We start from the raw sequence: 144,179 nt of genomic DNA on the forward strand, positions 1-144,179 counted from the left end.
GACTGCACTTACATGCACGCATACTATTTTTTCTTCTTTTTTTTTTTTTACTATTTGTGAAAGTACGAAAATGGGACAAACTTCTGGTTATGCTCGTAAAAATTGCAAAACATCATTAAACGCTTCGAAGGAAGGAACAAGTCGTTTACTGTGTTTGTAAAAGCTTGACAGCGGAAGTAAGAAGAAGAAGAAGAAGAATGATGATAATAATAATAAATAAAAGTTATCGACAAGGAAGGACCAAATGTAAATGTGTTTGTAAAAGTATAAACCTGGCCAATAGAATATCAAGAAACTATAAACGAACCTCAAACTGTTTGTAAAAGTATGTGAAAGTATGAACCCCGTAGAAAGGCTTAAGATGATAAATAACTTTCTAATATATTCATGAAAATATAGATCTCATACTAAGGCTTCTAAAAGGATAGGTATTTTCAATTTTCTTTTCTAGAAAATAAACTTAATAGAGAGATTAATAAAAAGGAAGAAGCACAGTTTTGATCTGATTTTAGCAATAATGTTATGATTTCACAGAATTTGACTTTACAATTCTGAAAGCACAGAAAATGTATGTTTTTGAGAGAGAGAGAGAGAGAGAGAGAGAGAGAGAGAGAGAGAGAGAGAGAGAGAGAGAGAAGGGGGGGGGGATGTTTTGGGCTGTTTGTGAAATTACAAACATCCAACAGTGTTCATGAATGTGCAAATCTCATAGAAGGGCTTTATAGACATATACAAATTTATTATATTGTTCGTAAAAGGAAAACTCACAATTAAATGTTTTAGACTGTGTTTGTGAAATTACAATCTTCTAACAGTGTTCATGAATGTGCAAATCTCAAAGAATGGCTTTATGGAAATAAATATATTCATTCTAATGTTCGTATAAGGAAAACTCATTTTCAATGTATATGTAAAAGTACGAACCTTGAAGAAAGTTTGTTAAGGAGGGTAAATACACTTTTGTTTGAAAAACAAGAATTTTGTTAAAAAAAAAAAAAAAAAACTGTTGAAAACGTATTTTAGACTGAGTTTACCATTATGCGAAGGAGGAAAAATCAACAAATTGAAAGCTATGACCATGAAAAAAAAAAAAAAAAAAAAAAAACAATGAAAACAGGCTGCTATAAAGATACCAGCATTTAAACTAGATACACACTTTTGGCCGTGTTATGAAATGTATAAATCTTAGGAAAAGGTTCTTGGGAAGGACCAGGAAGGTAATATTACCGAAAATAAAGCTGAATAAATGAAGGAGCGAAAATGAGAAGTTCCTCGTCCAAAACACTCCAAAATGCACAAGAGCGTGGTCCTGGTTCCTGGTTTCTGGTTCCTTATTGCTCACTCCGCAAAATAAGTTTGCGGGCACTCTATCACTTTATAGATAGGTGCAAAGCTTCTAAGCTTATTCTTATTATTGTCATTAAGCTTAAATGAATTAGTAATGAGACTATCAATCTTTACTTTTATCCCATTCTACCTTGAAATTAGATAGGATAACACCTTGCTATCATCAGTTTTGGTGAGTTCTGTTTCAGGTTCTGAGGTGAGGCATCATAGCCTTTGCAACAGCGCCTCCAAAGTTTATCTTCTTATACTGTTTTGTCTTTTCCTCCACATCAGATTTAATATTTCTTTTTTTTTCTTTTCTATAATTGTTTCAATAAATAAAAACAATCCTTTCCAAGTATATATCTCTCCCAATTTCACTCTGGTTCAGGTTCTGGGGTGAGGCATAGTCCTTATACTGTTTAATATTTCTTTTTTCTTTTCTATATTTGTTTCACTAAATAAAAATAATTCTACTATTTTCTTCAGGTCTTCCTCGTATGGTTTTTGTATCTCAATTACTTCAATTATTATAGGGTAATATCTCAATGATCGATGAAAACAAGAAGAAGAAGTTGCTGCCTCTATGTAAACAAACTTTGTGGCACCGATGCAAACGTTTTGGTTTGTCCCTAGACTGTAATTTAAGACGTTTTAAACTAACGTGGTTTCGTTATAATAAATCATAAATAGAACCTCTTCAATCACGTAAAAATCACCGAGTTTCTCCTGGGGAAAATGCCGACTTGGAATCAAATTCAGCAGCAGCTAAGGCACCCAAATAACCCCGTGGTTTTCTTCGACATCACAGTCGGTCAAACGGTGAGCATTCGTAGTAAGACATATTTGACTTTATTTTCTTTGGGATCTCCCCAGGAAATTCTTCGTAAGTATATTTAGGAAAAGTACAAATTACTTATTTTATACAAATTGTTCATCTGTTATCTTTTAGTTTATGTATTTCCTTAATTCCTTTCCTCATCGGGGCTATTTTTTACCGTTTTAGCCCTAGGGGTTATAGCATCCTGCTTTTTCAACTAAGGTTGTAGTTTAGCTAGTAATAATGATAATGATGATAATATTAAATAATGTAACATCAACGACTAGGGACTCCTGTCTATACAGAAAATGGGAATTTCCTATCCATTTTCTAGTTGTTCGTAGCAGTGTCCGTCGTACTGCAAAACCCCCTTTCTCCCCACCTAACCTGCAATCCTTATCCTTATCTACCTACCTATCCAGGCGGGCTTATGCACCCTTGCGAACCCCATTAGATTGCCGTATTATTAGCGTACTCTGTGTTTCCTTCCTAACTGGTTTCACGCCTGGCAAGGCGACACTAAATCATATTTCGGAAATGAAATCTGTTATATAAGTAATAGGAAAGCTTACACTAATTACAATAAACTATATTCAGCCCGTAATATATGTAAACAAATATTTATTGTATAGCTGTAATTGCAATACTTGATGTCACTTAAGGCGGAACCTTTGGACATTTGGGCTGCATTATCATCTTTCCAAGGGACAACTTTCATATTTTTTTAGGTGGACGAGATGGACCGGTGTGACGGTCTGAACGATCCCTCGGTCTCAGAAGTCTCCTTGATAATCTGCGCATGCGCGAACGTTACCGTTGGCCAGTGCATACGAGGTTGATGTTTTATTTTCCTGTAATGTTAGCGTGCGCGGCTCAACATTACCGCTTGCCAGTACATACGAGGTTGATGTTTTATTTTCATGCGAGCGAAGCAAGCTAATGGCGGGAAAGAACCATTATACAATGTCAAGGAGAATTCCGAGACCGGGGGATCGTTCAGACCGTCACACCGGCAAGTGATTTGTGGTACACTATATGCAAAGCAAGCTAATATAACAAAAATATCTCCATAAGATACTTTGGATTTTTAATGAAAACCTCCACTTGGTAAGCTTCCTTTGACACAAACTATTGAAACATCACCAAAAAAACTGTCGGCTTGTTATTGTGAGGTAATTTTCCATCAAAACATAACGCACATCACCAACAATACTCTTGCAACAAATGCCGGAATAATCACCCAGGAGTTCAATCTCATATAAACAAGACAAACTCACTTTGTTTAGTGAAGTTCGTAACCCTTGGTAGTTTGGAATTGTTCAAGTTGTAGAAAAAATCACTTGTATCTGGTTGAACCATGTCACTTCTTCATGTCTTGGCAGCTAAGAACAGATATCTCTACACCATGCTTGATGATCCATTATTATTATTATTATTATTATTATTACTTGCTAAGCTACAACCCTAGTTGGAAAAGCAGGATGCTATAAGGCCAGGGGCTCCAACAGGGAAAATAGCCCAGTGAGGAAAAGAAACAAGGAAAACTAAAAATTATGAAGCGTAACAGCATTAAAATAAATTTTCCAATATTAAACTTAGCCGGTGATCATATAAGCTGTCAGCTCTGCTGCCCGACAGAAAAACCTAAGGACAAAATACGCCAGCGATCGCTATACAGGTGGGGGTGTACATCAACAGCGCCATCTGTCGAGCAGGTACTCAAGTACTCCATGTAAACACAGAACCAATTTTCTCTCTGTCGTGCCACCGGCAAGACCTACTAAATACGCTGTTGCTTACTGGATTGATTTTCACAGATTTTGGTGAAGTACTCATTTCTAGTTATTAGCTTTCGCTTTGCAGAGGTTATCTTCAATACTTCCTTGCATTCTTTGATTGAATTTTGGATTATTTGTTGACGACTTGGATAGATTTTGAATTTCCCCTTTGACTAATTCAAGATGGCTGACCCTTCTCAAGTCCCTAAATACAGGAAGTGTAGTGCTAGGGACTGTTCAAGGCGTCTTCCGAAGGCCTCTATCGATCCGCACACCATTTGTTCCAATTGTCGGGGTAAATCCTGTCAATGGGAAGATCGGTGTGAGGAATGCGTTGGGCTTTCGGAATTTGATTTTCTCGAATTCCTTAAATATTCACGTAGGCTAGAGAGAGATAGAGTCAGGAGGAGTTCATCTCGCTCAGTTGATTTTTCCTCTCCCCATGCCCCACAACCTATTCCTTCCCCTGTAGTGGTTGCTCCTGATCCCCCTTCTAGCACTCAACAACCTTCGATGGCAGATATGATGCGTGCCATCCAGGCTCTGGGTGAGAGAGTCGAGTCATTGGCGAGTGACCGTAACCAACTCATGGCAGACGTCAGGGAGTTGAAGGGTAAGAGTGCAGTGGGTAGTGACCTAGTGAGTGGAAGTGTTGTGAAAAGTGTTAGTGTTGCGCTTGAGGGTGCGTCTGTTCGTGCCTGTCGTCCTCCCAGTCCGGGACCTCTTGCAAGCTCCCAAGCCCAGGGGAGAAGCAATGTCGTACGACCAAAGGGTTCGACAGGCTTTAATCAGCGGACAGACGTTCCCTCCGTGGTTTCGGACGTATCTTGCCAAGATCGCCCCACCCACAAGAAGACGAGAGAGCCCATTTATTCCTCGTCTGCGGAAGATGTTTCTCGGAAGAAACAATGGACCAAGGTCTCACGACCTCTCAAACGCAAGGTCCCTTCCGCGCAAGTCCAACGGCCCAGTTGTAGCCACTGGGTCAGTTCGGACTCGCTGCAGTCTTCAGATGACTGCACACCTCCTAAGAGAGTCAAAGCGGTACCGCAACAGGCAGTAACACCGTCTGTTGCCGCACCTGCTACTGTAGACCCTAAGTGGGCTTTGCTGCAGACCATGCAGACACAGTTGTCATCGTTAATGCAGGACTTTCGTGCGGAGAAGGTTGACGCTGCACCCGTTAGCCTACAACCAACCACGGTTGTGCGTCCAGTTGACGCTGAGGCTACCTTCTCCCGCACTCCAGCTGTGAGAGTCCCGCCACCCATGCGCACTGTACCCTGCCAGCCGCATGTTGACGTTCGCCGACGCACGGAACCCTCCGTTGACGTTCGCGAGTTACAACAACAACAACCTAAGTTGTTTTGTTTTGACGCTGTGCGTCAACCTCCGCAACCCACTGTGGTTACCCCTACTCGCCCACAGCAGACTATACAGTCGGGAGTAGACGCTTTGCGCCCCCGCGCAGCTATGGTTGTTGCCTGCTCTCAGACTGACCAACAGTTCCATGACGTTGCGTCCAGTGCAGTCACGCATGCACCCGTGCTGCCGGACTCAGCTGACCAGCCAATGCCTACTCCTTTGCCGCTTCCTCTTCAGCATTCAGACGATGGACTCTCTGATGATGACGACGCTGCACACCTTGACGACCCGCACACGGACATCGACGAACCCAAGACCACGCCTCCCTCCCTGGACTTTAGAAAAGTACTTGCACTGTTCAAGGACTTGTATCCAGATCAGTTTGTTTCTGCGGCCCCACGCTCACCTCCATCTGAGTTCGCTTTAGGCACGCAGTCATCCGCGCCTGCCTTTACGAAGCTCGTCCTTGCCCGCTCGTCCAAGAGAGCTTTAAGGGTGTTGGGAGATTGGATGCAGTCCAAAAAGCACCTGGGGAAGACAGCATTCTTGTTTCCCCCTGCGAAACTCGCTTCCAGATCGAGCGTCTGGTATGCCACGGGAGAAGTTCTTGGCTTGGGAGTTCCTGCCTCTGCCCAGGGCGACTTCTCAAGTCTAGTAGACTCTCCCCGCAGGCTGGCCATGAGACGCTCCAAGATTTGTTGGACTCCTTCAGATTTAGATCATCTGATGAAAGGAGTGTTCAGAGCGTTCGAAGTGTTTAACTTTTTGGACTGGTGTTTGGGAGCGTTGAGCAGGAAGACCTCCCCTTCTGACAAGGAAACTTCCATGCTCATTATGTCCTGCATGGACAAGGCCATACGGGACGGTTCCAGTGAGCTTGCGGCTTCGTTCGTTTCCGGGGTCCTCAAGAAACGAGAAAACCTTTGCTCCTTCTTGTCAGCTGGAGTAACACAATGTCAGAGGTCGGAGCTTATGTTTGCTCCTCTCTCGAAGTGCCTTTTCCCAGAGGAGTTGATCAAGGAGATTGCTGCCTCCTTGATTCAAAAAGACACGCATGACCTAGTTGCGTCATCTGCACGCAAAGCCACCCCTTTGCCTTCCGTGTCTAGACCCAGGATGGATACTCCAGCGTCAAGATTTATTCCGCCCTTTCGTGGCAGAGCCTCCAGCAGAGGAAGTGCTCGTGCCGAAGGGAAACGTGGGAGCAAGAAGAAAGGTACCAAGTCCTTTAGAGGCAGAGTCTGACTGCCACCTTCTTCAGACAGCAGTGGGAGCCAGACTCAAGATCTACTGGCAGTCCTGGGAGAACAGGGGCGCAGATGCACAATCTGTGAAGTTGCTCAGAGAGGGGTACAAGATCCCATTCTTGCGCAAGCCCCCTCTAGCAACGACTCCCATCGACCTCTCTCCCAGGTACAGAGAGGAGGACAAGCGACTAGCTTTGAAGCAAGAGGTGTCTCTCTTACTAGAAGAGGGAGCGGTAGTCAAAGTCCGGGACCATCAATCCCCGGGCTTCTACAACCGTCTCTTCTTAGTGGTAAAGAAGACAGGAGGGTGGAGACCGGTGCTAGACGTCAGTGCTCTGAATGTCTGTCACCAAACAGACGTTCGCCATGGAGACGACAAAGTCTGTTCTAGCAACGGTCAGGAAGGAAGACTGGATGGTCTCTTTAGACCTCAAGGACGCTTACTTTCACGTCCCCATCCACCCAGAGTCCCAACCTTTTCTAAGGTTCGTTTACGGGAAGGTTGTCTACCAATTTCAAGCCCTGTGCTTTGGCCTAAGCACGGCGCCTCTTGTCTTTACGAAACTGATGAGGAATATTGCCAAATTCCTGCATTTAGCAGACATCAGAGCCTCCCTCTATTTGGACGACTGGCTTTTAAAAGCTTCGTCCAGTCGTCGCTGTCTGGAGAATCTAAAGTGGACTCTAGATCTGACCAAGGAATTGGGTCTCCTGGTCAATATGGAAAAGTCCCAACTGGTCCCATCCCAAACTATAGTGTACCTAGGGATGGAGATTCACAGTCAAGCTTTTCGGGCTTTTCCGTCGGCCCCCAGAATAAGTCAAGCCCAAGGATGCATCCAGAACATGCTAATGAAGGACCGATGTTCAGTCAGACAGTGGATGAGTCTGATAGGGACGCTTTCATCACTGGACCAGTTCATTGCGTTAGGGAGACTGCACCTCCGTCCCCTTCAATTTCACCTGGCTGTTCACTGGAGAAAGGACGAGACTCTAGAAGCGGTCTCGATCCCTATTTCCGAGAAGATGAAGTCATCACTGACCTGGTGGAAGGACAACATCAACCTCAGAGAGGGTCTGCCACTGACTGTTCAGACCCCCAACCACGTTCTCTTCTCGGACGCATCGGACACGGGCTGGGGTGCGACATTAGACGGTCGGGAATGCTCGGGCACCTGGAACTTGGAGCAAAGAGCGTTACATATCAACTGCAAGGAGCTACAGTGGAACCTCTACACACGAACGTATCTACATCCGAATTTTCCAACATCCGAAGTAAAATTCGAGCAAATTTTTGACTCTACACCCGAATTTTATTTCGACACACGAAGTAGCAATTTTCGTCGTACCGGTTATATCCGAATTTTTCGACACGCGAAGTACAATTCGAACACGTTCCTACTCTACACCCGAATTTTTTTTTCGACACCCGAAGTAAACAATACTCGTATGCGTAGTCGGTGCTCATAGCGCCTGATGTGTTTTTTATTTCCGCCAATAGAAGGCAGCACTTCAACCTCGGAGGGACCCTCAATTAGCGTGGCTTGGGTCAGTCCTCTGTTCTCGTTGGCTTTATGTGGTTGTGCCCTGTGCGTTCTGCTATTAATTGTGTTTTAATCGTGATTTTTTACATTCATCCTTTTACGGTATTTTACGAAAATCATGGGTCCTAAAAGGCTTAGTTTCGCAAGTGGTAGTGGTAGTGGTGAGAAAAGGAATAAGGGAATGCTTTCTTTAGAAGTAAAGCAAGGAATTATTGAAAAGCATGAGCGTGGCGTCCGTATGAGTGAACTTGCAATAAATTCCGCGCAAATAAAAGAGGTGTTAGGAAAATATCAAGACGTGGTCGACTTCATCGACAAATACCATCCAAAGAAATTGCAGGTTTGTCGTGTAGCTGCGCAGTTTGATGATGTTTCCCTAACTTATTTTCGAAACATTCTGAAAAGCTGTACCAAGCAACTTTCTATCGATAGCTTCTTTAAAAAAACTACGAAGCGAACTCGTGATGAAGAGGAAGGAAGTGGTTCAAAGAAAACAGCAAAGAGTGAAGAGAAAAAAATTCAATCAATTTTAAGTGTAGAGAGTGAAAGTGATTAAAATTAATCATCAAAAAAAAAAATGTAAAAAAAAAATATAAATTATAAAAAAAAAAAAGCTAAGTTATGTTAAAGTTCACTTAGTGTAAGTTAGAATAAGTTACGGTAGTGTACGTTTATCGTAGTTAACCTCTCTACCTCCTCGCCGCCCGTCCGTCTCCTCTCTGCGTAGCAAGACTAACAACACCTGCGCTGGAGTTTCTAAGGTAAAGTGACGCTAAAAACCCGTTTCTTATTTATCATTTTTTGCTAATTCTTCTTATTTACATGTCTATTCTTCTTATTTACATGTCTATTATCTAATTTAGTGTTCATTATTCTCATGGGAAAATTATGTGTAGTAGTTTATTAAGAAGTTATCATAGGTTTTTGGGCTCAACCACGGATTAATCCTATTTCAATGTATTCTTATGGGAAAATTCGTTTCGACAACCGAACATTTTCTACATCCGAAGTTGGTTCTGGAACGGATTAAATTCGTATGTAGAGGTTCCACTGTACTGGCAGTTCATCTGGCCTTGAAAAGCTTCAAGTCCCTCCTTCTAGGCAAGGTGGTGGAGGTGAACTCCGACAACACCACGGCCTTGGCGTACATCTCCAAGCAAGGAGGGACCCATTCTCTGATGTTGTACGAGATCGCATGGGACCTCCTCACCTGGTCAAGAGATCTAAACCTGTCTCTAATAACGAGGTTCATTCAAGGCAACATGAATGTCATGGCGGACCGCCTCAGTCGGAAGGGTCAAATCATCCCTACAGAATGGACCCTTCACAAGAATGTATGCAAGAGACTTTGGGCCACATGGGGCCAACCTACCATAGATCTCTTTGCAACCTCAATGACCAAGAGACTCCCAAATTATTGCTCGCCAATCCCGGACCCAGCAGCAGTTCATATAGATGCCTTTCTACTGGATTGGTCCCATCTAGACCTTTATGCATTCCCCCCGTTCAAGATTGTCAACAAAGTACTGCAGAAGTTCGCCTCTCACGAAGGGACAAGGTTGACGTTGGTTGCTCCCCTCTGGCCCGCGAGAGAATGGTTCACCGAGGTACTGCAATGGCTAGTGGACGTTCCCAGAACTCTTCCGCTAAGAGTGGACCTTCTACGTCAGCCACACGTAAAGAAGGTACACCCAAGCCTCCACGCTCTTCGTCTGACTGCCTTCAGACTATCGAAAGACTCTCGAGAGCTAGAGGCTTTTCGAAGGAGGCAGCCAGGGCGATTGCTAGAGCAAGGAGGACATCCACTCTTAGAGTCTACCAGTCGAAGTGGGAAGTCTTCCGAAGCTGGTGCAAGTCGGTATCAGTATCCTCAACCAGTACCTCTGTAACTTAAATAGCTGACTTCCTTTTATATCTGAGGAAGGTAAGATCTCTTTCAGCTCCCACGATCAAGGGTTACAGAAGCATGTTGGCAGCAGTCTTCCGTCACAGAGGCTTAGATCTTTCCAACAACAAAGATCTACAGGACCTCCTTAAGTCTTTTGAGACCTCGAAGGAGCGTCGTTTGGCCACACCAGGTTGGAATTTAGATGTGGTACTAAGATTCCTTATGTCAGAAAGGTTCGAGCCGCTACAATCAGCCTCCTTTAAAGATCTCACTTTAAAGACTCTTTTCCTCGTCTGCTTAGCTACAGCTAAAAGAGTCAGTGAGATACACGCCTTCAGCAGGAACATCGGATTTTCATCTGAGACGGCTACATGTTCTTTGCAGCTTGGTTTTCTAGCCAAAAACGAACTACCTTCTCGTCCTTGGCCGAAATCGTTCGATATTCCAAGCCTTTCTAATTTGGTTGGAAATGAACTAGAAAGAGCCTTGTGCCCTGTTAGAGCTCTTAAGTTCTATTTAAAACGAACTAAACCTTTACGAGGACAGTCAGAAGCTTTATGGTGTGCTATTAAGAAACCTTCTTTACCTATGTCGAAGAATGCAGTTTCCTATTATATTAGACTGTTGATACGAGAAGCTCATTCCCATCTGAATGAGGAAGACCATGCTTTGCTGAAGGTAAGGACACATGAAGTTAGAGCTGTCGCAACTTCAGTGGCCTTCAAACAAAACAGATCTCTGCAGAGTATAATGGATGCAACCTATTGGAGAAGCAAGTCAGTGTTCGCGTCTTTTTATCTTAAAGATGTCCAGTCTCTTTACGAGAACTGCTACACCCTGGGACCATTCGTAGCAGCGAGTGTAGTAGTGGGTGAGGGCTCAACCACTACATTCCCCTAATTCCATAACCTTTTTAATCTTTCTCTTGAAATGTTTTTTTTTTGTTGTTTTTGGGTTGTCCGGAAGGCTAAGAAGCCTTTCGCATCCTGGTTGATTTGGCGGGTGGTCAAATTCTTTTCTTGAGAAGCGCCTAGATTAGAGGTTTTGATGAGGTCCTTTAGTATGGGTTGCAACCCTTGATACTTCAGCTCCTAGGAGTCGCACAGCATCCTATGAGGATCGCGAGGCTCAGTAAGGAAGACGTACTTAAAAAGGCAGAGTAATTGTTCAAGTCGACTTCCTTACCAGGTACTTATTTATTTTATGTTTGTTATTTTGAATAACTGCTAAAATGAAATACAAAATACTTAGCTCTTAATAATGTAAACATGTAATGCTGGTCTCTACCCACCCCCCTGGGTGTGAATCAGCTTATATGATCACCGGCTAAGTTTAATATTGGAAAATGTTATTTTTATTAATAAAATAAATTTTTGAATATACTTACCCGGTGATCATATATTAAAGGACCCTCCCTTCCTCCCCAATAGAGACCCAGTGGACCGAGGAGAAAATTGGTTCTGTGTTTACATGGAGTACTTGAGTACCTGCTCGACAGATGGCGCTGTTGATGTACACCCCCACCTGTATAGCGATCGCTGGCGTATTTTGTCCTTAGGTTTTTCTGTCGGGCAGCAGAGCTGACAGCTTATATGATCACCGGGTAAGTATATTCAAAAATTTATTTTATTAATAAAAATAACATATTTCCTGTATACACTATAAAAACTTTAACACAACAAGAGGAAGAGAAACAAGACAGAACAGCATGCCTAAGTGTACCCTCAAGTAAGAGAACTCTAAACCAAGACAGTGGAAGACTATGGCACTATCCAAGACTAGAGAACATTGGTTTGATTTTGGAGTGTCCTCCTAGAAGAGCTGCTGACCATAGCTAAAGTCTCTCTTCAACCCTTAACAAAAAGAAAGTGGCCACTCAACAATTGCAGTGCAGTAACCCCTTGGGTGGAGAAGAATTGTTTGGTAATCTCAGTGTTGTCAGGTGTAAGAGGACAGAGGAGAATGTGTGAAGAATAGCTCAGACTATTTGCTGTGTATGCTTATAGGCAAAGGGAAAATGAGCCGTAACCAGAGAGAAGGATCCAATGTAGTACTGTCTGGCCAGTAAAAAGACCCCATGATTCTTTAGTGGTAGTATCTCAATGGGTGGCCGGTGCCCTGGCCAATTACCCCATTTGAATTTTGGAATTATCGAGATCTGATTGGATAAAACAAAAACCTTCCGACAACTTCCAGGGCCAAGCAGGGTACGATTGGGTCATTCCAAATTACAGTGTCTGCCGATTAGTTCAGTGTTTCACCACAAAAGCACTGCTGAGTTGATCAAAACGCGATTTACAGTGAATTGTAGGAACTATGGTAGTGAAAAATTGCGTATTAGGGGAAAGACCTCTTTCGATTTAGAAACTCTAAGGCAGTTTTGATAATATTATCTATCTGGTAAGTACTTATTTGGGGTATTTAGAACCTTCTAAACAGTTTTTATTCTATACAAGTTAGCAATAGGGATGAAAGTAAGGTATTTATGGGGCTTGGCTGTCATTGTACATACACCCCTACTAGGGATTGATTCAGGAAAATAAAATAACTTTTCTCTAAGCCCTAAGGTAAATACCTGTACTTAATGTTACCAATCTTGTACTTGTGTTTCGAAGGAATCCGACTTAATTTCTATCGTACTGAAGGCATTATTAAAGAATCTTTGCAGAGTTCTTTTGGCCCCTAGTTGCACTTTGTTCATATCCTTCCAAAGTACCCCATTCCCACTTCCTTTCTTTTACCTTGCTGATCAATCTCTTAACTTTTACTTTATGGTGTAACTGCAGGGTGTCAATTTGGGCAAGCTCATATACTCGTATTAATACAGTAACCTTAGAAGGAAATAAGAATTGTTCGTGGTATATCTACATTTTGTTCCGTAACTGGAATACAAACCTACACTTTTTATTTAGGGGTATTACTTTCTGCGAAACTGAAATGATGAGCCATGAGCCATTAAAATTTAGCGAGGGTTCACAACCCATACCACTAGTTAGCGGGGGTAGGGGAGGTAGCTTGCTACTGCTCCCACTCACACACCGGTGATTTAGCTCACTTTACTTTTGGCTCGGATAGAGACCGGTTGTATCCCCTCTTCCTCCTTGCCTATTTTGGACTACCATTAATTTTTGTCTTTTAATTTACTTTTTTAAATATGTAACTTCCCTGGTAGTTACATATATATAGCTTAAATCTCGCGTTTCATCGCGCACGACAGAAATTCAAATTTCGTGGCAATCACTGCCATGACAGTAGGTGGTCATACACTAGTGCCATCTCTCATAGGTTACTAGAACCATTCCCAACATTCTTCAGAAATTCCCCTGCCGTTGATCGAGTCAACACCTAGGAAATTCGTTTTGCTGATATATTACTTTATTCTACATTTTGGTGAAGAACCTGTTGTCTGATTGTTGTTAATGGCTTTCGCTGCCTTTCAACTATCAAGGATATTGGATTTTCCTTTTCACATGAAATAAAGGGATTTTGACGAAGGAAAAATCTATTTCTGGGAAGAGACCTGTGACGCCCGGTGAAAAGGTCCTTCTTTACACTTTTATTGATATAAAACTTCCAAATATACCAGAGAAAGATAAAAGCATGGAATGCAGAGGTTACTACCCTCGCGCGAGCACCTTGTGGGTGTCGTGTATACAACAGGGGCGTGTGAAAACCACTATTCACAGGCTGTCTTCCATTTAGATAATTCCTTCATCAAAGGGAAGGGCCGTAACAGAGGCCCTAGAAAACACACTTGGACCACGCCACCGACACCTAACACGAGCGCCCTCTAGGACATCCTTCTGTTTTGGACTTGCTCACTTAGTCGTTTTGTTTGTGCTCTTGGTGTTTTTTCCCGTGTTTGGCTTTGATTCATCATGACTGACACTGCTACTTCACCTTTATCAATGTTAAGTACCATAGTTTGTTTTGACAGCTTTTTTCAGTACCGGGCATTTGTTCTATTTCCAGTAATGTGGATTTTAATTTTTGGGATTAGCTTGGCCTTCCTCGGTGTCGGCGGCCATTGTGGCTTTGTTCGCTTCGCTGGTATTTCAAGTTGATATTGCCCATCTGGTACTCTGTCATCTAGGTTATATCTCTTACAATTTGTGACCATTATTATTATCATTATTTTATTATTGTTTTTACTATGGTATTTTTTGCTAGCAAGTCCAATTTGGACGAACAAAGAATAACGTTCTTGGCTTTGTTATAGTTTAAGTACCCGCCTTGGGAAGGTGAAATAAGATAGTTTTTTTTGTTGGTCCAACTTGGACAGTTTAATTTAACTTGATTTTCAAGATGGCTCCTCTGTTTTTAAACTTAGTGTGTAGGGCTAGACCGGCTTTCAAGCTGCTCTTGATTCCCACACGTATGTAGCAGAGGGCATGTGTGTATTTGTTTTCTTTTCTATGTTCGTAAGATTGAAATGGATAGGATCAAGGAATTTTTTCCCCCTACTTTAACTAACGAACAACTCTTGAAGATATAATGGAAGGAAAAACATTAAACATTATGACGTCACAATTATGTGACGTAAACTCTTAGCAGGGCGAGATCAGAATGCCTTGAAGAAAATCAGTCCGCTATCGCGATGACCTCACAATCCTGTGACGTAATCTACTTAGTATGACTTGCAAATATGTGAATTATTTTCTTTTCTTGCAAGAAATGTTTAAAATATCAACTTACTAAGCATAAGTATTGTAATTTTTATAATGTAGGGAAATATATTATTTTTAAGTCCTATTAGTATATTTCCTTTAGTTAATTTTTTATATATATACAGATTTCACGAGCGTACAGTCAATTTACGCTACGTAGTACTCGTGACGATCGTTATTGTTTCACAATACTTGTATCGTTATTTAATATTTCGATTTTGAGAATACTAATATTAATCATATAACCTATTGTATTCTCTTTCTAACCCTTGCAAAAGAGTATAATCTCTCGCAACGGGCAGGTTTATTATGATCTAATGTGAATTAGTTAAAAGTGCTAGTGTTCAGTGGCACGTAAAATGACGCAGTGCAGTGGAGGGTGCGTTCGTTCGTGTCCGTCATACTCCTAGCCCGGGACCTCTTTCATGCTCCCCAACCCCTTGGAGAAGGAAAGGCGAATGGAGATGTTAGACCTTGATCAGCAAATGAACGTCCCCTCGAGCGATCCTGTTGACGTATCCCAGTACGCTCACCCTCGCCATTGGAAAGGCGAGATAAAAGGGTTATCCTCGCCGTCTGTTGACACGAGGCTGGCATTTTTTCGTTTTCTCTTCCTGCTAGACAGAAGAGTTTCTTGTCATGGAACCGAGCGTCGAGATCGCTCCCTCACAGCGATCTGGACGCAGTTCGGGAGGCGGTATAGATCTTGACGATCCCTCACAGCATGCTGGACGCATGCAGCATGCGGGACACCACGCGAGCAGGATGCTTCCTCGCAGCATTCTGGACGCATGCGAGCGGGCTGCTTCCCCGCGTCAGGATCGCGAACGTCATAGTTCCAAGTGCACTCTCGCGGCAAGAACGCATGCGAGCTGCAGCGCTCATGGACACTCCCTCACAGCATGCTGGATGCACGTGAGCTGAACGCATGCTGTACACACGCGAGCAGGACACTCTTCCGCGTCAGAATCGCGTACGTCATAGTTCCGAGCGTGCTGTCACGGCAAGAACGCACGCGAGCTGCAGCGCTCATGGACGCTCCCTCGCAGCGTTCTGGACGCGTTACGGGAAGCGGCAAGGTTCTCCCTCGCGGCATGCTGGACGCATGCAGCACACTGGAAGCTTACAGCAACCTGGACGCATGCAGTCAGGACTTGTCCCCGCAGCATGATAGACAAGCAGTTGTCTCTCCTTCACGACATGCTGGACGCACATACAGCATGCGGGACGCACGCTGGACGCACACGAGCAGTACTTACCCTCGCAGCATGCGGGTCGCTATGTTGACGCTTCCTTGCAGCATGATGAACTTATGCGGGAAGCACTTGAACATGACTCTCCCTCGAGACATGCTGGACGCAGCATGACTCTTCTACACAAGCATGCAAGTCGAGGCGTGTGTATTCTCCCACTCGTTCTCCTTTGGAGATCGCTAACCCTTTAGAGGATGTGGCTGCCCCACAGAGACTTTTACAGCCCCCTGGGTGGATCTCTGAGTCTCTCAAGGAATGCTAGCAAATGAGGCATTAAAACCTTTGAAGCCAGCTTCCTTATCAGGTATGCCAGGATAGATCTCAGAGGAGGAAACGCAGAAAACTCTTCATACAGCAGATCTTAAGATTACTTGCAGTTCTGGCGGACTTAATTCAGGAGGACTTTTCAGCAGGCTGTACCTCGGAGCCCGCCCTCGCAGTTTTTGAAGGGTAGACCCCAGGAATCTTCCTCTTTCAAGGAAACAGTGTTAGCCAGATCGGTCTAGAGGTCTTTTTCGACTCTGTACGATTGGATTCTCAAAAGAAAGAACAAGGAAGGACAACCTTTTCCTTTCCCCGTACGAGATTGGCTTCTAGATCCTGTGTGTGGTACAACCCTGGGGAGGTTCTCGGTTTGGAAGTTCCTACCTTCTCCTAAGGAGACTTCTCCTTTTCGTTGATGCCTCACGTAGTTCAGCCATACCTAAGGCTAAGGGGATGCAGTCCACGTCAGAAATGGTTCACTTGCTGAAGGACATCTTCAGAACAATCGAGGTCTTCAGCTTGATAGATTGGACTCTAGGAGTCCTTGCAGACGTCACAGATGATTTTTGCCTGTCTAGATAAGCTGGAGGAACGGGTCGGTCGAATTCACAACCCTTTTTCACAACAGGTTTTATAGAGAAAGAGCTATGCTGTTTTTCTTTCTTGTCGTCAGGATTGATTTTACCTATAATCATGGTGCCTAAGAAGCTAAGTTTCAGTACAGGAAGAAGGCAATTCTTTCATTAGAATTGAAGCAAGAAATTATAGAAAAACATGAGAGCAGTGTGCATGTGAGTGATACTGTATGGCTAAACAATATGGCCGGAATAGGCCTATGATCTCGAGGATCATCAAGCTGAAGGCAGCCATTAAAGCAAATAACCATCGAAGGGGATCACCATTATTACAAGACATCGTAGCAATACCCTGGAAGAGATAGAACGCCTTTTGTTGATAGGGATAAAGGACAAAGAGATTGTTGGCAACGATCATTTGTGAGAAGGGCCAGCGTGATGAACAGAAAGAAAGAAAAAAGTGAAGCAAAGAAAACCAAGATAGCATTAACAAGCTCTTTTAAATAAGACTTCTCTCTTTTTCTGTTTCTCTCTAAACATAGCATTAACATGTTCTTTAAATAAAATCTCTCACTCTCTCTCTCTCTCTCTCTCTCTCTCTCTCTCGTTCTTCTTTGCTGTTATAGTGTTAGATACGTCTATTATTTTTATTTCCGAGAGAGAGAGATTAAACAAAAATGTGTTTAGAGTACATATGATTTTTAACAGCGTCAACGAGTTGAAAAACAATTAAATGTAACTAAGAAAGTAATAACAGCTAATCTGAATTCCTTTATTAACTAAAACAAATATTGATACAAACACACTCGTGTGCGTATGCACAAACACACACACAGGTGCAAGAATTGCTACGCAGTAAGAGAGATGGTCGGGGAGGAGGTAGAGATGGTGACTGCGATAACATACCGTAACTCGTCACTGAAAGTGATGAAAATAAAAAATCAAAAGAAAAAAAAATGTAAAAAATATGAAATATAAAAATAAAAAAAATAAATAAGCTAAGTTAGATTAAAATTTCCGTAGTGTAAGTTACGGTATGTTATCGCAGTCACCATCTCTACCTCCTCGCTGATCGTGTCTCCTCATGCGTGTGTATGTGTTTGCACATACGCACACGAGTGTGTTTGTATCAATATTTGTTTTAGTTAATAAAGGAATTCAGATTCGCTGATATTGTTTTTTAGTTACATTTAACTGTCTTTCAACTCGTTAACGCTGTTAAAAATCATATGTACACAACACATTTTTGTTTAATCTCTCATTTTTGTTTAATCTCTCTCTCTCTCTCTCTCTCTCTCTCTCTCTCTCTCTCTCTCTCAGAAAAAATTAATAGACATCTCTAACACTAACAGTGAAGAAGAACAAAGAGAGAGAGAGAGAGAGAGAGAGAGAGAGAGAGAGAGAGAGAGAGATTTATTTAAAGAACATGTTAATGCTTTGTTTGAACCGGTTGTCTTATGGAGTGTGTTAATGACAAGTGTATGAGTCATTTTAGAAATATGTTGAGGAATTGTCAGAAACAGGCTTCTTTGGATAGATATTTCTCCAAAAGAGAAGTGTCAGAAAGCAAAGATGATATAAGTGATTATATTAAAAAAGCTAAAAGAAAAGAAAAAAAAAAAATAGAGTAATTTTTTAAGTTCTAAAAAAAAATCCTAAAAAAAATTTCAAAAGACAAAAATAATAAAAAAAAAAGCATTTTTAATTTTAAGTGGTTACAGTAATAGTAAGAATAAATTTATTATTAAGTGTACATAACATAATTAGCATTGATACGTTTTTATATCTACCGTCTCCTCTGCCTCCACCCACTACCAGCTCAAGTCACGTCACTCCAAAGGTAAATAGAATTTAATTACAGTACAGTATATGATTTTTATTTATACCCGTAATGTTTTTTAATTATATACATGTACTGTACAGTACATGTATATTATATATAAGGATACTGTAGTACAGTGCTTACTATACTATTTTGTTATGTACTAATTTTCAATGTTTTTACCTGGGGTTTTGCATGCATTAGCTATTCTATTGCTCGCCATACGACATTTTCACCATACGAGGGAATTTTCTGTTACATAATTTATTTTATTTATCCTCCGTTAGCGATGCAGTTTTCTTCGTTCGACTAAGAGTGCCGACGAAGCAGAGCTGTTCTGTTCATGCCTGGGGAATCTGCTGTCACTGCCGTCCCTTAGAAGACGTCATCATGGGCGTCATCCCTTCTCTTAGAAGTACGCCCGTGGCGACACCTGATCAGCACTTCATCTTCAAGGAACTAGCTCCGGCTACTCTTGTTAGATCATCTTAAAGTGCTACCAGGAGGTTCGCCTCCAGGGGTTGGAGAACTTTCCCTTCCGAGGGAGAGTTTTCCTCCCCAGGTGTGAGGTTGTTTCTCCCTTCTGAGGGAGAACTTCAATGCATCATCTTCATCACTTCATCGACTCTGACTGCTGTTGCTGTCTTTGCCTAGACTACACTCTTCCTTCGGGGGCAGAGCAGAATCTTAGGCAAGTCTCTCCTGCAAAGTGATCACCTATCTCGTTCACGAGAGGGGCCACTCATACGGACTCCTCTTCGGAGGATTGCTACTACTGAAGGTCAGTTTGCTGGTCCACCGGCCCTCATGGGCATCATCTGTTCCTGGACCTTCTCCTGACGACGCTGCAGCTAGTCCTCTGACTTCGGACCTGGATTCTGATCGTTCGCGATCTCCATCGGTGGATGTTTGCTCTTCCAAAGGGCACATCCCAGTTCCTGATCGTCTTACCAGCTTACCTGCCGACCTACCAGTGCAACCTTGCCACAGAGAGCAACGTTTCCCAGCTCGCCAGCACTCACCAGCCAACCTACGATCGCCGGCGCAACAAAGCTCATAGAAACCTCAGCATGCAACTTCAGTCTCCTGCTCACCCAATGATCTCCTGTGCGCCAGCACTCTCCTACGCGCCAACAATCTCCTGCGTGCCAACAATCTCCTGCGTGCCAACAATCTCCTACGCGTCAGCACTCTCCTGCGTGCCAGCGTTCTCCTGCGCTTCAGCACGCTCCCACAAGCTTGTCCATTATTGTCCTAGGCGCCAGCGCTCTCCTGAGCGCCAACAATATCTGCGCACCAGCGTTGGCCTGCGCGCCAGTTCTCTCCTGCACGCCAGCAGTCATCCGCGCACGCAAGCACTCTCCCGAGCACGCGCGCCAGCTCTCTCACTAGCACGCCCGCCAGCAGTTTCCCCACGCGCGCCTTTGCTCTCTTACGCGCGAGTTCTCGCCCATGCGACCAGTCGCACGCTTCTGCGCATTCCAAGGAGACTGCACAACACCCTGTACAAAGCCTTACTGCGCGCCAAGTCTCTCAGATCCAGCGCTCTCCTGTGCTCTCATATCCAGCGCTCACCAGCCAACCTACGATTGCCGGCGCAACAGAGCTCACCGAAACCTCAGCGCCCAACTTCGGTCTCCTGCTCACCCAATGATCTCCTGTGCGCCAGCGCTCTCCTACACGCCAACGATCTCCTGCGTGCCAGCACGCTCCTACAAGCTTGCGCCAGCACTCTCCTGCGCGCCAACAATCTCTGCGTTTGCCTGCGCGCCATCACTTCCGCATGCGTAAGCCAGCACCTGCATGCCAGCAGTCATCCGTGCGCGCCAGCACACATCCACACGTGCGTCAGCACTCTTCCACGCACTCGCCAGCGGTCTTCCGTGCACCTGCCAGCACTCTTCCGCGTGCGCGCCAGCAATCTCCCCTGTGCGCGTGCCACTTGCACACTTTTGCGTATTGTAGGGAGACTGCACAACACCCCATACAGTGCCTTACTGCGCGCCAGCGGTCTCCTGCGCTCTTGCGCTCGCAGATCCAGCGCTCTCCTGCGCTCGCAGATCCAGCGCTCTCCTGCGCTCTTGCGCTCGCAGATCCAGCGCTCTCCTGCGCACTTGCGGTCGCAGATCCAGCGCTCTCCTGCGCACTTGCGCCCGCAGATCCAGCGCTCTCCTGCGCACTTGCGCCCGCAGATCCAGCGCTCTCCTGCGCACTTGCGCCCGCAGATCCAGCGCTCTCCTGCGCACTTGCGCCCGCAGATCCAGCGCTCTCCTGCGCACTTGCGCCCGCAGATCCAGCGCTCTCCTGCGCCCGCAGATCCAGCGCTCTCCTGCGCACTTGCGCCCGCAGATCCAGCGCTCACCTGCGCACCAGCGCTTGCCTGTTCGCCAGCTCTCTCCTGCGCACTTGCGCCCGCAGATCCAGCGCTCTCCTGCACACTTGCGCCCGCAGATCCAGCGCTCTCCTGCGCACTTGCGCCCGCAGATCCAGCTCTCTCCTGCGCACTTGCGCCCGCAGATCCAGCGCTCTCCTGCGCACTTGCGCCCGCAGATCCAGCGCTCACCTGCGCACCAGCGCTTACCTGCGCACCAGCGCTTGCCTGTTCGCCAGCTCTCTCCTGCGCACTTGCGCTCTCAAATCCAGCACTCTCCTGCACAGTTGCGCTCTCAGATCCAATGCTCGCCAATATGCCAGCTCTTGCCAAAGAGCCAGTGCTCACCTGCGCACCAGCGCTCTCAGATCCAATGTTCGCCAGCGCTCACCTGCGCACCAGCGCTCTCAGATCCAATGTTCGCCAGCGCTCTTCTGCGCATTCACCGAAAACTGCGCTTCAGCAGAAACTGAGCACCAGCACCATCCTGTGCACCATCGCCCCAGTACTCTCCTGTGCACTCGCGCAATAGGCAAAAAGAATGAAAACTTTTTGACAGGTCACCATTCCCCCATTCCTCTCCCTGCAAACGCATTATAGCATGGCCGCCGGGAAAAGAGGGAAGAGGCTTAACAGAAGGGTTCAAGATCCCGAAGATTCCATCTTCTAAGGGGAATTAAACGCATCTACCATTGGTCAAGACTCCTCACAGGGAACCCTTGGTCCCTTTCTCTTCAGGAGTTTTTCCTGACAGTACCACCGTCAGCAAACACAATCTGAACGTTGCAAACGGCCTTTTATTAGCCTGTCAAATCTCTAATTACCAATGAGAAATCATCAACCGACTGATTGCTAGATCACTGTTTGCTGATCGCTAGCTCACCGATCACCAGATCGCCAATTGCTAGCTCATCTCTCTCTGATCATTCGACCACCAGTCTCGCCAATGGCTAACAATCTCCGATTGCTAGCGTGCCGATCGCCTATTGCTAGTCAATAACCAGTCAGCAGCTCTTCTTTCTTCAATCATCGACCTCAGCTCGCTGATCTCTGACCTGCCAATTGTCAGCTTGCTGATCTCTGACCAGCTAATAGTCAGCTTGCTGATCTCTGACCAGCCAATTGTCAGCTTGCTAATCTTTAGCTCACCGATCACCGGTCCGCGATCGATCGCTGATCATCAATGGCTCACCATCACCAACTGACTATCATTAAACCATTCTGCTGTCTCTAAGGGCTCTCCAAGCCAATTACCAACTCAATAATTGCCAACCTTCCTTCGCTGACTGACTAGACAGCCTTCATCTGCCTGTCAGTTACCATCTTCGGCTCACAGATTGTCGATTCACCGATCATCGGTAATTTGCCGTTCACCAGCAGTTTGTGACTCAGACTTACTAGTCAACCTCTGCCCATGGTTCCCTAGATCAGAACGCATACAACACACTTCTCACTACTCGCCGTTCGCCATCACACCCATCCACTAAAGCAATCGACAAACTATCGACGACCCCCATCAGCAGCTTGTCGACAGGTGACTACTCCCGAGCACTCTCCAACTGCGCAGTAACCACAATACCCAGCCGTTAACCATTGATTAACATTTGCCAGACTGATGCTGCTCTAAGGAATAGCATCAATCCCATCAGGGCGCATGGTAGGGTTAAGCATTGCATTACTTCTATCAGTTAAAGGAGTTCTCTCCCAGGGAAGAATTCTTACACAGGGTATCGCGTCCCATCCTTTACGCCATGATTCAAGACCCTAGCGTCAACAATCTCCCATGCGAAAGGATCCGCAAGGAGCTGTCCCTTTGGGTTGATGTCCACACCATGTTGGAGTTCGGATAAAGGCTAAGACCACAGGTCTTTATTTGCACGCTGGACCTAAAAGACGCATACTTCCAGGCCCAAACCATCCATCTTCTAGGAAAGATTGAAGATTCAGTCTAGACAAACAAGAAACACCAGTTTTCAATATTAAACTTACCCGATAATCATGTAGCTGTCAACTCCGTTGCCCAACAGAATTCTATGGAGGGATACGCCAGCTATCACAATACTAGAAGGGGGTGTACTTACCAGCGCCACCTGTGGCCAGGTACTCAAGTACTTCTTGTTGACACCTCCTCAATTATTCCTCTGTCGTGCTTCCGGCAAGACGTTCTGGGATACGCTTATGGTCTTCGAGTTTATTCACGGCTAATTGGTGAAGTATTCTCTCAGATTAACGGCTGTCGCTTTACTGGAAACCTTCTTATATTAGCTAGATAGCTTTTATATAGTCCTGATTAACGGTTAACGAATTTTTGCTTATTTTTGGAACCCCCTTTGGCTAACTCTTTGGATTCAAGATGTCTGACATTTCGCAAGCCCCCTCCCATAGACGATGTAGGTCTTGCAATAGGCGTATTCCGAAGGCCTCGGTAGATCCTCACACCGCTTGTTCTGACTGTAGGGACAGGCCCTGTCAGTTAGAAAATCGATGTGAGGAATGCGCCGGACTTTCGGAATTGGAATTTGTCCGTCTTTTGAAATATTCAACTAAGTTAGAGAGAGGTAGAGTTAGGAGGAGTTCTTCTCACTCTTCACTGTTTTCCTCACCTCATGATCCCCTACCTTTTCCTACCCCTGTAGTGGCTACCCCCGAACCTACTGTTTGCCCTCCGCCTGATATGTCAGTTGTTTTGCGTGCTATTCAGGCTTTAGGCGATAAAGTAGAGTCAGTGGTAAGTGACCATAAGTCTCTGATGGCCGAAGTTAAAGAACTGAAGGTCAAGAGTGCAGTGGGAGGAGTTAGTGCCAGTGCTGTGACGAGTGCTAGTGTCAGTGCAGTGCCAAGTGCTAGTGTTAGTGCCAGTGTGGTGCGTGAGGATTTTTCTGTGCGAGCCAGTCGTCCTCCCAGTCCGGGACCTCTTGCAAGCTCCCAAGCCCAGGGGAGAAGCAATGTCGAAGGGCATAAGGGTTCGGCAGGCCTTGTTAGGCGCACAGAATTATCCTCGGTGGTTGCGGGCGTGTCTTCCAAAGACCGTCACTCCCACCTGCAGACGATTGAGCCCGTCTTTATCTCGTCCGCTGATCAACTGTCAGGGAAGAAACGTTGGTCTCAGGTCTCGAGACCGCTTAAACGTAGAGTCCAGTCCGCGAGTGCTCAGCCAGGTTGCAGTCATTAGCTCAGCTCTGACTCGCCTCAGTCATCTGTCGACTGTACTCCGCCCAAGAGGAGTAAGGTTCTGCCACAACAGAGCTCGACTGTTAAGGCTTTACCTCAGTCTACTGTCGTTTCTGCCGATCCCAAGTGGACTCTGCTTCAGTCCATGCAAGCACAGCTTTCGGACTTGATGCGTGAGTGTCGGGCTGAGAGTGTTGCACCTCCGCCTCCGCCTACACTCCCTCCGCCTGCTCTCGCTCCGCCTGCTCTCGCTCCGCCTGCGCTCGCCCCGCCTGCGCTCGCTCCGCCTGGTCGCAGCACCATCTGCCAGACGTACGTTGTTGAGCCACATTCTGAGTTCGCTGTTCCCAGTGGTGTTCAGCCTCAGCCTTCTTTAAGGCAACCTTTACTTTGGGATCAGGAGGATTATTCCACTCTTCCTCCTCCTCCCCTTGCTGCTCCACCAGTGGTGCAATCGGTTGAGGTACAACAACCTCTCCCGTCCATGAGTCAGTCTCCTCAGCTCTCGCTGCAGCGAGCTCAACCCTCCTCAAGGCAAGCTCCTCTACACCCTGGACTTGCGCCTCAGGAGCCTCAGCTTGCGAGAACTTTACCTTGTTCTGCGCAACCTCAATCTCATCATGCTCCGCTCATATCACAAGAACAGGAACTTGCTACTCCGCCTCCATCCACCGCTCAGCAAGCGCAATCCTTGGGTTCAACCTCTCATGCTAGGAGTCAACCTCCTCCACCCATGCGCCTTCCTTCTGCTTCGTCTGTTGTTCAGCCTTTGCAGTCTGAGCCTCAGGTTTTCCCTCAACAGTTGCTTGAAGAGGAAACCACTGTGATTGTTCCTACCCGTTCTGACTGCGGTTCAGCATTCTTGTCCCATCTCTTCGCTACACTCTGGTGATGAGGTGTCGGATGATGAGGAGGCACACCTGGATCCCTCATCAGACGTGGACGAATCCAAGCTTTCTCCACAGTCTATTGATTTTCGTAAGGTCTTGGCTCTACTCAGGGAGATTTACCCAGACCACTTTGTCTCTGCTATTCCCCGCTCTCCGCCATCTGAGTTTTCGCTGGGCGTACAACAAGCTAAGTCCTCCTATACTAAGCTTGTCCTAGCTAGATCCTCTAAGAGGGCTTTAAGGATCTTAGGGGAGTGGCTGCAGTCTAAACAACACCTTGGCAAGACTTCCTTCATGTTCCCTCCAACGAAGCTCACTTCGAAAGCGAGCGTTTGGTATGCCACAGGGGAAGCACCAGGCTTGGGAGTACCTGCCTCTGCCCAGGCTGACTTCTCAAGTCTGGTAGACTCGCCTCGGAGAACTGCTATGAGGCGCTCGAAGGTTTGTTGGACCTTCTCAGACCTGGATCACTTACTGAAAGGGATGTTTAGAGCATTTGAAATGTTCAACTTTCTCGACTGGTGCCTGGGGGCCCTCAGCAAGAAAACCTCTCCTGCGGACAAAGATTCTGCCATGCTATTAATGTCCTGCATGGATAAGGCCATTAGAGATGGATCGGGTGAGCTAGCGTTGATGTTTGTATCAGGGGTGTTGAAGAAAAGGGAACAACTGTGTACCTTCCTTTCCGCCAGCATTACACCTTGCCAACGGTCACAACTCCTTTTTGCTCCGCTCTCGAAGTTCCTCTTTCCCGAAGAGCTGGTTAAGGACTTGTCTGCTGCCCTGATACAAAAAGATACACACGATCTTGTAGCCTCATCGGCTCGTAAGTCTAAGGTTGCTACCTCTGTCCCCAAGACTTATCGCTCCCCAGTTGCTGATACCCCTGCCACGAGGTTCATACCGCCCTTTCGTGGTAGAGCCCCCAGCCGAGGAAGCTCCCGTCCAGACTCTCACAGGAGCAAGTCTAGGAAAGGATCCAGGACATCCAAAGGAAAAAACTGACTCTCCGCATCTCCAGACAACAGTAGGAGCCAGACTCAAGATCTTCTGGCGAGCCTGGGAGAAGAGAGGTGCAGACGCCCAGTCTGTCAGTTGGCTGAGGAACGGTTACAGGATTCCATTCTGCCTCAAACCACCTCTGACCACATCGCCCATCAACCTCTCTCCCAACTACAAAGAAGAGGACAAGAGGCTAGCATTGCACCAGGAGGTGTCGCTACTTGTGCAGAAGAAGGCAGTGGTTATAGTCCGGGACCATCAATCCCCGGGCTTCTACAACCGTCTCTTTCTTGTGGCCAAGAAGACAGGAGGTTGGAGACCGGTGCTGGACGTCAGCGCTCTCAACGAGTATGTCACCAAGCAGACGTTCACGATGGAGACGACCAAGTCGGTCTTAGCAGCGGTCAGACAGGAGGACTGGATGGTCTCGTTGGACTTGAAAGATGCATACTTTCACGTTCCTATTCATCCAGACTCCCAACCTTTCCTGAGATTCGTTTTCGGAAAGGTTGTCTATCAATTCCAAGCCCTGTGTTTTGGCCTAAGCACAGCTCCTATGGTCTTTACTCATCTGATGAGGAATGTAGCAAAATTCCTACACTTGTCGAACATCAGAGCCTCCCTCTACCTAGACGACTGGCTGTTGAGAGCCTCCACGAGTCGTCGTTGTCTGGAGAATCTCAATTGGACTTTAGACTTAATCAGAGACCTAGGTCTATTAGTCAATATAGAGAAGTCTCAACTCATTCCCTCCCAATCCATTGTGTACCTGGGAATGGAGATTCGGAGTCAGGATTTTCGGGCTTTTCCATCGGCCCCCAGGATAAGCCAGGCCCTAGAGTGCATCATGAGCATGCTGAAGAGGAGCAGTTGCTCAGTGAGACAGTGGATGAGTCTCACAGGGACCCTCTCATCACTGGCCCTGTTTGTCGAGCTAGGGAGACTCCACCTCCGCCCTCTTCAATTCCATCTTGCAGCTCATTGGGACAAGGGTTCGACTCTCGAAGCAGTCTCTATCCCTATCAACCAAGAGATGAAGACCACTCTCCTGTGGTGGAAGCACAACCTCCTTCTCAAGGGGGGTCTATCATTGGCCATTCAGACCCCCAATCTTCATCTCTTCACAGATGCATCGGACTCGGGCTGGGGTGCAACCTTGGACGGACGGGAATGCTCGGGAACGTGGAACGAGGAACAAGGATCTCTCCACATCAACTGCAAGGAGCTGCTAGCTGTTCATCTAGCCCTGTTGAACTTCAAGTCCCTCCTGCTAGGCAAAGTGGTGGAGGTGAACTCAGACAATACCACAGCCTTGGCTTACATCTCCAAGCAAGGAGGGACCCATTCGAGGAGCCTATACGAGATCGCAAGGGACCTCCTCATTTGGTCAAGAGGTCTAAACCTCACTCTGGTCACGAGGTTCATTCAGGGCGATATGAACGTCTCAGCAGATCGCCTAAGCAGAAGGAATCAGGTCATTCCCACGGAATGGACCCTCCACAAGAGTGTGTGCAACAGACTTTGGACCTTGTGGGGTCAACCTACCATAGATCTGTTTGCCACCTCCATAACCAAGAGACTTCCGCTGTATTGTTCCCCTGTTCCAGACCCTGCAGCAGTTCATGTGGATGCTTTTCTACTGAACTGGTCCCATCTCGACCTGTACGCGTTCCCACCGTTCAAGATAATAAACAAAGTTCTGCAGAAATTCGTCTCGCACGAAGGGACACGGCTGACGCTGGTTGCTCCCCTTTGGCCTGCAAGAGAATGGTTCACAGAGGTACTTCAATGGCTAGTCGACTTCCCCAGGACTCTACCTCTAAGAGTGGACCTTCTACGTCAACCTCACGTAGACAGGTTGCACCCAAACCTCCACGCTCTTCGGCTGACTGCCTTCAGACTGTCGAAAGATTCGCTAGAGCTAGAGGCTTTTCGAAGGAGGCAGCCAGTGCGATTGCCAGAGCAAGAAGGGTTTCCACTCGTAGAGTCTACCAGTCTAAGTGGGAGGTCTTCCGAAGCTGGTGTAGAGCCAATTCAATATCCTCTACCAATACCTCTGTGACCCAAATAGCTGACTTCCTTCTACATCTTAGGAATGAGAGATCCCTTTCAGCACCTACGATTAAAGGATATAGGAGTATGTTGGCTTCAGTTCTCCGCCACAGAGGTTTGGACCTGTCTTCCAACAAGGACCTTCAAGACATTCTTAAGTCTTTTGAGACGTCTAAAGAACGTCGTCTTTCCACTCCAGGCTGGAATCTAGACGTAGTCTTAAGGTTCCTTATGACATCTAGGTTCGAACCTCTCCAGTCAGCTTCCTTCAAGGACCTTACCCTCAAGACTCTTTTTCTCGTTTGCCTTGCAACAGCTAAGAGAGTCAGTGAGGTTCATGCCTTCAGCAAGAACATTGGTTTCACAACCGAATCTGCAACATGTTCTTTTCAGCTTGGATTCCTAGCAAAGAACGAGCTTCCTTCACGTCCTTGGCCTAGATCGTTCGAAATACCTAGCCTCTCCAACATGGTAGGTAACGAACTAGAGAGAGTTCTTTGCCCTGTCAGAGCTCTCAAATATTATCTTAAGAGGTCTAAACCTATTCGAGGACAGTCAGAAGCCTTATGGTGTGCCATCAAGAAACCCTCGAGACCCATGTCCAAGAATGGGCTTTCGTATTATATAAGGCTTCTGATCAGAGAAGCACATTCTCACTTAAAGGAGGAAGACCTTGCATTGCTGAAGGTAAGGACCCACGAAGTAAGAGCCGTAGCTACTTCGATGGCCTTTAATAAAAACCGTTCTCTGCAGAGCATAATGGATGCAACCTATTGGAGGAGCAAGTCAGTGTTTGCATCATTTTATCTGAAAGATGTCCAGTCTCTTTACGAGAACTGCTACACCCTGGGACCATTCGTAGCAGCGAGTGCAGTAGTAGGTGAGGGCTCAGCCACTACATTCCCTTAATCCCATAACCTTTTTTAACCTTTCTCTTGAATACTTTTATTGTTGTTTTTATGGTTGTTACGGTAGGCTAAGAAGCCTTCCGCATCCTTGGATTTGGCGGGTGGTCTATTCATTCTTGAGAAGCGCCTGGGTTAAAGGTTTGGTAGAGGTCCTTTAGTAGGGGTTGCAACCCCGTGTACTTTGGCACCTTTGGGTTGATCCAGCCTCCAAGAGGAACGCTGCGCTCAGTAAGGAAGACGAACTTTAAATAAAGAGGCAGAGTAACGGTTCTATTCGACTTCCTTACCAGGTACTTATTATTTCATTGTTATTTGAGATAACTGTTATATGAAATATGGGATACTTAGCTATCCTTTAATCTTGTACACTGGTTTTCACCCACCTCCCTGGGTGTGAATCAGCTACATGATTATCGGGTAAGTTTAATATTGAAAAATGTTATTTTTATTAGTAAAATAAATTTTTGAATATACTTACCCGATAATCATGATTTAATCGACCCTCCCTTCCTCCCCAGAGAGAACCAGTGGACCGAGGAATAATTGAGGAGGTGTCAACAAGAAGTACTTGAGTACCTGGCCACAGGTGGCGCTGGTAAGTACACCCCCTTCTAGTATTGTGATAGCTGGCGTATCCCTCCATAGAATTCTGTCGGGCAACGGAGTTGACAGCTACATGATTATCGGGTAAGTATATTCAAAAATTTATTTTACTAATAAAAATAACATTTTAGGGCACTGTGCTTCGATCTTTCCACAGCACCCATCCTGGACTCACAGGATCAGCTTCTGTCTCCTCCATTTCTGGACGACTGACTGACCTTAGCAGACTCGGTGGCAACTTTGCATTAGCACCGGAACTTCTGAAGCCTTTTTACGAAGATTGGGTGAACAAGGTAAACCTGTGGAAGTCTTCCCTACTTCCCTCTCAGAAGACTGGTGTATCTGGGAATGATTCGAGACACCAATCTCCACAAAACCTTATCAAAGACAGGCGTAGAAAAGTCACAATACCCTTTCTCAAAATGAGAACTCCCAGCCCAGAGTTATTATTTTTTTCCTTGGACACCTATCATCTCTGGCCTGTCTAGCCACCATCTGGCGCCTCAATATTTGTTCTCTGGAGGGGCGGCTTGAGTCCGATTGGAATCAGGCCTTCGATTCTCCAGACATTCTGACCCTTATGGGACCAGAAGTTTGGACAAACCTCAAGGGATGGGTGTCAGTCGAGAATCTACGGAGTGGTATAACCTTCTCATCGTTCCCCACCCCTCTAACTTGATTCTGTGCTTAGACACATCAAAAGAAGGGAGGAAGGACCGTAGTGCTGCACCACACGACCTCAGTCCTCTGGACAGTCCGAAAGTACCTTCACTTAAATATCTTAAGAGATGAAGGCCAACTTTCTGGTCTTTCAACAGCCTCATCAGTTCCTAACGGGCCACTCAGTGGTGTGATGAGCGACAACATCACATAGGGGCTCACATCAACAAGCAAGAAAGAACTTGCTCGCAGCCTCTTCCCATCTAACAGTATAAATACTAAGATAGGCCAAAGTCCGTTTGGTACCACTGTCAGCCCGCTTCATTCCAGACTAGAGGAATGTGCTCGCCGACAATCTGTGCACAGCATCTCAGATAAGGTTTACAGAATGGTCTTTGGATCACCTTGTAGCTGACAAAATCCCGACTTTACGGGGTTTTCCAACTATGGATTTGTTCGCAAAACCCCTGAACCTGAGGCTTCTACTGCTCCCCAGTCCTAGACCCCAAGGCTTTCTGGCAAGAAGCATGCCAACAACGGTGGATACAACAATGACGTTTACGTCTTGTCCCCGTTTTGTCTGGAGAAGGGTACTCAAGAAGGCTAGAACATCAGTCAGCCTCTCAAGGGCTCTCATAGCTCTGCTATGGCATTATGCAGAATGGTCTTCAAACCTTCTGCAGCTTCTGATAGAGCCTCCAAGAGAACCCTCCCCACGTAACAGACAACCACACTTCGAGAACTAGTAAGAAACGACAATTTTCGTCAAGAAGCAAACGCAAGCAGAGCGAATTAGGAAAGGTATAAATTTAGACAAAAAAGTTAGCCAATGTATAAAAATATGCCTGTTAAATATCCAAGCACTAACCAAGCAGAAATTAATAGAAATAGAAAACGAGATGAACACAAATAAAATTCATATATTTTGTTTGACAGAAACGCACCAAAAAATAGATAAAATACAGCTGAGTAAAGGTCTGTTAAAGTTAGAAAAAAGAAGGGATTTTAAAGACAAAAAGGGTGGAGGGTTAATGTTAATTTTTAAAAACAATAATATCACTGAAGCAGAGGAAATAGAAACAAAACATAGTGATATAATAATGGTACAGTGCAAGATCCACAACTTAGTATTCCTGATAATACTGGTATATTTCGCAGCAGGAAATACAGAAGAAGATAAAAAAAGAGATCAAGAATTGAAAGCGGAATGTGAAAAATTAATAAAAAAAGCAGGAGAAACAACTCCTTTGCTAGTTATGGGGGATTTTAACGGCCACGTAGGATTTCTTGGGCACCAACAAGTAGACAGAAATGGGGAAATGGTGCTAGATTGGATGGGTAACCACAACCTAACACTATTAAATGGAGATGAAAGGTGCTCAGGACTATACACGTGGAATAGACAAGATCAGCATAGTGCTATTGATTTTGTTCTTGCAAATATGCTATATAAACAATTTAAATGTATGGAAATAGACGAAGATAAAAGAGTATTAGACATATCAGATCACAACTTAATAACAGTAGAATTGGAAGCAAAAACAAATAGCGAAAATAATTACAATAAAGGGAAGTGGGAAGAAATTACATATTATAGCAGTGACGCAAAAGATATAGACGAATGTGTGAAATCGATAGAGAGAAAACTTGTCAGCAAGGATGTAAAAAACATTGATGAGCTAAACATAATAATGGCAGAAATGAAACAAGAACATTTGGCTAAAACATATAAGAGAAGGGTAACAAATGAAGGGAAGACCAAAGAAACAACCTTGGGTAACCGAGGAAATAAGAAGAAAGATTAAGGAAAGAAAGGAACTTAATAGAAAAAAGAGATATGAAAAAGATATTAGGATAAAAAGATAATTAGAAGAAAAATTACAATCATAAGAAGAAAGAAGTATAAATACTGGTGAAAGAGAGCATAACGTTATATGAGAAAAAGAAGACCAGGGAGATAAGAGATGATAAAAACAGTAAACTATGGGAAAACAAACAAATTAAGAAATACCAAAGAAATAAAAAGCGAGGCAATACAATTATATGGAGATAGAGGAAATAAACTATCAGATGAAGAGGCTAAAAAAGAATTAGTAAAATTTTGGAAAACAGTCTACAACACACATGAAAATAGAATAACTGAGATCTGGAATGAGTAGGAGGAGAGTGAATACCTGGATAATTTGAGAAGAGAAAACGACATTATAACTGTAAATGAATATAGTATACCTGAACATCTAAGGGAGCATTACGATGCTGTACTTAATGTCGAAGGAATAATTAAACCCATGCCCGCCGCTGAAATGAGTAAAGGTAAATTAGAAAAATACTTAAAACGTCTAAAGAAAGGTAAAGCAGCTGGGCCAGATGGACTAAAGCCAGACTACTACAAAGCAATGATGATGAGTGATATTTGCAAGAATACACTAGTGAACTGCTACAAAGAGGAACTAGCCAGCAAAGAAAAACACAAAAGCTGGAAAGAATCCAGAACAAAAATGGTAAAAAAGAAAAACAAGCCAACAGCAAAGGAATTGAGACCTATAGCTCTCACAAATGTATCATATAAAATATACATGGCTTTTATCAAGGATGAAATAGAAGGGCATCTAAAAAGTAATAATGCCATAGAGGATAGTCAAGCGGGATTTACAGAAGGAGGAAGGATTGAGGATAATATATTCATCTTACAATACATGGTCGAAGAAACTTTCAAAAATAAGAAAAAACTCATAGTGGCCTCTTTAGATTTCAAAAAAGCTTTCGATTCCATAAAAAGGGAAGCACTGATAGAAACATTAAAGCAATATAAAGTACATACTAGTATAATTAACTCTATAGCTGAAGTGTATGTGGGAGACTCGACTACGTTAGACATAGGGGAAAGAGTAGAACAAAAATTGAGCGTAAGTAGTGGAATAAAGCAAGGCTGTACTGCCTCTACAACATTATTCAAATCAATTACTTATCAGATTATAAAACAAGTAGAAAAGGAAGGTAATGGTTTTAAAAATGATATTAGAAAGCTAGTAGTATTATTTTTTGCTGATGATGTCCTAGTGCTTGCTGAGAATATAGAGGATGCTGAATTAAACATAAGGAAAGTGATAGATATAGGAAAGCAGTGTGGTTTAGACATAAATAGAGACAAAAGTAGCGTACTTATATATAATATGAAGGAGAAACCAGATAATATAGAGGGAATAAGAGTAGTAAGCAATATTAAATACCTAGGTATCTAGGTAGATGATGGTAGGAATATGTTCAAAACACAGAAAAGTGAAATGATAGTTAAGGCGCAAAAGCTAGCTAATGTTACATATTCAATCGTAGAAAAAAGTTGTAATAAGATACTGATAGGGAAAACATACTGGAAAAGTGTAGCACTACCTTCTACATTATATGGAACAAATGTGATTAACTTAACGGAAACGGAAATAGAAAAGTTGCAGAGAATAGAGAATGGAGTGTATAGAAGAATGTTAGGGGGTGTAAAGAATACAGCAATTGTAGCCTTGAGAGGGGATGTAGGAGCATCTGCTATGAAAACAAGGGTAATGGATGGTAAGCTGAGGTACCTTAATAGCATTTTTAAGGGAGAAAAGGACCTACTTACAGCAATAGTCAATGATATGGAAGAAAAAGAGAGGAAGTTGTGGATGCATGTGAAGAAGTATGCTGAAGAATGTGGGATGGCGATGAGAGAAGTCAAGAGATGTACGAAAGATTACATAAAGAAGAGAACAAGAGAATGGGACACAAGCAAATGGAAGAGTGAAATGGAGTGTAAGGAGAGTTTAATTTTGTATAAAAACTGGAAAAGTGAAATCAAGGAGGAGGAAGTGTATGACAATACATTTTCGTCAATTTTATTATTCAGAGCAAGGACAAACTCATTGGGTTTGAATATAAGAAACAGACACCAAGATGGAAATATAAACTGTGTATTCTGTGATGTAGAAGAAAATGCTAACCACTTTATATTATATTGTCCACAGTTTAGTGATATAAGAATAAAAGCAATTGAGCTCCAACAACCATACGAAGAAGATAGTGCACAAACAGTTGGAAAATTCCTTTTTTGTGAAGAGAATATTGAAAATAAGAAAAGTATACTACAACAAATGTGGATGAAAAGAGAAAAACTAGGGAAAATAAGGAACACACAAAACTAAAAGACACAGAGGCGCCGTTGTAAAGGCTATGCCTCACCCCAGAACCTGAACCTGAACCACAAGCTATAGCTTTGCTAAGATTGTATGCCTGGAGACTACCCAGTACCTCCTCTCTAACTGAGGCTTTTTGCAATAAGTTGCAAAGAGGTTGGCTAGATATCTGAGGAATTCCTCAGCATCAGTCTACCAGGCAAAGTATAACGTCTTCTGTGGTTGGTGTCATGGGAAAGTGTATCTCCACTCGACACATCTATTCCAGCATTAGCGGAATCCTCGAGTTTGTGCGAGAGGAAAAGACCCCCTTTTTCAGTTTCAGCAGGGAAAGATGATCACTCAACCTTGAGCCTCGCCTTCAAACTGAAAGGAAGGGACATCCCCTCATCGCTAGATCTTTCCTAACTCATGCGGACTTACAACTTGCCTTTTCCTCAGTAGGAATTGAGACCTCCGTCTCGCGACATGGTTCAAGTTCTACGGTCTTTAAGGAGACCTCCTAACATTCCACTTCACCAGGCAACAAATTTCACCTAGTTTAGAAGACAGTGTTCCTACACACTTTGACAGCTGCCAAACAAGTCAAGGAACTTCATAGTCTCTCTTTTGACATCGCCCATTAATGAGAAGGGTGGAAGGCAATGTTCAGTTTCGTCCCCGTCTATGTTGCCAGACACAGTCTCGGTGATGTATCCTAGACAAGTCTCCACTCGGTAACTGACGATTCAGATCATCTGTTACTGTACCTGGGGTAAGGTATGAGGCTCTACCTCAAGAGAATGGCAACAGCCCACCCAGGTCCTTTCTCTTGTCATCAGCACTGGGAGAGACAAGAGGAGGATCACCAAAACATCATCTCTGCTGGATTCACAGAGTCAACAATTACGCCCTGAATCCAGATCCTCATCCAACATGTCGACTCACGGTGTCAGGGGCATAGCTATGCCCCTGGCCCTTCTAAGCAGATTACTCTGTGACGCAGGTTTTACAAGAAAGTGTGTGAATGCTCCAGGTGACTTTCACAACCTTTCTCCTGCAAGATGTGACCCACAGGAACTCGATACGATCTCTATCGGTCCTGTAGTAGCATGCACAACAGCTAGTTGTATACCTCAAGCTCCTTAATGGACAAGTAGCAGAGGGTTGAGGGCACTGTTACCCGGTTTTAGTCTGCATGAATGAAAAGATTTGACTGGCTCTTATTCTTTTCTTCATCCTCCCCTCTCTAGGGGAAAGCAGCATCCTGGGTTCTCTGAATAAGCTGACCTCAAACCACTGCAGGTAAACTATGATCCTTTGTGTACCTAGTATTAAGCTAATGCTGTTGCGTCCCCATACCCTGACGAGGTGGTTTTGGGAAAGTCTTGGTTACAACAGTTTTTCCTACAAAAAGACTCTGAATAACTTTATCTAGACAGTCACACTTCTAAATATGTATCTCAACACACAGCTTGCGTAGGCCGCGAACCTTGCTAGTAGCATGATTTTAGCGAGGCGCAGGGACTCCTCATTTTGAGTACTAACATCCTCAGATAAAGAGCCCCGGGTAAAGCCAAAAGCCAGATTGTCAGGGACGTCCACCCTTCCTAATGGGTGAGTCACCCCTAAATAAATAGCGTAGGTTTGTATTCCAGTTATGGAACAAATGAAAAATTCGTATATAATTTGTATTTGTTCCAACACAAATACTTACCTCGAACTACTTTCTTAGGAGTTACCTGTAATCTCTTCTCAACCGACCAGAGTTTTGTGTAGTATACCCTACGTCCGTTTTCTATGGAGGACTAACCCAGGAGTAATGAGAACGTGCCCCGAGGGTAGACCTGAGCTAGGTCGGCGTCAGCTTGGGTCCCGTTAGTCAGTAAGTTTTCTGGTCGCGTCGTGATACCATCACGCCGCTCTCATTCTCTTACGACCCTCTGTGTCCCGACTCGTGTGTCCCGCGTGGTTACCGCGTGGTATCTCTGTGCTTATCTCTTGTGTTCTTGCGTGTTCACTGCCTTTCTTTGTGCTTCCCAAGTGTATGTATTCCTTGTTTATTCCCTTCGTTCCTGTGCCTTGTGGTTGTGTGCGATGGAGCAGATCCGCCGTTGTCCTGGGCCTAGAGCCGGAAAGTCGTGTGGAGCGTTCCTTTCCAAGCCCGAAGTGGACCCTCATTCCCTTTGCTCTTCCTGTAGAGGCAGAGTGTACTCGCCATCGGATACATGCCTTGAGTGTGTTAGCTGGAGTGAGATCCAGTGGGTGCGTTATGGCACTAAGAAGAAGTCGTCGTCGAAACGTTCGCCCAGGAAATCTAGCATCTCTTCGCCGTTACTGTCACCCAGTGGACGGTCCGACGGGGCTTCTGTCTCGCCTTCCCCTACCCAGAGTAGGGGACGAGGTAACTCCGTTGCGGGGAAAGAGCCGAGGGCCCTTCCCCAGGAGTCTAATGTGTTTGAAGTGGGGGATGCTGGGTCTTCTCAGGCTAGTGGGGAGCCTGATAGTGCTGTGTCTGGGGGTTCTGGAGACTCTGCCCTTGTGCTTGGGGGGCATGTTTCCTCCTCCGACCCCTTGTGGTGTAGTAATGTTGTGCCTGTTTCTTCGCCCACTTCGTGGGCCTGTGTTTCAGGTTCTTCAGCGGCTGGTGACGCCCAGGGAAAGTTGGTCTCCACGGTAAGTGAGACCTTCGGGTGGAGGCTCCCTAAAAACGCCAGGTAGGTCCCCAATGCGGATGGAAGAGGGCCTGGATACCTGGTTCCCTAGTGTAGTGCACCCAACCTCTTTTCCAGCTCCTCTGACGGCAGTTCCGGAGTCTTTCCTACAACCCTCGACCTCTGGAACGCAGCAGGTCGCGAAGCCCTCCGTAGCCCCCGCACCTGCCCGTCGGTCGGGTGGTACAGTTTCGTCGGGCTCTTCAGATGGTGGTGCTTCGTTCTCTTCAGAAGGGGAAGCGAGGAGGAGGCATCGGCGATGGAGGGAGCGGTCCAGGAGCAGGCGTTCCCGCTCAAGATCCCGATCGAGGTTCAGTAGAAAACGGTCCCGGTCTCCACGGAGGAAGTACAGGAAGAGTAGGTCCCCCGATGGTGATTGGGTCTTCGTTCCCCGTAGGAGTGAATTGCAGCGTTCCCCTGACCGGCGGTTCAGGGATTACTCGCCGCGAAGGCCATCTTCCAGCCGCAGATATGACCCTCGCAGGGAGAAATGCGAGAAGGCCTCTTCAGGCAGGCGTAAGTCCGCGAAGCTTCCGGCTCACCCTGCCCAGCGGGGGGAACCGTGCTTCCGTACGGGCAGCCTGGCCGAATCAGCACAGCTGGTTCGGCCCTTGGACTTAAAGGAATGGTTCCCTCCGTCGGGTCAGCCCACGGGATCCGCGTCCTCGTCCCCCAGAGAGAATACACGAACGGTAGTCCTCGCCGGCACGGCGATGCCAGTTCTGACCCCCAAACCTGGTGCGGAGGTTCCCGCCTGGGCGGACCGGTACCACCGCAGGGGAGTGCCTGTTAATCCAGAACTGAGGCGCCCGGTGGGAGTGCCCGGTGACCCGGCTCCTCGGGATCAGACGGAAGGTACTGCTGACAGTAGAGAAGGTTCCCCGACCGAGGACTCGGCGTATCGGAAGGTAATAGGCCTGATACGTAGGCATCATCGGATTGAGGAACCGGTCCCAACCGACGAGGACTACTGGAGGTCCAGCCTGAGCCGCTTGATGCAGGCACCCGTCCAGCAGAAAACCTCCCTGGCCCTGCCTGTGGCCCGAGATCTAGTCCTGGGACGGGCTCATGTTGATAAAGTTGTGGCAGGCAATGCCGAAGCTCCCAAAACACAGAGCTCCTCGAAGTTGCTCCAAGGACTCAAGTCACAGAGTAGGTTCCATGTGCCAGAGGGACAATGGCCGGGAGCCTGCAAAGTGGAGCCTTCCCTCGACGTTCTGGGACAGGGTGCCCCGGAGGACAGAGCCTCCTCAGCCCCGATTTGCTTTTCGCAGTCGGAGGCTGCGATGATGGAGGAGATGTCGAAAGACTTGGTGCAAGTCTCCTCTTGGTTGGACTGGTGGGCCTCCACGCTGGTAGGTGTACAAGCCACATATGACTTAACAGAGCCTACTGAGGGAGCTTATCATCTCCGGGGGCAAGACCCTGAAGTTCCTTACTTATCAGTCCCTTGCCCTTTCAGCGAACTGGGTTCTTCGCAAGAGGGACACTATTCTGGCGAAGCTTTCCCGGAAGTTCCCAGACAGAGAGGCGAGGGCCATGAGGAGCCTTCCTGTGTGGGGTGACTCCTTGTTCCCCTTGAAACAGCTAGAGGAGATAATGGAGAAGGTAGCTAAACGAAAGGAAGTGAACGTTCCCAGGCCTCAACCGGTAAGGAGGCCCTCTTACAAGAGGTCAGCATCAGACGGGCCCTCTACTTCTCAGGCCCCTCCTAGCCTGACGAGGAGAGAAGCCCCTTCTTCCTCGTGGGCTTCAGCCCCACAGCCCCCCCGTAGAGGAGCTTCAGCAGCGTCTGCCTCTTTTAGAACAGGGTATTCTGCCTCCAGGAGAGGCCATTCAGGCCGCTCCTCCAGGAGGAGGTAGAGTGAGAGGCCCCCTACTCCTGCCCAAGCTTCAGGTTGGGGGATGCCTCAGACGACATTGGCAAGCATGGAAGGATCACGGAGCGTAACCCTGGACAGTATCCGTACTGAAGGAGGGGTACAGGCTCCCGTTCTTAACGGAACCTCCACCTTTGATTCCGGCCAGCCTGTCGGAGTGGCTGGCACCCAAGGACCCGTTGAAGAGGGCGGCCCTTCAAGAAGAGGTGTCCACTATGTTGGAGAAGGGCGCCATGGAGGAGGTCCTGCACCCAGGACCAGGTTTCTACAGCCGACTATTCCTGGTAGAAAAGGCGACGGGGGGATGGAGACCGGTGATAGACCTGTCAGCTCTCAACAAGTTTGTTTGCAAGACAGTTTTCAAAATGGGCACTCCGAAGTTGGTCTTGCAGTTCTTGAGGGAGAAAGACTACATGCTGACCATAGACCTCAAGGACGCATACTTCCAAATCCCGGTCCACCCCTCAAGCCGAAAGTTTCTCCGAGTGAAATGGGGTACCCAAATCCTGCAATTCAAGACCCTCTGCTTCGGGTTGTCGACAGCTCCCCAGGTATTCACGAGAGTCTTCACGACAGTCTCAGTGTGGGCTCACGAGCGAGGTATTCGCCTCATCCGGTACCTGGACGACTGGTTGCTTCTTTCCTCCTCAGAGGACATTTTGAAGGAGCAGGGTGTGAAACTTCTCCAATTTTGCAAGGGTCTGGGTATCATGATCAACCCAGAAAAATCGAACCTATCTCCCTCCACCAGGATGACCTATTTGGGGATGACACTGGATACCCGACTAGTGAAGGCCTTTCCTTTCGGGGCAACCCAGGAGAGCGAAGGACTGGCAAAGGCTAATAGTTCATCTGGTGTCATTGGAGAAACTGGTTCCCCAGGGGAGACTCAGGCTCAGGGCCATCCAATGGAACCTGAAGAGCTTCTGGAACCAACTGGACTCGCCCCAAAAATTAATTCCAGTTCTGCCAAACACAATACCCTCCCTGGAATGGTGGCATTGCCGGTCGAATACGTTCAAGAGGATGCCCTTCGCGACCGAGCCTCCCGAGATGCTCCTATTCACAGACGCCTCCAACCAGGGATGGGGAGCCCATCTCCTCAACGAGACGGCGAGAGGAACCTGGACGGACGTGGAGAAAGGCCTACACATCAATGTCCTAGAGTTGAAGGCAGTCCAAAAAGCTTGCCTGCAGTTCATCGATCTACTAAGGGGAAACACTGTGGCGTTGATGTGCGACAACGCCACAGTAGTAGCGTACATTAAGAAGCAAGGAGGCCTCAAGTCAAGGGAGCTGTGCGATCTCGCCCTAGAGATCCTGGATTGGGGGGAGGCGAACCAGATAGTGTTATTGGCAAGGTTCATCCCCGGGAAGAAGAACGTCCTAGCCGACAATCTCAGCAGGATGGGTCAGATAGTAGGAACAGAGTGGTCCCTCCTCCCAGAAGTAGCCAGGCTCATCATTCAACGGTGGGGTTCCCCAGTGTTGGACCTCTTTGCAACCAGGCTGAACGCACAACTCCCCGTGTATTGTTCTCCTGTCCCAGACCCAAAGGCAGCCTTGGAGGATGCCTTTCAGCACAAATGGGACAACCTAGACGTGTACGCTATTCCCCCCTTCACGTTGATCAGGCAAGTGCTCAACAGAGTAAGGGCTGCCCGGAACTTAAGGATGACTTTGGTAGCGCCCTGGTGGTCGGAGAGAGAGTGGTTCGCGGACCTAAAAGACCTGGCAAGCCATCCTCCGTGGCCACTCCCCGACAGGCCAGATCTTCTACAACAGCCACACTTTCTCAGGTTCCACGACAACCCACAGTCTCTACGCCTTCATGCCTGGAGACTATCGAGCGCCTCCTGAGGAAGGAAGGATATTCGTCAGGAACTGCTAAGAAGATGTCGCTATACCTGAGAAGGTCGTCGGCAGCGGTCTACCAAGCGAAATGGGCCTCTTTTACGAAGTGGTGCGCTTCAAGGAACATCAAGCCCCTCAAAGCCTCAGTCCCAGATATCGCAGACTTTCTAGTATACAGTATCTCAGAGACGAGATAGGGATGTCAATCCCAGCTATAAAAGGAGTACGAGCAGCCTTGGGTCAAGTCTTCCTTCTGAAGGGCATCGACCTGGGCTCCTCTAGACACATCTCTATGCTTATCAGGAGTTTTGAACAGTCCTGCTCTCCTCAAACTGTTAGGGTGCCTCAGTGGGACTTGGCTAGGGTTCTGAAGATGTTAAGTAGCCCCCCGTTCGAACCGATGAAAGATATTGTAGACAGGGATCTTACTCTCAAAACGGTCTTTTTGTTGGCCTTGGCCTCTGCGAAAAGGGTAGGGGAGATCCATGGGCTGTCTTACGACGTCTCTCATTCGAAGGGGTGGAGAGAAATCTCCCTCAAGTTCGTCCCTTCGTTCGTGGCAAAAACCCAGAACCCAGCAGTCTGGGATCCTAAGTTCGAGGGGTTCTCACTGCCAGCTATTCCTAGGACTGGGAATCCAGAGGATTTGAGGTTATGCCCTGTCCGTGCCATTAGGAAATACCTTGAGAGGACTGCACATCTCCGGCCGGGCATCAAGAGCCTTTTCGTCTCCACAAGTGTTACAAAGAAGCAGGTATCGAAGAATACCATATCCTTTTGGTTGAGACAAGTTATTGCCAGGGCCTACAAGGAGGAGGGACTGGCCGTGCCAGGTACTCCTAAGCCCCATGACATCAGAGGACTAAGCACTTCCTTAGCCTTTGAGAAGAACATGGCAGTGGGCCAGATCCTTCGGGCGGGCACCTGGTCGAACCAGTCGACCTTTACTGCCCATTACCTCAAGGATTACTCAAGAAGGTCTTTAGACGGGTTCTCCATTGGGACAGTCATCTCCGCTCTCCAAGTGATTTAACGGTGAAGCCCCAGGCACAATCGTGGATAGCAAAACCAGGAGACACAGGTTCTTTCCTTTTCACCCTAATCCCCGTTTCCTATCCCTATCGGAGATAACCACACATATGTAACCAATGAAGAACACGTCTCTGCAACTTTGTTACTTGACTCAGCATCAGAAGATTTTTCAAAGGGTGAGTACCGAGAGCTCTTTGTGTAATTTACCCTACCGTTCGTTTCCCAGTATTTTAGAACCTAGTTCATATCTAGGCTACTTGGCGTCCGCTTTGCTGGGTCTGGAGGTCAGGAAGCCACTCCCACCTCCTAAAGTGTAAGTCTCCTAAGAAAGTAGTTCGAGGTAAGTATTTGTGTTGGAACAAATAAAAAATTTTAAGTAATTTTTATTTTTCCTAACATACTTACCGAGAAATACTTTCGGGTAATGGCCCTCCCTACCTTCCCCGAGTGCCTTTCTGCCCTTGCAGGGACTTTTCGCAACGTCCGAGGAACTTACTGACTAACGGGACCCAAGCTGACGCCGACCTAGCTCAGGTCTACCCTCGGGGCGCGTTCTCATTACTCCCGGGTTAGTCCTCCATAGAAAACGGACGTAGGGTATACTACACAAAACTCTGGTCGGTTGAGAGGAGATTACAGGTAACTCCTAAGAAAGTAGTTCTCGGTAAGTATGTTAGGAAAAATAAAAATTACTTAAAATTTTTGATATTTCCTAATGATACAAACCTTAGCCCTTTATACAAACTTGCCTGCCAGCCCTATCCCCCTTTAAGTCCTACTTCCAAGCAGAGTGAGCTAAATCACCGGTGTGCGAGTGTCAGCAGTAGCAAGCTACCCTCCCCTACCCCCCGCTAACTAGCGGTATGGGTAGTTAACCCTCGCTAAATTTTAATGGCTCGTCATTTCAGCTTCGCAGAAAGTAATACCCCTAAATTAATAGCTAAGGTTTGTATCGTTAGGTAAAATACAAATGCTCTATGAATGTCATTTTTTAGCATTTCTGGATAAAATTATGGAATAATACATAGTGTTTTTAACATTTCTGATGACGATAACTGGTGGGAACCCACAGTTTTTTTAAGGAGTCATTGTAGTTGGTTGGGACAGACCAGGATAGTAATTAAAATGCGAGTAAATATTTGCTATAGCACAATATTCCAAATGAAGAAAACAAGAAATGTTACTAGTGTCTTTATAGGTACTGTACTTTGAAATGATCTGAAGCAAATAATAGAGGGAAACCCATATTTGTAAAATTCTGGAAGTTTTATGATTAAAAAAAGGTCACAATTGTAGAACCACATTTTAAATGGGAAACAAACACAAGAGCACCACCTAACACATGGTTCCCCACCTAATCTAACAGCCGTATCCTTACATATTTACCTACCAGGTGAGAGGAGCGTAGCCCCCTTGCGACAAGCAATAAACTGTCATATCCTTAGCTTACTTTAAGAATGTCTCAACTCTCTGTTGGCTTCCCAACTGGCAACACTCTTGGTAAGGTGTAACAATCATAATATTTCGTAAATTGTAAAACAATTTTCCCAATTAAGAAATCGATTTGACAAGTATAAAGTTTGCGCCAGTTCCAACCAATTACATACAGTACACCCTTTTTTTTTTTAGTTATGGTGGGTCTACTACCATAACTAAAAAACTATGTTTCCTCTAGTTGTCATCATCAAGAATGCTTAGAAAATTTAAATGCACCCTTTATCAGTTTCATTCTGTTTCTGATACAGTGCTAATTTGTTGAAACCTTCATAAAAAAATGTTTAAAGCGCCAGTGTCTTGGAAGAACAGCAGGCATTCTGAATGCATTGAAAATGAGACTTTTCAATCTTATTTTCTTGGAGCCTTCTGTAGCTGTCGGACCACAAACATTTAGTTAATTAACTGTACTTTGTACTTACGGGCATGTTGGCCCTCTGACTTAACACTATTTGGTCACTATAGTCCATTTCTTTTAGCGAGTCATATTTGCACTGACTCACAACGGTGCCCTTTTAGCTCGGAAAGTTTCCTGGTCGCTGATTGGTTAAAATTATCTTGTCCAACCAATCAGCGATCAGGAAACTTTTCCGAGCTAAAAGGGCACTGCTGCGAGTCGGTGCAAATATGGCTCGCTAAAAGAAATGGACTATAGTTGATTTTAACTCGCAATTTGATATCTCCATGGTTCTCTATTCTTGCAAGCAGTACAGGCTGTGCTACGTACATTAAGTGTGTAGGCGAATATTTAATATTTTAATTATATAATTAATGATTTAGTTCAATTGGTCTTTGCTCCGCCGTGGCTCACTTCTCTCACAATTTATAGTCTCCATGTTTTTCTGTTCTGGCAAGTAGTACATGTTGTGGTACGTAGGTTAGCAGCATGGTCGAGTAATTAGCTGTATATTTGAGTAGTTTCGTGTTGTTCGAACATTAGAATAGTTTTCCTTTTCTCATTATCAAACTAAATATATCAAACACATGTTTCTACCCTAACCATCATAATCCACGACTGAAATAAGGGCTTAATTACAGTGTATATTCTGGTATTGAAAACATACCCAAGAGGCTATGAATGTAAAACGTCAGGACTTATCTTCTGTTAAAACAAGTAACTTGCAACAGAAGCTCCGGTATCTGTTTGAATGTTAGACTTCGCTTCCATTTCTCATTATCTGACTAAATACTGTACTGGAATATAAAACCCAACTGAAATGAGGGCAGTATTACACTGTACAGTATCCCAATACTGTATTGAAGACTCAAAACTAAGAGATCATAAATGTAAAACATTGGGACTTGAATTCTGTTTGAACAAGCAACTTAAATAGAAGCTGTGTAAAGAAGCCTCTTGTAGTAGGAGTTAAATTGAAAACTAGAAAATGTGAATTTTTAATTAAAATCTATAACTACGTTAATAGTCGCCTCTCGGAGGATACAATACAGGGTTTGAAATAGTTTGCTTTGCTACAAATACAAACCTCAGTCCTTTACATGGGAGAGATAACAGTGAAGCTGCAGAATACAGCAGTTGAAACTTTTATAACATCATGTAAACAGACGGCCGATAATTACTTAAGCGCCTCATAAGATCCAGGATTGAGCGCAAGTTTGAACTCTCTTTGAGAAGAGACTTTATGCCTGCAAGAGTTAAAACGCACACGTTAGCTCTAACACACATGCATAATTATGACTGGCCGGTATATTCACCTCCCTGACTACCGGAGTTGTGACTGTCGACTTCCTGTTACTCTAGGGATGATCCTTGCCCTTGATCTCATCTTGGATCAAGATCACTCAGTAGTTTCTTTTACCAACAATTATCAATTGTCATCGATAGAATTTGGGTTGACTTCACACTCCTCCTCCCTCCTCTCTATTGAAGAGTTCCCAGTAGGGAACATCTTAAATCATCCTAGGAATAACCCGATTCTACTTAAGCCCTCTCCTTCTCTCTCTTCCTCTGAAGAGTTACGCTTAAAAGAACTTCTTGTATACCTGATAAGGATTCTCTAGGTTTTGGGAAGATCATAACTTGGGATCCAGACCTGCTTGCTCTCCCCAAAGGGAGGTACTTAGATTGCTTAGATTACATACCCTGTCTCCTGCTCACAATTGATCTTACATCTTCTTTCCTGGTCGCGATTGATTGCTTTCCCATTTGAGTCCCACTAATAACCCTCTCATTTATTCCCACACAAATGCAACCCAAGAGAAGGACTCAGGTTAGATAGCTTAGAGAATGTAAATTATCTACAATTGCTCACACATAAATATAAGCCTGAGTAGATGACTCAGGTCTGCATAGTTAGGAAGAATACAAATTACTTACGAATGGGTCAATTTGATAATTTTGGGCCTAGCAGGCATGGTACCAATCTAGTGGTTACACATGTATATAACTTAAAGCAGTCACATGCTGGTACCCTCCTAGCTATTGGCACGTCGCTCTCCCTTACCAGTCAGTTTGCGAGCCCCAACCCTGGTTGCGCTCACCCCTTTTCTTCCGAATATGCTTAGGACCGATAGTAAAAATATGCACAAACAAGCCAACTGTGCTCTCCCTCAGCACAGTACAAGGACTGCTGTTGCTGACCCCAGCCAAAGGACAATTGACTAACAACAACCATTTCAGAGCAGACAGGGTCAAGGGTGCAACTGACACAGGCCAGGAAAGAGGGGCCAAGTACCTGGTTCAACAGTACAAATAAGAAAATTGTACTGGTACAAACAAGCTTAGCGTGCTTCTGAGGAAAGATGGCGTGCAAAATACCAAAGCGTTCTGCAATTTTCTCTTCTTCCATTAGAGGTGAGAGTCCTCCTATTATGATACCTGTAGGAGGATGCCTGCAACCCTGATAGAGGAGGGGATGGTATCATACAACTGAACATTGGACTGTGGACATGCTCCAGTTGGGGGTTCTGCCTCCCTTTCACAACTCTTCTACTCTTCTAATTTACCACCAGCGACAATATTTGTCCTATCGACATAGATTGGAGAAGGATTTAGTGCTCCAGCAGAAGTTCATGTGATGCTGCAGAAGGGCACTTTTTGGAGCGCACACATGTACCTTAGCGTATGCACAAGCATGTTCTCACGATTTCATCAGGAGGTTACCATTACCGTAGGTTCGTCAGTTGACTCTTTGTTGTAGAGAAAGTGTCTGGGGATGCAAGACCAGGTGCAGACCTGAACATATTGTTTGACAAACTTTGTCCAAGACGGAGACTCCAGACACAATCAGGCTGTCGGACCCCATGATGTCAGTCGATCAGAAAGATGCATACTGTACTTCCAGATCTCAATCCATCATAGTTCCAGGAAGTAGCCCAGGTTTGTTAGGCCGAGCAATGTACAGTCAGGCCTCCATCTTCACGGGTTCTATCTTTGCCCCATTCAGTTATTCAAGGTTCAGAGATCCAGTATTCGCGGCTAGGACTAATGCACGCAACCCAACGTTTTTTAGGTCTTCACTCCCTTTCCCTTCCTGCACGATGCAGTAATGAGGAACAAACAAATATACATGACAACGTTATAGCTAACACATGTAAACTATTCAGTGGTAAACCCTTTGCATAGAAATTCTAACAACAGAAATGATTAAAAGAGGTTCATACATATGGTATGTTCAAGTAATGTTTGTTATGTAATATAGAATACTTGATGGAAAGTATAGATTTACATTATAGTTATAAAATATTCTCTCTCTCTGAAAAAAGGTAAGGGTTTTGAAATTGGGTATTCTTCATTTGAAAAAAGAAATTAAGATTTTTATAGAATTTCCATTATTGATAACTTCCTTTTTTTGGTAACCAAAAATTTTCAATTTTTTTAAAGAAAGCTTTTTAGAATTACCATCACATGATATGAAATCAAAATTTGAGTTTTTAGAATGAAACACTTTGGTCAAACCGAGAATGAAATTAACCTATAGTGGCAACCAGTTCAATTAGCTCGTAAATCAAATAAAAAATATTAAACCATGTGTTCATACACTGTTCTTTTCATATATTGAGAAGGAATAAAAAGTATACAACAGAATATATTGGTTTATCCTAAGTTTAGAGAGATTTCTTTTAAACAGAAGTTTAAATTTTTCTGTAAAGAAATAAGAGAGACAGAGGAAAAGCCTTTCTTCATAAAACAAATTGATGTAAGCTTTGAGAGGAACATCTAGAAATAGAATAGGTCTGGTGTTTCTCAATAGAGCCCGCAGATATGGGAATAGATATCCATGTTTTACTCAGTAAATTAGTTTATACAAAATCTGCATTACAGTGAGCCCTCGCTACTTCGCGGTTCGACCATCGCGGATTCACCACTTCGCGGATTTTTTTCATAACCCATATATATAAACATATCGCGGATTTTCCAGAAATTTCGAAAATACCGCGATATATGAAGACCCCAAATACGATATTTCGTTACCTGTAATTCCATTAATACTGTAATTAGTAATATCTGCTCTTACTGATGGTTCATTGCATTACATATGACATATAATTCAGTACAGAAAGAAATAAAACACGAAAAGAGAATGTGATCATACGATAATTCAGTATACAGTACGTAGTAAAATTAAATCGAACATGAAACGCAAATCAGATGCAGTCATACCGTATTAGAATGGTGTAAGGCTGCTGATGGCTACTACTGTACTACAAATGTAATGGATGTGCATCTTTTCCATGAATCTTTTGTATGTATACGTACGTAGTACTGCATCCAATAATATTCTTTATTGCAAAAATCACATCTCGAATAAGTGTACGAGAGAGAGAGAGAGAGAGAGAGAGATATTGACACACATAGAATGAGAAATGAAACAAAAACAGTGATGAGAGAGAGAGAGAGAGAGAGAGAGAGAGAGAGAGAGAGATAGATAGATAGATATCTAATAAAACACACAATAGGACAAGAAACGAAAACAGTGATATGAGAGAGAGAGAGAGAGAGAGAGAGAGAGAGAGAGAGAGAGAGAGAGAGAGAGAGAGAGAGAGAGAGAGAGAGAGACATATCCTACAACAAAACAAGCGTAAAATAGCGTACGTAAAGCTGTACTGTATACGTAGGGTACCTTGTACTTTGAATTGGTAACTACTACGTAGCATATAAGACGGATTGTGATTGGTTCAAGCGCTGATAGATGACGAATCAGAACCCAAGTTTTGTAATCTAGCCTGTGATTGGTGTTTTGACCGCTTCTCCAACCCGCAGCATCTTTTCGCGGCCACTTTGTTTGCCGCTCTCTCGCCGTGTAGATGTTGCTACGTTATTGTGAACTTTAATCTGTGCTGTGCGTGACTGTTTTAAGTTGAACTTTTTGTTGAACTTTCTGTTAAACCCTACTGTACAATGGCTCCCAAGCGTTCTGCTTCTACTAAGGCTGGTAGTGAGCCTAAACGCCACCGAAAGATGATGACGATTGCTGAGAAGGTGACGCTTCTCGATATGTTAAAAGAAGGCAGAAGTTACACGGCCGCAGCCCGCCATTTTGGAGTGAACGAATCCACCGTTCGCTACATCAAGAAGGACGAGGCGAACATTAGAAAGACGGCTGCCATCACCTTTAGCAGATCAGCGAAGCGAGTCATTACCACGCGTAATAAAACGATCGTACGCATGGAAGGTGCTTTAGCAGTGTGGATTGCCGACTGCCGGAAGAAGAACATAGCCTTGGATATGTACACCATCCGAACCAAGGCTTTGAGCTTGTATGAGAATTTTGCGGCAAAGGAACCTCAAGACGACGATGGAGACCATGCTGAAGAAGATGATGATGTAGATGAACCTCAACCAGGGACATCCACTGATTCCCAGCCTTAGAAACAACGTTTTTCCGCCAGCAAAGGATGGTTCGTGAAGTTTCAGAAACGCTTCAGCCTGAAAAGCTTTTCCCTGCATGGCGAGGCTACTTCCGCTGACACTGCCGCTGCTGAAACTTACGCGAACGAGACTTTCAAGAACATTATCGCTGAAGGTGGATACAAGCCGGAACAAGTGTTTAATATGGATGAGACCGGCTTGTTTTAGAAGAGAATGCCGTCGCAAACTTTCCTGTTCAAAGAAGAAGCCAAAGCCTCTGGCTTTAAAGCGTTCAAAGATCGCGTAACCCTCGTGATGAGTGGCAATGCTGCTGGATTTTTGCTAAAGCCGGGGCTTATTTACAAGTCGAAAAATCCTCGCGCTTTGAAAAATAAAAATAAGAATCTCCTTCCCGGATTACGAAGATGCTGACCTCCAACTGGTTCCACCAGTGTTTTATCCCGCAAGTCAGCAAATATCTCGTAGAGAAGGGCTTGCCATTCAAGATCCTTCTCCTTATGGATAAGGCTGGTGGACACGCAACTGACCTGTCGCATGAGGGCATTCAGGTTGAGTTCCTGCCACCCAACACCACGTCATTAATTCAACCGATGGATCAGGGGGTTATCAGGGCGTTCAAGGCCCTCTACACGAAGAATACCTTGGCGGACCTCGTTGCGTGTGTGGATGCTGCCCAAGAAGATGAAGATGAAAATTTCAATTTGAAGGCGTACTGGCGGAAGTACACAATAGCCACGTGCCTGCAGAACATTCAGAAGGCACTGCAAGAAATGAAACCTGCAACCGTTAATGCGAGCTGGAAGAAGTTGTGGCCCCAGATTGTTTACGACGACGAGGGATTTACACCGTCTGAAATTCAACACTCTGCAATACGCAAATCTGTGCAGTTGGCTGCGATAATTGGAGGTGACAGGTTTGGTGACATGATGACTGAAGACGCCGACGAGTTGTTGGACTGCCATTCCCAGCCGCTAACTGACGCAGACCTAGAAGACCTGACGAAATCGGCCAGTGAAGAAGAGAGTGAAACGCAGGAAGAGACCCAAGAAAATGTCGAAGAAACGGGCTTAACATTAGAACGGCTTGCCAAGCTCTGCAACCATGTGAAGGAGGTGAAAGAAATGTCGCAAGAGTGGGACGAGGATATGGTTCGGTCTATGCAATTCTGCAACAATATCGATGACATCATGACTCCCTACAGGATGCTCTTCGAGCGAAAAAAGAAGCAGCGGCAGCAACTTCCGATCACAATGTTCTTCCAGCCTCGCAAAAAAGAGCCAGTTCCTCCTGCTAGTACGCCTTCGGAAGAAATTGAAGAAGTGTCCCAGGAAGAAGTTGAAGAGGTGTCCCAGGAAAAGACACCTCCGTCTGAAGAGACGTAAAATACTATCATTGGCTGCACAGTAGAAGACATCATCAGCTTCATCATCATCATTTCTACTGTGCAGCAAATTCATCGCCATCATCATTCAAGTTTTTCTTCAACTTCTTTCGTGGTGAGTACAGTAACAATCTTTATTTTTTACTTTAATATTCTAACATTTTAATATTTGTGCCTGTTTTAGTTTAGTATGCATTAAGTTAAAGGGAAGGTTTTAAAAGTCTGAATATACATGTTATAACCTATCATATTTTTTTGTTTAAAATTTACATTTACTGTACGTACGTAATACAACTCTCTCTCTCTCTCTCTCTCTCTCTCTCTCTCTCTCTCTCTCTCTCTCTCTCTCTCTCTCTCGTAAATTGTTTTCCTGCTTTGCTACGTATGTACTGTATGATGTTATATAGATACGGTAAATAATATTTGTAATAACACATTTTCTAAAAGCTTTTACTGTAATATCATTATTTATCACTTTCATCATGCGCGTTGAATGCCTTCGTTTGTTTACTGAGCGTGGTTGTTTACTGAGCGTACTTTATGACGCCGTCGTTTCAGGCGGCGTCATAAAGAAAAACATTTCATTTGGAAGTCCTAAGAAAAATTAAGTAAAACATTTGTAAATAACAAAATCAACATACTGTACTGAATAATCAATATAATCGATGCAAAAACTAACCTATACACAGATGTGTAAATGCGTTTGTTTCTTCATTATGATCAGAGATAAACGTAAACAAAACATTGGTTGCCATTTTTTATCGTGCTTTTTGGCGTGTTTAGGAAACGCATGATATAAAATCGCCTTTAATATTTGTGCCTGTTTTAGTTTAGGGTACTGTAGTACATGCATTAAGTGTTCTGTACATTAAAGGGTAGTTTGGTAACAGTACTACGTACAAGGGAAGGTTTTAAAAGTCTGAATATACATGTTAAATAAATACGTAAATATGGTGTCACTACTTCGCGGATTTGCACCTATCGCGGTCGGGTCTGGAAACTATCTACCGCGATAAACGAGGGCTCACTGTACCTTAAATATTAGAATTAACACGTAAAATACTGTATCATAGGAAATACTGAGAAAAGGAAATAAGGAATAAAGACAATACCCAATAAGAAAGGGTATAAATAACAATAAAATGTGTGAAAAGAAGAAAGATTGTAAGATAGAATATTATACGATATTTTACTAAATGTGTACTTCAAAGTCATTTTTTAATCCAGTTATTTAAACTAAAATGCTTGTAATTTATTATGCAGGGAGGCATCGAATATTGATAAAGGGAAATACTGTACAGTAAGCTGAAAATTCGATAAAAATGATGAAAGGAAGGAAAATAATTGAAGGGATATATAATAGATTAATATTTAATGTAAAGAGAGGGTGTTGATTCAAGTTTGTGTTACGTAAGGATTTTTTCTGAACAGTTCATGCGCACTACTGTATGTGTACTGTAGTTTACGTCACGTTCAATGAACGCACTAAGGTTTGTAACGTGAGATTTTACAGCGTAGAGCGACTAAAGTACGAGCCATGCATCGAGATTTTACTGCATAGACTTTCGTATATGGCAAGCGTTGTTGTACGGTCATTTTTAAATATTTAACTTAGCCGGTGAATATATAGCTGCAACTCTGTTGCTCGACAGACAACTCTACGGAAAAACTCGCCAGCGATCGCTACACAGGTTGCGGGTGTGCCCAACAGCGCCATCTGTCGACCAGATACCCAGCTCTCATGTAAACAAAGACTCAATTTTCTCTCTGTCGACGTGTCGACAAGACGTACTTTACTCGCTGTTGCTAAACTGGAGTTTTTCACATCTAATTGGTGAAGTACTATATTCTAGTTTTGAGCTTTCGCTGTGCAGGGTTTTTCTTCACACAAATCCTTGAACTCTTTTTTTATATCGGATTCTTTGTTGATGACTTTTTGATCGTTTTTTGGAATTTCCCTTGACCAATTCAAAATGGCTGACCCTTCACAAGTTCCCAAATTTAGGAAATGCAATGCTAGGGACTGTTCTAGGCGTCTTCCGAAGGCTTCTATCGACCCTCACACTGTTTGTTCCAATTGTCGGGATAAAACCTGTCAATTGGAAGATCGGTGTGAGGGGTGCGTTGGCCTTTCGGAATTCGATTTTATCGAATTTCAAAAGTACACACGTAGGCTAGAGAGAGATAGAGTTAGGAGAAGTTCTTCTCGTTCTATTGATGTATCCTCTCCTCATGCCCCACAACCTATTCCTTCCCCTGTAGTGGTTGCTCCTAACCCCCCTCCTGGCACTCAGGAACCATCGATGGCTGACATGATGCGTGCCATCCAGGCTCTGGGTGAGAGAGTTGAGTCCCTTGCTAGTGACCGTAATCAGCTCATGGCGGATGTTAAGGAGCTTAAGTGCCAAAGTGCAGTGGGAAGTGCTAAAGTGCCAAGTGATAGTGTTGTGGACAGTGTTGCGCTTGAGGGTTCGTCTGTTCGTGCCTGTCGTCCTCCTAGTCCGGGACCTCTTGCAAGCTCCCAAGTCCAGGGGAGAAGCAATGTCGTACGACGCATGGGTTCGAGAGGCTTTAATCAGCGAACAGACGTTCCCTCCGTGGTATCGGGCGTATCTCCCCAAGATCGCTCCTACCTACCTAAGACGAGAGAGCCCATTTATACCTCGTCGTCTGAAGGTGTTTCTCGCAAGAAACTTTGGACCAAGGTCTCGCGACCGTTAAAACGTAAATCGGTCCCTTCAGCACAAGTCCAACGGCCCGGTTGTAGCCACTGGGTCAGTTTGGACTCGTTGCCGTCATCCGATGACTGCTCACCGCCTAAGAGAGGCAAAGCGGTACCGCTTCAGACACTAACACCGTCTGTCGCCGCACCTGCTCCCGTAGACCCTAAGTGGTCTCTACTGCAAGACATGCAGTCTAAACTTACGTGTCTGATGCAGGACTTTCATGCGGAGAAGGTTGCTGCCGTACCAGCTAGTGCAGTACCTAGCCTACAACCCTCCAAGCGATCGGTTGTGCGTCCTGTGGACACTGAGGTAACCTTCTCACGCACACCAGTTGAGAGAGTTCCTCCACCCATGCGTTCCAGTGTGATCTGCCAGCCGCATGTTGACGTTAAGCGACGCACGGAGGTTGCCTTTGACGTTCTGGATGTTCAACAACCGTCAGAGTTGCCTTGTTTTGACGCGGTGCGTCAACCTCCGCAACCCAGTGTGGTTTCCACTGCGCAACCCAATCAGTCTAGACAGTCTGGGGTAGACGCTGTGCGTCCCCGCGCTACCATGGTTGTTGCCAGCTCACAGACTGGGCAGCAGGTCCATGACGTTGCGTCCGGCTCAGTCACGCATGCACCAGTGCGACCGGACTCAGCGAACCAGCCGTTACCCACTCCGTTGCCGTTTCCTCATCAGTTGTCGGATGAGGAACTTTGATGATGATGTTGCTGCACATATAGATGAACCACAATCAGAATTGGACGAGCCTAAGTCTACTCAACCCTCTTTGGACTTTAGAAAAGTTTTGGCCATTTTCAAAGAGCTGTTTCCTGACCAGTTTGTTTCTGTGGCTCCTCGTTCTCCGCCTTCAGAGTTTGTTTTAGGCATGCCTTCTACCACTCCTGCCTTTACTAGACTCGTCCTCGCACACTCGTCCAAGAGAGCTTTGCGGGTGATAGGAGACTGGTTGCAGTCCAAGAAGAGTTTAGGGAAGACAGCATTTGCTTTTCCCCCTGCTAGACTCTCTTCTAGATCGAGCGTCTGGTATGCCACGGGAGAAGTTCTCGGCTTGGGAGTTCCTGCCTCTGCCCAGGGCGACTTCTCAAGTCTTGTAGACTCTCCCCGCCGCCTTGCCATGAGACGCTCAAAGATTTGTTGGTCATCATCGGACCTGGACCACCTTTTGAAAGGAATCTTTAGGGCCTTTGAAGTTTTTAACTTCTTAGACTGGTGTCTAGGAGCCCTAAGCAGGAAGATCTCTTCGACAGATAAAGAGACTTCCTTGCTCATTATGTCCTGCATGGACAAGGCCGTCTGTGATGGGTCTAATGAGCTTGCTGCATCATTTGTGTCCGGAGTCCTAAAAAAGCGAGAATCTCTCTGCTCATTCCTTTCTGCTGGAGTTACACCGTGCCAGAGATCTGAGCTTCTCTTTGCTCCTCTTTCCAAGTGCCTTTTTCCAGAAGTCCTGATTAAGGAAATAGCCGCTTCGTTAGTGCAGAAGGACACTCACGATCTTGTTGCGTCCTCAGCTCGCAAAGCTCCCCCTTTGCCTACCTTGTCAGCTAGACCAAGGATGGACACTCCAGCGTCTCGCTTTATTCCGCCCTTTCGTGGCAGAGCCTCCAGCAGAGGAGGTGCTCGTGCCGAAGGGAAGCGAGGGAAGAAGAAAGGATCCAAGTCCTTTAAGGGCAGAGTCTGACTGCCCGCAACTTCAGACAGCAGTGGGAGCCAGACTCAAGAACTTCTGGCAGGCCTGGGAGAAGAGAGGCGCAGATGCACAATCTGTGAAGTTGCTCTGAGAGGGGTACAAGATCCCTTTTGTACGGAAACCCCCTCTAGCAACGTCTCCCATCGATCTCTCTCCCAGGTACAGAGAGGAAGAAAAGAGACGAGCCTTGAAACGGGAAGTGTCTCTTTTGCTAGAGAAGGGAGCGGTGGTCAAAGTCTCGGACCTTCAATCTCCGGGATTCTACAACCGCCTCTTCTTGGTTTCAAAGAAGACAGGAGGGTGGAGGCCGGTGCTAGACGTCAGTGCTCTGAATGTCTTTGTCACAAAGATGACGTTCTCCATGGAGACCACAAAGTCAGTCTTAGCAGCGGTCAGAAGGGAAGACTGGATGGTCTCTTTAGACCTAAGGGACGCCTACTTCCACGTCCCCATCCACCCAGACTCCCAACCTTTTCTGAGATTCGTTTTCGAAAAGGTGGTCTACCAGTTTCGGGCCCTGTGCTTTGGCCTAAGCACTGCTCCTCTCGTGTTTACAAGGCTGATGAGGAATGTAGCCAAATTCCTCCATTTATCGGACATCCGAGCCTCCCTTTATTTGGACGACTGGCTTCTCAGAGCCTCTTCCAGTCGTCGCTGTCTGAAGGATCTAAAGTGGACTCTAGATCTGACCAAGGAATTGGGTCTCCTTGTCAATATGGAAAAGTCGCAACTGGTCCCATCCCAAACTATTGTGTATTTAGGGATGGAGATTCACAGTCTAGCTTTTCGGGCTTTTCCGTCGGCCCCCAGAATAAGTCAAGCCCTGTTATGCATCCAGAACATGCTGAAGAAAGAACGCTGCTCAGTCAGGCTGTGGATGAGTCTGGTAGGGACGCTATCATCCCTGGAACAATTTGTGTCATTAGGAAGACTACACCTCCGTCCGCTTCAATACCATCTAGCTTTTCATTGGAAAAAGGACAAGACGCTAGAAGCGGTCTCGATCCCCATTTCCGAAAAGATGAAGTCTTGTCTGACTTGGTGGAAGGACAGTATCAACCTAAGAGAGGGTCTTCCCCTGGCTGTTCAGACTCCCAACCACGTTCTCTTCTCGGACGCATCGGACGTGGGCTGGGGCGCGACATTAGACGGTCGGGAATGTTCAGGACTGTGGAACTCGAGTCAGAGGATCATGCATATCAACTGCAAGGAGCTGCTGGCAGTACATCTGGCCTTGAAAAGCTTCAGGTCTCTCCTTCGAGGCAAAGTGGTGGAAGTGAACTCGGACAACACCACTGCCTTGGCGTACATCTCCAAGCAAGGAGGGACCCACTCACTGACGTTGTACGAGATCGCAAGGGACCTGCTCATCTGGTCAAAAGGTCAAGACATATCACTAGTAACGAGGTTCATCCTAGGCAGCTTGAATGTCATGGCAGATTGTCTCAGTCGGAAAGGGCAAGTAATTCCAACAGAATGGACCCTCCACAAGGATGTATGCAAGAGACTTTGGGCCACTTGGGGCCAACCAACCATAGATCTCTTTGCAACCTCGCTGACCAAGAGGCTCCCAATCTATTGCTCACCAGTCCCGGACCCAGCAGCAATACATATAGATGCCTTTCTCCTAGATTGGTCACATCTAGATCTCTACGCATTCCCACCGTTCAAGATTGTCAACAAGGTACTGCAGAAGTTCGCCTCTCACGAAGGGACAAGGTTGACGCTAGTTGCTCCCCTCTGGCCCGCGAGAGAATGGTTCACCGAGGTACTTCGATGGCTAGTAGACGTTCCCAGAAGTCTTCCTCTAAGGGTGGACCTTCTACGTCAGCCACACGTAAAGAAGGTACACCAAAGCCTCCTCGCTCTTCGTCTGACTGCCTTCAGACTATCGAAAGACTCTCGAGAGCTAGAGGCTTTTCGAAGGAGGCAGCCAGTGCGATTGCAAGAGCAAGGAGAGCATCCACCCTTAGAGTCTACCAATCGAAGTGGGAAGTCTTCCGAGACTGGTGCAAGTCAGTCTCTGTATCCTCGACCAGTACCTCTGTAGCTCAAATAGCTGACTTTCTCTTATACCTGAGAAAAGGACGATCCCTTTCAGCTCCCACTATCAAGGGCTACAGAAGCATGTTGGCATCGGTCTTCCGGCATAGAGGCTTAGATCTTTCCAACAATAAAGATCTTCAGGACCTCCTTAAGTCTTTTGAGACCACTAAGGAGCGTCGTTTGGTCACACCTGGTTGGAATTTAGACGTGGTACTAAGATTCCTCATGTCAGACAGGTTTGAGCCGCTACAATCAGCCTCCCTGAAAGATCTCACTTTAAAGACACTTTTCCTGGTATGCTTAGCCTCAGCTAAAAGAGTCAGTGAGATTCATGCCTTCAGGAAGAACATCGGATTTTCGTCAGAAAAAGCCACATGTTCGCTACAACTTGGTTTTCTAGCCAAAAATGAGCTGCCTTCTCGACCTTGGCCTAAATCGTTCGATATTCCCAGCTTATCGAAGATTGTAGGTAATGAACTAGAAAGAGTCTTATGCCCTGTGAGAGCTCTTAAGTTCTATTTAAAGCGCACTAAACCTTTACGAGGCCAATCTGAAGCTTTAAGGTGTTCAGTTAAGAAACCATCTTTGCCTATGTCAAAGAATGCTTTATCCTACTTTATCAGACTGTTAATACGAGAAGCTCATTCACATCTGAGTGAGGAAGACCAAGCATTGCTTAAGGTGAGGACACACGAAGTTAGAGCTGTCGCAACTTCCGTGGCCTTTAAGCAAAATAGATCTCTGCGAAGTATAATGGACGCAACCTATTGGAGAAGCAAGTCAGTGTTTGCGTCTTTTTATCTAAAGGATGTCCAGTCTCTTTACGAGGACTGCTACACACTGGGACCATTCGTAGCAGCGAGTGCAGTAGTGGGTGAGGGCTCAACCACTACAATTCCCTAATTCCATACCCTTTTAATCTTTCTCTTGAAATGTTTTTATTGTTGTTTTTTGGGTTGTCCGGAAGGCTAAGAAGCCTTTCGCATCCTGGTTGATTTGGCGGGTGGTCAAAGTCATTTCTTGAGAGCGCCTAGATTAGGGGTTTGATGAGGTCCTGTTGTATGGGTTGCAACCCTTGATACTTCAGCTCCTAGGAGTCGATCAGCATCCTAAGAGGATCGCGAGGCTCCGTAAGGAAGACGTACTTAAAAGGCAGCGTAATTGTTCAAGTCGACTTCCTTACCAGGTACCTATTTATTTTGTTTTTGTTATTTTGATAACTTCTAAAATGAAATAAAAAACTCTTAGCTCATGAAAGTGTAAACATATATTACTGGTCTCTACCCACCATCCTGGGTGTGAATCAGCTATATATTCACCGGCTAAGTTAAATATTTAAAAATGATATTTTGATTATAAAATAAATTTTTGAATATACTTACCCGGTGAATATAAATTAAATGACCCTCCCTTCCTCCCAATAGAGACGCAGTGGGACGAGGAGAAAATTGAGTCTTTGTTTACATGAGAGCTGGGTATCTGGTCGACAGATGGCGCTGTTGGGCACACCCGCAACCTGTGTAGCGATCGCTGGCGAGTTTTTCCGTAGAGTTGTCTGTCGAGCAACAGAGTTGCAGCTATATATTCACCGGGTAAGTATATTCAAAATTTTATTTTATAATCAAAATATCATTTTTCATCTTATTTTTATTTTACTTTTGCTAGGATAAATATTCAAACATTCATCGAAAAAGAACTGTTAATTGTATATTTACAATAGGTACTGTACTGTATATAGAATACTGTAGGCAAAGGCTTAAAAAACTGCATACAATTTTCTGAGCTGACCACTAGTTATAGCAGGCATTATTGCATGCTTTAAAATCATAAATTTTTTTTTCAAGTTGATTGTGCTTCATTAAAGCATTTTTGTTCCTTTTATTTTTAATTTCGGGTGCGTAACGACAATCAGTGACTTACTTTTGGCTGCGGTCAGCTGCTCCCCCATCGAAAATATGCACCCACATAAATAAAAAGACTATCGTTTGTACCGATTTCTTTACATATTCAAAAAAAAATTCATAACGAATATCACAACAGCACCAGCGTATTATAGCCTATCATAGTTTTCATACAGCTGTACTGTAGTGAGAGTTATGTACATATACAGTACATTTTAGTGACATGCCTAAACCCCACGAATAAGGAGGGCTGACTACCAATTCAAAGTTAAGTGCTTTGTGTTGGTATCTTAACCCTTTTACCCCCAATGGACGTACTGGTACGTTTCACAAAACTCATCCCTTTACCCCCATGGACGTACTGGTACGTTTCACAAAACTCATCCCTTTACCCCCATGGACGTACTGGTACGTTTCACAAAACTCATCCCTTTACCCCCATGGACGTACTGGTACGTCCTTGTAAAAAACTGCTATTTTTTATAACTTTTTGAGGAACTTCAGGCATTTTCCAAAAGAATGAGACCAACCTGACCTCTCTATGATGAAAATTAAGGCTGTTAGAGCAATTTAAAAAATATATATTGCAAAATGTGCTTGAAAAAAAAAAAAACACTTGGGGGTTAAGGGTTGGAAAGTTCCAAATAGCCTGGGGATAAAAGGGTTAACCGCTAAGGCTATCATTAGACAATAGTTTATTTCATTTGAATGCATATGTCGAATAAAGTGGATATAAATAAATTAGTTTAGAGCTTTAATTCAAGGGTTCTGTTAAACTGTTAAGACTTATGCTCTGAAATTCTGTTTATTATTGATAAATGAAAAGTTCTATAGATTCATTCGAAGCCAAAATCAATTGACTAAGAGTAGGTATGACACAGATGTTTTTGTATGTTTAATTTTTCTTTGCAGGAGATTGGGCGCATGATAATGGAGTTATATGCTGACGTCACTCCCAAGACCAGCGAAAATTTCCGCCAGTTTTGTACTGGTGAATATCGTAAAGATGGAGTACCCATTGGATATAAGGGAGCTTGTTTCCATAGGGTGATCAAAGATTTCATGATCCAAGGAGGGGATTTTGTCAGGGTAAGTAGAACTTTTACTTTAGATTTATGTATAGTATTGTCTTGTTCAAAAGTACAATGAAAGTGATATTATAACATCGGTGAAGTAAATTTGGTCTATCAGGTTATATATTATAAAACTGATGAAGAAAATCATATAAAAAGTAAAATACAAGGACTCGTCACAATCTACCCACACCAGTCTAGTCTAACCTATGGCGCCAGGGTTCTTACTTACTGGAGGGTGAATGCGACTCCCCGTTCCCTAACCGAACTGATGACATCTTACTGTATTGTCTATCACAGAACTAATGAAATATGCAACCCTTCTTCTGTTGCATAACCTGACACATGGTGCTGTTTCATTTATTGCAGAACAAGTAGAATATAGATATGCATCGGAACTTCACCACACTCACCTAATAATCTTGGGTGTCAAGTCTCCCCCCCCCCTATACCTAACCAGACCTACTACTCCGTATCGCTGTTACACCCCTTCAATTAACCATCTGTGCACTTAGAATAGGCCTTTGTTCTTACACGTAATAAAAGTCATCGACCTTTAATAGGATTACGACGTCGGCAACGCTGAAAAATTCATTTATTAAACTTTCAAAAGGTACACAGAGTTGATCGTCAAGTGACTGGTAAAACACACACACACTCACTCTGACTAAGGCTGTCTGAGAGTACAACATACTTCTCAGCGCCCCCATCTGGCCGTTTTACTCTTTTGCTTCTTTTAGTTTAAATATTATGTCTTGCAGTTGTGTCCTAGGAACATTACAATAGGATTTGCGATGTTTCCTAATAGCTGTAATTGTGCTGCAGTTTCTGTGCTACCTCCCACTATCCAATATAGCTGTTCCAAATGGGCAGCATGTCTGTTGCTGTCACATCCCTCATGTGTGTAGCCAAAAACATGAGCCTAAAGAAGGTTTTCCTAGGATATTGCTGCTGTTCTGACATCAGACTTCTGCCGAGTAGGCTTCACACAAACTGGTTGTCAATCTGTTTGACAAATACGTTTTTGAAGTGATGTTTGAACGTGTGAACGGAATATTTGATTGTCAAACACGTTGGTCAAACGGTTTGAAGAAAGTCTGATCAAACCTGACTTTTTTGGGCATGACTTCATTCATGTACAAACCATTTGCATGCGAGAACAAGCATCAAACATCAAACACGCCACTATAGATCTATATGTTTCTTCATCCATCCTCAAATAATTACGCCAGTCTTCTGGCTCTAATTTCAAATCGACAAGCAAGTTGGTATGTAAAAGTTGATCTAATTTTAACAACCTGACTCCAAAGTTTGTCTGGTTTCCCTACATGGTTTTGTGGGAGAAGTAGCGTTGTACCATACCCTTTCTTCCAGGGAAGCATAGAGGTACAGCAGTCTACCTGAAGAAATTATCCATCTTCTGCGATTGGTGTCCTAGCTGGGATGTTTTACCAGTCAGAGCCTGCATAAATAATTACTGACTTTCTCGTATTTCTTCGCCGGGAGAAGCACTTCCCAGTCACTGCAGTCAAGTGCTATTCCTTATCTCTTAGGGGCTGGGACATTTCCATGTTGTGGGGATTATCTATGCTCATGAGGAGCTTTTAGCGGTTCTGTCCTCCTAAGGAACTTCAACCTCCTGAATGGAACTTCACAGAGGTTCTTAGATCACTTGAAAGAGCTGCTTACGAACCTTTGAATGAAGCTTCAGGCTGCAATCTGACTCAAAAGAATGTATTCCTGTTTGTCTTGGCCTGCTTCTTTATCCTGAGAGCGTTGTGACGCTACCTCAGGAGAACTCAGCACTTCTGATCGGAACACCAGAGGCATAAAGAAACTGATCTCCAGGAATAATAATTCCTTCTGACTTCACAAAGCCATCAGGTACTCCTAATCCCCAGATGATGTGCAAGGAAGCAGTCCTTCAAGGACCCCGGCTCATGAAGTCTGAAATATCGGTTCAAACTCAGCCTTCAGGAAGAATCCGTCCGTGGCACAGGTCATGAAAGCTGGAGTCTGGGAACACCAGACAACTTTCTCTGCCCACTACCTCAGAGAATATAACCATAGGTCCCTGAATAACCTTTCTTGACCATACAAACCTAGGACCTTCAAGTTACACAGCCCCCAAGCACCCAGGCCAAATGTCAAAGAGGAGGTTGCTCTACCTATTAGGTGGGTGGGGCTTCCCCGCCATCTGGCCATCACCTATGTTTACCTTTTTAAATGTTTATTGGCTATTTCAGCTTTGCCGACGTTATACTAAAGGTTGCTGGTTTATATAGCTCGTAAAAATACTAATGACTTTGAAATTTTTGATGTTGCCTTTATCCTATTCAGATTAATAAGTTGCAGATGTGGTATGTGGATCAACCACTTGAGATTTGCCTTATGGAAATTACTCTTTTACGCATTTTATTAGGAAGATACCAATAACCTGTGTCTGCTTATCACTAATGTCCTGTTGAATTTACTGATAAAGAAGTCAGCAAAGCTCATATGAAACAAGCAGCAATAAAAAAAGTCATTACTGCTATTTTTTCCTGTTGGAGCCCTTGGGCTTTTAGCATCTTGCTTTTCCAACTAGGGTTGTAGACAAGCTAGTAATGATAATAATAAAATTACTAATAACTGGGGCCGATTTTCTGGAATCACACAATTAATATACTGTATACTGCACTTTAAACTAAAGGACGAATCATGTTTCAGTATGACCTTGGTTTTAAGAATTCAATATAAAATTATTATGGTCTAACCTTACCCACAATGCATCAGGAAAATAGAATACAATCTGTTGTTAAATTCCTCATAACTGTTCAGATCTCATTAGGGCATAAAAACTACCTGTCTAACAATATACATTAGAGAAGGTTTGTTATTCATTGATTTCCAATGTTTTGAATTTTTCATATTTCTAGATTTTAAATATTTAACTTAGCCGGTGAATATATAGCTGCAACTCTGTTGCTCGACAGACAAAAAACTGTACAAAAAAACTCGCCAGCGATCGCTATACAGGTTGCGGGTGTGCCCATCAGCGCCAACTGTCGGCCAGATACCAAACTCCATGTAAACAAAGACTCAATTTTCTCTCTGTCGACGTGTCGACAAGACGTACTTTACTCGCTGTTGAAACCTGGAGTTTTTCCCATCATCTTTGGTGAAGTACTATATTCTGGTTTGAGCTTTCGCAGTGCAGGTGTTTTATCTTCATCTTAAATCTTGAACTCGTTTTGGTTAGATTTAATTTTTGGTGACAAAGAGAGTATGGACTTTCTTTGACTTTTAAATGGCCGACCCTTCCCTTAGACGGAAGTGTGTTTAGGCTTTTAGTAATTATCTTATCACGTTATAAATTGATTATAGATTTTCCTCTTCGATTAACTTTCCATTTATAATAAACATAAAAAATAAATTTTAATGTTTTGTTTATATGCGACCTTTCCTGAGAGTAGGCGGTCCTAACTTGGAAACCGAAGTTAATCAACGTTGAGCCCTTTAAATCGTAAATAGCTTTTAAAGAGCTAAGGATTTAAAACTTTTTAAATGAAATATTTTATGAAAGAATTTCTTTGAATAGTCTTCGTACTGTTTTCAAGATGAACTAACGTTTAGTTTATTTATGCTACGCAGTTTGCGCTCTATCGTTACGATAGAGAGAGAGTGTATCACGGTTTCACTTTGCAGAAAGAGTAAATCGATTCTGACGTTTTGTTCATTCTTCTTTCAAGGCTTAAATGTTTTAAATTCTATTTTAAAGGAACTTTTTAATTGAAAAACCTTTCAGTTTTTTCCTTTGGTCAAATAACATGTTTTTTTGACGAAACGTAATTGGGCTCTTCTCTTAGGTGAGAAATCAAGAGAGAAAGAGAAAGAGAGATAGAGACGGAGGGAGAGAGAGGAGAGAAAACGTTCCGTTCAAGCGGGTAACGTTGTTTTTGAGTTACTCTCGTCCCTAGTCTCTGTACGGGGAGAAAGGATAAAACGTTTTTAGTTTTATTCTCGTCCCCAGGCAATGTACGGTAAGAGATTGAAAACGTAGATTTGAATGAACTAGTGTTTATTCTCTTCCCCAACCACTGAATTTTTTTATCTTAAAAGATGTTTACTGTTTTTTTGCTGGTATTAATGTGCTTGCATTATACGCCTGATTTCGCATTTACTACCTTTTGATGAGGGTAGAATTGCGTGCTTCAGGTAGAAATCAGTAAAAGTCTCGATTTCAGTGAAATAAGTGCAAAACAGAAAATCGTAGTGATAAAGTGATATTGCGCAAAGTGTTACAGTGTTGCGTCCGAGGGTTCGTCTGTTCGTGCCTGTCGTTCACCTAGTCCGGGACCTCTTGCAAGCTCCCAAGCCCAGGGGAGAAGTAATGTCATACGACTTATGGGTTCGAGAGGCCTTGATCAGCGAACAGACGTTTCCCTCTATGGTATCGGGTGTATCTTACCAAGATCTCCCCTACCATAAGGCGAGAGAGACGTTTTTCTCCTCGTCATCCGAAGGCTTTTCGCATAAGAAACCTGTAACAAGGTTTCAAGACCCTTAAGCGAAAGTCAGTCCTTTCAGGACAGGTCCAGCGTCCTGGTTGCAGCCATTAGGACAGCTCTGACCCTATGCAGTCATCGGAAAACTGCTCGCCGCCTAACAAAAGCGTAACACAGACTCTGAGAGTCTTTTTTGTTGGCAAAGTGTTGCGGTCACAGACGTTACCCTCGTCTCTTACCGCAACCATTTCCGTTGATCCTTAATGGGTTGTACGGCAAGACATGCAGAATATGCTTGCCTCCCTTATGGAAGACTATTCTGCCGATTAGTCCGTTGAGTCTAGCCGTTTATCTCATCGATATCCTGGCTTTCAGCCAACCTAACGTTCCTTTGTGCATCCTCTTGACGTTGGCGTAGCTAAGTCACGTCAGTCAGGTTGTTTAGAACCACACTCGATGCGGTCTCGTGTGGATTTTCAGCCACATTTGGACGTTAGGCCACTTGCTGATGCTCTTGTTGACGTTCAGGACGTTCGCTAACAATCGGAGTTGACTTGTTTTGACGCTGTGCGTCAACCTCCGCATTCTAGAGTTGTTTTGACTGCTCAGTCTAGGCAGTCAAAGCAGTCTCGAGTGGACGCTGTGCGTCCTCACGCACCTGTTGTTGTTGACAGTTCAGTTGTTGACAGTTCACAGACTGTCAAGCAGTTACATGACGTGGCGTCCTGGTCCGCTACTAATGCACCAGTGTGTGTGGACTCTGCTTGTAAAGCATTGCCACCACGGTAGGTCTCTCCCTTGCTTGAGACTCAGCTTTTATCGGACAAGGTTCCTTTAGATGAGGAAGTTGCTGTTCCCCCTCCTACTGATATTCCCTTGAGGACTCTGTCAGACGGAGAGGAGCCTTAAGCTGCTTAGCCCTCTATGGACTTTAATTAAATCATGCTGATTTTTAAGGATCTTTGTCCGGATCTTTTTGTAACTGCTGCTCCTCGTTCGCCTAAACGTCAGAGCTTACACTAGGCCTAGCTACTTCGAAGCCGTTGTTTATAAGCTAGTGCTCTCTCGCTCTCCTAGAGAGCTTTACGTCTGATAGGCGACTGGTTTATCACCAGGAGGAGTTTGGGGGATACAGCCTTTGCTTTCTCTTCTTTTAAACTGGCTTATAGAGCGAGAGTCTGATATGACACGAGAGAAGTTCTCGGCTTGGGAGTTCCTGCCTCTGCCCAGATAGACTTCTCAAATCTCGTAGACTCTCCCTGGCGCCTGGCCAGGAGACGCTCCAAGTTTTTTACAGGTCAACTTCACAGCTGTTTTCGAGCCTTTGAAGTTTTGCTGTACAATTATGTCATGCATAAACAAGGCTTTCAGGGATGGAAAGCGGTACCGCCTCAGTCGCTAACCCCGTCTGTTGCCGCACCTGCTCCCGTAGACCCTAAATGGGCTTTGCTGCAAGACATGCAGTCCAAGCTTGCGTCCTTGATAGAGGACTTTAATGCGGAGAAGGTTGCTGCCGAACCTTCTGGCCAACAACCTTCCAACCGGTCGGTTGTGCGTCCTGTTGACGCTGAGGTAACCTTCTCGCGTCTACCAGTTGAGGTGGTTCCTCCACCGATGCGACCCAGTGTGGGTTGCCAGCCGCACGTTGACGTTAAGCGACGCTCGGAGGTGGTTGTTGACGTTCAGGACGTTCAACAACCATCAGAGGTGACTTGTTTTGACGCGGTGCGTCAACCTCAGCAACCCGGTATGGTGTTGACTGCACAACCCAGACGGTCTAGACAGTCTCGGGTGGACGCTGTGCTTCCTCGCGCACCCATGGTTGTTGACAGTTCACAGACTGTGCAGCAATTCCATGACGTTGCGTCCGGCTCAGTCACGCATGCACCAGTGCGACCGGACTCAGCGAGCCAGACGTTGCCCACTCCGTTGCCGTTTCCTCATCAGTTTTCGGATGAGGAACTATCTGATGAGGACGTTGCTGAACAACAAGACGATCAGCCCCAGAATAGATCAAGCCCTGCTATCCATCCAGAAGATGCTGAAGAAGGAACGCTGCTCAGTCAGGCTGTGGATGAGTCTGGTGGGGACGCTGTCATCCCTGGAACAGTTTGTATCACTAGGAAGACTACACCTCCGTCCTCTTCAATACCATCTGGCTTTTCACTGGAAAAAGGACAAGACGCTAGAAGCGGTCTCGATCCCGATTTCCGGAAAGATAAAGTCTTGTCCTACTTGGTGGAAGGACAATATCAACCTAAGAGAGGGTCTTCCCCTGGCTGTTCAGACTCCCCACCACGTTCTCTTCTTGGACGCATTGGACGTGGGCTGGGGCGCGACACTGGAAGGTCGGGAATGCTCAGGTCTGTGGAACTCGAGTCAGAGGAGCATGCATATCAACTGCAAGGAGCTGTTGGCAGTTCATCTGGCCTTGAAAAGCTTCGAGTATCTCCTTCGAGGCAAAGTGGTGGAAGTAAACTCGGACAACACCACGGCCTTGGCGTACATCTCCAAACAAGGAGGTACCCACTCACTCACGTTGTACGAGATCGCAAGGGACCTGCTCATCTGGTCAAAAGGTCAAGACATCTCCCTAGTAACGAGGTTCATCCAAGGCGACTTGAACGTCATAGCAGATTGTCTCAGTCGGAAAGGGCAAGTAATTCCAACCGAATGGACCCTCCACAAGGATGTGTGCAAGAGACTTTGGGCCACTTGGGGTAAACCATCCATAGATCTCTTTGCAACCTCGCTGACCAAGAGGCTTCCAATCTATTGCTCTCCAGTCCCGGACCCAGCAGCAATACATATAGATGCTTTCCTCCTAGATTGGTCACATCTGGATCTCTACGCATTCCCACCGTTCAAGATTGTCAACAAGGTACTGCAGAAGTTCGCCTCTCACGAAGGGACAAGGTTGACGTTAGTTGCTCCCCTCTGGCCCGCGAGAGAATGGTTCACCGAGATACTTCGATGGTTAGTAGACGTTCCCAGAAGTCTTCCTCTAAGGGTAGACCTTCTACGTCAGACACACGTAAAGAAGGTACTCCAAAGCCTCCACGCTCTTCGTCTGACTGCCTTCAGACTATCGAAAGACTCTCGAGAGCTAGAGGCTTTTCGAAGGAGGCAGCCAGTGCGATTGCTAGAGCAAGGAGAGCGTCTTCCATTAGAGTCTACCAATCGAAGTGGGAAGTCTTCCGAGACTGGTGCAAGTCAGTTTCTGTATCCTCGACCAGTACCTCTGTAGCTCAAATAGCTGATTTTCTCTTATACCTGAGAAAAGGACGATCCCTTTCAGCTCCCACTATCAAGGGCTACAGAAGCATGTTGGCATCGGTCTTCCGGCATAGAGGCTTAGATCTTTCCAACATAAAGATCTGCAAGACCTCCTTAAGTCTTTTGAGACCACCAAGGAGCGTCGTTTGGCTACCCCTGGATAGAATTTAGACGTACTAAGATTCCTCATGTCAGACAGGTTGGAGCCGTTACAATCAGCCTCCCTGAAAGATCTCACTCTTAAGACTCTTTTCCTGGTATGCTTAGCCTCGGCTAAAAGAGTCAGTGAGATTCATGCCTTCAGCAAGAACATCGGATTTTCGTCGGAAAAAGCCACTTGTTCGCTGCAACTTGGTTTTCTAGCCAAAAATGAGCTGCCTTCTCGGCCTTGGCCTAAATCTTTCGATATTCCCAGCTTATCGGAGATCGTAGGTAATGAACTAGAAAGAGTCTTATGCCCTGTTAGAGCTCTTAAGTTCTATTTAAAGCGTACTAAACCTTTACGAGGCCAATCTAAAGCTTTATGGTGTTCAGTTAAGAAACCATCCTTGCCTATGTCAAAGAATGCTTGGTCAGACTTTATCAGATTGTTAATACGAGAAGCTCATTCACATCTGAGTGAGGAAGACCGAACTTTGCTTAAGGTGAAGACGCACGAAGTTAGAGCTGTAACAACTTCCGTGGCCTTTAAGCAAAATATATCTCTGCAAAGTATAATGGACGCAACCTATGGGAGAAGCAAGTCAGTGTTCGCGTCATTTTACTTGAAAGATGTCCAGTCTCTTTACGAGAACTGCTACACGATGGGACCATTCGTAGCAGCGAGTGCAGTAGTGGGTGAGGGCTCAACCACTACAATTCCCTAATTCCATATCCTTTTAATCTGTCTCTTGAAATGTTGTTTTTTATGGGTTGTCTGGAAGGCTAAGAAGCCTTTCGCATCCTGGTTGATTTGGCGGGTGGTCAAAGAGTTTTCTTGAGAGCGCCCAGATTAGGGGTTTGATGAGGTCCTGTTGTATGGGTTGCAGCCCTTGATACTTCAGCTCCTAGGGGTCTGTCAGCATCCTAAGAGGATCGCGAGGCTCCGTAAGGAAGACGTACTTATAAGGCAGAGTAATCGTCTAAGTCGACTTCCTTACTAGGTACCTATTTATTTTGTTTTTGTTATTTTGATAACTTCTAAAATGAAATAAAAACTCTTAGCTCATAAGATGTAAACATATTTAACTGGTCTCTACCCACCACCCTGGGTGTGAATCAGCTATATATTCACCGGCTAAGTTAAATATTTAAAAATGATATTTTAATTATAAAATAAATTTTTGAATATACTTACCCGGTGAATATAAATTAAACGACCCTCCCTTCCTCCCCAATAGAGACGCAGTGGGATGAGGAGAAAATTGAGTCTTTGTTTACATGGAGTTTGGTATCTGGCCAACAGTTGGCGCTGATGGGCACACCCGCAACCTGTATAGCGATCGCTGGCGAGTTTTTTTGTACAGTTTTTTGTCTGTCGAGCAACAGAGTTGCAGCTATATATTCACCGGGTAAGTATATTCAAAAATTTATTTTATAATTAAAATATCATTTTAATAAGAAATATAATGGATAAATGTTATACATTAATTTCTAGGCAAATACATGAACCATATATTTTCCCTACTCATTATCTTGTGTTTTATTCATTTCTGACTACGAATACCAGGGCAAATCACCCGTTTAGGAGTTTGCATAAACCCCTTCCCCATATAAAAAGATTATGGGGAATCCCAGTGAGAAACTGGAGTTTTTAGGTAAACACCAAAAACAAGTGATTTGAAGCAATAGTAATGATCAGAAATTCATAATTAGTACAAGGTAATCAGTTGGAAAATTATATGGTTTATGTAAGTACAGTAATGTGAAATTATTATATGCAGTTATTCCCATTAATTTATGTCATTTCCCTGAAATGGCTCGCTTTTCTCACAATTACCGTAAATCATCATCTCCTCCTACGCCTATTGACGCAAAGGGCCTCGGTTAGATTTCGCCAGTCATCTCTATCTTGAGCTTTTGATTCAATCATCATGGTCATCATCTCCTCCTACACCTACTGACACAAAGGGCCTCGGTTAGATTTCGCCAGTCGTCTGTATCTTGAGCCTTTAATTCAATACTTCTCAGTTCATCATCTACTTCACACTTCATAATCCTCAGCCATGTTATCATATATACCGTAAATACCTCGTTACTTCTCTCTTCTGGCAAGAGGTACATGGATGAGCTGCACACGCCTATCTTGTTGGTCTTTTTAAACATAATCAGTAACCAAAATAAATAAAATTACGCTATATTTCAAAATTGATAGAGTTTCTGACAGTAATCATGCTGAAACTGAACTTATGCGCACATATTTTGAATGCTTTTAATCGATTCAAAAAGCCAGCTAATGATTACGCCATACAAAAATACAGAAAAACTTCCAAAAGCTAATTTAAAGTGCATGTGCCGAACCCCACAATCAGTCTCCCAAAAGTAAACAGTAGGCAAACAATGAAATAGTTTCATATATTTATCCATCAATACACTAATTATTCTGCCCAGGCCCCCATAAGCCAACATAGCCAACGCTGGTCCATTTCTTATAGCAAACACTAGTGTAGTTTCAGTAGAAATTAAACTATCACATATTAACCATTAAATTAAATATTGTTTTTGCTTTAAACTGTAATATTACCATTTCCAAATTATACTTTGGCAATTTCCAAACTGTACTGGAGGATATGGAATAGCCGGTAATTGTGTAGGAGACCTCCGCGCTCGATTTAAAAGTTTCTAAAAGTAGAAAACGAAAGAAAACAGTAAATTAGAGCTACAGTTACCTTGAAACTGTGAGATAATCCTCCTACAACCACCTAACTCTTACACAGAAAATGTAAGCATAAACCTACTACTACAATTATGGGGGACCCCAGTGGGAAGCGGGGTTTTTGGGTGGGGGGAGGAGGAGAAAAGTGATTTTTCGGGGCACTACCGAACCTAATACAACTACCTACCCTACCCTGGGGGCCATGTACCCCTAACTAGGCCTACCGGGAGGGGGGGAGCTCCGCCCCCCCTGCGACCCCCCTTAAGGCCACACTAATTTTCAGGGCACCACCGAACCTAAGACACCCACCTAACCTAGCCTATGGGGCCCTGTACCCCTACCTAGGCCTACCGGGGGGGGCTCCGCCCCCCTGCGACCCCCCCTTAAGGCCACAGTAATTTTCAGGGCACCACCAACCTAAGACACCCACCTAACCTAGCCTATGGGGCCCTGTACCCCTACCTAGGCCTACCGGGGGGGGGGGGGGCGTCATAGTGCACTAGTTTGTCTGCGGATTGTAGTGGTTACAGGGCTCATTTGAGCAAAAATAAGACACAGTCAACAATAACAACAGACTTAGAAAATTCAGGGAAGACAAGAGTAGCGTGAGTTTGATCGTCGATATTTCGACTATTAATGAGGTTACACAACGTTAACGTAAACTGCAAACTATCACATACCTTACTGTCTCTTCCTTTTCCCACGAGTAACCACACTACGATCACACCGGAATGCTAATTTGTTGTAATCTATACGGCACACATTTTCACAATTAGGGCACTTTTTCTCTGCCAAAATCAAACCATGACGTTGAGCAAATGCAATTAGCAAATCAACTTTCCCTGACTAATGTACACAAAAATCCCCATAAGAAATAAAGCAATTGTCACAAGTGACACAGTCGGAACGGGATGAAGGTCCTGCTAATTGCTCCATACTTCACGGCAAAATGAGCTTTTCAGTTTGAAGGGAGATCCGAGACGTGCAAAAATATTCCTCCGCGGAACTTCACGTAAACTGTGGTAACTGGTGGAAAAATAGCAGGGATAAGTGAAGTAATAAGTGTCAGCATTGGCTAGATTTGTAAAAACCGCCATGATTGGTTTTCAAACAGTGTGACGTCAAGAAAACACCTGTTATTGGTTAGAATAGGATTGAGAACTAGTCTGCCATACGCAGTAAGGCGGTGAAACAGCTCATTTTAGCCAAGACATCACACAGTAAACAAAAACAAACACTTAGAAAAAATCCAAGTGAAACATAACTATACACACGAATATCTTCGTTAAATAGAAGCTGCTCATATATTGACTATTATATAAGCGTTCTATATGATATAATAGTGAATTGTAGGTGTTTAAATTCTTCAAGATCTTCCGCGGAGCTCTCCTACACATTTACCGAATAGCCTGACTAGGGAAGTTTTGCTTGCTTATAGTAAAGCATTTAGGGCTGTTTAGGAGTTAAATATGTGCTTATTAGGTTGTATTTATAATAATTCTAAATTGTTCTTGTATCTGTGGATCCCTTTAGTTTCTTAAAACTTCATGTGTGCTTTCATAGAGTTGGTTAAGCAAGTTGCAGGGCTAAACTAATGTGTGGAATAGGCTAACTGTGGGTAAAATAGGACAAGACCTTAAGTTGTATTAGTACCCCTTTACCTTGCATTTCATGCAAATTAGTGAAATGTTACTTTGTACAATGTATTTCTAGTCATGTTATTACACAAAGCTATCTTGTTTGTTTAATCCACAATTCCAATTCTCATTCTACAAAAGGAGATTTAAAATTGCCTTGGTTAGAAACTTTGTCCCTAAATTGCAATGCAAATGCTGACAAAATATTGGTTATTCCTATACAAAGCACAATTTCAATGTTGGCTTCACTAACAAATCTTCAAGTGGTTCTTACCTGAGTGACAAATCTGACTCAGTGTTGTTTTTAAAAGAATATCTTCTCTTGACTGTGTCACCTGGTGTACTAGTAGTTGGGGTGGGATAAAGACTGTCACAAAACATGACTTTCAGTTGTTTGAGAACACTTGAACAATTAAACCAGCACTTACTGGTAGTATACCTCCTATTCAGTTGTTCACCAGATAGTTTTTTACTTCCTAAAGTTTTACAGGTTTTTCCTTTTACCTTTTTTCATCACTTTCTTCAATGTTGACAAACTATTTGTTTATAACTGCCCTGTTGAATAATTTTTGCATTTGTAAAATCTATCAAATAGTGTACAATATTTAGGTTTTTTGTAACTAGGTAATAAGAATTGTCAATTATAATTGGATTTATTATTTAGTGAACATGTTTGAAATTGCTGATACATTTTCTTGTAAATTTTTATTTATAATTTCTTTTTACATTCTTATCCTGTTCCTATGCCAATACAAAATTAATTTATGGAAGTCATTAATCATGTATCATAGCAATTTAGATATACTTTTGTTATTTTATGTCCATGTGTCCACACTAAGGTTTGAGTGTTAGGTAAAAAAAAATAAAAAAAAACACGCTCTTGTCACATATGTAAATCATTACTTACCTCATGAAAGTATTTCGGTTCTTTCATGAAATTCACGAGGTTTCTCCACCTGGCCCAGCCTTGGTTGCCTGTACTCTACTGTATTTCCATTGCTAACTACAAAACCTAAGTTTTTATTATTATTATTATTATTATTATTATTATTATTATTACTATTACTACTAGCTAAGCTAGAACCCTAGGTGGAAAACGAGGATGCTGTGAGCCAAAGTGCTCCATAAGAAAAATAGCCCAGTGAGAAAAAGAAATAAACTATATGAAAAGTAATGATTAAAGATTATAGAATATCCTAAGATCAGTAACAATGTTAGAATAGATACTGTATGTCATATACAGCATATAAACTATTAAGAGAGACTCATGTCTTCTTTAGTTCCATCGATTCAACTGCCTGATTAGGAAGATCAATCCACATTTTGGTTCCAGCTGAAATAAAACTTCATCTTCTTCTACCACCATTATCCTTGAACCAAGGGGTCAGTCGCCTGATGCACCCTTTCCAATCCCTACTATCAAAGATATCCTCTTCCCCTAAATATCTTCTCTCCATATCATCCTTTAGAGTTTGAAAACAAGGGCCTCATGATTAACAAGGTCAAAGACAGAACTAAAATTAAGGCCAATCATACAAACTTCCTGAGCACAATCAAGGGATTTCTGTACAGCTTTGGAAATTGTAAGAAGGGCATCACATGCTCGAAAGCCTTTGCAAAAAGCCAAATTACAAACTAGGGAACAGTTAATCACCATAGCATACCTATTTAGACGTCTTGTCAAAAACAGTTCAGAGACGTTTATTTGAAGCTATTGTGAAAGATACAGAAGCTTATCTGAAGAAGTGGGGAAAAGGTGTTAGTTTGGGGTACTTTCCTGAGACTTTTCCAAGGCTTCCACTTCCTTTGACCCTCCTCCCATAGGCTACGTCTTTTAGCATAGGCTAGTTTAGTAATTTTGCCATTCCATATATAGATACGTTCAGCGTAGATGATTTGAAAGGGGATCTTGGGTGTGAATTTAATAGGGATCATGTTTATGACTTGTGTTTAATATACTTTTTAAAACACAATTAGAAAAGCCTATAGACTTCAGTAAGAATACGATTTATTTCTAAGAAGATTAAGAATAATTGTGTATTATGTATTTCAGGGTGACGGCACTGGAACTCAAAGTATATATGGACCAAGTTTTCCCGATGAGAACTTCACCCTGAAGCATGATGGACCTGGGTTGCTTTCTTTGGTAAGAAAATCATTTGCTGTTAAGTAAGATTTTAGTTTGAATACGGTATTGTCTTGCTGTAACAACCTTTAACAATGTACTGTACTTTATTATATAGACGATTGAACTTGTAAGAATGTAACAAGTTTTTTTTATTTATAACAAAATTGGTTTGTCATATTTTTTGTTGGAATTTTCCTTTCTATGAATCTCAGTTGACATTTGAACAGGATCTTCAAACTAGACTCAAGTTGTTTTCCAGTGTATTTTTTGAATTCTCAGATTGCAGTAACCTTCTCTTTTCAGGCTAACAGCGGAAAGGACACTAACGGCTGCCAGTTTTTCATCACCTGTGCAAAATGTGACTTTTTAGACGGAAAACACGTGGTATTTGGTCGCGTAATAGACGGTCTTCTAGTAATGAGGAAAATTGAAAATGTACCGACTGGACCCAATAATAAGCCAAAAATACCTGTTCTAATATCTCAGTGTGGGCAAATGTAATTTTTTTTTTATGCAAATAAATATTTTTATGATTGTATGGAGGAATTTTTCATCTGCATCCTTTTACCATTACTAAAAATACAGTTCAAGAAATATTAGTAATGTCATTATGTTTCTTTCCAGTGAGAGTCATGTTCCCTGACCTTATTCTCAATCCTTCCATGAGGGGCAACATTTCATGCATGCATTCCACGGCTAATCTAGCACACTGAAAGCTACTGTAACCTGCCATGAAATTGATTGCAGTTAGCTTAATGATATTCGTAAGTATGAAGTAACTTTATTGAGTTTGTGGAAAGGTTTATAAAGAATGACCAGACTTAAATTCTTTTGCAGTGACTAGAATACATTACATAGCTTGGTGGAAGGTTGAGTAGCAATAGATTGGGAAATTGAAGTAAAAATTTATGATTTGTGATATTTAAAGTGAGGACAATATGATTAATGTATTACTGTAGTTGATGGAAATTTTTATCTACAGTCAATCAGTGATGTATAGGAGAGAAGTTTGTTGAAAAAGTCATTCATGATAATGTTGGTAAAATTATGTTATCATGGAGCCCCTATGACATAAGTAACAGATTTCATTAATTAACTTGCTCTTACTATCAGAGGTATGCTTTAGTCATATTGGTAAGGAATGCAAGTTGAAGATTATGGCAGTTTATAGAAATTATTATACAGGTAAAGATTATGGCAGTCTATAGAAATTATACAGGTAACCAGTACGTGAAGAGATGTAGTGAGGATTTCATCAAAGGTATTAACTGGTAGAAAAAGAAATTTTGAAAAACTTCAGAGTAAGGTGTAGAACATCACAACACTTGACTTGTCTGTAGCACTGGCCAAAATTGGGTATGGCATTTGTCATCTTTGAGATACAGTGAGGATGCCCAACTCTTTATATTTATACTTGTCTAATGTTCATATACATGCCAACCCTCCTCCCCACTAGTTTAGTATCAAGTAAAGGAATAATGTCAACTTTGAAACTGAAAGCTATATTTCCCGAGACGACAATCTGAGCTTCTTACCATATGCGATAAAGGGCTCTGTTCCTTTGTTAAGGGCATTTTCTGGGGCGGCCTGTGACGGCCGTGAAAAGTCCTTCTTTGTACCTTTTCTAATATAAATCTTCCAAATATACTAGAGAAAGATAAAAGAATGGAATGCAGAGGTTACAACCCTCGCGCGAACATCTTGTAGGTGTCGTGTATTTAACAAAGGCGTGCGAAAACCACTATTCACAGGCTGTCTTCCATTTAGATAATCCCTTCATCAATGGGGAGGGCCGTGACAGGCCCTAGAGAACACAGTTGAACTACCCCACCGACACCTACCACGCGTACTTTCTAGGACATCCTTCTGTTTTGGACTTGCCCACAAAGTTGATAATTTTTTGCTCAGTGTTTTTCGAAGTGTTTGTCGTTAATTCAACATGACTGACGTTGCTACTTCACCTTTACCAATGTTAAGTACCATAGTTTGTTTTGACAGTTTATTGCAGTACCGGGCATTTGTTCTGTTTCCAGTATTGTGGATTTTAGTTTTGGAAGCGATTGGCCTGCCTCGGTATCGGCAGCCATTTTGGGTTGTGTTCGCTTCGGTAAATTTTCAAGTTATTATTGCCCATCTGGTACTCTGTCATCTAGGTTATATCACTTACGTTTTATGACCAATTTTATTATCATTATTTATTATTAGTTTTTACTATGGTATTTATTTGCTAGCAAGTCCAATTTGGACCTACGAAGAATAACGATTTAGTCTTTGTTATAGTTTTGTACTCGCCTCAGGAAGGGGCTCGATTTAGACTATATCTTTGTTTATTTGTTACGTTGTCGTTATTCTTCGTTCTTGGTTATTACAATTACTAAGAAAAAAGCAATCAATTTTATTATTTTCTTATCATATTATTGTGTGATGTGGTTTTTTTATTATGTAACCTTGAGAGCGAGAGCATAGAGTGCTCGTTTTCTGTTCTACAGATACGAGTTACCCCTTCTCTCGTTTTCTTTATTAGCTCGAGTAAGAGAGGTGGATTTCCCGTTTTCCGTTTTTTTACGATCACGAGTTATTCCTGCCTCCTCTTATTCTCCGAGTTGATGATATTACGTTTAATGATATACACGTTTTATTGATGTGGTTACTGTTAATATAGCTAGCACTATTAATAGGTTACGTTAGTGTATGAGTCATTAATTGGGGTCGTTTTATGCCGACACCCTTAGCTCCGCCTTGAGTTATACTTCGCTATAATGGATACTCATTGGGTGAGAACTAGTCAGATATTTGGAGTGCAACGGTGAAATCCGGCACTCAGACTCCGGCTGAGGCCTTTTGCACACGAACCTTTGTCATGTTTGATCACAATTACACTATTACGGCCCCTTTTTTCATCGAATCTCCGGCTTCACTGGAGATAGCACAGCCATTCAGAATTGAGGTTAATGTTATCGTACCGCTGACGGTCACGATATCACGATGACGGGCCTTTGTCACCGGATCTCCGGTACAAACAGAGATCAATCAGACGATCAGAACCGGAGTTAACAATGTGATACCGATGAAGTCTATAGTTTCATGTTACGTGGTTACTGGTTATTAATATAATTTCTTAATATATTAAGGTGTTAGCTACTACCGTACTCACACATAATTAAGATTTAATTGTTTTCTGTGGATTCATATGTCACTGACCAGAATCTCAAGGAACATCCAGACTTATGTCTTCTTTCTTTTACAGAAAGTCCGCTGCTCTGCCAAGGGCTACTCCGCTGCTTTTACTGATCCCATGGGCCATGATCTATGCCGGTCCCATGCCCATTGCGCCATATCCTTCTCTCGGGAACCGGGACAAGCCCCCTACATGATTTGGTTCCCGGAGTCATGCATGCTCTGCTATGAGCTGTCATCCCTACTCCTAAGCGAGGAGGTAAGTTGGTTCTAGTTTGTTCCTGTTAATATCCTTTGCGAGGAATTAATTGGTCTTTATATATTTACATCGGTTTTTGCTTCATCATTAATCCCCTCTCCTCTTTCAGGCTGATGATGAATCTCTCCGGGAGGCAAGAGCTACTCTCCGTCCTTGGGTGTCAGGTTTTGGGAGGAATGCGCCGTCTGGCGCACCCTATCTCCTTGATGGAGACATGGCTTCTCGCCTATTCCCAGGCTCTACTACTGCAGCAGTTCCACCGGAGACAGCGGCCCCGTTAATTGAGGCAGTTAGAGCAACCATTCTAACGGAGGAAGAGGTTTTAGTGACGGAGGACGAGCCCTTTCTAGATCTGGACGACGAACCCATGGATGAGCAGGTAGGTGGTGATGAGTTGGTGGACCCCCTTTCACCCCACACTCCTTCCTCTACTGCTTCCTTTCACGGCTTTGATAAACCTACGGCTTCTCCTCGAGGTCCCTCCGTTCCTGTACGACCCAAGGTGAAGCCACTACGTACCTTTAAGCCTTCAGCTTTGCCATTATCAGTGTCACCGGTCCCGGGACCCTCAAAGGATCCTGATGTTCATATTACTGTACCTAAAACCGTGACTCCTAAAAAGTCGAAGTCCGCTAAGTCCAGGGCTTCGTTAGCGGATCGGGCTCAGGAGCCCGCTTTATCCGCCACCATGGTCAGGGATATTGTGAAAGAGCAGATACAACAGCATCTACAACAACAGTCTAGGACAGACCAAGGAGCTATGACGGAGCTCAAAGATATGGTGGCGAGTCTGATCCGTTCCGGAACTCAGATGCCTCCTCCTTCAGCCCCAGACGCATCGAAGTTACCCCCCTTCGATAGAAACAACCCTTGGAGGTTTGCCTTACATGCTCCATATATAGATGGTGCCATAACTCTGGAGGGCATAGGCACCCACCCTCTAGAGGACCTAGAATTTTACCCTCCGGGACCAGAATTCCCATTCAACGGCTTCATCCGATTGAAAGAACATGCCTTGGTTAGGTTAGACAAGGTACCGAAGGAAACGGTAACATTTCCTAAAGAGCAGGCCCAAGCTCTCTGGGCCAGGACGTTGTCGGACTGGGGGTGCACTAATTCCAAGCTCACCCCACACAAAGGAGCCTACACCATATTCACAGCTTCTCCAGTTATTACCTTGCCTATTTCAGATAAAGTGGCAGGTCTTACTTTTCAAGCTATCAAAGAAGGTTCTGCCATGCCGGCTCTTAAAGAGACGGACCCCACCTCCATGCTAATCCCGAGTACCGTTACTATCTGGGATGATGCCCCCTCTACTTTCACAGTTGGGAAGTTAGACCTAGACTGCGCCTCTAATCTGTTTTCCGAGAAGCTTCCCAAATTCCCAGAAAATCTTCTCAAGACTGAGTTTGAGGCACGGAATAGGTTAGCTAGGTCTCTCCACTCCATTACCTCCGTGGAGTCTCTAGCCTCGCTTTATCCGACCGAGACCTTGTTCCGGGTATTCACAAAGAACCTGTCTCTGTCCTTCCAAATCGACTTACACGAGTTCTGTTCGGCTCGGGTTAGTTGCAGGAAACACGTTCTATCTGAGGCCTCGATCAGGCATGAACCGAACAGACTGATAGCTTCCCCCTGCTGGGGTAAGAACCTTTTTCCTCAGGAGGAGGTGAACAAGGTTCTACAAGACACTGCGAGAGCAAACCAAAATTTGCAAGCGAGGTGGGGCCTCACTGCCAAAAGGAGGGTTGAGGTTCAAAAGCAAACCTTCTTCAGGAAGAAACAGAGGTTTGCCCCTTACAAGACGAGCCGAGGTCACTACCATCAATCGTCGGTTATCCACTCGTCTTCACAGTCTCCCGCTGCTTCGTCGACTCTACAACCGAAGCACCCTCAACAGGTGGTCTACCTCACTGCTCCCCCAGGTACCCAACCCAACCCCTTTAGGATGCCCTCACCCGCATACAACCCTAGCTATGAACCCTCAGGTCCCTTTCGTGGACACCAGAGAGGTAGCTACAGGGCTAGAGGACAGTTCCGTCAACGAGGCGGACCTAGGATAAGGGGTTCTTGAGGAGGGAAGGGACCTAGATTCACTCCCTCGCAATGATATAGTCCCGGTAGGGGGGAGACTTTACCACTTTCGAGACCATTGGACCTTCAGTCCGTGGGCTCACAGCATAGTCTCCAAAGGCTTGGGGTGGAAATGGTCACAAGGTTCTCCTCCTCCACCAGTGGCCTTCTTCCAGAAACCCACTACCATTCTGAGAGAGTACACCACCGAGTTACTAAAGAAAAAAGCAATCAAATGGGTTCGTTTGCTGAAGTTCCAAGGCCGCCTGTTCACAGTTCCGAAGAAAGGCTCGTCGGCATTGAGAGTGGTTCTGGACTTGTCAAAGCTAAATTCTTACATCCTCTGCGACAGGTTCCGGATGTTGACCATCTCTCAGGTATGGACCCTGCTTCCCCTTGGGGCCGTCACCACCTCTATCAATCTTACCGAGGCCTATTATCACGTACCAATAGCTCGAAACTTCTCTCCTTACCTAGGTTTCCGTCTAGGCAGGAAAGCCTTTGCGTTCAAAGTCATGCCCTTCGGCCTCAACATTGCACCCAGGATATTCACGAAACTGGGAGAGACAGTGTTAGAACAACTCAGGAACCAAGGGATTCAGATCGTTGCTTATCTGGACGATTGGCTCATTTGGGCTCGGTCAACCCTCGAATGCAACAGAGCTACGAAGAAAGTACTTCGTTTTCTCGCCAACCTGGGATTTCGGGTCAATCTCCAAAAATCCCGCCTACTACCATCAGACCACTTCGAATGGTTAGGCATACAGTGGGACCTTGCACGGCACAAGCTGGCTCTACCTCCCAAAAAGGTAAGAGAAATAGCTTCCAAGATCAAGAATTTTCTCAAACACAAACAGGTGTCCAGAAGAGCCTTAGAAAGAATCCTCGGCCTTCTTCAATTCGCTTCAGTAACAGATCGACTATTGAAAGCCAAACTCAAAGACATCAATCGAGTTTGGAGAAAGAGAGCCATAGTACCTTTAAGAGACAAGGTCTCGAAGATCCCCTCTGTCTTGAAAATGAGACTACAGCCATGGTCCGAACCGAAGAACCTCTCCAAATCGGTTCCTCTTCAATTCCCACCCCCACAAGTGACAATTCATACAGACGCATCTCTGAGTGGATGGGGGGGTTACTACGAACGTCAGATGTTTCAGGGCTCTTGGTCACCCGCCATGAAACACTTCCATATCAATGTTCTCGAAGCCATGGCAGTGTTCTTAACCCTGAAGAGACTCTCTCCTCCGAGGTCGACCCACATCAGAGTAGTGTCAGACAGCACAGCCGTAGTACACTGCATCAACAGAGGAGGATCCAAGTCGCCCAACCTGAATCAGATCCTGGTCACTATCTTCGCCTTGGCAACAGAAAAGAACTGGTTCCTGTCAGCAACCCACCTAGCGGGAGTCCAGAATGTGATAGCGGACTCACTATCCAGGACGAAACCACTGGAATCAGAATGGTCTCTGGACATAATTTCATTCCGGTGGATACTCAGGCTGGTTCCGGCCCTTCAGGTAGATCTATTCACAACTCAGATGAATCACAAACTTCCGTGTTATGTGACACCAAACATGGACCCTCAGGCTTATGCCATAGACGCATTAACCCTGGATTGGAACCATTGGAGGAAGATTTACCTATTTCCGCCAGTGAATCTTCTAATGAAAGTATTGCACAAACTACGCTCCTTCCGGGGGGCAGTGGCCTTAGTAGCACCTCACTGGCCAAAGAGCAGTTGGTTTCCTCTCCTCCTCGAGTTGAAACTCCGACCCTTCCGGATTCCATTCCCCAAACTAACCCAAGTAATCCAAACACAGACTGTGTCAGATTCCTCAAGGATAGCCAAAACCCTAACTTTGTGGACTTCATGAAGTTTGCAGCTCATAAAGACGCAAACATTGACCCGGAAAACGTTCTCTTCATCGAAGCGGACAAAAGGGACTCGACAATTCGTCAATATGATTCGGCTGTTAAGAAATTAGCAGATTTCCTAAAGAATTCAGACCATACTCGTATGACTCCGAATTTAGCCATCTCGTTTTTTAGGTTCTTATTTGACAAGGGCTTGGCAGCTAGCACTATAACTACCATCAAGTCAGCTTTGAAGAAGATCTTCCTTGTTGGGTTTAACATTAACCTGGCGGATTCCTATTTCTCATCTATTTCAAAAACATGTGCTAGGCTTCGGCCTTTGGATCGGCCACAAAAAGTCTCTTGGTCTCTGAACAATGTCCTCAAACTTGCGTCAGACACAGACAATGAGACCTGCTCTTATATCACTCTGCTTAGGAAGACTCTATTTCTAACAGCTATGGCCTCAGGTGCTAGAATCTCAGAACTAGCAGCTCTCTCACGTAACCCGGAAAACATAGATTTCTTCCCTACAGGCGAAGTACTGCTTTCTCCAGACAGAGCTTTCCTAGCTAAAAATTAGGACCCGCAAAATAGGTGGTCCCCTTGGAAGATTATCTCTCTTCCCCAGGATCCTTCGCTGTGTCCAGTCACTACTCTCAGAACCTTTTTAGCTAGATCTGCCACCCGCTCGTCTGGCCCCTTATTTATCAGGGAACAAGGGGGTACTATGACCATTCAAGGTATCAGACAACAAATCCTCTACTTCATTAAACATGCTAACCCGGAATCATTTCCCCATGCTCATGATATACGGTCAATAGCTACCTCCATCAATTACTTCCAGAACATGGACTTTGATGACCTTAAAAAATATACGGGTTGGAAATCTCCTATGGTTTTCAAACGCCACTATCTAAAGAACTTACAGGCCCTTAAATACCCTACGGTTGCAGCGGGGAGTCTTATCTCTGCCCATTAAACTCTGATTATTTCTTTATTCCATCTCTTCTCTCCTCCCTCCTAACCACCTCTCACACCACGTCGCCACTCTCCTGGGTGGTTCGTTAGCCCTAAGTTATTTACCATGTTTAATTGCTATGATTTAACTGTTATTGTAATTACCATTCCTTTAATGTTTAGATATGCTTAGACATGTAAAATTGATACCTTTTGCGACTGGACACTCAGGTGATTCCTTGTCTTCATATTTTAGCCTTACGTCCCCTATGTCTTTGGCTAGTTTGGGATTTTATGTTTACTTACAGTATTATATTATTGGCTTACATGGTGTTTGTTTTCTCCTTATTATGTTATTATTGTATTGGGCTTGGAAGGCATTCTCTGGTACATTTTCACCGGCCGTCACAGGCCGCCCCAGAAAAGGGATTTTGACGAAGGAAAAATCTATTTCTGGGAAGATGCCTGTGACGCCCGGTGAAACCCTTCCCGGTTATTTGGTACGGACCCACCCCCTTTTTTCCTTGCCAAGCCATATGTTCTTGCAGAAGGATGTCCTAGAAAGTACGCGTGGTAGGTGTCAATGGGGTAGTTCAACTGTGTTCTCTAGGGCCTGTCACGGCCCTCCCCATTGATGAAGGGATTATCTAAATGGAAGACAGCCTGTGAATTGTGGTTTTCGCACGCCTTTGTTAAATACACGACACCTACAAGGTGTTCTCGCGAGGGTTGTAACCTCTGCATTCCATGCTTTTATCTTTCTCTAGTATATTTGGAAGATTTACATTAGAAAATGTACAAAGAAGGACTTTTCACCGGGCGTCACAGGCCTCTTCCCAGAAATAGATTTTTCCTTCGTCAAAATCCCTTTATTGTTTGATGCAAAAGAAAAGGGGAAAATTTAAACATTTTACGAGCGACTGTCATGTAATCTGGTATTAAATGAGGGCATCTGGAGATGAAGCAATATGAACATGAGGTGAATATAGAAATAAGAAACTTTATTATCAAAATTCTAATTTCTATATCTGTAAAAACTACTTTTCTGTTTTAATCAATATGAAATGATTGTTAAAAAGAAGAGAATTTCACAAATTTAAACCTGATTATGAACAAATGGGCTCTCAACTTTTACGTGGGTAGAGAAATGCAATTTATGTCAACATAATTTATTTACTTATTCATGCCATACAACATGAGCGTACATACACAGTAACAATGTCCAAGTTGAACTGTACTGTTAGCTAGATAACTACGACTGACTATACGTAAAACTGGCGAGCGGCAGAAGGGGCGCTGTGTTCCCTCCAGGGAAAAAAAAAGGTGTTGACTTACCTAATCACAGAAAACTTCCCAGAAACATAAATTACTATATGTATATAAAATATAGTATGTATGTCTGTATGTTTTTATACACATACACATATTTACTGTAAATACCATGTATAGTACTGTACAGTATATATGTGTGTATACACACACATACAAGTTCCAATTGTTGTTCTTGCAGCTATGACCAAAAAAGCTGCTCTATCACTGCTAAATCACACCGCGTAGAGTACTATGTACACAGAATTTATGAAGAATTCTATACATCTTTAAAGAAAGCTCATCATTTACATCTATCCAAAAGTAGCTACAGTACTGTAAAGATTTTTAATAAAAAAAATGTTTTCACCTGAAGAGAACATAGCATCATTACATAAAAACCAGCAACCTGCCCCTTTGGAGATGCATCCCAAACATTTTCAACGAATGTTTTATATAGCATTTCCAAGTGAATTTGGATGATTCTAATATATGAGTAACACCTAATATCAAAAAGTAAAACTGACTGTACTTAGGAAAGTATTGTGCAAGCATGATGTATTTGAAAGAAAAGAAGCATGGGTCACGCTAATTCACTGGGTTTACTAAACTCATGCCTATACAATCTTAAATTCTATTATGTGATCTAAAAAATGTGATGCTGTCAAAAATGTCACACTTAATATTTTACCTTTGAGCACCATTCTATGAAAGTCACAATAGCAGAGCTAATTACATTATCCTGTATTCCCCCACAGATCTCTTGCGTTACCTCACGAGGTAAATTATACCCGCTGGATAATCATCTCATCGACGTATATGTAAATTTTACGAAAAGTTGAATTGTGCTACTCATGTGTGAAAGCCTGTTGAATTAAGAAATGCTTGATACTAGGTATACTGTCATAATTAAGAAATGGTAAATTGTGAAATATCTAAAGAATGCCAGCCAAGCAACAATAAATTATATTACCAATCTAAAAGTATGAGAGAAGTTGCAGGAGGTTGAGGCTATTAGCTTCTGTCTCTTTCCTTTGGCTTTTTTTTATTGAGTTGGCTCAATATTCAGGTACAGCTGAACTGTAGCAACAGTTTACGTTTGGGTTTGTAACAAACTTAATGCAAATTACTTTTTTTTTATCACTAAACGATTGTCCAATCCACTTGTTACTAGACTAGTAAACATCCGATTTGATCAGAAGTTTATGATGAAATGTGGTTGGTTCACCAGGAAAAAAAAAAAACAACTTAAAACTAAATATATATGGCAGTGACAATGACTAAAAGATGGGTAAAGTGAACACTAAGTAGCATCAGACAAGACAACCTAAACCAGGAAAATTAATTCCAGTCCCGATCATTATATTTGCACCTGGAAGTTTAGCAAAAGATTTTTTTTTAAAAAATTATCCACATGATAATGGAAAATACAAGGTGCAGATGCTGATACAGTAAAGTAGAAACCAATATCAGACTTATTTCTCTATTAAGGTCACAAAAAATTATACAAATATCAAATGTGGACAGAATTATCTGCACCTTACTGAAAACATACTCTCATGTAAAACTAAAAATAAAAGTACTTATGTATGTTATTCTGGTTTTTATGAAGAATATGCGCAACTGCATTGTTGTTACTTAAACCTTGAGAGAAAGTAAAGCTATAGAAGATTTCATTTTCATTGATAATTCACAATATTACAAACAAGTTTACTTATGAACTTTGCATTAGGTAATCATTGTCATTGATAAACTTTTTATTCCCTAACCTGAAACTGAAAACGTATAAAAGAATAGAATCGTAAAAAAAAAAAAAATATTAATGATGGCCATTGCTTAAAAAATAAAAGCCTCGCGCATACAAATCCGTAGACTATCGCTCTGAATAAAAACAGGAAAATGTCAAAACAAACAACATATGGTTAACAAAGTATGGAATGTTAAAGGCATCAATATTCTCTCTAGGGCAGGTGACGTCCTCCTTGTTTCATGACTGAGCTAACACTGCTCTCAACTTCACGCTAAGGAACAAACACTGACCGGTGTCAAAGAAAGATAGCAGCTTCTGAGGAAAAATAATTTACCTTTCTACATTTTTACATAGATATCGAAGCTTCTTCCCGTATCTTCTCACAAATAAAAATTAAATAATACTTTACCTTTAAACACTTATATTCTATTTACAGATTATTTGCCAACAGTTAAACTTTTATGCCTTTACAAAACAACATTCTTAAATATTGCAGACTTAAATGCTTTTCATATAATCAAAGGAGGACTGTAATTGTAATAACCAAATGTGTTTGAGAGAAATGTTGAAATTTGAAAACCAAAAATACAATAACATCTTGTATTTATAAAGGAATAATTTTAATAAATTTTCCACTCTGGTAATATACTGTACATTATATCAAAACAATGTTAGTATTTGTCTTTTGAAATATTCCTTACTTAAATTATAGTCTTCTTACTGAAATTATTTGGAAGTATTATGAAAATTGAGGAGAATAGCTAATATGAAAAGAGATACGATTACAGTTAAGTGATAATATCATAACACATAGAAATGAACTGCCGTAATGTGATAACTGTATGTTTTAAATATACCTACATTATAATAATAATTTGGTGCTACTATAGCATGATTCCTACCCTCATTTTCTGTTCCTACCTCAATATGGGGATTCAGATCTACTATAGGGTGATTCCTACCCTCATTTTCTGTTCCTACCTCAATATGGGGATTCAGATCTACTATAGGGTGATTCCTACCCTCATTTTCTGTTCCTACCTCAATATGGGGATTCAGATCTACTATAGGGTGATTCCTACCCTCATTTTCTGTCCCTACCTCAATATGGGGATTCAGATCTACTATAGGGTGATTCCTACCCTCATTTTCTGTTCCTACCTCAATTTGGGGATTCAGATCTACTATAGGGTGATTCCTACCCTCATTTTCTGTTCCTACCTCAATTTGGGGATTCAGATCTACTATAGGGTGATTCCTACCCTCATTTTCTGTTCCTACCTCAATATGGGGATTCAGATCTACTATAGGGTGATTCCTACCCTCATTTTCTGTTCCTACCTCAATATGGGGATTCAGATCTACTATAGGGTGATTCCTACCCTCATTTTCTGTTCCTACCTCAATATGGGGATTCAAATCTACTAGAGGGTGATTCCTACCAAACCACCTAAACAAACAAACAACCAAATGATGTAATATTTCCCTTCCAAGGTGTTATTACAAGAGTAACGCCTCAATTAAGCGTTACCAAACAAACTAAACAAGCAAACAGTGTAAACAAAACGACCATTTTCACTTAAAGGGAATAAAATATTATCCTTTAAAACGTGGAGTAATATAACTAAACATGCATACCCTCCCAAGATGTTCTTACGAGAGTTTTATACTGGAGTGGAGTAGGTTAGGTTCGGTTAGGTTAGGAATCACACTATAGTAGAATCTTGATGGTAGGAATCACACTTTAGTAGCACCAATAATTCAGTATTGCAAGTTAGGGGAGTAAGTGCAGTCCATTGTAACAAGAAATCATATTCAGAACTCCCACAAAATTAGCAATTTGCCATTTTTTCGTGATCAAAACCTTTTGCAATGTCTATAGTGATCTTAGGTCACATCAAAGACTAATATTATTATGTGAAAAACATCTATGCTGCAAAAAATAATGGTTTTTGGTATCCCTGAATTTTATGAAGTACAGTACTCTTAAACAAGCTTTTAATAACATTAAAATATTTTGTTTTAAATACAGTATACACAATAAGAGTATTTTGTATATATATATATATTTTTTTTCCTTCCAAACTCAAAAAAATAAAGTTTCATACTTGAGACAAACATGTTAGACCAAAATATTCCATACATCTGAACAAACCTGTGCTAGATTAAAAATGAAATGACATTAGTCTAACCATTGAAAAGAAAATTTAATATGCACAGGAACTTGAAAAACAGTTTGCATTGAGTAGTAGTTAGCGTAGCCTATGTGAGTAGTTCCAGAGAGTGAAGATGATGCAGTGAAGACAGGGAAATTGTGCTTCTTACTTGCTTGAACGTGTCATGTGGGTATTGTAGTTATCACAAGAAAGGAGCATCTCTAACTACAATACAAAGTTGAGATAATTTTTGAAACAGAGATCCAATAGGAATATATAAAATTCAACAATTTGCACAGTTCTCGAGACACAGCAACGGCAGCGTCACTATAGTGAGTATTATTGGTTACAACGGCGGCACCTATTGAGCACTGCCCATCCCCTACAATTTGAAAGACACATCACTGAATATAACATTAGTACTAATGATTCTCAATTATTGGACTGAGATGCAAGAAATGTCTGCAATTTAAACTGCCTGCATTTTCATCAGTTCCATTTAACACACACTTTCTAACTCTCGACTGTGCCTCCGACGTGCTTGTCTTCTTCTGTATTCATTAAATTCTTGTTTCATTGCAGCAACCCGTGCCTCCATTGACTCATGGCGCCGCCGCCCACCTGACCCGTAGATCTCAGAGTCGCTGAGGCCACGCTCGCCTGATGGAACACGGGTTCTTGACCACTCAACAGCTACATCCTCTCCAGGAGTGGGACTCAGCACTGTATCAAACTCATAATGGTCGTCCACACTAATGTCCAATGGCTGTTGTGGAGACACAGGAATGGTAATAGGTGGTGGTCTCGGGGACACTTTTACTGAGCTTCCAGAGTCTAAACTAGCATCTAGCCCCGATGATCCAGGCCGCTGCCTTCGCCCCACCATACTTGCCTTAACATTTGAGTGACGGGAACCTATCACAACTGGCATACGAAACTGGGGTAAGACTTGTCTTGCTGCCCATTCCTCATATCGAGGAGGATTTCTAGGACGTACCCAAGGTGTTGGACGCCCAGGAGGAGCTGCCAGAAGCCAAGCAGGTGGAGCATGTAATGTTACATCTTGAGCATCTGACATTTCCATCACTTCTGAAGCTTCTAAACGAGATGAATCCAGTCCTAATGCTAGCAATGATTGCCCAGATTGTGATGAACTTTGCTGCTGGGATGTGTTTTTACTGCCAAACCCACTTGATGAATCTGGTGACTGCTCCTGAGATTGTTCATGCGATTGTTCATGGCTTACTGGAGCACTACCCCCTGTACTATGTTTACTGGAGCGACGACCTGATATATGTCTAACTTCAGACCGTCCTGCGGAGCGTAATTCCGGGGCACTGTTGGTGCGTGGTGTTGCTCCAAAAAGGCCACTACGTACCCGCCCAATGGCCTCTTGTAAACGTTCACGAGTATAAGTCACAGGCTGATCACTACTTGAGTCACTATCTCGTGTCCTGCCCAATGCTCTGGGCAAGGGGTCAGGTACTATTGTTTTTGTACTGGTAAGAGGTGGAGGAGGCAGTGGCCGAGGCCTGGGCAGTGCATGGGCCCGTTGCCTTCCCTGAAGAGCACGGGGGCGTGGCGGCGAGCTTGTGGCCAGCGGCTTTTGATTCTCCGAGGTGGAAGGTTTGAGCAAATAGGGGGGGTCCCGCCCCGGTATTCGTTGATAAGCGTCTCGTCTCGGAGGAAGATTAACATAATGGCGTGGGATGTCTGGTATGCGAGGAGGCTGGATGTGCCCTAGAGCCTCTCGTACCACTTGTCCAGCACGTACCATAGGTGGCGAATGTACGTGCTGTCCAGACTCCAATACTATCAGCTCTGGTCGTCCTGTTGAATGCGTTGGATGGCCCATTGGGCGGGTTGTTGACCACACATGTGATCGAAGAGGAGTGGTCCAAGAGGAACCCAGTGATGGATGTGAAGGTGATGCCCATGCTTGCATTTGTTGGTGAATTTGTGATGGAGGAGAATGCACTTGTGCTCCCACAAGAATACGCCTTGGGTGTACTTGAGAGGTTGACAGTGATGGCAACTGATGAGAATATTTTTGGTGAAGCACTCTTGGAAACTCTTCAGATGGAGGAGAAAGGGCACACGAAGCACCGGGTGCCAAGGGTGTACCTTGAGCTGAATTTGGGAAAGAAGACAAAACAGTGGAGGGGAAAGAGCGCTCTACACTGGACGGTTGCTGAACACTGCTGACCTCACTAAATGATGCTAACTGGGCTAACTGATTCCACTCAGAGCTTAAAGGTCCTGGGGATGATGTTCTAAAACGTCTAGAACGTGTAGACCACACCGTTTCACCATGAGTTTCAGGTATGACATGCCTACCAAACTCTGGTGACATAGGTGACAGCTGTGCAGTCACACCATCCCATCGACCAGTTGGTGGGTAAGCTCGAGCACTTGGACGTAGTTCCTCATGTGTGCTGGCACCAGAGCCATCCGAACGAAGACTGAACCTGGGAGGAAGAGGCTGACGGTGGTGGAGGCGACTTGCTGTTCCATCACGTACATGATAAACACCACTTTCAACACCACCTTCTTCTGTTCCTCTAGTTGGAGAATGGTCCTGACTTTGACCACCTAAATTTATGACCCCCCTCGCAGGTCTTCTTGGGGAATTAAAGCCACCATCTTCACTGTCTTGATCAAGAACAAAACGACCGTCTGTTGTACGAGATATCCATGCTAGAGGCTGTGAATATTCAAGCTCAACATTGTAACGGACATCTCTAGGAAACCTCCTGCCTCTCTGCACCCCATATTCCCGATAATCTTCACTTGATGTGCCTTCTGTTGCTTCTTGTCCACCACTGCTGATATCTTGTGGAGCTGCACTGGTGTCTAATGGCCTGCTATCAGTGGAGTCAAGAAGCCTGCCCCCTAGTAGCACACCTGCTACCCAAGCCCACTCCCACCTTAAACCTGGTATTCCGCACCGCAGTAACCTGTGAAGTACAGAGTAAAATAAATCTCAAAAATTGTACTCATGAGTAAATTATGAAATAGATATCAATGGTAAAACTTTACCATTAATCAACCTAACAACAGCAAGAGTGTTAGATATAATTTTCATGCCATTAAACATACAGATAAAAGGCATTACCTTACTGTATTTAAAAAAAAAAATATATATATGCAAAATCCACCTATAATAGACCTTTAAATAACTTTCTAGATGTGCCGTGTATGTGTTAACTATCCTTCAATATAAATAAACACATGTGCAGTGTAAATATGAAGTACATGTTCTAAGAATTAATACAGGTATACTGTACACTATGTAAATCAGATATTTGCCACTAAAACATCATATTCTCTACTTTTTTCAAGTACCTATAATAGGCTGTAAAGATGTTACAGGAAGATCCTTCAATCCTTCAATTTTACTGATAAACATTAAGATATTTAAAAGTATGATTTCTGACAAGATTAATTTTTGTACATGCTTATTTTTGTTTTAATTAAAGAAAGTGCACTCAGTATTGTATACTGTATACTCAATTTTTTACATTTTTAAAATCTTAAAAAACACTGGAATTTATCATTGTTAGGTATGAATAGTGTTTTATAAAAATAATTAGGAAATACTCCTCTTTATGCATGTCTTGAAAACGTGCAAATATAAGATTTAACTTTTATTTTACCAAAAGAAAAATATTGCCTACATAGCCTTCTGCTTTGCTTCAGAATGTACTTTATTATTAAAGGGATTGAGATTTAACAGCCCACCGAGTGAAACCTGACTCCTACTGAGCTGATAGTATACTACATACATTGAAGGAAGATGATCATGATCTAGATGGCAGCAGGTACTACTTCAGCGAGGGAAATGAACCACTTGCCTACTGCCGTCAGTTGGAGGTTTTGCACCGAAAGGAAGGAGGTTTAAACACTTTTTATGGGGTGAAGGGGTAGGCAATGGTTTGTAAGAAATGTTGAATTTGTTTACACAGAATTTCATGTTTGGTCAAGTGATCCATTACCTTCGGTAGAGAAATACTGTACTCGAGTAAAAAGGAATGTGAAGAGAGAGGTTAGTGGGGTGAAAAGAGTAATGCTGACCACTAACTTGAGGATGCATGGTTCGAGTAAAATGCTGATACTGTATTATCTAATATCTCAGTTTGGAAGGAACAAGGAATACGAAATTAGCGCTCTGGCAAGGGGGGTAAGAAAAAGTGGATGCCCTGAGGTGATGAGATTTATTGTGTAAGGTTTCTGACTAATCTGTTAACAGGTGCCCCCTAGAATGTAATTTTAATGATAAAATTTATTATTTCAATACAGTACTCACCTGATGTTCATATTGCTTCTCTCTTGAAGCCGTATAAATTTTAATGTCTACCCTACAATAAAAATTTTGTTTTCTTACTATCTAGGCAGGGGTGTATTGTTATTCTTTTGTCTTTCAGTTTTTTCATCCCAATCACTAGTGTAAGACACTTTTATTCATCTTTTCTACCCACAATCCCGATTGGGTTTATCTTTGTAATGTTAGGCTATTTAATATTTTAATAGGGGATATGACAGTGAGCGTTGTTCAAGTGACTTTGAAAATGTGAAAACTACAGGATTATGTTTTCTATTGCGGTTTGCTAAAAGTTCCTCTTTGAGGGTTATGTTTAGATGATAGCTAATCGCTTTATTAATTTTTCAAAATGTAAAATTAAATTAACAATTAGTTCAAGGGATTATGCAGATAAGACCAAGCTCGTTTATTACCTTAGATTATGTTGAGTTTTGTTTTCTTGGCTTTTTGGGGTTAATGTTAGCGAGCTTCATATGCTTGTACTATTTTTGATCTGTTCATGTGTCATAGACGGCCAATGAATCTTTAGTGAAGGCAGTTCTAGCCTAACCTGCTCTGTTTTAAACCCTACACTAAATCCTCAAGTTTTGCCTAGCAATTCTAGTGTGCTAGTGTCAGTAGTGTTCTGATGGTTTACAGTTCTGATAAGTCGATCACTTCTACACAAGCTCCGCAATCTAAAGATATTCAGGTCCTTTTACAGCGCGTGGAAGGACGTGTCTGAGGCCTTTGTCCTGTAGTGGACTAGCAATGGCTTATGATGATGATGATGATAACAGACTTCATATCGAGAGATGAAGAACATAGAACTACATTTGACTGTATCTCTTGCCATTGCTGATAGTCAATCATAAATACTTATATACATTAAAAGACCACTGATTCTGTGGTTCACCACCACAACAAAAAATACCCAAATACCCCTTCATTGAGCTATTTGTGACATTGTCTTCATCATTGTTTCATATATAAGCCAAGTACTTTATCTAAGAGTATAGTTCACCGCACAAGCATAGGAAGTATCATTATTTGGTAGTATTTTAATTTTCCTTGATTAATATTAGTTTCCCTTCTTTGTGCACTGAAAGAGAGAGACATGGCCAGTCGCTAATCTAGAGGTGATTGTTCAACCCCATGGTGTATCTGGGACAAAACTCTACAGTTGCAATAAGAGCTGTTGTTAGGAGAGATTTGACAGCAAGATGGAAGAAAGGAAGTGGGTTCAGGGGTAAAAGTCCAAGGGTAAAAAATGGGTGCAGCAAGGGGATGAAACGGAAATTGCTAAGACCATTTAGCAATGCCTACGGTACAGCATGTAAGACACACTGATAGCAAGACCACCTGCAAGGCTATGCTGGTGTTGGGAGGAAGGGTGGGTCTCTTCTCGTGTAAATTATGGCTTTATTTGTTGTATGCACACAGCAACTTGGCTTGATTTACAAAGGATGTTTATTTGTTGTATACCCTGTATTGGTATTCCTATTCTTACATATAACTATGAATAATTTACTACACAGTAACTATTACATACTAACTAAACTTGAAGACTGTTTAAAGAGGAAAACTATAGTCAATTTTCTTTTAATGAGATGCATTTGCACCGACTAGCAGGGGTGCCCTTTTAGCTTGGAAAAAGTGTCCTACTAGCTGATTGGTTGGAATTATTTTGTCCAACCAATCAGTGATTAGGAGACTTTTCTGAGCTAAAAGGACACCCCATGTGAGTCCGTGCAAATGCGCCTCATTTAAAAAAAATTGTCTATAGTATTTAACCATGTAGAGGAAGATTTTTCTGTAAACATCAAAAAAAATTTGTAGAGTGGCTTCAAAATGAATCAAAATCAAGAGTACTGTATAATGTATAGAAAATTGCTTTTTGTCATTACTTTTAACTTCAAACTCTTGGTTTAATCAGATACTGTATACTGTAACAATTTTTTTACAATTCTTTTTTATAATTAGTTTTCTACTGAATGAAATGGTGAAAAATTACAAAAGCTATGCAATAATTTGAAGTTAAATGAAGAAAAAGTAAATTTTCTAGAATGGGGGATTTAAAGCATATGTAAAGGCCGATATTCATTTGATTACCGTATGTATACTGAATACAGTTACGTAAGATTTATTTTGCTGAAATAATTTATTTGTGTTTTTGAATAACTATAAAGCCTCATTAGAAAACTTAGTTATCTATTTAATGGCATATTTGTATCTGAGGTCCACATAGTGAGGTGTAATATACTTCCCTAAAAAGTACATTATTTGACAAGATAAGTAGCCTCTTATATTTTATTACAAAATCATCATTGACATCCTTTTCTAAATGCTAGAACTATGAGTATATCTTAAAAAAATCACTCACAAGATACTGGATATAACAAGAGGATTAATTTTTAGATAATAAAACACTAGAATAACCAGTGAGAATTTTTGCATATATATGACAATAATGTTCCTTGCCATTACTTTACTACAAGGAGACTCCAATTAAAAGCAAGTGTGGAAAACAACCTTTAACTACTAATACAAAAAAAAATACAACATGGCAAAATCCCATACAGTAGAAATTTTTTTTATAATCACTGAAACAAGATTCCTCTTATGAATAATTAATTTATAATCTTGTTTTTAAATGCAGTTATCTTCACAAAGATAGGACTACAGTATAACAAATATTCATAGGAAAGAGCAAGTGCTACATGGCAGAAAAAGAAATTATCACCAAAGCAAGGAAAAATGAAAACAGAGAGGGAATGAAATATTTTAATAGAAAGAATAAAAATATATGAACAATACTGTAGTCTACTTCAAACATAAACAAACATGCAAAAATAACATTCTTTACAGAATATGTAATGTGTCTACTGGAAGAGACTATACTTCATGCATAAGTTTAAAAAAGTAAATTACAAAAGGTAATAAAAGAACTTACCAAACAATGCGTATTTCAAATATGTGCCTAAAAAAACTGCTCCCATAACATACAATTTAGAAGACAGTCTAATTTCAAGTTGAAAAATTAGAGCATTCAATACCGCTTTTTCAAGTCTTTCATTAAGCACAAGCAAAACACTAAGCAACTTGATAAAGGACTCTTCAAATAATTAATATTAAATTACCATAGGTATGATGTCATAAAAAAAATATGCATGCTACATCTTAAGAGAGACATTTACTCTCAAAATATCCACTAGCCATTCTCTTGAACCTGTTGCTTCAGTATTTTCTTCCTTCAGTAGCATCAAATACACTTAATTTGGCCTATAGTCAGAGCTATATAGATCACTTTTCTGGGTTAACAGTTATGATATACTATTTAGTTTTGTTCATGTTCTTATCATCTGGATAAGAATCAAATAATGAAATACACTAGATATGGGCAGTGTAAGTTCTCCTACTTCAAAACAACGACAATGTGAATACCTGTACTCATATTGTTTTATAGACCTCCCCTGATGTTCATAATGCTTCTCTTGAAGCCTGGTTTTATATTGATGTATGCCCTAAAAGTAAAAAAAAATTAATTTTCCTCTTTCAATAGGCTTAGGCCTCTAGTACAGTATTGAGATAATCTGGAAGCCCCTTTCGTTTTCAGTCTTCTCATTACTATGTAATTCATGTGAGAGCTGTTAAAATTATTACTGGGCAATCATGATCCTGCCTCATGATGAAATATTGTGATTTAGATAATTGTTGAGAAAAATGTGATGGCTTACTGTTCCTCTTAGCATGAGGTATGTTCAGATGGTAGCTGACCATTTTAAAGTTTTGAACGTAAAAGGAAATTAATATTTAATTACAGGGAAAATCCAGAGAGAACTAAGCTAATTGATTATGGTCAGATGGATGGTGATAAGGCCTCCAGCTATTAACGAGTTTTCAGGGCTTGATAGTACAGTAATAAGATTCAGAAGATTTTTATATCTTTAGCTTCATTAGTTGAATCTAAGAAGACCAGTGAGTCTTCAGGCTAAAGCAGTGATTCTAACCTAACCTGCCCTGTTTCAAACCCAAGGCTAAATCCTCATGTTTTGCCAAGTGTTTCTAGTCCACCCTTCAATATGGGTTCTGATGGTGCACAGCACTGATGAGGTCAATTGCCTCTACACGAGCCTCGCACCCTCGAGATACTTCAGGTCCTTTTGTTGCAAAACCCTCATACCATATAACTGTAATCTGGTCTGTTCTTTATGACTACCACATTCCGAGATAAAAGACTGACCTGGTATATTGGATCCTAATATTCCTCCACTTACTGAAGTAGGTGCTCATGATCAACCATTTTACAGTATACAGTACTGTATATTAATAAAATGAAATATAATATGGAAAGATCATATAGTATGAATACATCATATTTACATAAATCTTTTAAAGCTTCAGAGGTAGCTGAACCTTTTTCCATGATGATAGCTCCCAACTATTAAATGGATGAGATTAGTAGGTATAAGGGTTCTTTTGTATCTGGATTTGGGTTCAGCAAGTGTGGCTACCCAGGTTGCTGGATAGGTTAAGAGTTTGGTTAAGTTTGGAGTAAGCTCTTGTAATTCTAACTCGGAAAATTCTATATTTGGAAATGATAAAAAACAATTCCTTTCCAAATTTTCCCATCAGAAAAGAGGAGGATTTTTTCTTTTGGAGGATCACGTCACTGTCAGATCAGATGTGGATATGACTGTTAAGGACTGACTTACTTACTTTACTTTGATGGCTGCTTTTAAATTGTCACTGTCAAAAGACTCATGAAATAAGAAAGTCTTCAGTTTCCTCTTGAAAGCCTTAATGTCTTCAATCATTCGAATTTTTCGTGGGAGCTTATTATATAGTCTCGGGGCTGCATATTTAAAGGCTCTAGAGCCTAAAGTAGACATATATCTAGGTTCCAACAGTTTGAAGCCATCTGTAACTATTTTCGTGTCGATACGATTTGTTGGCTGCGCAATATGTAGCAATTCTCTTGAGTATTTTGAATGCCCGGTTCTGATAACTTGGTGGGTTATTGTACATATTTTAAATTCGATCCTTGCTTTAATCGGCAGCCAGTGTAAATCAATTAGTATAGGGGTGATCCTTTCTCTAGGTGGGACGCCTTTTATCCGTCTTGCTCCTCTGTTTATTATGTTTTGTAATTTCTTAAGTTGCACTTTTGGTAAGTTGTAATAGATAGAGTTGCAATAGTCAATCCTGGTAATAAAACAGTTTATCAAAAGTTTCTTTACAGAATTTTCGTCTAGGTACTTTTATATAAACGCAATATTTCTTAGATGATAACCAGCTGTTTTTATTACATTATTTATCTGGGCATTTAGAGATAGGTTGCAGTAAAGAAATACACCTAGATCTCGAACTTTACTAGATAACGGCACCAAGTCATTATCTATTTTCATTTGAATATCACTTAAGTTTCTCACGCTGTTTCTCTTGCCCACCACCATGAATTCAGTTTTGTTCTCATTTAATTTTAGTTGTTTAAATGTCATCCATTCTCTAACACTATCAAGGATTCGGTTTAGAGTTTCAGTAGTGTCATCGATATCATTTATGGAGTAGTAAAATTGTGTGTCATCTGCAAATAGTTTAAACTTCATGCCATGCCTTTGTAGTATTTTCGATAGACCAATAATATAGATGCAGAATAAGATTGGGCCAAGTACACTCCCCTGGGGTACCCCTCTGTTTTAGGGTTCATATGATGAATAAGAGTTTCCAATTTGTACAGAGTAATTTCTACCAACTATAGTCTTTTAGGTATTCGAAGGCTTGATCTTCAACGCCGATGGACTGTAGATCATTTAGTAGCAGTTCATGTACAATGGCTTCCTTATTAAAGTTAGTTTTTATGAGTAGCTGGAAGATGAGATCTTTCCCATATCATCTCAACTGGAATTGGAACAGGGAATGCAATCTAGACACAATTTGTATTCCAGTAATTCAGAACCAACTTCAGCTTGTGAATTGGCAGGATCTTCGTATGTTATATGTGTCCTTATATGTGAGGGTTCCAGACACCTCTCTTTTCATGGATACCCCACATGAAGAATGGGTTGCAACTCTTCATATCAATTGCCTGGAATATTTTTAGATTCAGACTAAGGAGTTACATGCAACCCCCTCCTCCCCCCTGACTACTTATGTCAAGAGGATAGAGATTTAGTTTTGACTTTGATACTGAAAAGACAAAGGGGCTGCAACATTCCAAAGCTGAGGCTATTTATTTTAACTGTCATACTATCACAAAACAGTAATAGAGGCCTAAGCATATTAAGAGGAAAGAAAATAGAAAATTTTTAGTTTTAGGGTATACTGTGCATCGATATAAAACCAGGCTTCAAGAGAGAGAAGCATTATGAACATCAGGTGAACATGAAGATAATAAATTTTATTAAAATTCCATTTTTTAACACTAAATTTTGAGGTATAAAAACTTTAGTATATATTTCGTATTCTTTATACACAATCCATTGTCTCTGACACCATTTATGCTTCAGTTCAAAATGGACAATGTACAGTAGGTGTTTACACATTTAGCCAAAATGAATAGTTTGTATGTATGAAATTGTAAATTTCATAAGTCAAGAGATCATGTTATGGGCAAACCACTGAATTAGTCAAATATCTACTTAAATGGGAAGGCAATAGAAGGACATAGCTAATACCAATTTGGAATGATACCATGAGGTAAGAGAGCTTAATATATAAAGAATATATTACGGTTGATTTGCTTGAATAGAACGATAGTCTCTTAAGTGAGTATCTATGCAAAAGCCAGCTACAGCATTCCAAAGACAGGGCAGTGAAGAATTGAAAGGGTGACAAGTAGTGTCATAGGAATCTTAATAGAATTAGAGGCAAGGATATTATTATTATTATCATTACTAGCCAAGCTACAACCCTTGTTGGAAAAGCAAGATGCTATAAGCCCAAGGGCTCCAATAGGGAAAAATAGCTCAGTGAGGAAAGGAAATAAGGAAATAAATAAATGATGAGAATAAATTAACAATAAATCATTCTAAAAACAGTAACAACGTCAAAACAGATATGTCCTATATAAACTATTATCAACGTCAAAAACAGATATGTCATATATAAACTATAAAAAGACTCCTGTCAGCCTGGTCAACATGAAAACATTTGCTCCAACTTTGAACTTTTGAAGTTCTACTGATTCAACTACCCGATTAGGAAGATCACTCCACAACTTGGTAACAGCTGGAATAAAACTTCTAGAATACTGTGTAGTATTGAGCCTCATGATGGAGAAGGCCTGGCTATTAGAATTAACTGCCTTCCTAGTATTACGAACAAGATAGAATTGTCCAGGGAGATCTGAATGTAAAGGATGGTCAGAGTTATGGAAAATCTTATGCAACATGCATAATGAACTAATTGAACAACGGTGCCAAAGATTAATATCTAGATCAGGAATAAGAAATTTAATAGACAGTAAGTTTCTGTCCAACAAATTAAGATGAGAATCAGCAGCTGAACACTAGACAGGAGAACAATACTCAAAACACAGTAGAATGAGAGAATTAAAACACTTCTTCAGAATAGATTGATCACCGAAAATCTTGTAAGACTTTCTCAATAAGCCAATTTTTAGTGCAATTGAAGAAGACACAGACCTAATGTGTTTCTCAAAAGTAAATTTGCTGTCAAGAATCACACCTAAAATTTTAAAAGTCATACAAATCTAAAGAAACATTATCAATACTGAGATCTGGATGTTGAGGAGCCACCGTCCTTGACCTACTTACAATCATACTTTGAGTTTTGTTAGGATTCAACTTCATACCCCATAATTTGCACCATGCACTAATTTTAGCTAAATCTCTATTGAGGGATTCACCAACCCCAGATCTACATTCAGGGGATGGAATTGATGCAAAGAGAGTAGCATCATCTGCATATGCAACAAGCTTGTTTTCTAGGCCAAACCACATGTCATGTGTATATAGTATGAAAAGTAATGGGCCAAGAACACTACCCTGTGGAACACCGGATATCACATTCCTATACTCACTATGGTGCCCATCAACAACAATTCTTTGAGATCTATTACTTAAAAAATCAATAAAAATGCTAAGAAACGACCCACCCACTCCCAACTGTTTCAGTTTGAAAACAAGGGTCTCATGATTAACACGGTCAAAGGCAGCACTAAAATCAAGGCCATTCATACGAACTTCCTGACCACAATCAAGAGATTTCTGTACAGCATTGGAGATTGTAAGAAGGGCATCACATGCTCCAAGGCCTTTACGAAAACCAAATTTCAAACTAGGGAGTAGATGATTACCTTCAGCAAACCTATTAAGACGTTTTGCCAGAAGACGTTAAAAATTTTTAGATAATATGGGAGTTATGGAAATTGGGCGGTAATCAGTGGGACTTGAGCTACCACAAACACATTTACATAGAGGAGTAACATTACCAATTCCCCAACAAGGTACCTTTCCAAGCTCTGTTAGCGCAACTGAGCAATCCACGTCTGCCAGTTTTTTCAGTCTAAAAAGAAAGCAGAGGAAATGGAACCCAAGTAATCACCTGCATGAATTTAAATTTAATTCTATGCTTTGAAATTAAGAGAAAAATTTAGACCTATGGATTATTGTACAAGTTTGCTGATATAATGTGGTGGACAGCAAGGCTAAAAGAAAGCCCATTTTGAGATTGAAGTCCCACAGAGCCCCACTCAAAGGGCCCCTAAAAAAGATACAAAATAGTCTAACGACAATGTACTGTAATGGAATTTTCATCTTGAGGGATAATTCACAGTAGTGACTAACTTGCATCCTAAACTCATGAATCACACTAAATTTTTAAAAAGCTTGACAGCATAATTATTATTATTATTATTATTATTATTATTATTATTAATGTTATTATTATTATTATTATTATTATTATTATTATTATTATTATCATTATTATTAGATGCTCAGACGCATCTATAACATTTACAACGCTTCCAAAAAGGTAAAATTACTGCCAGATCTTTGCCCACAAAGCCAGGACTTTGTTGGCTACTAGATGATTCAAAGACCACTCAGAGCCCACTATCTGTGATGCTCTATTCAAATTGCCTGCGAGCAAATTCTGCTTGCCTGGAATGAATCGGGCTGATATGTACACTGAGTTTTCTTCTGCTCATCTTAGCATCTCCAATGCTAGATGGAACAGGGGCTACAAAAAAGTACCACCTTGCTTGTTTACGTAAGCCACTACTGTACCATGGTGTTGTCGTTCATCAAAACCAGAGTGACCGGCCAGGCACCGCTTGAACTGTTGGAGAGCTAGAAAGGCTGCCCTTATCTCTAGGAGATTTATAAGCTGGTACCTTTCGGACTCTGACCAGAGCTCGGAGGCCGTGTGATGCAGCATATGGGCACCCCACCCTTCTTTTGACACATCTGAATAAAGCATCTATTCTGGGGGAGGGATGAGAAGGTTGACCCCTTTGCGGAGATTCTTATCTATCACCCATCACATCAGGTCCGTTCACTGTTCGGGTCCCATAGGTACTAATGTCCAGGGAGTCGTCGTATTGGACCCACCTGGATTTTAGCCGCCACAGAAGAGAACGAATGCGAAGGCGGATGTTAAGTACTAAACAGCCAGGGAGGATAGGTGACCTAGAAGACTTAACCACTGCCGGGCTGGAAGCGCTTCTCATTGGAGGAAGGGACTTGCTACCTTCCTCCGCTTCTGTATTCTGTTGTCTAATGGGAAGACTTTCTGCAGGTTGGTGTCAATGATCATTCCCAGGTATACCAGTCTTTGAGAGGGAAGCAGGGATGACTTCTTGAGGTTTACCACGATCCCTAGATCCTGGCAAAAAGCGAGGAGTTTGTCTCGGTGTTGAAGAAGGGTTGCCACCAAGTCTACTAGGATCAGCTAATCGTCGAAGTATCTTAGGAGACACGTGCTGATCCTGTGGGCCCAAGAGAACACTAGGACAAACACTCTCGTGAAGACTTGAGGGGCTATTGAAACACTGAAGCACAGCATATTGAACTGGTATTGCCTGTTGTCTTGAATAATTCTTAGATACTTCGTAGTCATCATCTAGAGTGGCCAAAGGAACGTCTCTTGTTGACGTACCTGCTGCTGTCAGGGAGGCCCGCGATTCCTCTCCTGGTCTGCCGTCTGGTCGCAGTGTTCTTGGGCACCGTCTTGGTGTCCTTGCTTTTCCTCCAGGGAGGGAGGAGTTCCTCCAGAAGGACCTCACTCGCGAGCAAGATAGGTGGCCACCCGGAGGAGCAGGAACAAGCCTCGGACACTGCTCCTCCTCCGCAGACTGAACAAACACAGAAAGAGAAGAGCAGTCTTCTGCGGCAACAACTGCAGCAAGTGACAGTGGAGGACTTGAGACCAGTTGAACGTCGCAGGCGGCAGATGTGTCGGGAGACTTCTCAGGGATGAGAACCTCGGCGTTTCTCAGTGTGGGGTTTTCTACCTCTGGAGAGGCTGGAGTCCGGTTCTTCTCGGCACCTAGCTATAGAAGTTCCAGCAAGTTTTCCTTCGATAGGGGACTAGCAACACCCAGCGAAAGCAAAACCTTCAAGATATCATCATAAGAGAAGGCTACCCCCGGGAAAAGGGCAGTGGTGCTTCTCTATAGGAAGCAACAACGTCCTTCAAACCCCGGGTTGACCTGGTGTTAATTGGTCAACCCTCCGGTTTGAACGGTTTCTTCAACTTCAAGGAAGACACCAAAGGCAAAGAATCTTAGACTTCTTGTGCTGCCACCCATATCTCTCATACAGGGAGGAAAAACACTCCCAGCATTCCTCGCAGGTGTCACCCTGCACCAAAGTCTGTCCTCTGCAGGCTGGACACAACAAATGTGGGTTGGTCTTGATTGAGGCCCTGAAGGTACCGCACGAGCGTCCTTCTGGTCATGGACAGGTCCTTATGATGAACAGCAACAAGAAGCAAAAACCTGAAAAAGAGAAAGCAAAAAAGTATAAGTGAAATGGCAGTCAAGTGCGTTAGAAGGCGAAGAGAGACAACGTCTGCTCTCGGCCGAGCCAAAAGAAAAAGTGATGAGACAACACGTGTGCGTATGTGAGTGGGGTAGGGGGTTACCCCCTACCCCCTGCTAACCAGCGGTAGGGGAGTTACACCTCGCTAAAATTTTTATGGCTAGTTCTCTTGCTTGAGGGTACACTCGAGCACACTATTCTATCTAATTTCACTTCCTCTTGTTTTGTTAAAGTTTTTATAGTTTATATAGGAAGTATTTATTTTAGTGTTGTTACTGTTCTTGAAATATTTACTTTTTCCTTCTTTCCTTTTCTTACTGGGCTATTTTCCCTGTTGGGGCCCCTATGCTTATAGCATCCTGCTTTTCCAATTAAGGTTGTAGCTTAGCAAATAATAATAATAATAATAATAATAATAGTCTTCCAGCTTTGCCTTAAGTAAATCATTAACAAATAATTTTGTATTTTTTTCTAATTGACGTTTTGTATTTTCTAAATTTAATTACGTATTTTATTAATCATTGTCACTTTTCGTTCTCTTTGGATCACTTTCAGCTTCCTCTTTTGCCTATTAGTACCGAAGGCCTCTTTTTAAAAAACTAACCAAGGGAGCTTGTTTCTGCATCCTTTTTAAAATGTTCCTGAAATGACTCAGGAAAACGTCATTTATGTACTTAAGAGCATGACCTGTGACAACTTCTTCTGGGTGTCTCTTTTCTACAAGAGCTACCATTTTATGGTAGCTAGCTAGACCCTCCTTGATATCTGCCGTTGTCAGTACATCATCCTCCTCCTACTTGCTGCTAGAGAACTGTTCATTAACTTTGCTCAGTTGCATGGCCTCCAACTCCTTTAGATCGTCTGTCGTAAGCTCATTTTGATGCTCCTCGATAAGCTCATTAATATCGTGTAAAGATCTCGGCAACCTCAGATTGAACAGGTTCAGTACTGTGAACTTTTTCGGCATTGGCTTCGGCTTCAGCTTGTCCTACGTAGAAGCCCTCCAAATCTCATGCAGAGACGGCAAATGGCCACAGCTTCTTTCACGCAGAGTTCAAGGTGCACCTCGAAACCTCCTGCCAAGCTGTATTGACGATTTTGAGACATATCACAACATCGAAATGCTCCTTCCAAATTTATGAAGGGTGAGGTTTGTGCTCTCAGTGATTTCGAAACATCTCTTAAAGAGATATTTTATGTAGATCTTCTTAAAGTTCAAAATCACTTGCTGGTCCATGGGCTGGAGGAGTGGGGTGGTGTTTGGCGGAAGATAGAGAACCCTGACAAACAAATACTCCACTAGGATATCTTCCTCAAGACCGGGAGGGTGAGCAGGGGCATTGTCCAACACCAGAAGGCATTTTAGGGGGAGGGGAGGCGCTTCTATTCCAAATATTTCTTCACAGTCAGGCCGAAACAAAGGTTTACCCATTCGATGAACAAGGTTCTTGTTATCGAGGCTTTGGCATTTGAACTCCCCATCATTGGAAGATTCTCCTTGAGCACTTTGTGGGCCTTGAAGGCTCCAGGAGTCTACAAGTGATACACCAGCAGGGGTTTCACCTTACAATCCCCATTGACATTTGCACAGAGTGCAAGGGTAAGCCTGTCTTTCATAGGTTTATGCCCTGGTTACCTTCATTTCTTCGCCGTGATGTACGTCCAACAAGACATTTTCTTCCAGAAAAGCCCAGTTTCATTGCAGTAGAAGATTTGCTGGGGACTGTAGCCTTCCTGGACAGTAAAAGTGTCGAGCATCTTAACAAAGGCTTCGGTTACATTCATATCCGAGTTTGCAGTCTCAACATGACGCACCAGCGAATGAACGCCAGACTGTCTCTTAAATTTTTCAAACCACCCCCAAGAAGTCGTGAACTCGGGGGGTACCTGCTTCGATGTCCCTTCTCCTGTGTCGTTTTCAGCCTGATTACGCACGAGATCACTGAAAATGGTGCTGGCCTTCTGGCAGATTATCGTCTCTGTGATCGTGTCTCCAGCAATTTCCTTGTCCTTAATTCTTATAAGCAGCAATCTCTCCCCCTCATCATGGACGTGGCTCCTCTTGCTGGAGAAAAAAGTCATCCCCTTAAAAAATGTTGCTGCTTTGATGACTCCCTTCTGTTTTACGATTGTTCCTATCATAGACAGATTTCAGCCATACTCTTTTTAGCAATTACTCTTAACCGCATGCCAGCCTCGTATTTCTTCATTATCTCAAGCTTTGTCCTCTTTGAAAGCATGCTCTTCTTTCCCTGCGCATCAGCAACTTTCTTGGGACCCATGGCAATTAAACTAACATAATATCGCAACACGATATATAAAAATAGTCACAAAAGTGAAATCACAAACACAAAGTTAATGCGCAAAATACCGCTGCCAAAACGAAATGGAAGAGAAATGCCAGTAAGTAGATGCAGTTAAGGATACAGTACAGTAGATGCTGACCAATAAGAAAGCAAGATCTTATGTCAATAACTAGCATCTGAGTGGGGATATAACCAATGGGAGCACGGGAGGATGTTGGCAAGTTTACAGGCTGGCAGGAAACGAATGTTAAAATGAGTCTCGGAGACAATTGGGCTCTCGTACCGTACCTCGTTACGTAGCGCGAAACCTTTTTCGCAATGTGAGTTGGAAAATTCTTCACATCTCGTTTCGCAAAGTGAAAATTTCGTAAGCAGAAGCGTTTGTATTGAGAGGTATTACTATATACATTATAGATAGAAGACTGTATTTACTAAATGGGGGTAGGTTCCCATCAGTAATAAGTGTATGGTAAATTATAACAGTTTTATTATATCACAACATGGGTATAATTGTTAAATTCACAAATGACCATCTCTAGAAAATATTCAAAAAAGGATTCCACCTCAGCTTCGTTAGAAACATTTCATTATTATTATTATTATTATTATTATTATTATTATTATTTTTGGGCTCAAGCCATGTCATCCTGATGGAAGGTTCCTAATAGTAGCTTCCAAGGGATATATGAACTACAGTGATATTCCCTGAGAATTTACTTTTAGGTCTCCAGAATTCTAACTCCTGGCGCTAATATCCTTAAAATTTCTCTTAAGGATATCGCAAAAATCAGGGGACGTATACCTTGATATGACACATAGTGATCTTCACCCTGAATAGCGCTTTCGCCTCAAGGGGCAGGAGTGGCAAATTTGGAAGGGAAGCTGTTATCAAGGTTATTCTATTTCCCATACTACTATTGAGTATCAAGATGGCGGTCATTCCTAATTTTGTAGCGAATTCGCACGGTGGTGTTCCCTGTTGATCTAACCTTTTCGATCGATTCTGCGAGGATTATTATGCAATCTCCAGCTTCTGTCGCCTCTGGAAAGTTGAGTATTGATTCTTTACTATGTATATAATTTTAGCTCCTGTTTCACAGTGAAGTTAGAGTAATTTATTGTGCTTAGGAGCTAGGCCTGTTACCGGAGGCGCCATGGGCGCTGTCGTTCGTTAGGCATGTGTTATTTAGTTAGTAGAGCGACTTTCCCGGTTGAAATAGCATTAATAAATTATGAAAGCTATTTAGGCATAATTATACTTGTAAAGATATTTAAGGTATGCATAATTTTCCTCTTTCTTTGTCGATCTTATATGTTAAGAGTTTCGGTGATTTAGGTAACCGAAATCTCGTCTTGCCTAGGTTACCTAATCTAAGCGATGTAGTATACTTTCAGACATTTCCCTGTTTACCCTTGTGTATCGTTTTATTGATTCTAAGGGAGATAGTATATCTCCTAGAATTATATAAATCGATACTTGTCTCCTTGGAGAGTCATGGGTAATCAATCCCTCTTTCCCTCTGAGTGCCGCCACAGGCGGCAACCCTTTCTGGTCTTGCCATAGAGTAGTTACTCCGGCTTGACTAGGTTAGGGTTTTTCTGTCTCCCACCTTGGCGGCGAGTGTCCGGCTTAGGTTTTCGACAGAATCTCAGAGTATTCAGTCTTTTGCTGGCGGCAGGCCGGCAGGGTGAGTAGTCACTCCCCTGCCGGCTTTTAGCCGCCGGCATAGAAGGCTAAGCCTTCCTAAACTGCACCTTGGGTGGTGGTATGTTGCCGCCACCTTCTCCCTGCGGTTTAGAAGACTATTCCTATGCTGGCAGACCCTGGGCTGAAGAATAGATATTCTTCTACAGCCTAGGATGGCGCCGGCACTGAAACGATGTTTCTCTTTTGTTGAGAGGGGGCAGCAAACCTGCCGGCCCCTCCTAACACTATTTCGGCAGACCCTAGGTTGAAGAATAGACATTCTTCTGCCGCCTAGGACGGCGCCGATATTGAAACAGAGTTTCTCCCTTGTGTAGTGGGGGCGGCAACATTGCCGCTGCCTTTTATACTTGATATAGGACCCTTTTCCCTGCCCCTCTCTGTCCTTTTACTATGGCCGTCATCCTGCAATCTCACCGCTTGCCGGCGGGTTACGGGGCCGGCCGGGCTCCTACATAGCAGCTGTTTGACGGCTGCCGGGGGGAGACCCTTCTGTCACCAAGGTTCTTCAGTCCTCCCTTGGACTGCTGTCCACAAGTCCTGTAACCGGGGTATTAACCCGGCCGGCGGCATGTCGGCCGGGCCGGCGCCAACAGGTACTGACTCAGTCGGCGACATACTGACTCAGTCGGCGGCATGCCGACTATACCAGTGCCGCCGGGTACTAGCCTGCCGGCCATATGCCGACAACGGTACTTGTGGTTGGATGGAAGCCTGAATGATGCATTCTCCCCTTCCATTTGAACATTATTTCTGGGGAAAGGCAGTAAATTATATATTTACATCCTTATTTACTGTAAACATACACAGTAATAAGGCAGTCCCTCACTCCATGCTTTCTCTCTCTCTATCAGCTAGTATGCAGGCCGGACTGTGCCGTCAGGGACTAGCTATGCCGGCTGAATTACAGTATATGATTATACAGTAGTCAGTATATTTGCAGTATAATATATGAAAACTATTGTATATATTATACTGGTAGTTATTTTCCAACATATCTTGGGTATCCTTGCTGAGACCAATCCTATATTGAAAGAATATAATTTCTTCAATACTCTACAATATTAAATAATTTAGAAGGGCCAGTGGTAGTACACTTTCTATCCTTAAAGGGTAGAACCCTTGTCTTTGAGCTTCCCTGATCAGGAAACTCTATGGTTTTAATATTGGAAGGGAAGGTTACAGCAATTAGCTGGGTAGGATACACAAATATGTGTCTTTTCTAATTTCTAGTCCAGTCGGCGACATGCTGCCTGGACCGTGCCACCAGGTGCTAGCCATGCCGACAGCACACTGGCTGAACTACAGTATATGATTATACAGTAGCTAGTATTTTTGCAATATAGTATATACTGCAAACAGAAAACTATATTATTATTATACAGTAGTTAATTTCTAACATATCTTGCGTACCCTTGTGCAGGCTTCTGCTGAGACCGAACCTATATTGAAAGAATAGAATTCCTTCAATACTCTGATTGGAAATCAGTTTATACTTACCCCACAGTATTAAATAATTAGAAGAGTCAGTGGCAGTGTACACTTTTTCTATCCCTAGGGGTTAGAACCCTTTTCTTTCGAGTTACCTTGATAAAGGAAACACTTTATATTTAATACTGGGGGCGGTTACAGCAATTGCTTGCAAGGGATACACAATGTGTATGTGTCTCTCACTATTCCTTTCTAGCTTACTATCCTAAGCTATAATAATTAAAAGATGACTAATTACATATTGCTTATCAGGTGAGATAAACAATAGTATACTCATTCTGCTTTCCTTTCTTTACAGGTGGAACCCCAGATGAAATGTGATGCAGTCTTCTGCAATCTTAAGAGTAAGTACATTTACGGTCATAAAGCATGCAGGTCTCAAGCCCCCTGCAATATTATTACCAAATCCCTGCAATATTGGGACCCCAAGTCTGCAATATCTGCCGGACCTTAGTGACAGAAGGTTTTGATGATCCTAAGTCAATGGAGTCTAGGGAGGCGACACGTAAGAAACTACGCAAATGGGTAAGAGGATTTCAGAAGATCTCTCCGGGACCATACCTACCTAACGATAGGATGCGTAGCTTACTGTTCCCTGGAAGAAGATGACGATGTCGTGTCGGAATTACTTTTGTCTGTGCCGGCCCTGGAACCGTTAACCTCGACGTCTTCACCTTCTACCCCTCTATTAGACAAAATAGGCCAGTTACTGGCCCTTCTTTCGGGTCTAGTGGAAAACTTTCGCAAACAAGGCGAAACAAAGGAAGCGAAACTCAAGAGAGAGCTCCGTGAAGCTCCACTCATCGCCTTCCGAGGGTCATTCAAGCGACCCAGCGACCAAGACCTCCCGACACTCTTCAAAACCAATCCCTGAAGATACGCGGAGGTTATGCCGATTTTAGACAGCAAACTCTACATCTCAGAGAAGATGGAAGCAGTCCCTTTAGACAAAATCCAGTTTTGGCCAAGCGTTAACGCTTTCCCTGATTGCTTCATTCAACTGAAGCATGAACCAACGTCAGAAAAAGAAACGGAACCGAAGGAAGTCATGGTTCTCGACCACGATAAGGCACAGGCTATCTTGTCAAGTAGCCTGAGAAAGGCGAGTTACTCGGTGTCGAAAGTGTTCGCCCTGAGTAAGAAACATCCTACCTTTCTTGCTCCTTCAATAGCATTCCCCTTTACGTGGAAGGCATTTAAATCTGTTGCCAAGGCAGAGGAGGTAGGCAAACCATGCCCTGCACTTGAGGAGTGCAAGCCTCTGTCACTAGCCTTGCCCATGCAGGAGAAGGATTGGAAGGAAGTCCACTTAACCTTTTCAGTAGGGAAACTGGACGTGGACATCGCTGGACGACAGTTTAGCGAGAATCTCCCTAAACTTTCTGAGTTTCTTTTGTGCAAGGAACAAGAGACAAAGGAGAGACTTGCAGCCTCCTTATCCCTACAAAACTGCATAGAGATGTGTTCAGCCCATAGAAGTACCCCAGACATGCTCATGGTCTTGGCCAAAATGCATATGGCCACCTTACTAAAAGACCTATATACATTTATGAAGGCTAGGAGATCCTGTAGGGAGTTCGCGTTTGCTGCTGCAACAGTGAAACATGAACCCAGGAAGCTGATATCTTCCAACATCTGGGGTAAAGACCTCTTTCCAAACGAAGTAGTCGAAGAGGTAGTCGAGTAAGCCACCATGGAGAATAGGAACCTTCTCCAGAAGTGGGGCATCTCTTCAAAGAGGAAGTCTTCCCCGGATGTGGGTCCCCAACCTAAAAGGAAGACGAAAAAGTCTAGACTTTTTCCTCGGTCTGTTCAACAACATCCCACAGTTTCTATGACCGCAGTGCCCCAGGCAGGCGGTCGAGGAGGTAAACCTTCTGATTAGTCGAAGCAAAGGGATGCTTCTGGTAGGAGGGAGGCTCCAATAGGATTGTTGGACCTTCCATCCTTGGTCCCAAGGCCTAATCAAGATTGGACTAGGATGGAAACTAGATATGCCTCGACCATCATTTCCTCAACTCTTCCAACACTCCAACCATCGAATTCCAGGGAAGGCTGTTTTGTGTTCCCAAGAAGGACTCAAGAAAACTCAGTCATTCTGGACTTGTTGCCACTCAACAAGTTCAAAAGAAACAGTAAGTTCAGTATGTTAATCCTTCTACACATAAAGACCCTATTACAAAAAGGGGCGTCTACAGTCTGGATAGACCTGACAGGTGCCTATTGGCAGCTTCTAGTCAGGCGCCCCCTCTCCTCCTACCTAGGATTCAAGTTACAGAAGATAAAGTATGTCCCAAGAGCCATACTCTTCGGACTAAACATAGTCCCAAGTATCTTCACGAAATTGGCAGACGCAGTCATGCAATAACCATGCCTAGAAACTGTTCAGGTAACAAAGTACCTGGACGAATGGCTGGTGCGGGCAGCACCTGAAGCGGCTGGTCTGCAAGCATCCAAAGAAGTAACCCAGTTCCTGGAACATCGGGGATGCAAAATCAACTTCAAGAAGTCTCGACTCTCTCCAGCTCAAAGGTGTCAATGGCTGGAAAACCATTGGAACCTGAGATCACACTGTCTCTCCTTTCCCTTAGGGATAAAGAAGGAGATTTGCAGGGTCAGTCAAGAGACTACTGTAATCCGTCAGGATTTCAAGACGCTACAAGGTAAGAGTACTGAACTCTCTCCAGTTCACAGCAGTGACAGACCCAGTGCTAAGAGCACAGCTGAAAGATGTGTCAGGAGTCTGGAGAAGATACACATCAAACGCTCGAAGAGATCTAAAATGACCGATATCGGTCTTACCTTGATCGCTTCTCAACCCATGGTCGAAGGCCGAAAGCCTAATGAGGACCGTGACCTTGCAACTACCTCGACTATCGAAGATCATCCGCATGGATGCCTCGACGGAAGAATAGGGAGTTCACTCCCATCAGAGGAAAGCCCAAGGGACTTGGTCATCTCTACTCAAGGCCCTTCTTATCTACTTTTTGGAAGCCATGGCAGTCCTATTGATGTTGGGGAAACTCTCTCCACACAGATCAGCCCTCCTCAGGCTGATCTGGGACAGCAAAGCGATAGTGAGATATCTGAGCCGACAAGGCTCGAGATCATCCCATATAATCTAGGTGATGTTAGCCATCCCTTACCTAAAGAGATGGCACCTATCAGCAGTTCACGTACAAATGATCCGCAATGTGACAGCGGATGCCCTACTCAGGCTCAAGCCGATAGAGCCAGAATGGTCCACAGACGCAGACCCATTCTCTTCCTAATTGGAACAAGTCCCGGAACTGCAGATCGACCTCTTCGTGACGAGCGTCATCAAGAAACTACCTTGATATGTAGCCCCATACGAGGACCCTCTAGAGGAGATAACATACGCCATATCTCTAGTGTGGAACGGATGGACCTGGAAATTCCTGTTCCTTCCATCCAATCTCCTGCTGAAGGTCCTCAACACGCTAAGATCCTTCTAAGGAAAGGCAGCTCTAGTGGCTCCCAAATAGTCCAAGAGCAACTGGTTCCCTCTAGTGAGGGAACTGAGGCTGGCCCTAGTACTGAACCCAGCACTATCTCAGAGGGTTCAGAAGTTAATTGTCTTCGATTCATCACAGAGCCCAAAACCTTCATTTCATGATTTTCTCGCCCTAGCGGTTAAGAAAAGATTTGGGATCTCAGAAGGCAATATAGACTCCCTAGAAGAATACAAGTCTAAGTCAACTAGAAGACAATATGAATCGTCTTGGAAAAAGTGGGTTGCTTTTGTTAAAGCAAAAAGACCGAAAGAAATTTCAATAAACTTCTGTCTGTCCTTCTTTATCCACCTTCATAATCAAGGTCTGGCAGCTAACACGATAACTACAAGTTAGCCTTGACTAGACCTCTTCTATATGCCTTTCAAGTGGATCTGACGAATGAAATCTTTAATAAGATCCCGAAGGCATGCGCTAGGCTTAGGCCTGCAGCTCCTCTGAAGCCCATCTCATGGTCTTTGGACAAGGTCCTACATTATGCCTCATCTGTGAACAATGAAAATTGTTCTCTCAAGGATCTAACCCAGAAGGTTACTATCCTGTTCGCTATAGCCTCAGGGGCTAGAGTTAGTGAAATAGTAGCCCTATCAAGAAATGAGGGCCACATTCAGTTCACAGAAGTGGGAGAACTGAATCTCTTTCCTGACCCAACCTTTCTCGCCAAGAACGAGCTACCCACAGAAAGATGGGGTCCCTGGAGAATCTGCCCTCTACAGGAAGATGTCTCTCTATGTCCAGTAGAGTGTCTAAAGGTCTATCTTCGTAGAACTTAAGAATTCAGGGGAGGACAGCTCTTCAAAGGAGAAACCACAGGATCAAACTTATCCCTAAAACAACTGAGGGCGAAGCTCACCTACTTCATTCGCAGGGCAGATCGTGACAGTACTCCCGCAGGTCATGATCCGAGGAAAATTGCTTCATCACTGAACTTTTATCAGTACATGGACTTCGAGCGTCTTCTCTCATATACTAGATGGAAATCATCCAGGGTGTTCTACAAACACTACGCTAAGCAACTCCATGAACTGAAGCATTATGTGGTGGTGGCAAGTAGTGTATTAAAACCTGTCGTCTAGTGCTGCGATGAACAGTTAAATGATTGGGACTATCAATTAGGGTGAAAAGGTGTTGACACTTCCAGTGTGATACCTTTTAAGTGAGTATCACCATGGTGACACTAAGTCTGTTCAAAATCTCAGGTGTGGAATTATACAGATAACACTTGTGCCGTGTGTACGTAGTACATAGTGTTGATAGTATACAACATTTACAGAATTTATATTGGAAAAATTTATCAAAATTTTTCAGTTTTAGTGGCCCTCATCATTTCTTCCCTTTCAGGAAGGGAAAGATATTTTCTGTATATGTTGCACGTATAATTCCTTTAACAGGTTACATTCATTTCACTCATTATTCCACTTAGTCATTTATTTGAAATAAATGTCTATTAGAATGTAATTGCGTCCTTTCTCGCCCTGCAATTTGCACATTAAAGATGCCAGAGTTCTCTTACTTATTTATTTAAGTAAACCTCATATCATTGTATGCTTACAAAGAATGGATATAGTTGACACTGATATTGTTCCGATAATGTATACAAACCGTGAGACCGTTTGTATATCTGGCGGATACTTATGTTTTTTCATACAATATATGCTAACCTTGAGGCCCCTTTTCTACTGTCTAGTATGACTCTTCCCTGTAGGGGGCAGGAAGCTCTAACATTGTCTATGATTAGTGGTAATGACAGATAATGGTAAAGTCATTTGTCTCAATGGTCCAGATGACCATAGAAAAATTGTCCTAAGGTTAAGGCACCGATGAAAATCCACAGAAAAATCTATTTTAGGGTGAGATAGCCATGTCGTCCTGATGGACCCACCCTCCTTTTCTATAGAAAAAGCCTTCGCAGAATCCCTCCCAAAACTACTATATCTGTAGCACCATGCTCAATGCTACAAGGAATGACTGTCATCTTGAATATGGCGCCATCTTGATACTCAATAGTAGTATGGGAAATAGGGTAACCTTGATAACTGCTCCCCTTCCAAATTTGCCATTCTTCCCCCTCGAGGCGAAAGCGCTATTCGGGGTGAAGAACACTATGTGTCGTATCAAGATATACGTCCCCTGATTTTTGCGATATCCTTAAGAGAAATTTTAAGGATATTTGCGCCAGGAGATAGAATTCTGGAGACCTAAAGGTAAATTCTCTGGGAATATCACTGTAGTTCATATATCCCTTGGAAGCTACTATTAGGAACCTTCCATCAGGACGACATGGCTATCACACCCAAAAATAGATTTTTTTTTCTTCGCTCAAAATCCATTTATTATCATTATTATTATTATTATTATTATTATTATTATTATTATTATTATTATTACTACAGTACAGTACTTGCTAAGTAGGAAATCTGAAGGCTTCTCCTTGACTCCAGTTTTATTTAAATGTAATCCTTATAACTATGTTGTATATATGCTGTACACTGTATCATATTATATACATAAGGAGAGCAATAGAATAATTAATAATCAAAAGAAATACATTACTTACAAATTAATCCCTAAAGTAGGGACATTTAATCAACTGATAAAAACATGCATCAAAATATTGCTTGCTCAAGATTAACTATTAAAAGATCAAAATTTCTTCGGGGAAGTTTAAACTAAATAATGATACAGTATACTTTAATATTTTATGATTTTATTCTACAGTGATGTCAAGCCCCAAACAGAAAATGCATGCAAATATCATATCCTTTTTTTATCCTTTGATTTATCAGATAGAATAAAAAATAAATATCGAGAGAAGTAACAATACTTTGCTTCGTATTCATTCACAATTTAACAAATGAAGTGAGCTCCTACCTAATTCTCTTTCCAGTGAAGAATGAAACACTTAGAAGATGCCTGGAATACCTTAAATATGATGACGATTTCTACTGAGTAGCTGACATTACTCTGAGTAGACTAGTCAACATCTGTCTGTTGTGACTGAATCCGAGGTACTGACTGAAGAATCAGCAAGATGTGAGAGTAAACTCTGCAGGGGGGAAGGAGAGGGGGGAAGGGGGCTTTCTTGCTCTTAAGGATCAGAATCTTCCTCCACCAATAAATAAGAGTACGTGGTAATCAAATTTCAGGTTGAAGCATAAGATTTTGGAGGGAAACTTTTGTCTAATATGACCACAAAAAAAATAAATGATACAGTAGAATAACAATAAATCTAATTTCATAATGTTATCAATATAAAGATATTTAGGAATTTCTTATTTAATTTCCCAATATTAATGTTTGCACGTAATAACCAACTAAAAAACTGTGATTTTTCATCAGCTTTGTCATAAAAAATGAACATGAAAAATTTTCTTTAAATTCTTCCATGATAATTTACATAGTTGTATTAAATGCTCTTCCACAAAAAATACAGTGACTGTACATTGTACTGAAATCTAATGGTACAACAACTTGCAAAATGTTAAGGAACATAACAGTGAGGGTGCTATGGGGTATAAACTTGCAACATTTAAAAAAAAAATAACAGTGACGGTGCTAGGGGATATAAAGTGATTATTTACTTAGTGAAAGGGGAACGAGGTGGTGGTAGTGATGGTGGTTGGTGTTGAACTAGATCTGTTCTGTGGTAATCGCTTCACCTGGGTACTCCTTCCTTCTGTCCAGCCAATGGAAAGAAAGTTGGAAAGAAAAGATTAGAGTTAGTGAAAGCAACCCGCACACCAGTTACCCAAATTGAGAAAATAGCTTTGGAAAACTAGAACTTTAATAAATAGCTTACTATTAATTGTGAAGATATTAAAAAAAGTTTAAAATCAGACTAGAGAAATTGTTAGTATCTACCTATCTACTGAATATAAAATTTCACAAATATCTACAAATTCTCTCAATAGATGAACCATGCCTACAAAATGTTACCTAGCTTTTCAGGAAGACAAGAGTGCTCAAGTATGTTAAAGGAAAAAGATTAGTCACAGAAGATATATAACTATAATTGGCTTTTAAATTGGGTTACTGTAATTTAATAAGAGAAACTCTTTTTTTTGGACTACAATACTGTATACTTGTAACTTACAGGCTAAAATAGTAATAAATTTAAACACCCCAAATATAAAGGATCAAATCTTGATCATTATTTCTCATCACCAGCAGTTATTAAATTCTGAATTATAGTTCTCAAATGAATCTATTTTACTAAAATAAACTGCAATTATTTAGTCATTTTTTTATTTAAGATTTTTAAAAAACTCTATACTTTTCTATGGACAATGTCTTAAAAACCTTTGCTATATTAAAATATGTACTTATAAAACATACCTTTTTCATAAAGTATAAGATAAAACATTCTATAAGACCGTGAAATATTTGGAGATGTTTTTAACATTATAACAAAAATGTTTACCTAATTACATTGAATATTATGATTTATCTTAGCCTTTTGATACACTATATACTGAAATTATTAAAAGGAATAGAGGCTCTTGATACTCACAGGATTTTATATTAATTCAATTTATATTTCAAGCTATACTATATACTATATTTTTTCAATAAAACAAGCAACTCTCACCACATAATTGACTGATAAAAGATTTGTAAGTTTAAAAGAAAAATATTTTTCACTCCTCAAAATCGATTTACAATCCTCCTCTATTGACTTACCTACCTCAGTGACATTTTTTTCCCAAATTATACTGCAGTGCAGTTGTAAGGTAAGGCTAAAGATATTTCTGTGCATACCTATTGTACGTTACCATGATCTTTATCACCATTATATATATTGTTTATGATACTGTACTCTTAAAACATCAGATGCAGTAATGTACATAATTTTTTATTTATTATCATTTATAAAACTAAAAATTATGTACACTACCTGGGTAATAACTCACCTTACTATTTCTGCATTGCAAAACAGTGTACAGTATAAATGTTTATTCTTCAAAAATCTTCCAGGAAATGGCACTCATCAACTACCCTACTACTGCTACATCCCTACTAAACTTAACTCAACTCAGCCACTCAGGGAGTTCTAAGTAATTTCATTTTTTTTTTCTATTTTAATTTATTTTTCTTTTAATTTTAATTTCATTTTGTAAATTTTGTATCTCAAAATAAATTTTACGTTATATTTAAATAATTGTGTGTCCATGAACTGAACACAATTTTACAGTAATTATTACAAATGAGACATGTGCCCTGATGCTGATCGGATGGCTTTATAATCATTTCTTCCTTCTACCAATTTTTAAAATTTATATTTCATTAAACACATATTTTCTTCATATACTGTAATTGTGATTTTCATAAAATTTATTATATGTACGGAGCATACTGTATGCATACAATATGATACACAAGTACTCCAGTGCAGGTTGGGGGTGTTCCACCTCCACTAGTGTTTAACACAGTAATCATTTCTATAACCTTCCCTAAACTCCATATAGCCTCTTCTCTAGAAGCTCGGTTTAATCTATATTTACCAGTAAAAAATGTTGAAATTAATAATTTCCCATTTTCTTTAAATATACACATCTTGTAAAATAATTAAACATTCTAGCAGTTAATGGTAAGAAGCAAAGGGTTAATCCGTCGGCCTCTTTGTTGTTCAAGTATCTCTTGCCGCATTGGTTTGACATAAACATCCTCCAGATTGTTAGAATTTTAGTGCATTTTAAAATGTCTTCCTCTGGATTTGTTAGCAATTACTGCATGGTTTGTTCAAGCAAATTGTTTCTGGGCAATCATCATCCAGATTTTCATGGGAAAGTATGTCTCATTGATTACTAATCAAATTAAATGTTCAATGTGCAAAAAGAAACTTGCTTTTAGTTCAGGAGATTGTGGTAACTTATTGGAAACGTTCCTGCTTGGTGATACGCTGGACTAAGATTCAAGTCCCGCTCAAGCTCTATAGTTTTTTATAGCATCTGCAACATCACATCTTGTGAGCTACACATTGAGGGTTTTTGGGGGTACCCTATAGGTCTACCTCCTGAGTCATCAGTAACCACTACCTGGCCCTTCCTAGTCCTAGCTTGGGTGGAGAAGGAGCTTGAGTGCTGATCAGATGTATATATGGTCAGTCTCTACGGCACTGTCACTGTCCCTTCGCTCTGCCATTTATGGGCAATCATTAAATCTTTAAAAGAAGATAAGACTTGATAATTATAGCAGAGATGATGACAGTAATTCCATGACAGCACCATTATCTAAAACATCACTTAACCACCCAAGGTTTGATAGGGATGAACTTCAGACAATTTTAATGTCTTTAGGTTCATTTGTTAAATATCAAAAGACTAATGCGCCTTCACTTAAAGGAGCAATTTTGATCCTACCTGCCCGGTTGTTAACACTAACCTAACTTCTTTGGTTGAACCTTGTAGTATTAATGTTCCTTTCAGTAAGGTCTGAAATTGCAGTCTGAAGAGATTTGAGAGCCTCTCACAGAACCTTAAATTTTTTAATTACTTTAGATCCATCTGCTGCTAAATCTTTGCATTCGTGCAATCCTAATCCCTCTTTTAGACAATTAGATTGCAAGGCAGAAGACCGAGTAGGTGGCTTGGATCCTAATATCCCTCTACTGTAATTGTGAAAGTAAGTGCTCTTAAGCAGCCTCATATTACACATGTGGATAGTGTGATATATCGTATGATTCCCTAAGATCTTAATGCTACGGACAAAGTTTCAACCAAAGTTGATTATTTTCATCATGTTTTGGATAAGTGCTCTTCGTTTGCTTGCAAACTTGGCCACTAGCTTATCACGGGTTAATTCTAGTGGGGTAAATGTAGGAGCTAGTACCTCTACTGCTGAAAAGAGTCCCTTTTATACAAGCGCAGCAGCTCCAATAGCCAGTTGAAAACAAACAGGGAAGTCAGTAAATTCTTCCTCGGTTCATCCTGCTGTACTGAAAAATGAGGAAGAAACCCAGAGGAAGACCTCGAATGTGAGATAATATCTCCCATTCAAAAGTTTGGTAACCTTATTTCTGAAAAATAAATTCTAGTCTTAAATTTCAAGAAAGTTTAGCAATTTTGGTTCTAATTTAGTCTTTCAGCCTTCTATACCACAAAGACTTTCTGACTTGTGTTAGACTAGGCAGATATCTAATCTTGTTTTAGATTTTGATTTAATTTCTTGCCTTGAGGCTACCATTACTCCTAATAAACTAATTTCTTTAATTGCAGGGTTTGTAAACTGGCTGACTAAAGAAATGCTATTTGTAAATGCTAAAGTAGGAAGTGTACTTGAAGCACTTTTATTTGCAGATTCTATAATAGAGATTATTGCTAATCTTTTAGAAGAAAAATTTACAAGACATTAGTATTTTAATCTAATTTTGGATTATCTGACCTGTTTAGAAAAAAACGTTTCAGATGGGGCTTCCGAGGCTTTGTCAGCCTTTGTGTGTCTTGTAATTAAGAGAAGAGGACAGGTATAAAACAGTCATCAATGAAGAACGTTACAATGGTTTATCATGATGAATTCCAGTAGGAGGGAGACATTGCCATTTCTATCCCAATTGGGAAAGTCTTCATCCTAATCCTTAGGTGCTAGCTGTAGTCAAAGGAGGTTACAGGATTCCTTTAACCTCAAATGATCTCGTCAAAACACCTGTTCCATATCTTAGTTATTATGCACAAACAGCAAAAGCTCACATTTTACAACTAGAAAATGTGACCCTTCTAGAGAAAAATGTAATAGATGAGATCTTATATCCTGCTGCAGGGCTTTACGACATCTTAACCCTGGTACCCAAAACTTCAGTTCTTGATGTCTTGGCCCTCAACAAGTTTACAGTCTTCACAAAGTTCTTGACAGAAACACCCTAGTTAGCTCTACGCACAAGAAAAAAGACCTCTTGGATGCATATTTTCACATTCTGTTTCATCTCAGTTCAACGTAATACTTTCATTTTGCCAATGGGTCAAAGGTTAACCTATTCAAGTGCTTTTTTTTTTTTTTTTTTTTTTTTGTTACATGATGGCCCCTCTAATGTTCACTAAACTAATGGCCCCCCATCATGAAATGGTAAAGAATTCTAGGGATAGGTTTTTTATACCTATAGCTAATTTTTATAGCTAATTCTTAAGAGATTCATTGGAAAGAATTCAGATTCAACAAGTGTAGTTATTCAGATTACAGGATTTGCTAGTGATTCTGGTCAATTTCAAAAGTCTGTTATGGCTCCTACTTGTAAGAGTGTATTTGCTAAACATTACTAATTTTTTAGGTTATATTATATTTCTCTTTTCTTCAATAAATTCAAGTTTTCATTCATAATGTGGGAATTATCTAAATAGATAATTAAAAGTATTATTTAAAGACATTCTAGTCATGTATTTCAAATAGCTTTAGAAAATAATCTGGAGCTCTATATATATTTCACTGTATTTTGAGATGGTTTATTACAAGTAATCTAGACCAGGTGAGTCTAGAATCTTAATCATATAGTTTCAACTTATAAATGACCCATCTCTTTCTTTACTGACGTCCCACTTCCATCACAGTGTGGGAGTCACTAATGCGAAAATTCGAGGACGTTCACAGAAATAAACAAAATTTCAACGATAAAATTTATTTCTATACTCACCTGATGTTCTTGTGGCCTACTGTTTGCCAGATGGGGGTTCGAGTCCCGCTTAGTCTCGTTAGTGCATTTAGTGTCTGCAACCTTACCATCCTTTTGAGCTAAGGTTGGGGGGTTTAGGGGAGCCTATAGGTTTATCTATTGAGTCATCAGCAGCCATTGCCTGGCCTTCCATGATCCTAGCTTGGGTGGAGAGGGGGCTTGGGCACTGATCATATAATATGGTCAGTCTCTAGGGCATTGTCCTGCATGATAGAGCAATGTCACTGTCCCTTGCTTCTGCCATTCATGAGCGACCTTTAAACCTTAAACCATTCTCCTGCCCTGTGTTTTGTGGTGTCAAGTGGATAGGGAATAGTTTTTATTTCAAAACTGAAATAATGAGAGTCTGGGGCTTCAATTCTTCGCTCCTTACAATTAACCACTAGAATGTTTCATTCTTTACTAGATGTGTGTTTATTGAAAGGAAAGAAAATAGAAAGTTAAAAAAAATATCAAATTTTACGGGTAAGTGTCGATTAAACCGAGTTGCTATACAAGAAGCAATGAGAACATCAGGCGAGTATAGAAATATAAAAGTTATTATAAAAATTTCATTTTCGTCTGTTTTCATCACATTCATACTCATTCAATTTTTTTTAATCATATATATATATTTTTTAATTATTCTGTGCTTGATTCAAGTATGTGTACTGTACTTGTGCAGCATTTCCATGAATCAACTGGTGGCTTGGTGAAAATGAGACATTATTTCTTTTTTATCTAAAATAAGCTTTTTTTTTAAGTTTAATTCTGTGCAAATAGGTGCTACTGAGTAGGTAAAAGGACATTTTATGGTTAATTCTTTAATTTTGAGTGGCTAAGAAACCTATTTACATATGTTAAAATACAATACAGTCTGTCAACTAGTGAACTACTTTTGAAGAATGAAAACCAATCATATAGTGAGAGTTGGCTGTACAGTATATGCAAAATATGGCATGTGTTTAACATGAAACGCAAATATATATACCGTAGTTTAACTATCTGTTACAGCATGAAAATCTTTAAAATAAATTTACTATAAGGTACTTCTAAATTCAAGACTCATTCTACTTGTATTTAGAAATTTCAACTTTATAAGAGTGATCTAATAGATTTAGCCATGAAAAGTAAAAACTTTACTAGAATTCATGAAAATACTCTACAAGAAACCTGCGATACTTCTAAGAAATAAAGTGAAATGGACCACAAAATAAATTATGTCCACCTCATAACTCGGAGACATATTACGAATATAAACAGATGAGATGTACTTCAGCACAACTATTTATATTAAAAAGTTAAAACCAACCCTCAGTTTCATAAGGAAGTCGTCTTATCAGACTAAACTCAAACTTTTAAAATGATGCGTAAACAAAATTGTTAGCACGGACATGAAAAATAATATTCACAAATTAAAAGTATATGGAAACTCTCCTATAGACCATTTGTAACCTGTAGTAGGAGACTACCAAAATTTATAGCTAGTATTAATATAGTTGATTAAAACCAGTAAAATCCACACATCAATAGTTGTTCAGTTTACATTCTATAAAAAGCACCATAAAATACACTACGATTAATTACCTCATACTAACCTCTTTGTAACGAACACAACAATGTTTGTAGGTACTTACACTAAAAGATATTAGGAAACAGAATATTACACATTAATTAACTATTGCATCAAGCGATGGCAGCTTTTTGGAACTAAACTCATCCTTTTCTTTTTTTAGTGACAATAACCAATTCATCATGTCATACCCTTCACCATGTCTTCTACTTTAAAGATACTTCACACTATAATATCCAATATTGAAGAGCCAAATTAGATACAATACAGTCTACTGAATATAAAATTCAGTCAGTGTAATCACCCTAGAACTTTAAAAACACACTCGCAATACACAGAAACCCCGTATAAACGAACAGCTTTCCCAGAGTAAAAACTGACCATAATTACGTTAAGCCCTTTGTCCAATTTTTGTTACTATTTTCTTGGGCATTATTTTTTTCAGAGAGCTGCTCAAATTTACATTTGGCACTCTTCTTTTGATTTAGGAGTTTATCAAGTGTTATTTTGAAATTCATTACCCCTTTCATTATTCTATATCTTGCTCTTATATACACCCACTTAATGTATTTGTCCAGTACAGTATTCCATTCAAGTTGGGATGATGCCATCTCATCCTATAACTTATGGCGTTATGCCAGAGTTCGGATATGATCAGTTTGCATTCTTACATTGTTTTATCTGGCTCAGTGGGTCTTTGCTTCAGGATATGATAGCTGTTATTCACTCAGCAAAGGTGTATCCTTCCACCAAAGTCTCCCTTTAGAAGCACAGAGTTCCTGAACTTATTTCTATAAATTTCCCGTTGTTCATATTGCTTACTTTCTGGAAGCTCGGTACTATAGACATTTACCAGTAAAATAGCAATAGATTCCCATTCTCTTTCCATTCAATAGACTCATGCCTCTAGCAAAGTAATAAGACAATCTAGTGATTAATGGTAAGAAGCGAAGCTTGGACACGCAAGAGAATCTATCTCTTTTCAGTCAGTATCACATCAGTATGACACACAATGTCCTGCAGATTGTTAGTTTTTGGGGGGCCTTTAGAGATGTCTACCTCTGAATTTGTTGGCAACTATTGCATAGATTGTTCAATAGAATTGTTTCTGGGTAATCATGATCCACATGCTCTATGTGCCTTGTATTGGGGAAAATGTTCCTCTCATGGAAAAGTATGCTTCAATAGTTGCTGACAAAATGAAAAGTTCCAAGCACAAAGTAAACTTATAGTTTAAGTAATTCAGAGAAGACTAGGGTAGTTGATAATAGCAGAGATGATGACAACAATGATATGATAGCACTGAAATCTAATGCAACATTACACCAATCAAGTTTTGATAGTAATGAGCTTCAACAGCTCTTAACTTCTTTAGCTTCTTTTATGGAATCTCAGAAGGACAGGGAGTCTTCATTTAAAGGTGGTAATTCTGATCTTACCTACCCTGTTGCTAACCCTAACTTCTCAAGTTAGGCCTAGTGTTAATAATATTCCATTCAGTAAAGGTACTGATGGTGCACAGTGCATTGCAAATTTTAAATCCTCTCATAAAGCCTCAAATTCTTCATCTATCTAGCACCTTCTGTTGCAAAACCCTGGCATTCCTGCAATCCTAGTGCCTTTCTTTAGACAACTAGATAGCAAGACAGAAGATAGAATTGGTAGTCTGGACCCTACTAGCCCTCCACTCACTCAAGAAGGTGCTCTTAAGCAACATCATATTTCTCTATGATGATGTCGTGACTCCCTGAGAATTAAAATTTTCTGGTAAAGTGTCAGCTAAAGTTGATCGCTTACATCATGCCCTGGATGGCAGTGGGCATTGTTCGCACACTAGCTCAGCCACTAACTCATCAAAGGTTAACTCTATGGGGGTAATTGTAAGTGCTAGTACTTCTACTGCCGATAAGTCTCTCTTAATAAACAAATGCACCTCACCTCCCATGCAAAGATTTAAACAAACAGGAAAACTAGTATGTAATGTCTCAATTTATCCTTCTGAACAGGAAAATGAGGATAAAGAAAACACAGAGGAAAGAAAACAAAGGAAGACCCCTAATGTGATGATGCATCTTGCTTTCAAACCTTACATGACCTTATTGCTCAAAAATACCTAAATAACTTGCTTAAAATAAGTTTTGATACTGCCTAATCTTCCAAGTCCTTGGAGACAGCTACGTACAAGAGTATTTATAACCCTCAGCTCTCCCATTTTGTTGTGAACAGAACTGATAAATTGTTATCTCAAATCCAGAGGAAGACTAATAATTCTGGTTTTCATGTAGTGTTGAAGCCTTCTGTACTTCAAAGACATTCTGACTTGCATAAGACTAATCAGCTGCCTAATCTTGTTCAAGATTAAAATTTGATTTCCTGCCTTGAGACCATCATTACTGCTGATATGCAAACATCTTTAAATTCAGGGTTTGCAAGCTGGTTTACAAAGGAAATTCTATTTTTAATAGAGTAGCAAGTGTTCTTGAAATTTCCCCTTTTGCAGTCTATAACAGGGATTATATTTATTCTTAAAGAAGAAAAATTTGTAGGCCTAGATCTGAATTTTATTTTAGATTATCTGCCTTGTTTATATAAAGCTGTTTCAGATGGAGCTCCTCAGACTGTAGCAGACTGTGTTTTGTGATTAGGAGGAGAGAACAGGTATGTGCATCATTGGTGGGGATAGTCTCTGAAGTACAAAACATAATTAATTTCTTCCCTATTTTGGGTCCTGTTTTGGCTGTAGACAGCATAGATAGAATATCTGCTCAAGAGGATACTATGACTCAAACTGATACTTTGATGTTTTTTTCTAAGAATACCCAAGTTTCTGCCTTTAGGTTAACTGCTTCAACTTCCTTAGATTTGTTGTCAAGGAATTGACTTCATAACAGTGGTAGAACATGAGGATTCTGCGCTAGTAGACGTTCTTTAAAAATTACCAACCAGAGTTGAAGATTTTATCGGCGAATGCTATGATTCTCCTTCCCTGCAAATTTCAGTGAGAGGAAGACTTTCCTACTTTCATCAATTATGGGAAAGCTTTTATCCCAATCCGTGAGTGCTAACTGTAGTAAAAGAACATTACCGGATTCCTCTAACCTTTTTTGTTCAAGATGTTGAAGTCCTTGTCAGTTCAGATGTGGATGAGGCTACTAGGAACAATGTCTTTCCTAGAGAAATTCGTTCCAGTGGGTCATCTAAAGATTATAATTTCCCAATTTCATCTCAATCTACATTAGTAAAAAGCCAATCTAGACACAATCTCAATTCAAGAGATGAAAAACGAACTTCAACTGTTGAGTGTTGAAATTAAAATCATAGATCATTCTCAATTCGTAGATGCTTTACTGGAACGATAAGGAGCAACTCATGTTCCTTTACATCTGAAGCAAAAAGCAAACTCTTCATTATTTCTGAATGCTTCTAGAAATATTCAAGACTCTTCAGGATTAGGAGCCACTGTTAGTAGGGAAGACCTTAACAATATGACAGTATTGACTAATCTGGATCCAAAGGGGGATAAGGTCACAATTCCTGTAGCAGATACCAGAGGTGCTGTTAACTTGCACAAATTTAAGAGGAATAAGCTTTCCTCTTCAGTTTAGAGATTCTTGGTAGCTGCTGGTGATGTGGTCTAATAAAATATTTTAGTTTAGCCAATCTATAATTTAATTTTACGAAAATTCTAGATATAATTACGTATATGGGGTTATATAGATTAGTAATTAGAGATAGGTTATCATTTAGAGAACCAATCTGGAGTCCTATATTTCAAAATGATTCTTTTAAAGAAACTCCGGATTCCCATATTTAAAAATGTATTTTGGGATGATTTGTTACCAATAATCTACACCATTTTGAATATTTGGCACTATTTCAAGACTCTAAATGACCTATCTCTTTCCTTTACTGGAGTCCCACCTCCATCAGAGTGTAGGAGTCAGCAACATGAATATCAGGGAGGTTCACAGAACTGAACAGAATTTTAATAATAAAATTTGTTATTTCTATAATCACCTTAAATATTTAATTGGGCTCCACAAGGCACTAGAACAGTTGGAAGACCCAGGCCTACATGGCTGAGGACTATGAAGCATGAAGTAGATGACAAATGGAGAAGTATTGATTTAAAAGCTAAAGATAGGGACGACTGGCGATATGTAACCGAGGTCCTTAGCATCAATAGGCATAGGAAGAGATGATGATGATGATAATCATCTTATGTTCAGACCTCCACCCTACTGACTTGAGGTGTCAAGAAATGTCGGATAAGACAAGGATTGTCTGGTGCGACCAAGCTTCCCTTTTTACCATTAACTGCTAGATTGTCTCATTACTTTATAAGAGGCATGAATCTATGGAAAGGAAAGAAAATAGGAATTTGTCTAGTTTCAGGGGTAAATGTCGAAAAACTGACCTTCCAGAGAGGAAGCAATGTGAACATCAGGTGAGTATAGTAATATGATATTTTATTATTAAAATTCTGTTTGTTGTCTAGTGTTCACACATGGATGTATGACAACAAGACTCTGTAGGTAGCAGATAACTGCAGTGTCTATGACCTGACAAGGCATAATTTCAGTTGCATGGATCTGTGCTCTTGTTTCAGATGTCTCTAAGTTCTTGATTTGTAGGGGATTCTCTACTGACATTCAATTTGGGCATTTTGAAGGCCTATGGGTTTTGATTAGACATAAATAGTAAACTTAATATCCCATTCATCACATCTGAACTACTATAATATTGATGGCTCATGACTTTTTTTCAGATCAAGAATGAATCTTTTGTTATTTTAAGTTAGACATGGATACTAAATAACCTTTGGGACTAACTTTTAACAGTGAGATTATTTTTGTAAAATCATTCATTTTCAATACTATATGTGAATGATTTATCTAAAATCAACACTCAAATCTTATATATTCACCTTTAACAATGAAATACGGCAACCTATCAAATATAAAAATGAAGAGAAATTTAAAGTTATCACTCCTGTCTTTGGCAACAGCTTATTTTGAGTTTGAGATAAAATGAAGAAATTAGTACTTTCTCTGTAAGACCCATAAGTGTACAATTCAATTTTCCCTATGAATGCAACACTATGAAACGCCTTAACAAGGTATAGAAATTACAACATTGAAAGTAATTTTGCATTATGAATTGTGGTCACATAACAAACGGCTCTATAGTTCAGAGAATAACTTTCTTTAACAAAATGTTTATCTATGATTTGGATATTAATTAAACCCATAAATGACTAGCTGGATTCTTTTTTCTCCATTAATACTTTGTACTTTTTCAGTAACACAACTGTACTGGAGGATTCCAGCTTTAAGTAACAAAGAAACAGGTGCAAATTGTCAAGCCCATGTGACCCTATAAGGAGCCAAATGCATTTGCAATTATTGTACAATATTATTATGTGCATGTGTAAATAACTTTTGGCTGTGTTGTAGTTTTTAAAAAAAAATATTTAAAAATACAGATTATTTGGTTATAAATATTATTGTATTTAAGAATAAACATGCTCAACTTTCTGTGAAGTGTGTCTGTCTTTGTGTGCATGCACGTTGGGCCTCATTAGTGTTCATGCAGAGCTGAAAGTGACGTTTAATCACAGCAACTCGGAATACCCGTCATGTCCTCTCCTCTCAAACTAAGACCACAAATAATTAGCAGGTGATTATCATTAGAAGGGTGAGTGGGTACTGTTGTTTCACCTAATGATGTTACAACAATTTTCCTTCAAATTGTCCTTTCATAACAGAATACTTCACAAAGTTCTTCAATAACAATTAACCTGGATTCTCAATATCATAACGAACTGCTCATACAGTATCCTAACATCATTTCACCGTCCAAGCCTATCAAATCCATCTAATACCAGCAAGCTGATTCATATTAATCAGTAAAATCTTTAATTACAGAACTAAACAACTTTTCAAGAGAACATGCAATGCAAATTAGATTTAGAATTCATCATCATTATTCAGTACCCTAAGAGATAATTCCCATCAAATGTTGAGTATTAATATATTCCATTAGCCACTACAGTTAATGATTAAGAGAAACTGGCAGGCTTTGAGGCCTCACCCAACTACGCCCAGGGAAGAGTTACTGAAAAGCAGATCAACAGGCATGTGCAACACCCTATCAGGCAACCACAAGAGAGTGAGAGAGGGCAACATCTTGGCATCGGATAGCAAAACCTTACTCTAGCTGTGGGAAGCTGTGGTGAGGAATTCCCCCACTAATACGGGTCCTGGCTTAGGTATAGGAGCTGCACTATGTCAGATCTCACTGCGGTCTCGTGCCTAAAAGTATTATGTCGAGTCTTCATTTTGGTAATATTAAAAGATCTGAAACAAATCATGAATATTGTGCAAAGCAGATGTGTTCTGTCTGCCTGAGTAATTATTTTCTTTTCATATTTCCTATTCAATTTTATGGTAAAACTTTGTGTCCTGAACTCTTGTCCATTTTCCCCTTTTACACCAGTAAGATACTTTCAGAGGAGTCTGTATAAACTTTAAATGTGATTCCTTTTCATCTTCAATGACAAAAACGCTGCATTTTCTTTGAAATACCATAAAATAGTCAACATTATTATATGAAACAGAGTACTGTATAGTTAAATTCAAATCAAATTAGTAACATTTAAACATGCACAAAGTTAGTTTACTAAAAAGATGAGTAAACTACATTACTACACTAAAACTAAATACAAAAATAGTTAAATACTTACTTTTTTAAAGGTACTGGGCTGGACCCATGGCCGCCATTTCTGGACTCGGTAACGCGACAGGCAACGATGTTGTAGGCTGGATCATAGAAAATATGGGATTGTAGTTCTGTGTTCGTCCATAAGCAGCAGGAATAAGAAAGTATATACAATCATGTTAAAACATATATAATAATTGTCTGATTCCAAAAAGAGACGACATACAGTTCTCCATTCCTTAGATCTGCCTTACATGTTCTAAGTGTATGTAAATTAGTTCTGCTTCCTATGTTCAAAAACCTTGAAAATTATTAATTTCTTGGATATTGGCTGACATTTTTTAAACTGTACACATTCAGAACAATAAATTTGAAATTTTCTTTTCATATTATGACCCATAAAATGACAAATTAGGCAATAAAACCTTTGTCTTATGCAAAGTCTAACAGGCATATCCACATTTATCAAATTAGCAGCACTAACAGTCCTGTGTCACCTCACCTGCTCCCTTCAGTATGAGATAGGGGCTGCGCCTTTGGCAGTACTGGTAGTCCTGTGTGCCCTCACCCATTCCTTTCAGTATGAAGTTTCAATCACAGGAATAGCTACTAGAATTTAATGAAAGCTTATAATGCAATGCTTTTATTCACAAACTGAAGTTATGTTACATTTTATTTTATTTGTAGACATTAAGGCTAATCACCCCAATGAAGAGGTTCCTCAATCTGTTGACATACATAAAGTCCTTCCCAATTCTCCCACTAGTCAAGTCAAATGTTAAAGAAAGTTGACTTCAATAGATACCTCTGGTCCTTGAAGCCTTTGCTTTGCTCTTTTGCAAGGAGGATAGACATTGACTGAGCTCGGCATAAAGATAAAGTCAGATACTGTACAGAGATCAAAGTTCAAATGATTTCTAAGGAGGCCTACTGACTTTTGATTTGATGTTTCCGTTATCGCTTACTTTCATCTATGCCAGGCAAAGAATGATGACAAAATTTCAAAGCTTTTAATTCTATGTGCCACACATTTCTCTCCAAATTCTTCTCTTTTTCTAGAACTCCAATACAAGGACTTAGGCTTCATAGTCAACCAGATGATCTTTGAAATCGTTCTTTATCCTCTCCTTGTCAGATGGAAAAGGGACTTACATCTATGAGTTACTACTGTTCCATTCCAGCCTCAGGAAAATATACTTATCTGTCACTGGCTGCATTTCACTCCACACCTACCTTTGTTTGTAGCTTTTCCACCATTCTAGCTTCTAATCTCCAAATAGTCAAGTTTCTGGTTTAAATAAGTTATTGGATCATCTCATTTGACTCAATGAAGGGGTCAATGGGGTATATTTTCATTAACTTGAGTGAATAGGGCTGGTACCTTGTTTGTTTCTTCCTTGCAAACTGTTATCCTTTGCTGAGCCATTTAGGGAAATAGCAAGATGGGTGGAAAGTCTATCTCTTGCTCTTCCTACCATGCAGCTTTTTGGTAGACTGGTAGTCAGTCACCTTTGATCTAAAATCTTCCCTCAGGCCACCTACTTTCATACAACACTACTAGACTGCTACCATCCTATTTCATGTTCCTCTCAGGTGGATACTTAATTTTTGTATTTATTATTTCCTATTACTTTACTTTTACTCCATAAAATTAACCAATTCATTTAAATAATCTGTCAAGTCTTGGATCAGATACAGAGTGTTAGCAGTACTTCTTTATGACCCAAACTGTAGTTGTCTTATTTTCTAAAGTTTTCTGGAAGCAAGATTGATTTAGGCAAATACATTCACTTCTTACTTGATGGCATCCTCAAAAACAAGCAAATAATATCCATTCCAATCCCCTTCTCTCCTAAACAGATATCTGGTTATCCAAGGTAATGATTTGTTTGATATACTATAAAGCTATAAAAAATCAAACAGATTCTCCTTCCAGGTCTCAAACTGGGAGCAGACCACCTTCCTGGACTAAAGCTTCATACTAATGGATGTAAGATGTAGGGTTGTTAATCCTCCAAAAGAGGATGTCTTATCATCTACTACAGCAAAATATGTTTCTTTAGATAAATGTGGATACATTTGCAAAGGTTTAAACCAAAATATGTGGCTATCTAAGACAATGATTTGCAAAGAGCAAATAAATGTACAGAGCTAAAATATATAATATTTTTGGTTTTACTATTAATTCTTATTGCACAAGACAATAGCATTAGCCTAATACAATATTTTTGACGTATAAGCTTATAATGTATGCATATTACAGGTATTTTACCTCTTAAGATTTGTTTATCCCTGGTTGCCAATGATGAAAGTTTATCCATTTTTTACAGGGGCAAATTAAAAACACTTTTAAAATGCCTCAAGTACATTTTGAATTAATAATTTGTCAGTTTTTTGAACATTAAAAATACTTTTCCTTTACATACATACTGTATTTGCAAGAACCAATCTGATACTACTATACCTTTCTCCTGCTTTTTTCGTTTTCTATTGTTGCAGATTTTAACTGTGCATACTGACAGAATGATAGCTACTATAAAGAAGAGTATTCCACCAACTAAGGCTGCGGTTATTGCCTGAAAGTACAAAGAAGAAGTAGAAGGTTAGAAGTTTTATTTTGTATTAAATATTTTATATGTTAATTAAAAAAATTTCATCCATAAATCTATAGTCATTGAAGATGATAAATTATGGCGATAAATTCTAAAGCTATAACAACAAATTGTCATTGTATGATGAATAAATCTTTAGGAATTATATTGCAAATTAATGATATTCTGTCTGCCAGTTTTCAATTGTCACATTGAACCTTTTATCACCACAAGAATTTTCACTATCTGTCCAATCTCCCATCAGGTCTAGGTCCCCATCAAAGTTTTTCTTAAAGGATTCCCACGGGTCTGCTAAAGGTTTTCATCCTGTCAATTCCATATCTACTTCTTCACTGATTAACTAACTTTCCTTCCTTCTCTATCTATTTTCTAGCTTCTACGCAATGAGGAATCTGGATCTTTAATGATATTGAACTATTGCTTTTGACTATAAAAACATAAGGCTAAGATCCACATATTTGTTTGAAATGGCACACAAAGTTCACATTTCTTGCGATGTCTTTAACACCTGTTGACAAATTCAGCAAACTAATACTTCAGTACCAAGGACTTACTTGGCAGAGAGAGTAAACATCATTACAGGCAGGAGTTATACAGGCGCACCAGAAATATAGCAACACTCACACCTGAGATATTGACTTCCAATGCAGAACAAAGTTGACTGATTAGTAGTCAAAAGAAGCAGTGATTGTGCCTTAGTTAATGCTATGGTTCAATCTACTTGCTCAGGCCATGATGATGGCAGATCTTTCAATACAATTCTTGTTGTTAAATCTATGATTGTCGCTGTGCAAAAACCTGACCCAAGTATGAATAGAGCTGTACTTAGGTCAATAAAAGAGGGAAGAGGCTAAATCCGGAGACCAAATGATATCATCTCTATATTTGGAACACTACATTTCTGTTCTGTGACCAGCTCTACCAACTAAAAGTTCACAATTCCAGTTTGTTCCAGATCTATGATATAAGTTCAGAACGACATCTTCATTAGCTTCAGTGAGATGGATTTACTGAAGGCAAAGGAGCAACCACATGTGGGAACCTAATAAGAAGGAAAGACATACAGAATATGAAAAGAAAAGACTCCCTAACAGAAAAGACCTTTCAGAGAAGGGATAAATTTAGATACAGCTAAAAGCAAGCCAGCCAAACAGATAGCAGGCAAGAGAGAATGATCATTACTAAAATTCCAACATCTGGGTGACCACTTCTTTCCCTTGCTATACCAGGAATCATGACTATTATCATTCACTCAAGTTTAAGCTCTCCTCCATTCCTTATCTCCCAACTACAACACCGGTTTTTCTGTAAGCAAATAATTGGAAGATATCCTGGCTTTGGCAACTCTTTCCCCTGGGCCTGAATGGAGCCACTAAAATACAACCTGTTCATGAAAATCTTTGCATGTATCATGTTAATTATAGGTTTGTCGAAATCAGTCATTCAAGATCTGCACTGCCATCAAACTATGTTGATCTTATAAGTGTTGGTATTTTGATAAATTGCTTCGAAAAGTAATTATCCCTAATTAACTTGATAAGATTCTGCCACCTACAAGAGGAGGAGGATTGCTTCAATTACAAAGACCTGTATGGCTAGTTACTCTAGTCCAGAAAACAAAAATAATTGTGAGGGGAGTCTAATGATGTCATGATTTTCCAGGTTTCATAGACTCAAGTTGAGGCTCTACATCTTCAGTTAGGAGTTTCCAGAAGTAGTACTTGCCCATGTAAGAGGGGCAAAGTTACGTGAGTTGCTGCTGGAAATACAAATGAAACTTCCTCTGTCTAATAAGTTAAAAAAAATTATAAAAGAAACAGCTGCTAAACTGAAAAAGTAATTACCAGAGAGTTAATACAATGTAGATAAGGATAAGTGTAAATATGATGGTTAAGCTATTTAAGATATGCATATAAAAACAAATATCTACAGCCCTTTATGTACAAGAAGTTAAAATAAATATCAAATACATTTCACTGAAGCTTTTGAATACTGTACTGTTAACATTAAAAATAAAGTTAATATTATTCCATCTTTATTAATAAAAATTAAGATGAATCATGAAAACGGTTACTGATAAACAACATAATATACTGTATATTTGCTAGAAAAGTAGTAGTTTAAAAAAATGGGCTATCAACAAATTAGATGAACTAGTGCAATTAGAGGTTTAGCTCAACACTTCATTAAGATTAAAATCTATCAATCAAACATATGATTACCCTTATCCACAAATTAAGACTTGAGTTAAATGAGAAACTTGTAAATTATACAGAAAAGAGCAATTTAATTCAGAGCACAATAAAAAACTCCCCTAGCAAAGGTAATAAATGGTACATTTTTTATTTTTAGAAATTATAAGCACAAATATTACAGTAGTATTAATTAAATACTTTAAGGCAGCATATTACCCAAATGATCCATCTTTGAAAGGAAAAGCTATTAAGGGAAGCACCAGCATGGTCACTATAGTTGATATCATCACTAATAAACAATGAAATAAGGGAATTAATAGGAAATTCTATATGAATTACAGAAAGTTATGGATAATTTTATAATCTTATGATCTCAGTGAAATAAGTGACGAACACACATGAATGCTGTTGGCATTGGAAAGCTACTTTTAATGTATTTATAAAGGCTATATGACTAGATTTCATTATCAAAATTTTCTCCATGAATGGTGAATGCAATTAATTTGTTTCTTAATAATCTAGTCTGGAAAGGCACGCAAGGGAAAACTCACACTACTGCAATGATACTACAACTTATATATGAGCTTAGTTTGACTTACCTTCTCTTTGTTTTGCAGTGGTGCAACAAACATTACTTCTGGGGAAGTTTCAAAACTTCTCAAAGTCTTTGCAAATACTCGGAAATAATACCTCTTTCCAGAATTCAACTTCTTGACTGTGGAATGAATCAAATGTATTAGCAACAAATCAACTACTTAACACAAATGACAATACATTTTTAAAAAGATGTTTATTTACAAATTCACTTTCTGCTGGTAATATGAAACACCAACCAAATATTACATGATAAATTCTCAGTCATGGACTCGAAGAATGAGCTAGAATGTGTTTCTGCTATAAATCCTTAACCCAGAAAATTTATCAGGAAACTTTTTATGTATTCAATAATATAGAAAATGAAATTCGGTAATTGTCCATAAACAAGGATATTGCATTTCCTATATTCATTTTCTCAAATTTCAATTTGAAAAATAAAATGAAATCAGGGACACAATGAAAGATTGTAATAGTTAATCACACAGAATTACCATGAAATCAGCAATGGCATATGAAGCACTGAATTCAAATGTTATGTAGTCTACAGAGAAACAACACTCACAATGAATTCAAACTTCAAATAGTTGTCATTGACAATACCTGAGACACAAAGTATCAATGGAAATACTGTATAGGAAAAATACGGAGCCCAGTGCTAAGTTAGACCTTGATCCTCCTTGCTCATATACTCCTAGTTATCATCCACAACCTCTTCTGGCAATCTCATCAAGTTTAAAAACTCAAACTTGGTAAAATCTGGTCATATGTGGCCCATTATTGTGATATTCACAGTTCTGTATCTCTAATCAACAAGATAAGACATGCTCCAGCAGTGATATTTGAGTATAATTTAATCTGCTCATATATTTTCTAATGCCAAGTAGATTGTGACAGACATTAGTGCATAGATAGGCGAGATAGAAAAGGAAAAATTCAGGAAATAATCTAAAACCCCAGCCTACTTATGTACTGTAAATTTCTAGAATTACTCTGTAAGAGTGATAGAAACAGAATCTGTGAACAAGTAGCCAAAGAATGGTTGGGAGAAATGGAAGGCCTTTGAGAATTTGATGTTAAGAGTATCATTTTCCATTGTGATGACTACCTGAACTACCACATTATCAACGCTATCTAGATCTAATTAATATTGGACCAAATGTAGGAGAGGTAATTAAATCAAGATTCTGTCCATAGGATAATACCCCAATCATAGAGGACCACATTTGTTTCCGTTTAACAACAAAATTCACTAACAGTGCAGTAGTCTCCAGAGAGCCATCAGAAATAGTTTTATCTAAATAGGTTGAATAATCTAAAATAGGATTACGATAAGGATAATCTGCAAACTTTTCTGCTGCAAGAGTAAAAAATAACCCCTACTATAGACTCTACAAAAGAAAAAATTCAACTATACTCCCAATTCTATTGCCAAAAGAACATATTTCTTTGGTCAATAAATTTTAATAATTATTATCAATGGACTTCCTTTAGTTCACATTAAAAATTGAATTAAGAGAACTAGCTTGTTCAAGAGCAACAACATGGTTTCATTAACTAATGAATGCTCTTGACGGAGATAGGGTCTTAATATAAGACAGGAAGTAGAATTAATTGGCTTATTTTCTACTTGGGACAGCGAAAACAATTTATTCACTCTGTCTATAAAAAGAGAAAACCTCTGAGTATATGCTGCTTTAGAGGCAGTAGCATTTGGGAACATAGTAAGAATATTCAACTCTTTCCTGGTCGTTCTATTTGCAATAAGCTTTCGCAGCAAATTAAACAGAGATACCTCACTCGGGAATCATCAAGCCTACGTGTTTGTTTTAGAAAGCAAAGTTCAAGGAGAGATTATTGAATCTATGATATTCTGTGTCCCAACAAGACTTTTACTGACTGGTACACTAAAATTGCTAGGCACAACTTGAGGAGTTAGCCTAAGAATAAAATCAGGCAAGGTTACACTAAGATCACTGGCTTTGACCACTTGCTTGTTGGACTTTGAATTTGCACAAACATATCAAAACCAATAAAAATTTTATGATGCTCATTACTATCCACATTAATTGACTAGCCTAGTCTTCTCTTACTCTTCCCCTGAATCAAAATTTTGTTTTCTGACTAGAATATTTTATGTAAATAACTATCTGCTGTAGATAACCCTTCGAAAGAGGAACCGAGGGCACTACATTCTTCACAATGGTTATTCAAATCACACTTTTGCCCAGGCACGTGACACGGAGAATGAGGATCATCATCCCTCACATGAAGACAAAAGAGAAAGGGATATTGTCTACTTACACTGTAGTATTGCCATATGCCATTACATAATCCCAATACTATACCAAAAGGACAAGGCTATTACAAGGTAAGACATTGGAAAATATTTGTTTTAAGGATTTAGACATTTAAGCTGTTTCGAGAGAGAAGCAATATGAATGCCAGGAGAGGTTCACAGAAAAGAAAATTCAGTGATCACAAAAAAAGTATTGCACTTCCAGTTTGGCTGTCAGACCTGTGACAGAACTGTTTACCATAATTACAAATGGAAATTTTAAAATTTTAGATTGGACTTTTGGGATTCATTATCGACCCTTTTATTAGCGTTTTCAGTGTTCATTTTGCTACCTGGGTAATCATTGGTCAATAGTCAATCATCATTAATAAAAACAGATTATCCTCTAATGATGATGCAAATCATAATCTTTATTTTTTTGGAAAAGAGAAACAACTTTAAAAACTTATAATAAAGAAATCAGGATGCCAAGGGGCTATGACCTTTATTTTGGAGATAAAAAGTCCAGTAATATTAGAAAAAAGATCAGAGGCATTAATGCCATTATCTATTTGTATATGGGAAGAATTATCATCAGTTGTAGCCTGAAAACTAAGAATTGTTTGTAAGGAGTTTATATGCTCTGACAACAAAGACTGGAGATAAAGGCAACACCAAGGATCATTTGATATAAAAATCAAAAAGTCCAATAGTAGCTAAGTTAATCAATCCCTGTAGGGGGCACAACACAAAATAACATGAGCATTATTCTTAGTTTTACCAAAATTCTGTCTGACCTTTTCAAAAACTCTATTAAGACTGACCAACAACCATGTCACCATACATCTATGCAATCCATTTCCAATCTTTCCCAATCAGTCAAAACTCTAGGCAAACTGTTCTTTTATAATAGGGATTATAATAATCAAATAGGGTAGTTAACTATGATGTCCATTACTACGGCACATTGGTCATAGGCTCCAATAACTCCATAGGCAATGGCTTAACTGTGGCTGAAATATATGTTAGAATTTGATTCATTATACAACTTTATAAGTTGGGATCAATCTGAATTTTGAAAAATGCCACAACATAAAGGAAACATGAATTATGTTTATTCTCACAACAAAAGCTAAAAAAAGTCCATTGATGTTTTGGCAATAATCAAAATAAACAGTTAAAAGGATATGTGACCTGTAAACAGATTGCACCTAAACCAAGGGCATTCAGGCACAAGGTACTCTGGCAGAACTTAGTGAACAATTCCAGCTACATGTAAAACAGGAGAGCTTGCATTTATGTAATAAACACTTGGGTATGGAAAGTTATCAATCTACACAAATGATTGTATATTTGTCCATATTGCTTACAAATAAATATGAAATACTTAAATTTCAAGAAGTTAATCTGTAAATAAATCAAAATAATTCCAATTACAAAATTTTAATCACTGAAAATACTGCAAAAATTCAAATTTATGTTTGTCCTTTGGAGTATTAAGTGGTCAAGTTTTATGGTAGTTATCACTGCCTGGCTGTTAAGGCACTCGACAGAACGGTCTCATTCAATCTTAATTTCCATCTATAATCCTTAATTACGTTGTTTATAAAGGTATAGCAGTTTTTCTTAGTATCTGCTACTGGACAATGAAGGTCTGGACTGGTTACAGACCAATAACTCAGGCACAAAAGAATATTAGAACAACAATAAGAAAATCAGTTTGGTAATAATAAAGAATAATAATGAATATCTGCCATCACATGTGAGGAATAGGATATCAAAACATTACTTTATTCTTTGATATATAACATTTGTAAATACTGTACTGAAAAATTGCTACCATCATTTCTTGGTTAGCTAAGAAATGGAGGAATAGCTGAATATATATTTGTATTAGTTGGGTGTAGAAGGTACAGTAAAGATAATACTATTTTCTTTTTTGCATATTATCTATTTCCTTTCAGAAATATTTAATGCAATGATATTTCAATCCTCTATGTCACAAGCTGAAGAATAAGGGTAAAAATAATATCAACATTTAAAAAGAAAAAATCAGGTAATACACAAAATTATTTGCTGAATATAAGCAATAATTTTGTGCGTACGATTATCATGATCTTCACACGTAAAAAATTATCATATTCCTCACAACAAATGATGGAGTGTGATAGAAAGATATGTAAAATACAACAGCACTTACTTGTATACGAGTATTCGTCCACTATATGTTCACTATTGAGTTTTTTCCATTTTCCATCTATTCGGTATTCGATGTCATAGTAGGCAACGGGTACAACTGACTCTAGAGGAGGCAACCAGGAGATAACGAACCCATCCGATATCTTTTCAACCGTCACATTCCGAGGGGGAGCCGGCTTCGGGCCTAGCGGAAGCGATCCTTTGTCAATGGGATACAGCGGGCAGCAGGAGTACAGCAGTAGAACGGCAGCAGTGGTGGTGGGTGGTGTTAATGTTGGTGGCAATGATTGTATTGATGTTGTCATTGTGGTGAGATGTATTATTATGTAGTTTGCAGCATATGGGAAGCGAGTAATGTGGAAATCATAAAAAGAATGGGATGATCAAATTTTGAAATCAAAGGATATGTCAATTTTCATTGAGAAGTGGATGCCGTTTAAAATATAGTGAATAACAGAGTCATTGTTGGTGTACATCAACAGAGTAATGATGTTGGTTGTGGTGTAAGTACAAATGATATTAAGGGAACAAAGTGAGTATGATTTCATTGTGACAGTAGTAGAAGCCAATTTCCAAGTAATAAGTCAGTAATATTAACAACATAACAAACATCAGTGGTAGTAATAGCAGCAACAGTAACAGTGGCAGATAAAGTATATAAGTAATAATAAATATAAAATTAAAATAATTAGTCAATGGTTTTAGTTTCAATAACATTAGTTACGAGAAATAATGAGTGTAATGAGGCAGAAACAGTGAGGAAGATATTTTTGAGATTCAAGTAAAGGGTGTGATGTTAGTAGAGAAGATACACAAGAAATATCAATTAAGATTTGTGTTGTAAGTGGCCATGGAGAACAGGTTGTGGTGGATATTGTTATAGAGGTGGTAGAAACAATATACATTCAAACAAGATAAAAAAAAATTGTGTTTCGGTTTCCGTAGTATGGCAGTAATGACGGTGAGAGTTTCATAAAAAAAGGTCAGTAGTCATTTGTCAGTAGATGGTTGATTTGTTGGTGGTTGTGATGATGTTATTGGTGGCAGTGGTTGTGGTGGTGGTGGTGGTAGTGGTAGATCGAGCCATCCAGCAGCCAACGGGGGTGGACAAGAAACCAGCCAGCCGACCAACCAAACGAGGGCGGCGGATTGGCAGGCGTCAGCGGCAGGTCAAAAGAGATCAAAGACGAAAAACGTGACAGAAACGAAAAAAGCTCCAGTCCAGAGGGAGGTAGTTATAGTGGTTTGTAGTTAGTAAGGTTAAAAGGTGGGTTGCCGCAACAACTCTCCTAAGGGCTCTTATAGGCTCAATCTTTTTTTATAGATACTGCAAGTAGCTACATATAACAAGATCATAAATCCTTTGCTTCCATATTCATATGAACAAAGCTTTCTCTTACTATCTTGGTAAATAAGAAAGAAAGTTATTAAAAAGTTCTAGGCTATCAATCTTCAGAGTTTATTTATGATATCTTTATTTATCAGAAAACTGAAAAATCTCATTAAACAAATCTTGTATCTATTATTAGGGTCATTAGTCTAAGATTAATAATATCTGCCATTAAAATTATTTCAAGAGTTAACAAACTGCTCATCTTAAAATTAATAAAAATATTAATCAAAATATGAAACACAGATCAACAGTTTCTTGAGGGAAGATAACTGGATTGCAAAAAAGATTTTGTGAAAAATCTACGTTTAAACAACAAGCCAATTGCATGCCATCCATGCACCTGAACAAAATGGCGTCCATAGAAGATGGAGGCGGAGGCGAGACATGAAAAAGTATTGTGAATATATATATATATATATATATATATATATATATATATATATATACATACATATATATTATATATATGCACATACATATCTATACATATATGTGTCATATAAACACACATATATACTTTATATATATATATATATATATATATATATATATATATATATATATATATATAATATATATATATATATATATATATATATATATAATTTAGATATATATAGATATATATATGTACACACACACACATATATATATATATGTATATATACATATATATATATATATATATATATATATATAAGTTATATAAACATATGTATATATGTGCATATATCTACAGTATATCTCTACATATATGTATACATATATGTAAATACTATATATATATATATATATATATATATATATGTATATATCTATATATACATATATATATAAATATATATATATATATGTATATATATATATATATATATATATATATATATATATGTTACATATACATATAAACAATGATGAACAAAATTTAAAAACAAATAAAGATAAACTAAAATAAATGTCTTTTATCAGGGATATTTGCTGTAGCTAAGTCCTTGAAGCAAGAAGCATAAAGTAAACAGGGAGAGCACATGAGTTAAGAATTACAGAACAGGACATAATGGTTGAAGAGGCAGCAGAACACACCGCCAGAGAAGGTTGTGTCGGGTTAATTAGTTAAAAGTAACAAATCTAGCAGGCATGGCTACTGAATAAACAGTAAAAAAAGCCTTGCAGGTATGATGAGTTATTGGACCAAAAAAACTAAGAAATAATTGCTGAATATTGCGCATGAGCCTATAAGATCAGTATGCACACAATGGGGAAACGCATGAATCAAATTAGTATTATATTTGACAAGGATGGATAAAGTCATTTAGGAGAGAAATAATGAAATCAAACTGAATTGAAAATTAACTGTAATTAAAAGGACAATAAAATAGATACTTCAGACACCATGAATGAACAAATAAAAAAAAAAAAGCACACTTGTTCAGTATAAAATTTCAACTGGAACAGAAAACCATTGCAAGTGTTGTGCATAGGTAGAATTCAATGACAACTCATTATGGGATAATAAGATATCAGAGTATGAATTATAATGATAAATGATACTGTACAGTATAGAGAAAATAACAGCAGGGAAGAGGGTCATCTCAGGAATGAAAAAAAAAAGAAAAAAGTCGAAACATTTGATGAAACTCAATTCATGATCTATGGCAGACACTTGAGTTGATAAAAGGGAGTGATCTCATTTCCTGTTTAATTCTTACAAGATCTATTCAGTTAAACTTTTTTTTTAAAGCTTTATGAGTAACTAATGGATCTGTTCCTTCATTTGGAACACATGGCCAGAGACTGATCTCCATAGGTGTGTAGTGTTGTATCAGTTAAATGTTTTGTTGTTCCAGAATGTGTGAAGCAGTGTCAAGAGGTGGACATATCTTATAACAAGAGCTAGAAAGTGACTGTTTGCCGACTAAATATAAACCCATGATAAATAATATTCCAATCCAATACTATACAATGGGATGAGGATACTCTAGTGAGAAAATTGCATTATTAGTCGAGTGCTAAGTTTCTAAAATGACCAGCAATAAGAAGCATTAAATAACAACCAATATATACTACTAATTCCTTTTGAGAAACAAAATGAAGAAAAGCAACAGGAAGGAAACTCATATACAACAGAAGCAAGTATTACAGTGAGCATGCTAGGATGTGGACACTTTATGTCAAAAACAGAAAAAAGTAAAAAAAGCACTTTTAGCTGACATCTAATTGAACTGTACACCTATCTAGTGAAACGTCATGCAGTCCATTACGTAAAACTCGCAAAATTCAGAGCCAACGAGGCTGACTATTAGTATTCGAGTTAAACTCAACCATTATCCAAGTAATCAAGTCATTTCACTAATTAAGGCAAAACACTCGAGATGATTCATAGATTTACCGATAAAAGTAAAGATAAGCCACATGACTTGGAGATATTTTAACTAAGGATGTACAAACAAAAGCCATTTATAACTTCCAAAGCATATAATTATTTCTTTACATTAAGCACGGTCATGCTCTCATAATTTAGTTATGTCCTAAAGAGACATACTCAAAATCATTCAAGTCCCTGGCTTTTGCTACTAACGTAACTATTTATTTAAAGGATAATGCTATGGCTGCTGGCTATGAAAGAATCTGCACATGTGAGATGTTGTGTAGATCATTATATGAAACTACAATGATGTGATACTGTACACCAAAGCTAACCATGAAATAACAAGAGAAAATTAATCCTAGTTCAAGGCCTATAATGTTATATGCTGACCTCACTGATTGCATATTACAGATTATCATCATCTCCAAGTGTCAATAAGTTTACTGTCATTTTAATCTGGCAAATCCTTCAAACTGCAAATTGTCATCTATGAGGCGATTAAATTTTAACAACTGATTTAAGACAACATTATACAGCTACCTAGAGAAATAACCTACCAAAGTAGCGGCTAATCAGTCCACTAAATTACATTCAATTAATACAGAGCAGAAAAGACATAGAGCTTTCTTATGCACGAAGTTCAAGAGGAAAGCTAAATTTCTGAACTTTTTTTTTTTTTATCATTGTCTACCTTAGAATTAGAATCAAAAGTGACCCTAACCAAGAGGATTAGTAATATGTGGTGACAATATTCAATATGCTCTATTCTAAATCAATGATTTCACAATAAACATGGTTTTGTCACCAGAGAAGATGCAGTGAGACTAATACACTAGATCAAATGAAAACTTCATACATTTAGACATACATACGTTTTATATATATATATATATATATATATATATATATATATATATATATATATATATATATATATATAATGTGTTTGTACAGTATGTATAAAAATTTATCGTTTTTTGAAACACAACAGTTTTAGCAAATACATTGTTCCCCTCTTCAGATATAAGAATTAAAAGCGAATGTTGCTGAAGGTAAAAGACAAAGAACTACATAGAAATAAAACCTTTCTCTTCCCCAACCAATAAATAAATACCCATTTGCTTAAATACTTTCAATGAAAAATTTTAACATATTGCAATAGTTATGCAATATACTGTATTATTATTATTATTATTATTATTATTATTATTATTATTATTATTATTAAATGCTAAGCTACAACCCTAGTTGAAAAAGCAGGATGCTATGAGCCCAGGGGCCCCAACAGGGAAAATAGCCCGGTGAGGAAAGGAAATAAAGAAAAATAAAATATTTTAAGTATAGTAACAACATTAAAATAAATAT

General features: G+C 41.0%; 2 protein-coding genes across 13 annotated transcripts in view; one reads left to right on the plus strand and one right to left on the minus strand.

The window, feature by feature from the left end:
* The first annotated feature begins 1,904 nt into the window (after positions 1-1,904).
* On the plus strand, positions 1,905-74,901 carry LOC137622056 (peptidyl-prolyl cis-trans isomerase H). The gene is made up of 4 exons (XM_068352533.1): positions 1,905-2,148; positions 59,821-59,997; positions 74,289-74,381; positions 74,667-74,901. Exons 1-4 carry the CDS (start codon positions 2,065-2,067, stop codon positions 74,862-74,864), a joined length of 552 nt encoding a protein of 183 aa, XP_068208634.1. The 5' UTR covers positions 1,905-2,064; the 3' UTR covers positions 74,865-74,901.
* A 10,086-nt stretch (positions 74,902-84,987) lies between these two features.
* The window catches only part of LOC137621611 (protein turtle-like), a 187,441-nt gene continuing 128,249 nt past the window's right edge, over positions 84,988-144,179 (minus strand). For 6 of the 12 annotated variants that reach the window (XM_068352043.1, XM_068352040.1, XM_068352044.1 and 3 more), the window contains 5 exons: positions 139,055-139,252; positions 134,582-134,697; positions 131,640-131,751; positions 129,201-129,306; positions 84,988-90,857 (listed from right to left, as the gene is read on the minus strand). In XM_068352043.1, coding sequence (XP_068208144.1) covers positions 88,400-90,857; positions 129,201-129,306; positions 131,640-131,751; positions 134,582-134,697; positions 139,055-139,252 — 2,990 coding nt within the window. In that variant the 3' untranslated portion in view covers positions 84,988-88,399. The remainder of the gene's footprint in view (positions 90,858-129,200; positions 129,307-131,639; positions 131,752-134,581; positions 134,698-139,054; positions 139,253-144,179) is intronic. The other 6 variants (XM_068352046.1, XM_068352047.1, XM_068352045.1 and 3 more) reach the window with 2 other exon arrangements.

Source organism: Palaemon carinicauda, chromosome 28, assembly GCF_036898095.1.
Source record: "Palaemon carinicauda isolate YSFRI2023 chromosome 28, ASM3689809v2, whole genome shotgun sequence".
In the NCBI taxonomy this organism is placed as follows: domain Eukaryota; kingdom Metazoa; phylum Arthropoda; class Malacostraca; order Decapoda; family Palaemonidae; genus Palaemon; species Palaemon carinicauda.

Excerpts from the sequence above, each read along its gene's own strand:
- LOC137622056 (XM_068352533.1), top strand. The coding sequence starts at position 2,065 with ATGCCGACTTGGAATCAAATTCAGCAGCAGCTAAGGCACCCAAATAAC. Across the intron at positions 2,149-59,820 it reads ACATCACAGTCGGTCAAACG|GAGATTGGGCGCATGATAAT; the intron begins GTGAGCATTCGT and ends TTTTCTTTGCAG. Across the intron at positions 74,382-74,666 it reads GACCTGGGTTGCTTTCTTTG|GCTAACAGCGGAAAGGACAC; the intron begins GTAAGAAAATCA and ends TTCTCTTTTCAG.